The sequence below is a fragment of the Lepidochelys kempii genome, chromosome 4 (assembly GCF_965140265.1).
Source record: "Lepidochelys kempii isolate rLepKem1 chromosome 4, rLepKem1.hap2, whole genome shotgun sequence".
In the NCBI taxonomy this organism is placed as follows: domain Eukaryota; kingdom Metazoa; phylum Chordata; order Testudines; family Cheloniidae; genus Lepidochelys; species Lepidochelys kempii.
In genome coordinates this window covers 8,620,642-8,763,404 of record NC_133259.1, presented here as the reverse complement: position 1 = coordinate 8,763,404, position 142,763 = coordinate 8,620,642, and the positions used below count along the sequence as shown (strand labels likewise).

General features: G+C 45.0%; 4 protein-coding genes and 1 long non-coding RNA gene across 14 annotated transcripts in view; 4 read left to right on the top strand and 1 right to left on the bottom strand.

Annotated features, from left to right (window-relative positions):
- The window catches only part of LOC140910091 (sulfotransferase 1 family member D1-like), a 20,318-nt gene extending 8,661 nt beyond the window's left edge, over positions 1-11,657 (top strand). Inside the window, exons 2-8 of one of the 3 annotated variants that reach the window (XM_073340265.1) lie at positions 4,268-4,430; positions 6,207-6,332; positions 7,156-7,253; positions 8,967-9,093; positions 9,644-9,738; positions 10,209-10,389; positions 10,835-11,657. In XM_073340265.1, the coding sequence (XP_073196366.1) occupies positions 4,283-4,430; positions 6,207-6,332; positions 7,156-7,253; positions 8,967-9,093; positions 9,644-9,738; positions 10,209-10,389; positions 10,835-10,947 (888 nt within the window). In that variant the 5' untranslated portion in view covers positions 4,268-4,282 and the 3' untranslated portion in view covers positions 10,948-11,657. The remainder of the gene's footprint in view (positions 1-4,267; positions 4,431-6,206; positions 6,333-7,155; positions 7,254-8,966; positions 9,094-9,643; positions 9,739-10,208; positions 10,390-10,834) is intronic. The other 2 variants (XM_073340267.1, XM_073340266.1) reach the window with 2 other exon arrangements.
- Positions 11,658-13,485: 1,828 nt separating this feature from the next.
- Positions 13,486-30,010, top strand: LOC140910090 (sulfotransferase 1B1-like). Of its 3 annotated transcripts, none has more exons than XM_073340262.1 (8): positions 13,486-13,625; positions 15,617-15,762; positions 21,832-21,960; positions 22,189-22,286; positions 23,706-23,832; positions 24,626-24,720; positions 26,375-26,555; positions 29,103-30,010. In XM_073340262.1, exons 1-8 carry the CDS (start codon positions 13,525-13,527, stop codon positions 29,213-29,215), a joined length of 990 nt encoding a protein of 329 aa, XP_073196363.1. In that variant the 5' UTR covers positions 13,486-13,524; the 3' UTR covers positions 29,216-30,010. The 3 variants fall into 3 exon arrangements, with proteins under 3 accessions (XP_073196363.1, XP_073196365.1, XP_073196364.1); XM_073340263.1 differs by having other exon boundaries at positions 13,588-13,870; XM_073340264.1 differs by lacking the exon at positions 15,617-15,762 and having other exon boundaries at positions 13,587-13,870.
- A 1,406-nt stretch (positions 30,011-31,416) lies between these two features.
- LOC140909918 (uncharacterized) lies at positions 31,417-52,450 on the top strand. Its single transcript, XR_012158384.1, has 4 exons — positions 31,417-31,507; positions 33,854-33,911; positions 38,815-38,875; positions 52,363-52,450. It is a non-coding gene; the product is annotated as an uncharacterized lncRNA (long non-coding RNA).
- Positions 52,451-56,195: 3,745 nt separating this feature from the next.
- On the top strand, positions 56,196-102,722 carry LOC140910087 (UDP-glucuronosyltransferase 2A2-like). Of its 3 annotated transcripts, none has more exons than XM_073340254.1 (7): positions 56,196-56,303; positions 59,879-60,768; positions 88,550-88,698; positions 93,475-93,606; positions 94,300-94,387; positions 95,742-95,961; positions 97,002-102,722. In XM_073340254.1, exons 2-7 carry the CDS (start codon positions 60,033-60,035, stop codon positions 97,279-97,281), a joined length of 1,605 nt encoding a protein of 534 aa, XP_073196355.1. In that variant the 5' UTR covers positions 56,196-56,303; positions 59,879-60,032; the 3' UTR covers positions 97,282-102,722. The 3 variants fall into 3 exon arrangements, with proteins under 3 accessions (XP_073196355.1, XP_073196357.1, XP_073196356.1); XM_073340256.1 differs by lacking the exons at positions 56,196-56,303; positions 59,879-60,768 and adding exons at positions 75,975-76,845; positions 79,591-80,242; XM_073340255.1 differs by lacking the exons at positions 56,196-56,303; positions 59,879-60,768 and adding an exon at positions 75,975-76,852.
- YTHDC1 (YTH N6-methyladenosine RNA binding protein C1) lies at positions 102,285-135,636 on the bottom strand. 4 transcript variants are annotated; one of them, XM_073340260.1, is made up of 17 exons: positions 135,373-135,636; positions 127,727-127,828; positions 126,763-127,091; positions 126,271-126,628; positions 124,419-124,508; positions 123,902-123,955; positions 123,213-123,307; positions 113,669-113,777; positions 113,456-113,573; positions 112,252-112,336; positions 110,558-110,724; positions 107,812-107,894; positions 106,019-106,055; positions 105,887-105,950; positions 105,739-105,801; positions 103,785-103,919; positions 102,285-103,268 (listed from the first exon to the last, which is right to left on the bottom strand). In XM_073340260.1, the coding sequence occupies exons 1-17, from the start codon at positions 135,398-135,400 to the stop codon at positions 103,050-103,052; spliced, it is 2,136 nt and encodes a 711-aa protein (XP_073196361.1). In that variant the 5' UTR covers positions 135,401-135,636; the 3' UTR covers positions 102,285-103,049. The 4 variants fall into 4 exon arrangements, with proteins under 4 accessions (XP_073196361.1, XP_073196358.1, XP_073196360.1 ...); XM_073340257.1 differs by having other exon boundaries at positions 105,887-105,926; XM_073340259.1 differs by lacking the exon at positions 105,739-105,801 and having other exon boundaries at positions 105,887-105,926.
- Between the last annotated feature and the right edge of the window lie 7,127 nt (positions 135,637-142,763).

The window sequence follows — 142,763 nt, the reverse complement described above, 5'->3', positions numbered from 1 at the left end:
TGGAATGCTGATTCTGGGCTCGGGAAACAAGCACAGACTGGTGGGACCGCATAGTGTTGCAGGTCTGGGATGTTTCCCAGTGGCTGCAAAACTTTCGCATGCGTAAGGGCACTTTCATGGAACTTTGTGACTTGCTTTCCCCTGCCCTGAGGCACAAGAATACCAAGATGAGAGCAGCCCTCACAGTTGAGAAGCGAGTGGCAATAGCCCTGTGGAAGCTTGCAATGCCAGACAGCTACCCGTCAGTTGGGAATCAATTTGGAGTGGGCAAATCTACTGTGGGGGCTGCTGTGATGCAAGTAGCCAACACAATCAAAGATCTGCTGATATCAAGGGTAGTGACCCTGGGAAATGTGCAGGTCATAGTGGATGGCTTTGCTGCAATGGGATTCCCTAACTGTGGTGGGGCCATGGATGGAACCCATATCCCTATCTTGGCACCGGAGCACCAAGCCGCCGAGTACATAAACCGCAAGGGGTACTTTTCGATAGTGCTGCAAGCACTGGTGGATGACAAGAGACATTTTACCAACATCAATGTGGGATGGCCGGGAAAGGTGCATGAAGCTCGCATCTTCAGGAACTCTGGTCTGTTTCAAAAGCTGCAGGAAGGGACTTTATTCCCAAGCCAGAAAATAACCGTTGGGGATGTTGAAATGCCTATAGTTATCCTTGGGGACCCAGCCTACTCCTTAATGCCATGGCTCATGAAGCCGTACACAGGCAGCTTGGACAGTAGTCAGGAGCTGTTCAGCTACAGGCTGAGCGAGTGCAGAATGCTGGTAGAATGTGCATTTGGACATTTAAAAGCGCTCTGGCGCAGTTTACTGACTCGCTTAGACCTCAGCGAAACCAATATTCCCACTGTTATTACTGCTTGCTGTGTGCTCCACAATCTCTGTGAGAGTAAGGGGGAGATATTTATGGCGGGGGTGGGAAGTTGAGGCAAATCGTCTGGCCGCTGATTACGCGCATCCAGACACCAGGGCGGTTAGAAGAGCACAGCAGGGCGCGGTACGCATCAGAGAAGCTTTGAAAACCAGTTTCATGACTGGCCAGGCTATGGTGTGAAAGTTCTGTTTGTTTCTCCTTGATGGACCCCCCCACCCCTTGGTTCACTCTACTTCCCTGTAAGCTAAGCACTCTCCCCTCCTCCCTTCGATCACCACTTGCAGAGGTAATAAAGTCATTGTTGCTTCACATTCATGCATTCTTTATTAATTCATCACAGAAGTATGGGGATAACTACCAAGGTAGCCCAGGAGGGGTGGTGGAGGAGAGAAGCACTGGGAGGGGTGGTGGAGGAGGGAAGGACAAGGCCACACAGCACTTTAAAAGTTTAAAACTTTAAAACTTACTGAATGCCAGCCTTCTGTTGCTTGGGCAATCCTCTGCGGTGGAGTTGCTGGGTGTCCAGAGGCCCCCCACCGTGTTCTTCGGTATCTGGGTGAGGAGACTATGGAACTTGGGGAGGAGGGTGGTTGGTTACACAGGGGCTGTAGCGGCGGTCTGTGCTCCTGCTGCCTTTCCTGCAGCTCAACCATACGCTGGAGCATATTAGTTTGATCCTCCAGCAGCCTCAGCATTGAATCCTGCCTCCTCTCATCACACTGCCGCCACTTTTCAGCTTCAGCCCTCTCTTCAGCCTGCCACCTCTCCTGACGGTCATTTTGTGCTTTCCTGCACTCTGACATTGTCTGCCTCCACGCATTCGTCTGTGCTCTGTCAGTGTGGGAGGACAGCATGAGCTAAGAGAACATTTCATCGCGAGTGCATTTTTTTCACCTTCTAATCTTCACTAGCCTCTGGGAAGGAGAAGATCCTGTGATCCTTGAAACACATGCAGCTGGTAGAGAAAAAAAAAAGGGACAGTGGTATTTAAAAAGACACATTTTATAGAACAATGGGTACACTCTTTCACAGTAAACCTTGCTGTTAACATTACATACATAGCACATGTGCTTTCGTTCCAAGGACACATTTTGCCTCCCCCCACCACGTGGCTAGCCCCTCCCCCCTCCACTCTCCCCGTAGCTAACAGCAGGGAACATTTCTGTTCAGCCACAGGCAAACAGCCCAGCAGGAACGGGCACCTCTGAAAGTCTCCTTAAGAAAAGCACCCTATCTCAACCAGGTGACCATGAATGATATCACTCTCCTGAGGATAACACAGAGAGATACAGAACGGATGTATGAATGCCAGCAAACATACACTGCAATGCTTTGTTCTACAATGATTCCCGAGTACGTATTACTGGCCTGGAGTGCTAAAGTGTCCTACCATGGTGGATGGAATAAGGCTGTCCTCCCCAGAAACCTTTTGCAAAGGCTTTGGGAGTACACCCAGGAGAGCCGTGAATGCCAGGGCAAATTAATCATTAAACATGCTTGCTTTTAAACCATGTATAGTATTTTAACAGGTACACTCACCAGAGATCCCTTCTTTGCCTAGCGGGTCCGGGAGGCAGCCTTGGGTGGGTTCGGGGGGTACTGGCTCCAGGTCCAGGGTGAGAAACAGTTCCTGGCTGTTGGAAAAACCGGTTTCTCCGCTTGCTTGCTGTGAGCTATCTACAACTTCATCATCTTCCTCATCCCCAAAACCTGCCTCTGTGTTGCCTCCATCTCCATTGAAGGAGTCAAACAACATGGCTGGGGTAGTGGTGGCTGAACCCCCTAAGATGGCATGCAGCTCATCATAGAAGTGGCATGTTTGGGGCTCTGACCCGGAGCGGCCGTTTGCCTCTCTGGTTTTCTGGTAGGCTTGCCTCAGCTCCTTAAGTTTCACGCGGCACTGCTTCAGGTCCCTGTTATGGCCTGTGTCCTTCATGCCCTGGGAGATTTTGACAAATGTTTTGGCATTTCAAAAACTGGAACGGAGTTCTGATAGCACGGATTCCTCTCCCCATACAGCGATCAGATTCCGTACCTCCCGTTCGGTCCATGCTGGAGCTCTTTTGCGATTCTGGGACTCCATCATGGTCACCTCTGCTGATGAGCTCTGCATGGTCACCTGCAGCTTGCCACGCTGGCCAAACAGGAGATTGAAATTCAAAAGTTCGCGGGCCTTTTCCTGTCTACCTGGTCAGTGCATCTGAGTTGAGAATGCTGTCCAAAGTGGTCACAATGGAGCACTCTGGGTTAGCTCCCGGAGGCCAATACCATCTAATTGCGTCCACAGTACCCCAAATTCGAGCCGGCAAGGCCGATTTCAGCTCTAATCCCCTTGTCAGGGGTGGAGTAAGGAAATCGATTTTAAGAGCCCTTTAAGTCGAAAAAAAGGGCTTAGTCGTGTGGACGGGTGGAGGGATAAATCAATTTAACGTTGCTAAATTCGACCTCAACTCCTAGCGTAGACCAAGGCTCCCGCATGTTGAGTAGGTGGCAGAAAATGCTAGGTATCATTATTGTTGTTTTTCTTCTTGGAACATGGATAAATTCCCATTAATGTTCTGGCTAGAATCAAAATGCTGGTTCACATTATAGTCATTTGCCACTGTGCTCTGAGTGGTGTTCTTCCTGCCTCCTCAATAATGTTTGCAATTGGTTCAAAATGCTACTGCTTGCTTCATTTTTGCCCTTGGCCCCACTACTCTCATCTTGTTCCTTCCTTCAACTGACAGCATGGCTACTTCTGCTGCTGAGCATTAGGGTAGAACTCTTCTAATATTCAGGACTTTGTGGACCAGCTGTTCAGTAGCATACAGTAGAGCCCCATTGACTTTATGCCATTTTAAACCAGCTGGGGATCTGGCCCAAAGAATATGTAAATAGTGTTGCCATCTTCCAGCCGATAGGCCAGACCTTCTCAAGTCTATTTTGCCATGTTACCCGCTAGTGGCTACATTCAACATTGCACACGAGTCCTAAAACTGTTAACAGGCATGAATGTTGCTTGGGTTATCACTAACAATATAATACTGAAAAAAGAAAAGGAGTACTTGTGGCACCTTAGAGACTAACAAATTTATTTGAGCATAAGCTTTTGTGAGCTACAGCTCATTTCATCGGATGCATCCGATGAAGTGAGCTGTAGCTCATGAAAGCTTATGCTCAAATAAATTTGTTAGTCTCTAAGGTGCCACAAGTACTCCTTTTCTTTTTGCGAATACAGACTAACACGGCTGCTACTCTGAAACCTGTCAATATAATACTGACAAGTCTCCCAGACTCCACTGTGGAAAATAAATGCTAAGTGGAAGAGAGGGTCTCCCAGCACTTTGTAATGGAAGCAAACCACTTCCACTTCCACTCTTTTCTCTTCCTTTAGCTCAGCATTTCCAGGATGGAAAATAATCAAAGTATTTACAGGAGGAAATTAGAAATGGTCCGTGGCATTCCCCTATTCTGGAGTATTGTTGAAGAATGGGCCCAGGTGGAATCATTCCAAGCCAGGCCAGATGACCTTCTCATTTCCACCTACCCGAAATCAGGTGAGTGCCACTGATCTATCAGGAGATTCTTCTTATGCAGCTAAAAGGCACAAACCCAGGGCAGAAATGGAGGCTACTGCCCAACTCTTAGACCACATGTATGCCACACTCAGACCATAACCCCTTTATCAATTCCTCAATTAGGTATAGAAATCTCTTACTCAAAGCCTCCTCCATCTGTGCCTTCGTGATCCCTTTTTATTGAAGAACCCTATTCAAAACACGGCAGTATACATGGGTTTTACTGGACCTTGTCATGTAGGGAAGAAGCTAAGAAACCAACCAGGCCAAAACTATAATGGGATTCAAAAAAGAACAAGATAAGTTCATGGAAGATAGGTCCATCAATGGCTATTAGCCAAGATGGTCAGGCATGCAACCCCATGCTCTGGGTGTCTCTAGCCTCTGACTGCCAGAAGCTGGGAATGGACAACATGGGATGGATCACACTGTAATTGTCTGTTAGGTTCATTCTCTCTGAAGCACCTGGCATTGGCCACTGTCGGAAGACAGGACACTGAGCTAGATGGACCTTTGGTCTCACCCAGTGTGGCCATTCTTATGTTCTTAGGAATGTAATAGATTTACAGCCAGAAAATGGCTCAATAGCTGGTCCCCGTGAGTAGAACTGGGCCTAGCTCTCCTGCATCAGAGCATGTGAGCCCAAGCCAGCCAATTAAAGGGGGCTGGGCTACACCTGGGCCTATAAAGGGCTCCCAGAGAGCAGGAAATAAGAGGTGAAGGAAGTGAGTTGGATAGGCTGTGCCTGGGGAAGGGAAGACATGGTGGAGTAGAGTTAACTCCTGCAGTGGGTCCCTGGAGCAAGGGGCTAGGTGTTGGGGGAAGCAGCACTGAGCCTATTGCTCCAGGAAGGGAGCAGAGCTGATTAGAACTCAGTAGGGAACTACCAGGAGGAGGAGTGCTAGACTATGGGGAGGGGCGGCCCTGAAGCCTGAGAGAAAATGAGTTAAAAGACTGCTTTCTGTTGCTCTTCTTGTCTGTGTTATGCAAATAAACCTTCTCAAAGGAGACTGAGCAGGGCAGGGAGTGTTTGGAAGCTGGGGAGAAGCCATGCCCTGTAACAATGCTGTGCATAGAAACAGAATAAGACCACAAACTTCTTTGTCCTAGCAGGGATGTGTTCAAAAAGTGGCAAAATATTCCTTCCATGTTGCTGTCTTACTATCATTTAGCCATAGACTCTCCTGTTGCTAAATGCTATAGAGTTCGTGGACTAACACTGGAGTGCCCTCACTCGGTGTTCAGGAAGGGAAATTGCCAACTTGATTCTGACCAACATGAGCCGAAGGTGAGTGTTTTTTTTTCACAGGATGGATGAAGTGGCTTTTTGCCCTCAATATAGGCTCAGCGCTGAAGGGTAACAGGATTCTATCTATTCACACCTCCATTTGTGAGTAGTTTATCTCCCACAAGCCTAGTGGGAAATTTGCATTGGGTCTTCAGGCAGTAGCAGAAACAATTGTGATGTTATATCAAGTTTGGTGATATTGGCCTTCCACGATGATAGGCCCTTTGAGTCACTTCGTTACTGACATCACATATTCAAGTGCAGGCCAAGAAAACCCAGGAGCACTGATTATCACCACCCTCAAAGTCTGTAGCTAAAAGCCATAGGCTAGAAGGGATCGTCATCTGGTGTAAATTGGCATAACTCCATTCACTTCAATTTATACCAGCTGAGGATCTGACTCCATGTTTATGACCTGCCTGCTGCACGCTAGAAGAGTATTTAGCTAGTTTGCTTTATATTTCCAGGCACAACCTGGATCAGTGAAATTGTGGACATGATCTATAAGAACGGTGATGCAGAGAAGTGTAAACAGGATGCGATTTACGTTCGGGTCCCTTTCATGGAGCTGATCATCCCTGGAATTTCAAATGGTAAAGCTTTGCACACTGCAAGCACGCTTCCGGAGAGATTGGAGCTGCGTCTCTGACAACCCTCCCTTTAGGCATTGTGTTGCTCAAAACTGAGTATGAGGATATTTATTTACCTCCCTGGGCTTTTGGGAGGGTTGGTTAACTGGCTCCAAATTTTGTCCTCGGATACATACAAGAAAATCTCACTGACTGTGTATAAATCTGAGGATAGAATTTAGCCTTTACTGTTTCTAAACCACTCTGAGTTCTTTGGAATGAAAGGCACTCTGAGCCTGATCCATAGTACACTGAGGTCAATGGAAAGATTCCCACTGGATCTGGCCATATATAAGTGCAAACTGTCAATAGTATTAGGATCCTGTGCACAAGGAGTTTAAATATGAACTGAAATGTTTTAAAAATAACTTAATACACAAATAGATTAAGGGTGGGATTTTCAAAAGAGTTTATAGGAATTAAGTGCCAAATTCCCAGTAACAGTCAATGGAGGTTGAGCACCTAACTCTCATATTTTCTTTTGAAAATCCTACCCTACGGATGAGATTTCCACTGTCCACAAGGGGAGCTGTTAGGTGCTGAGCTCTTTTATAAATCTCGCCCTAAAAGGGGGATAGAATATTATATGTTCACACCCTGACTTCTATCTTTACCCACATCTGTCTGGATTTCATCCTGTAAAGAGATACAGAAAGGCAGCTCAGGATTATTAAAGGCTGCGGGCCCGATTCCTCTCTTCGTAACAGTGGCCCTCTGAGTGTAAATAGTTTATGATCAAAGCTGTAATAGTCCTGTTTTTTCCTTTAATCCCTTTTGTATTTTTTAGGTGTCGCAAAGCTGGCTGAAATGCCCTCTCCCCGATTAGTAAAGACCCATCTTCCTGTTCAACTCCTTCCTGACTCCTTCTGGGAAAACAACTGCAAGGTTAGTATTATTTCTTTGCATTGTGTTAGCAGAGGCTCCAACCAAGATGGACATCCCATTGTACTACACATGTGTACTGTGAATACACATAGCAAGAGAAAATTCCTGCCCCACAGAGTTTGCAATATAAATAGACAAAGGAAGCACTACTATCCCCATTTTACGGATGGCGGACTAAGGCCTGGAGAGATTAAGTGGTTTGCCCAAGATCATATAATGAATCTGTGAGCGATCCAGCAGTTGAACCTAAATCTCAGGCAGTGCTTATCCATATGAGCAGCCTTCTATCTGAGATTTTCCACTGGAAATTAATATAGTAATGGATTAAGCTGGAGTTTCCATAGGATTCTAGTGCTGCTGTGTGTTTAGTTGATTTTTTTTTGAACACACACAAAGATTCTCAGTGACTAAATCCAGCTACCATTGTAAGTACTGATGGTCAAACAATGCATCACTCAAATGAGCCTCATTTGACATGAAATATCATCCCTGAATTTCTACAATCCATGCACTTTGCAGACATATTTGATACCATCAGCAGTGCTGGAGAGGAGGATTCAGGGCCAGGTTATAGCAGGGACTAAGGGCATATCTAGACTGCAACCAAAGGTGTGATCTGAAGCACAGGTTGGCCTACCCACTCTAGCTTTAATCTAGCTAGCATGGCTAAGAATAGCAGTGAAGACATGGTGGTGCAGGCTAGCAATGCGAATATATCCCCAGGATCCCCGACATGCCTGTACAGGCCATGCTGAAGCCCACATCCCTGTGTCTTCCCTGCTATTTTTAGCTGTGTTAGATAGATTAAAGCTAGAACGGGTATATCTTCTGTGGGCTGCAATCACACCTCCAGTTGCAGTGTAGACATACCCTGAGGGTGAAATCCTGGCTTCATTGACATCAGTGGGGCTAGGATTTCCTCCCTAAGAGCAGGGTGCTCTTTTCTAGGCAACTGTGAAGGAAATTCTAATTGTTGAACTCAGTCTCTTTCTCTCTCCCCTCCAGCTTGATTCTTTGCATTGATGGGGAAGGCAGCAATTATGGTTAAAGAACAAGAGTAGCCATTAGGCCTACTGGGTACTATTCCCAATTCTGCCTCTCCTGCTCAGTGTACCTCCCTGTACCTCAGTTTCCCCATCTGCAAAACACTACATTACTTAGGACTGTAAAGTGCTATGACTTCCCTGGGTGAAAGTTTTTATATAGCTGAGGAACAGTAATGTTGCCTACTTTGCCAGTCCCCGTCAGTTGACTGTGACCTTGTGAATTTCTGCCACACCCCTTTCGCTTTGGGCAGTTCATTTTTTTTCAAAATTCAGAGGGATTTTCCTTTTAATGCCATGACTAAGCCTGGAAGGGATCGCTCTTAGAGTGATTTATTCAATGAGACTTATAGTGACTCTGGAGAGCGTCCTACAAACAGCTGAAGTGCCACTTGCTCATTCAATAGAACTGGTCACATTTTTTTGAAGTTTGGTTGCAAAATTGATGGGAAATTAGACAGTGTTAATAAATCTCCCCACCCCTCTCTTTTTTGGCCAATGGTAGAACCAACTGAAATGTTTAGAATTGAAAAGGTCAGATTTCAATGAAAATATGGGTGAGGGGAAATCTGAAAATATTTTTGCAAATTTATTTTCTTGTTTTTCAATCAGCTTTGTTACTCTAACATAGACTCGATTGACCATGTAAACATCCTTCTCTTCTCTGCAGATCATCTACGTTGCCCGAAATGCGAAGGATGTGGCAGTCTCTTATTACCATTTCTACCAAATGGCAAAGATACATCCAGAGCCTGGCACCTGGGATGAATTCTTGGAGAAGTTTGTGACTGGGGAAGGTAAAACTTGAAGCTAGATTCTCCCTACAACACTGAACTCACTGGCTGTGACACTGCTAAACAAAGAACTATGGAGCAGATTATTAGCTGCTCTAAAGATACTTTATTATACCACTTGAGAATCTCTTCCCATGAGTGTATCCAAATTTCAGTTAGACAGAAGCCCCTACAGGGCAAGATAAAAGAACATGAACACATCTCCCATTAGCCTCCACTTGTTGGTTTCTGGTCCAAAACCAAGAACCAGATCCTCCTAGAACATCTCTTAGATGCTCAGGCAGTCAGGTTGACTAGTTAATGTCTCAAGTTATCTATTCCTGGGGGGACGGGAAGGGGAATGAGTTGTGTTAAAAGGGGTGTCCCAAGACATCCAGCACCCCCTTATTTCCCTATCAACCCATTATCCTGGTATGATTGTGCCATTATGGGTTTTTTTTGAGAGCCACACAAAATATTCACTATTTAACCTGACTTCTTTGCTGATATCACAGTGAATCCATATTAAATGTGAATGTTTCCCTTCTCTTCTACTCCTTTGTCTTTGATTTAGTTGTGTTTGGACCTTGGTATGATCATGTGAAAGGCTGGTGGGAGAAGAGAAAGGACAAGCGGATTCTGTACCTGTTCTATGAAGACATGAAAGAGGTGCGGGAGGGAAAGAATATAAACTCATCTAATGTTTTGGCCCCAAGTGTGTTGTTTGTTTGCATGAGGATAACAAGTAGGCAGCAGCTATGCCTATCAACAATACTTATTCAGAGAGCAAGAGAATCAGGCAGAGGGGTGAGGCTTCACAGGTAATATACTCAACTTCTGAAAACAACGATGTCACAGTTGACAAAAGGCATGTCTTCAAGATCCAACTCCTATACATTCAGATAAACAGAACTAGCCAATATAATTTGCAATAGTTCTATCTGGTGATTCCCAATAATATTACACACACACGGATTTGGGAGATTAGGGATCTCCCTTCAAAAGGAAATGCCAAACCCCTCCATTCTCACTGTCCCCAATCCGTACCACCTGGGCTGAGAAAGTGACATTGTACAAGCACCTTGTAATAGTTTCCACATCATTCTGTGTGGCATCTGACAATCTGTCTTTCTTTCTAGGATCCTAAACGTGAAATACAAAAGGTGTTACAGTTTCTGGGAAAGGACCTGAAGGAGGATGTGGTGAATAAAATCCTCCATCACACCTCATTCCAGGAGATGCAGAAGAACCCCACTGCCAATTATAAGATGATGTCAAAAGCTCAGATGGACCACAGTGTGTCTCCCTTTATGAGAAAAGGTGAGAGCCCCTTACAGCAATTATAGGAGGGTTTACAAGAAAGGAGGAAAGGCTGGTAACATGGAAGCAGGGCCAATAATAGCTATAATCTGGGGAAAAGCCAGCCACTAGTTCTGCTTCCATAGGTGGGAAAAATCTCAGGATCCGTTTTATCCTTTACCAGCCAAATCTGGCTAATGATGGAGCTGCCTAGGAAAAACACTGCTCAAGGAGAAATGGAACTAATGGGGAATTAGAGTGAAAAATTGTCACCATTTAACCAAGCCCTAGTGAGATCTCTGAAAGAGGCAAGTGGCAGAAGGGAGAAAGACTATAGATTGAATCATTCCTTTGGTTTCACAGATTTATAGGCCAGAAGGGACCATTATGGTCATCATTTAGTCTGAACTCTCGCATAACACAGGCCACAGAATTTCACTCAATGATTCCTGGTTTTCTCCTCCAGGTATCGCGGGTGACTGGAAGAATCACTTTACCGTGGCCCAGAATGAGGCATTTGACTCAGATTATAAAGAGAAGATGAAGGGATCGACACTGCAGTTCCGAACAGAAATCTGAAGCAGCAGTAGCTTCCTTCCGCCATCTGGCTTAGGTGTTTAGTTGGCTTGGACAAGGGAGAAATTGAAATTAAATGGGGGCACCAAAGCAAACAGCAACTATTAACTACTTTAGATATAATTTTTTCCATATGTTTCTATTTTTGTGGGGTCTTCAGTTCCATAACTGCCATTTGGATAATGCAGATGGGACTTCAAGCCCCATCCCTCTGGACTGCCACTAGGATCAGTGATGGTTTCAGCTGCTGTGTGCTGAGATTCTCACATAACCACATGACTCCAGGGGCTGGGGCTTGAAGAAAACCCACCAAATATCATGTGTCTTGTGGTAAAATCACAAGAGATGGCTACACTGAGGTAAGACTCCACCAGAGGGATTATGCAGCTACTATCATTAGCAAACAATAGCAAGGTATCGTTGGGAAAATATCGTTGGCCTCAGTTTTTAAGGACTCATCTACAAGGCCCTACACAGTAAACTACATGGTACTGAGTTTGTCTACTATACCTGAAAAGCTGAGCCGAGCCTGCTGTGACTCAAACCAGCAGGTTCCAGAAAGTCTATATATGCCAAAACTGATGTGTAAACTGTTAGGTGCTTTGAGATGAAAAGCTCTGTAGATATTAAGAGGTGCCCTGCAAAAGAAGAGTTCATTCAAACTGCATATGTATGTCAAATGTGCCTGCCTATGAGCACACATACAGATTAAAGGCTGTAAATCTGAGTTTGCATTCTACTACATTTGTCATTGCCAGTGAACCCCTATAATGTCTGGAGGCTGGTAGCCTGAGTGATGTGACTTCCCCGTGGTTTTGTAACATGACCACAGGTGTGGCCCAGAACAGGGCTGGCCCTCGACCAAATGGCACTCCAGATGAGGAGTGTCTTCAGCATCCCCCATTCCATTTGTTAAACTTTTGAATACCTTATTTTTTATTGCATTTGTAGCCAATTTCATGACTTTGATGCATGATTTGCATGCATGATTTATCCCTGTCATATAGGATGACAAATTTGCATGCTAGGAGCTGTACATCAGTATTTATTCATGCCATATATAAGCAAATGTAAAAAAATTGTTTACTCTAAGCTTATACAAACCTTTTAATTTCAAGAATAACTGAAATGTACAAAGCTCAAATAACTGGACCAGTACTAAATAGTGTTACAATAGGGGACAGCCTTAGAATATGAACCCTAGTCCTTTAGTTCAAAAGGGTGCTTTTCTTGCTTTTGCCCTCATACTGGGATGATCACTACTGCCTAAAGCCTGGTCTATGTTCTGTTTCAGATATTTTCCCATCCATAGGTGTCGACTTCCCCTCTTCCCTATGGGTGCTCGACACCAGCTCCGCCCCTGTCCCACCTCTTCCCACCCTTGCACCACCCTTGCCCCTCCCCCATTCCACTCCTTCTCCCAAGTCCCCACCCCTGCTCTACCACTTCTCCGCCTCCTCCCCTGAGCGCGCTGTGTCCCAGCTCCTCCCACTCCCTCACGGAAAGTCCTAAGCGCCCTCAAACAGCTGTCAGGCGCCGTGGGGGGTGGGCGGGAAGCGCTGGGATGGACAGGGGTCTGGGGACGCGGCACGCTCGGAGGGGAGAGAAGTAGGCAGGGAGCTTGGCGGCCGGTGGCTGCGGAGCACCCGATAATTTTTCCCCGTGGGTGCTCCAGCCCCAGAGCACCCATGGAGTCGGCGCCTATTTTCCCATCACATTTGCACCTTGCTGCAATACTGAGCCCAATCCTGAACTCCTGAAGGCTTTTATTTTCTATGGGGGAAAACAGACAGCATTAGGGACAGCAAAAGTCTTAAAAAGTCATCAAACATTACATATTATACACGACAAGAGAAGTAACAGTAATCCTTTTATATAGTTGTGTAGATAGGGGTTCGATAGATATCTCTGGTGTCTCATAAAATATGCCCTTTATTAGTTGCTACTTACACTCTTCAACTCTTAAAACACAAGTACACTTTCACAATATTGCAGCTGGGCTCTCGCTTCACTTCACTTCACTTCATTCTCATATCTCACTGACTGACTGGTGACGCCACAACCCTTATCTTCCTCTGGGGGCATGGCTGATAACAGTCTAGGAGGTTCAAGGAAAATGTGGTTTTGAGAGAGTCTGGAAGATTCTATGAAATTCTACAAAGATCCAGAACATTTTAGGAGGTTAGTTAAAAATGAAGTCACATACGGAATACCTAAAACATTTCACTTCAAACATTCTATTTTCCCAGCATCCTGAGCCCAGCGCCCCTCAAGCCTGGCACTCCAGGCAGTCATGTGCATCACCTGCTCCTGAATATGACCTTGACCCAGAAGAAACACCTGCATTCCTCACTGCTCTTGGAATAGCCCAGGGGACATGGTGACCCTGGCCTCCTGCCTTTTCCAATTGGCCTCATTTTGGAGCCTCTCAGCAAGTTGAAGGTATTCCTCCCTGGCCTTCCGCCGAGCTTATCTCTGACTCCCAAACCCCTCCCTCTCACAGACACTGTTCATAGAACTGGGACGTTTTGTTTTCCTTGGCTGCAGTTCCTGAAGGCTTTTTATGTTCTTGCCAGCGCAATGAGCCCGCCCCAATCCTTTCACAATATCCTTGTGAAGATCATGCGAGTTCATACAGCCTTTCCTTCTCCCCACAAGAGCAGAACTGCCAGAGGAGAAAGGTAAACTCAGACTTCAACTCTTTGGCCTGTTACTGTTAGGAGTTTGTCTGTCTGTTCCGTTGTCTGAGCGAACAGCCAGGCAGAGCAGCCTGTCTAGGACTGGTGGTATACACATCCAGGAAGAAACCTGGGCATTTTTAGGAGGATTTGGCACTGCAAACTCTCCAGACTGGAATGTTCAATGCACAGTCTTGTGATTTCTCCATCTAAGACCTGGGAAGAGGAGTTGTGTGCACTGGGGAAAGGTAGGGCTGGATGCACAATTATAAAATGGATCTATACTTTTATTAGCGCTTCAACACATGACTCATTTTAATCTGGGACTGCAGAAATGGTCAGTGATGCAGACTCCAAGCTTAGATTTTGTAAAAGGAGAGGGGGACAGGATTATGAATTGTCTGGTGATTTACATATGACTTTAAGACTCACAATGGTAAATTATTTGCTAGTTTACAGCATCTTTATTTGCCTTTCTCTAAAATTCCTTTGCTCAGCAGCTTCTAAAATGTGACCATTTCTGAGCAGCAACTAAAATATTCTTCATTTGCTTTTTTCAGAGGAAAATAAGGTCTGAAGAGACAAAACTAAACTTTCCTCTCCTGCCTTGTGTGTTGGCAGGAATGAAGAGGGTTCATGAAGGGTAATGAGAGTTGACACTGTCCGTCATTTTCCTTACTGCTTAAAGTTTCAGAGTAGCAGCCGTGTTAGTCTGTATCCGCAAAAAGAAAAGGAGTACTTGTGGCACCTTAGAGACTAACGAATTTATTTGAGCATAAGCTTTCGTGAGCTACAGCTCACTTCATTGGATGCATGCAGGGGAAAATACAGTGGGAAATTTTATATACACAGAGTACATGAAACAATGGGTGTTACCATACAGACTGTAACAAGAATGATCAGGTAAGGTGAGCTATTACCAGCAGGAGAGCGGGGGGAATCGATTACAGACCTAAAAGTGGCAATTCTTCAATAAAAAAAACTTCAAAAACAGACTCCAATGAGAGACTGCTGAATTGGAATTAATTTGCAAACTGGATACAGTTAACTTATGCTTGAATAAAGACTGGAAGTGGATGTGTCATTACACAAAGTAAAACTATTTCCCCATGTTTATACCTTCCTCCCTGCCACTGTTCCTCACAGGTTCTTGTCAACTGCTGGAAACGGCCCACCTTGATTATTATGACAAAAGGTCCCCCCTTTTTGTATTATTTTTATTATGGTAGCTGCTAGAGACCTTGATTAAATTCAAGGCTCCATTGTGCTAGGCGCTGTACAAACACGTAGAAAGTCAGCCTCTGCCCCAAAGAGTCTATATAGAGAAAGCATGTGAGAAAGGGACTATCATCATCTCCACTTTGCAGATAGGGAACTGAGGCACAGAGAGATTATGTGGCTTGTCCAAGGACAAGGTATAGCTGAGAACAGACTCCAGGTCTCCTGAGTCCCCATCCATCACGTACAGCGGGAAAACAATGCATGGGTCTGGCCTACTACAAATATTTGTTCCTTTGCATCTCTCCAGCCTTTAAAAGCAATTTTCTTGGCATTGAGGATCAAGGTCCTTTACTCTTTTAGGTAATAAAAACTGTTTGCTTTTTCTGGGTGAGATCTGAGAGAGCCTGAACATAAGACTTCTGCATACCCTCCATCTCCACCCCCCTATACTGACAAAGGAGTCAGTAGGTTAGAAAGCGGAGCAATGAACTCTTTCGAAACATGCTGCTGTCTGTTATCTAATGTTGTGAAAGGTGGTATGGTTTGCGCTCATCAGAAATTCCTTTGCTGCCTCAGTTTTTAATGGAAACATAGCCAAGGGCATGCGCTATTAAACAGCTGGAAAGGGACAGGCCAGCTGCTGCAAAAAAAGAAATATCCCGCCATGCTCAACTGAGTGTCTGAGAGCACTGGGAACATAAATGAGATTCCTGTCCAGCTGCTCTCCCGTCTTCTGTCCTGCCAGTTATACTCTGCTGAACTCTCCCCCTCAGCATGGCTTTACCAGATTACCTTCGGCAGGACTGGAGGATAGTCTGTGACATTCCAATGGTCTGCGCGTTTTCATACAACTGGGAAAGGATTGACAACTTCCAGAGTAAGCCAGATGACATCGTGATAGCCACGTACCCCAAATCTGGTGAGTTTTCATGGCTTTCTGGATTAGGAGCCACACTGAGCCATGCCCTATGGTCCTGGAAATGTAGGGGGGTCCCTTCAAGCCCCATCATACTCCCCTTGTGAAAGCAAAGCAGCTCCACTGATTCACAGCTGTTGCTAACAATAATGAGCAAGAATGCCAAGGAGACTTTCCAGCATTTCACAGCTCCCAGACTGCATTCCGCTCATTGGAAATGATTCCATCAAATTGAATGCCAAACCATTCTGGGCTGGGGTTTGTTCCTTTCTGAAATGACCTTTCTATGGCCTCAAGCATCTGAAATGGGCATACCCAGGCACCATGCAGTCACAGGGAGACGGATGGGCATTTCCCCTCCCCCAGAATATAAAGGGACAAACTTAACTTAGTATTTTCTTGGGCTGTCCTAGTGTTTGGGGATGTGCCTTGCTAGTCTGGAGACTCAGGCCTGGTCTACACTACAAAGTTAGGTCGACATAAACTGCGTTAGGTCGATTTATTAATGTATTAATGTTTCCAGTATAACACTATCTGGGTTGTAAGGGGCTGGAGACTTTGTGGAGTCACTAAGGTCAGGTCCCAGCATACTTTGGGTATGTCTACACTACGAAATTAGGTTGAATTTATAGAAGTCGATTTTTTTAGAAATCGTTTTTAAATAGTCGATTGTGTGTGTCCCCACACAAAATGCTCTAAGTGCATTAACTCGGCAGAGTGATTCCACAGTACCGAGGCAAGCGTCGACTTCCGGAGCGTTGCACTGTGGGGAGCTATCCCACAGTTCCTGCAGTCTCCGCTGCCCACTGGAATTCTGGGTTGAGATCCCAATGCCTGATGGGGCAAAAAACATCGTCGCTGGTGGTTCTGGGTACATGTCATCAGGCCCCCGTTCCCTCCCTCCCTCCGTGAAAGCAACAGCAGACAATCGTTTTGCACCTTTTTTCCTGAGTTACCTGTGCAGACGCCATACCACGGCAAGCATGGAGCCCGCTCAGCTCATTGTCACCGTATGTCTTCTGGGTGCTGGCAGACACGGTACTGCATTGCTACACAGCAGCAGCAACCCATTGCCTTGTGGCAGCAGATGGTACAATAGGACTGGTAGCCGTCATCGTCATGTCTGAGGTGCTCCTGGCCGCGTCGGTCAGAAGCGGCTGGGCAGACATGGGTGCAGGGACTACATTAGGAGTGACTCGACCAGGTCACTCTCTTTAGTCCTGCAGGCAGTCCTATTGTACCATCTTATGGTGAGCGGGCAGGAAATATAGATGACCAGCAGTCCTATTGTACCATCTTTTGCAGGGCAGGCAGGAGATGAGGATGGCTAGTCCTTCTGCACCGTCTGCTGCCAGCCAAAGATATAAAAGATAGATGGAGTGGATCAAAACAAGAAATAGACCAGATTTGTTTTGTATTCAGTTGCTCCCCCCTCCCTCCTTCCCTCCATGAAGTCCTGCCTGAAATACAAGAGGGAGGGATAGTTTAGTGGGTTGAGCATTGGCCTGCTAAACCCAGGGTTTTGAGTTCAATTCTTGAGGGGGCCATTCTGTGTGACAGTCGTTTTTGTTTCTCCTTGATATAAAGCCACCCCCTTTGTTGATTTTAATTCCCTGTAAGCCATGTCGTCAGTCACCCCTCTCTCCGTCAGGGCAACGGCAGACAATCGTTCTGCGCCTTTTTTCTGTGCAGACGCCATACCACGGCAAGCATGGAGCCCGCTCAGATCACTTTGGCAATTAGGAGCACATTAAACATCACACGCATTATCCAGCAGTATATGCAGCACTAGAACCTGGCAAAGCGATACCGGGCGAGTAGGCGACGTCAGCACAGTGACAAGAGTGATGAGGACATGGACACAGACTTCTCTCAAAGCATGGGCCCTGGCAATGCGGGCATCATGGTGCTAATGGGGCAGGTTCATGCGGTGGAACGTCGATTCTGGGCCCGGGAAACAAGCACAGACTGGTGGGACCGCATGGTATTGCAGGTCTGGGACGATTCCCAGTGGCTGCAAAACTTTTGCATGCGTAAGGGCACTTTCATGGAACTTTGTGACTTGCTTTCCCCTGCCCTGAGGCGCATGAATACCAAGATGAGAGCAGCCCTCCCAGTTGAGAAGCGAGTGGCAATAACCCTGTGGAAGCTTGCAATGCCAGACAGCTACCGGTCAGTCGGGAATCAATTTGGAGTGGGCAAATCTACTGTGGGGGCTGCTGTGATGCAAGTAGCCAACGCAATCAAAGATCTGCTGATATGAAGGGTAGTGACCCTGGGAAATATGCAGGTCATAGTGGATGGCTTTGCTGCAATGGGATTCCCCTAACTGTGGTGGGGCCATAGATGGAACCCATATCCCTATCTTGGCACTGGAACACCAAGCCGGCATGTACATAAATCGCAAGGGGTACTTTTCAATAGTGCTGCAAGCACTGGTGGATCACAAGGGACGTTTTACTAACATCAACGTGGGATGGCCGGGAAAGGTACATGATGCTCGCATCTTCAGGAACTCTGGTCTGTTTCAAAAGCTGCAGGAAGGGACTTTATTCCCAGACCAGAAAATAACCGTTGGAGATGTTGAAATGCCTATATGTATCCTTGGGGACCCAGCCTACCCCTTAATGCCATGGCTCATGAAGCAGTACACAGGCAGCCTGGACAGTAGTCAGGAGCTGTTCAACTACAGGCTGAGCAAGTGCAGAATGGTGGTAGAATGTGCATTTGGACATTTAAAAGCGCGCTGGTGCAGTTTACTGACTCAGTTAGACCTCAGCAAAACCAATATTCCCACTGTTATTACTGCTTGCTGGGCACTCCACAATATCTGTGAGAGTAAGGAGGAGATGTTTATGGCGGGGTGGGAGGTTGAGACAAATTGTCTGGCTGCTGGTTACGTGCAGCCTGACACCAGGGCGGTTAGAAGAGCACAGGAGGGCGCAGTGCGCATCAGAGAAGCTTTGAAGACCAGTTTCATGACTGGCCAGGCTACGGAGTGAAAGTTCTCTTTGTTTCTCCTTGATGAAACCCCCCACCCCTTGGTTCACTTTACTTTCCTGTAAGCTAACCACCCTCTCCTCCTCCCTTCAATCACCGCTTGCAGAGGCAATAAAGTCATTGTTGCTTCACATTCATGCATTCTTTATTCATTCATCACACAAATAGGGGGATGACTACCAAGGTAGCCCAGGAAGGGTGGTGGAGGAGGGAAGGAAAATGCCACACAGAACTTTAAAAGTTTACAACTTTAAAATTTATTGAACGCCAGCCTTCTTTTTTTTGGGCAATCCTCTGTGGCGGAGTGGCTGGTTGGCCGGTGGCCCCCCCACCGCGTTCTTGGGCGTCTGGGTGTGGAGGCTATGGAACTTGGGGAGGCGGGCGGTTGGTTAGACAGGGGCTGTAGTGGCAGTCTGTGCTCCAGCTGCCTTTGCTGCAGCTCAACCATACACTGGAGCATACTGGTTTGGTCCTCCAGCAGCCTCAGCATTGAATCCTGCCTCCTCTCATCACACTGCCGCCACATTTGAGCTTCAGCCCTGTCTTCAGCCCGCCACTTACTCTCTTCAGCCCACCACTTACTCTCTTCAGCCCGCCACCTCTCCTCCCGGTCATTTTGTGCTTTCCTGCACTCTGACATTATTTGCCTCCACGCATTCGTCTGTGCTCTGTCAGTGTGGGAGGACAGCATGAGCTCGGAGAACATTTCATCGCGAGTGCGTTTTTTTTTCTTTCTAAGCTTCAATAGCCTCTGGGAAGGAGAAGATCCTGTGATCCTTGAAACACATGCAGCTGGTGGAGGAAAAAAAAAGGGACAGCGGTATTTAAAAAGACACATTTTATAAAACAGTGGCTACACTCTTTCAGGGTAAACCTTGCTGTTAACATTACATACATAGCACATGTGCTTTCGTTACAAGGTCGCATTTTGCCTCCCCCCACCGCATGGCTACCCCCTCAACCTTCCCCTCTCCCTGTGGCTAACAGCGGGGAACATTTCTGTTTAGCCACAGGCAAGCAGCCCAGCAGGAATGGGCTCCTCTGAGTGTCCCCTGAAGAAAAGCACCCTATTTCAACCAGGTGACCATGAATTATATCACTCTCCTGAGGATAACACAGAGAGATACAGAACGGATGTTGTTTGAACGCCAGCAAACATACACTGCAATGCTTTGTTGTACAATGATTCCCGAGTACGTGTTACTGGCCTGGAGTGGTAAAGTGTCCTACCATGAAGGATGCAATAAGGCTGCCCTCCCCAGAAACCTTTTGCAAAGGCTTTGGGAGTACATCCAGGAGGGCCGCGAATGCCAGGGCAAAGTAATCCTTTCACATGCTTGCTTTTAAACCATGTATGGTATTTTAAAAGGTACACTCACCGGAGGTCCCTTCTCTGCCTGCTGGGTCCAGGAGGCAGCCTTGGGTGGGTTCGGGGGGTACTGGCTCCAGGTCCAGGGTGAGAAACAGTTCCTGGCTGTCGGGAAAAAAGGTTTCTCCGCTTGCTTGCTGTGAGCTATCTACAACCTCATCATCATCATCTTCGTCCCCAAAACCTGCTTCCGTATTGCCTCCATCTCCATTGAAGGAGTCAAACAACACGGCTGGGGTAGTGGTGGCTGAACCCCCTAAAATGGCATGCAGCTCATCATAGAAGCGGCGTGTTTGGGGCTCTGACCCGGAGCGGCCATTCGCCTCTCTGGTTTTCTGGTAGGCTTGTCTCAGCTCCTTCAGTTTCACGCGGCACTGCTTCGGGTCCCTGTTATGGCCTCTGTCCTTCATGCCCTGGGAGATTTTGACAAAGGTTTTGGCATTTTGAAAACTGGAACGGAGTTCTGATAGCATGGATTCCTCTCCCCATACAGCGATCAGATCCCGTACCTCCCGTTCGGTCCATGCTGGAGCTCTTTTGCGATTCTGGGACTCCATCATGGTCACCTGTGCTGATGAGCTCTGCATGGTCACCTGCAGCTTGCCACACTGGCCAAACAGGAAATGAGATTCAAAAGTTCGCGGTTCTTTTTCTGTCTACCTGGCCAGTGCATCTGAGTTGAGAGTGCTGTCCAAAGCGGTCAGAATGGAGTACTCTGGGATAGCTCCCGGAAGCCAATACCGTCGAATTGTGTCCACAGTACCCCAAATTCGAGCCGGCAAGGCCGATTTAAGCGCTAATCCACTTGTCAGGGGTGGAGTAAGGAAATCGATTTTAAGAGCCCTTTAAGTTGAAATAAAGGGCTTCATTGTGTGGACGGGTGCAGGTTTACATCGATTTAATGCTGCTAAATTCGACCTAAAGTCCTAGTGTAGACCAGGGCTGTGTCTTTTCCTGTGTCTTGTAGGCAGCTGCTGAGCACAGTGATGATGTTCATCAAAAACATAACAATAGAAAATCAACTAGCAATTGTGTTGGCCTAGGAGAGGCCTCACACCATCCCTGAAAATGGGTGTGGTTGCAAGGTGTTGCAGACCTTCTACAAAAAGAGCTCTGAAGTGGGCCGCTTGCCATCAGTAACTTCTGACAATGCTGGCAAACTGTAATGTTTGGCTACAGATTAATGATATTCCATTGCTACTCAGCCTCAGGAGAGTAGAAGAGATGTAGCTAGAACAGGAGTTCTCAAACTTCATTGCACTGCAACCCCCCCCTTCTGACAAAAAAAATTGCTACATGACCCCAGGAGGGAGGACCGAAGCCTGAGTCCTCTTGAGCCCTGCCACCCTAGGTTGGGGGGCCAAATCCAAATCCTGAGCCCCACTGCCTCGGGTGGGGGAGGGACCCATAGCCTAAGCCCAAGGGCTTCAGCCCCAGGCAGGGGGGGTCAGATGATGGGGCTCAGGATTCAGCTTTGAACCTGGGTCTCAGCAAGTCTAAGCGGTGACCCCATTAAGATGGGGTTGCGACCCACAGTTGAGAACCATTGAGCTAGAATACTGAAGATCGTAAATGAATAGGCTGAATACCGTAAGTGCTGTTGTCTTGGCTGGACGAACAGTGGATGAGGTTCTTGCTTGACTGTTCCTTGGTGGATAAACCTGGTTCTTGACTGGATTTTTCTTCTCTCATCTTGTTTCCAGGCACTACATGGATAAGTGAAATTGTGGACATGATTCTGAATGATGGAGATCCTGATAAATGCAAGCGAGATGCAATTTTCAACAAAGTGCCCATGTTGGAATTTGCTATCCCTGGGAAGATGTCACCAGGTAAATGTAGCACTAGTGTTGGGTGACTACAGACAAAACAGTCAGTGATTCAGTGCGGCTGGCTTGCAGCTCAGGAGAGGAAAGAAGGGATTGTGGATAGAGCACTGGCCTAAGACTCAGGAGATCTGGGTTCGGTTCCTTTCAGTGAGACTTGGGTGCTTTTGGAAATGTTACCGTTAATGCCTTCTCTATCAGCATCAATGATCCCTTTGAACCTTTGCTTACCAGGTACAGAGCAATTAGCCAAGAAGCCATCTCCTCGTTTAGTGAAAACCCACCTTCCAGTCCAGCTCCTTCCAATGTCCTTCTGGGAAAATGGCTGCAAGGTAACCAGGAGTTGGGAACTCAGACCTTCTGGACAATAGGCTGATGGGGGAAGTATCATGTGCCTTGAGCACACAGAATACTCACGCTAGTCCCACCCTTTGCCAGGTTCCTCTCCCTCATTTTTACCCACTGACTCTTTTCTCCAGTGGGAAGAGATTTATTTGTGAGTTTCCATGCTGATAGCTACCTAGAGCAGCAGTTTTGCAGCTTTACATTTACAACATTGGGATGCAAGTTTGGATTCATATTTAGGCTGAGATTTTCAAAGATCCCTAAGAGATCAGGATGTCCAGTTCCCATTAAAATTGACCTCACGGGATTCCAATTCCTTTAGATAACATTCACTCAGTGTTGAGTAAGATGTTTTTCCAGCCGTCAGCTTTGCAGGCTCACCCTGGGATCTGACAAACAGACTGGATTCTTTCTGGCTCATACATCATCATCAGTAACAAAGATCCTGGAAAGCAAATTCTGCCAACATCACCAACATCTGTGCAGCACCCATTGTCTTAAAATACTTCTTCCTGGGCAATCTCCATTGTCTTCAATGAGGTTACCCACACATAACTGAGGGGTAAATGTGGTCTCACAATTACAACTCAACTAACAATTCCGCCTGATGGGGTGAGAGCCAGAATACAATCCAGCTCACTTCTCTGTAGCCATGTTGGCCCTGCCGGGCATGATGTATTTTGCCACTATATGAACAGCTATGTCTGAATGCACATGGGAGCAGACCCATTGACTGCTGCACCCAGGGGAGTAGGAGGATGCGACCCAAGGCAGGGCAGACTGGGATTGCATTGTTTCCTTCCTTCAGAGGTAGGCTGGTTTAACCTGTGACTGAGGCCCACAAGGAGGCCCCCGGGGGATGCAGTGAATTCACTAATCCCCCAGGCATCCTGGTCACAATCCCTCCTTGGCAAACACCACTCCCTTTGGTGGTTCTGCTGCCTGCCCGTTGTTCCCCTGGTGGAGTTCTAGTACCGCCAGAATTTCCATCTCTGCGGGGTCTGTGCACTGGGTTACACTGGCAGAAATGTGTGTTGTTGTTTTCCCCATTTTTACAGATGGGGAAACTGAGAAACAGAGAGATCGACCCAAGACCACAGAAAGTGTCAGTGGAAAACCAGAATTAGCAGAACCAGAATTAGCACTCCTGTAGCTTCTATTCCCATGCCCAGTCCACGGTGCTCTACTCTCAGACCACAGTGTCCAGGGGTGCTTTCAATCCCTCAGCTTTAATTTGGCCCTTGAGCCACAATTTGGATCCCCTGCAGTAGGGCTGGGATTTTGAAAGAAGCCTAAGGAAATTAGGCACCCAACTCCCTTAGGCACCTCTGAAAATCCAAGTCTAGAGCCACTCAGAACTCAAGGTCGCCGAGGCAACATGGATTCTTCTCTTCTTCCTGCCACAGGTGATCTATGTTGCCCGAAATGCCAAAGATGTAGCTGTTTCTTTCTACCATTTTGACCTGATGAACCAGCTGCATCCAGACCCCGGCACTTGGGAGCAATACATTGAGAAATACATGGCAGGCAGAGGTGAGACTGACATCTGTTAGCAATTCATGTTCCTGGGGTTTTAAATTGATGCTGCTTGAAGCATAAAGGAAAAGAGACTTGCAACTGCAGGTGAATTTATTCAGGCCAAGTTCTGCCTCTCGGTGGGAAACTTAGACGCTGTGCCTTTCAGTGTAGTCTCTGAGTACTAGGAAATGCAGTGAGAACTGAGGGAGGGAACTTTCCTATTAGACCGGACAGTTTGAGTAGCCTCCACTGCATCTATGCTCCCCTTCAGAGGGAGCAGTGGTTGGGGAATCTGCACAGCAGTGGGTCCACTGGCCCAGACCTTATATAACTATAATGTAGGGCCAGATCCCCAGCAGCTGTAAATCAGCATAGATGCATTGACTTCAATGGAGCTATGGCTAATTTACACTAGCTAAGGATCTGGTCCATTTACTTTAATGACGCCACACTGATTTACACCAGCTGGGGATTGACTTCATTGAAAGTATGCCAATGCCAGCTGGGATCTGGCCCTAAGCTGCATTTCTATAAGAGTCAGGTAATATCTAGTTTCTGCTCCAGTCACATATAATAATAGTTGAGGATTCCAACCTGCCAGTGGGACCAAAGGGGCAAAGAATTTGACCTAGTGTTTGCATATAGCCACACCTGGTGGTTTGTGCCCAGGTACCCGATTTTCACATGATGTCATAGTAACTGCACACACAGTGCATTTCAGCGGCATTCAGCCAAAAGATAACATGAGCCCCAGTGACCTGACACGCTCATGTCACTAAGAGTATTTGTATACCTTTGCCTCTTTTAGTTGCGTATGGTTCCTGGTATGACCATGTGAAAGGCTGGTGGGAGAAGAGAAAGGACCATCCCATATTATACTTGTTCTATGAGGACATGAAAGAGGTGAGAGGGCAACAAGTAACCACTTCAGGGGCCACTCCACATGCACCAGGATGGAGGCAACAAATCTGACACCTGTTCAATGCCTTACCCTACTGTGCAATGTCCATCTGAAGATCAGTCTGGCTGTCCTGAAGAGAATGTGTCTCTCTAGGGTAGTGCAGTCCACCATGAGTAAAAGGCCCAGACTGTGACTCTTTAAATGCTTTGGTTGGTGCTAATACTACCCCTGAGCTGTGAGCCTCCCTCCTTCCCCACTTATTCTCCCTTATTTAGAACTGTGTCTAGATTTATTATGAGCACTTCACGATATCAAATGGATTTATCCTCATAACACCCCTGTGAGGAGGTTGGGTGCTATTATCCCCATTTTTACAGCTGGAGAACTGAGGCATAGAGAGGTTAAGTGACTTGCCCAGGGTCACACAGGAAGTGTGTGGCAGAACAAGGAACTGAATCCAGGTGTCCTGAGTCCCAAGCTAGTGCCCTAACCACTGGGCCATTCTGCTTTCCCAAAGCCTCTTGCCCATGCTAGAGTACAGCCTTATGGAGTGCATCGCTTGAAGAGCAAGCACCAAAAGAGGGCTGCTTTCTTTAAAGAGACTTTTAACTCTCATTTAAAAATGTTGATGTAGCACATTTATTAAGAGGCAGGAAGAGGAGGGGAAAGTTAGGGAAGCATGTTATTAAAGATGGGGGAGCTAGTCTAGAAGTGACTTAACCCCTCGCTCAGACCCAAATGAAGTTTAGATGGGGATGTGAAAGAGAGCAGTTGCTCCTGTTCCCTTTAATTTCACTCTGGAATTCCTGGTTTTAGCTGGGAGAGGAAGTGGGTATTTCCAATCCAGCAGTACCAGAAATGCATGAGAGCCTGATCTTGGATGATTTCCATACCAGAGAGATTTGGGAAAACATCCCAACTCTAGCTTTGAACTATATGAAATGGAATTAGTCACTACCTTCCCAATTAACAGTAATATGGGCTAGTATTTGGAGCTGGGTTATCCTGAAGTTTAGCATCCACATATTGCTGAAGAGGAAGTGAAGTCTGAGAATAAGGGCCAGGTCCACAAATCAGCATAGTTCCACTGGTGTAGCCAGTAGGGCTGCAGTAATTTAGAGCAGCTGCGGATACGGCCCTAAGAATTCTGTGACTGGCTGGGGAAGATGTGGCTGGAATTAGGGTCCCTCCAGAGTGGCTGTCTGCATCACTTTCTAAATAAAGCAATGGGACTGGTGAGTTACAGACCAGTCTTGGTCTCTCTTTCTCTAAACATATTACACCCCCCCAAAAAACTATGTTAAAATAACATTATTTGGGTTGCAAAGTCAAGTACTCAAAAGTTAGGCAGTGCCAGAATTACTGTTGCCTGTGCAATGTGCTAATGCTAGGGAGGGAGACAAAGAAGGAGATTTTTTGGCTATTAATCTCCTTTTTATTTTGGGAAGGGGGGTAAGAATTGGGGGCAAGGTTGATGAAATGTATTGCTGGATTGCTGGATATTAGTTTTGATACAGTGGAACAACTAAGGTTGTTGGCACCTCATAAAAGTTCTAGACTTTCACTACGTTACATGGTGGCGGCGACTTTCACTTGACTAGTTGAGCCACTGGGTCCCACCGCACACCATCTGAAGTGCCACTTGTCTTTCTGTAGGATCCAAAGCGTGAAATTTGCAAGGTGATGCAGGTCCTGGGGAAGGATCTGAAGGAGGAGGTTCTGGACAGGATCGTCTATCACACTTCATTTGAAATGATGAAAGAGAATCTCACCACAAATTATAAGATGACCCCAAGTGATATAATGGATCAAAGCATCTCCCCTTTCATGCGTAAAGGTAAGGATTCACACAGGCACTAGCAACCATTTTTCTTCTCCTCAGTTGTAACAGGAAGATACTTTTTCATCCAGTTTTCCTTCGTAAGCTACCCAGAAAGGTGGTCATGTTTATATCTGATGGCTTTTCAGTAGCTTGTGTAAAATAGGTTGGTGGTACCATTTCTAGTGGACCGGTGTTTATATCTCACAGATGCTGTGACATAAGACACTAATTAGCAACCCCACTCTCATGAAAGAGGCCAAGGACTGAGTGGGCATGGAGACTGAACTACACTCTGACCCCTAGAAGTAGTCACCCGAAGAACAGAGCAGAGTGTCATTACACAAGCCTGCACTCTGCTGCTGCTACCTCTTTAGAACTTGATCTTTGACAAAATGGGGGCAGTAGAGCCAGATTTTCAAGAGTTCAGCTTGTTAAACATCAAAACGAAGTGACTGGATTTTTCAGAAGTGCCGAGCATCCAGCGGCTCCCACTGAGAACAACGGGAGCTGTCGCCTGTTAAAGACTTCTGAAAATCTGGCCACTTTTTTCCAGTGCCTAAATGGGAGCTACGCTCTTTCAAAATTTGGCTCTAAATCCCCACATCTCCATAAGATATCTTTGCCTTGCCTCACATTCACTAGAAAAAGAAAAGCAAAGAAGCATGTTGGCCATAGGAGACAACTGAGAAAAATAAAAATAGAATCAAAGGCTGGAGTACAGACTGTGACAGACCCAGATCGGTTCGGTGCAGGAGTCTGGTAGAAGGAAAACACACTGGACGAATAGTTTTCTGTTCCCTGAGTGACCGGGGCAGGGAGTGCCCCAGAGTGGTCAGGAAGGTGCTAGAAGCCATGAAGTCAGGCAGACTCCATAAGACACTTGGAACAAATTTGAAACAATCAAGGGAAACAGGCTAATCAGATCACCTGAAGTCCATTTAGAACCATCTGGGACTAGTTTAAAAGGAAGCTCCTTCAGAGACACTGACTGGTAATAGCTGGGAGTAAGAAGGTGTGTTGTGGAAAGACTGGGAGAAAGAAGGTGAGAGGTAAAAGACCCGGGAGAAGAAGTGTGGTCAGGTACCAAGGGGGGAGAGGTGCTAGGAGGGGCCGTTTGGGGAAGTAACCCAGGGAAGGGTTATAGCTCTGGTAGTATAGGAAAACTACCTGTTGCTGGTGCCATTAGGGTCCCTGGACTGGAACCCAGAGAAGAGGGTGGGTGTGGGTTCCCCGCAACCCTTCCCACACCTCTACAAAAATGCTCCCTGAGTAGGAAGACAGGGACTAAAGAGGGCTCTTACACCAAACCCATTGACTGGCTGATGATGGTGGATCAGTAAGCTGTAACCCTTGCCTCTAGGAGGGGAAAGAGGCTACACTGAGGGTCACAGCAAACCTCGGAGGCAAGCCCTAACCACCTAGAAGCACAGGACCCCCTGAGGCAAAGCCAGAGCACTGCCACAAGACACAATGATACTGTGTGAGCTGTTTCAGACCAGAACTGTTTATTACTCTGTGTGTACAGTGTGTGAGCTGTTTGGGACCAGAACTGTTTATTACTCTGTGTGTACAGTGTGTGAGCTGTTTGGGACCAGAACTGTTTATTACTCTGTGTGTACAGTGCCTAGCCCAGTTTTGCTCTTCCCTGGACAGTACTGTAATAAACATGTTTACTAATATAATATAGGTGAGAGGGAATAATTTCCATACTAAAACTATGATTAAAACAATCGATATGGAATGCAGGATCTGGTTAGCTGGCCTGCTTTCTCTGGCATCCACCCAGTGCTTCCACAAACAATTAGAAAATTGATCAATACAATATTTCAGTTCAGCAAGTTTTCAGTGACTAAATTCCAGTTAAAAGCTAATTGCTACCAAAACATTTTTTTTCAAAGTCTGCTATTTTTATCAATCAGCTATCCTGGATGCCAGCATTTTTCTTGATGCCTTTTGTCCCCAGTATATGGAAAAGGTGCTCAAAGTGTTAGGCAGACTAGCTCTTCTTGCATATAGCAGCTACTGGAAGGTGGGGAGTGCTCAGCACTGTGAAGGATCTGGCCCTCATTAACTTTTTGTATAACGCTCACTTTAATTAACTACACTTTTGTTAGTGGTGCATGAAAAATGTATTTACTTAATAAATCTAGGTTCAAATTCTGGCCTCCGTTACACCCCCACAAGTTTATTGGAGCTTGATGCAGAGGTTCTCAAACTTTTGTGTTGGTGACCCCTTTCACATAGCAAGCCTGTGTGTGACCCCCCCCCCTTATACATTAAAAACACATTTTAAATATTTAACACTATTATAAAATGATGGAGGTGAAGCAGGATTTGGGGGTGGAGGCTGACAGCTTCAACCCCCCACGTAATAACTTTGCAACCCCCTGAGGGGTCATGACCCCCCGTTTGAGAACCCCTGAGCTAGAGAAAAGCATGTAATTGAGTGTAGAATTTAGACTATTAATGTTTTCTTGATACTATTTCTATTTCATTTTCCAACATCGGGAGTTCTTTTGCTTCAGCAAGGGGCTTTGCTGTTTCATTCTCTTTTTGTTTCAGGGATTGCTGGAGACTGGAAGAATCACTTTACTGTGGCCCAGAATGAGAGATTCAATGAAGATTATGAGAGGAAAATGGCTGGGAGCACACTGCGGTTCCGAACAGAGATCTGAAGGATCCTGGCGTCTTAGTACTGTAGTTCTAATACACGGGTCTCTGTCATTTCTGTTGAGAATAGCTTTCCCCCACTCCTTTAATCAACTAGAAGTAATACATTGAGAAGTGTCTGCTCCAGTGATGGTCAGACACTTGAACCTGGACTCTTGGGCCATCTAGACCAAGGTGCAGTTACACTCCAGAGCAGAGGGATTGACCCAAGAGACTGGGATTCCATATCCAGGGTCTGAGTAGCAGGGAAGGCTCCTTGTTCTAGGGTTAGCCACACACACATCTCTTCGTTTATGTTAGACTGAGTACTGGTCAGGTTCAAGTGAGGCAAAGGCCTCAGGCCCAGATCTTCAAAGCTATTTAGGCACCTAGCTCCCAGTCCCTTGAAATGAAAGGGAATTAAGCACCTAACTCCCTTTGAAGATCTAGACCTGAATGATTAAGATGAATGATTGAATGGGGCAAATAGGAGGAGAGGGGTGGCTTGGTGGGGAGGAAGGTGCTGGGGAGATTCAATGAAGAGAAAAATGAAATAGTGGAATTTGGTTTGGGAAAGGAGGCTTTCTTGATCTTGAAGAGCATTAATTGTAATGTACAGATTCATCAAGTATTGTAATTTCTCTAGAGAATGGGCTCGTAATGGGGATAGTGCCAGGGAGGTGGGCCACCAGTTCTCTCATAAGAAGTGGTCCACATTCTGACTAAATATGTGAACTCCTGTATAAAATTACTACTTCATCTAGTTTATGCTGACACAAAGTCAAATGCTACAAATCTGAATTAAACTGAAAAGTACTTGCTCACCTGTGTAGCTTAATCTATTCAGGTTCTTGTAGCCTTCCTGTCACCCTGGTATCTGTGCACCTTCCATTCAGCAATGCAACAAGCCACTTGTGCCTTCTTCAACTCTCTTCCCCAGGGGAACACTTGCAAGTGTGAGCACAATGGGATCTCTTCTGCAAATAAGTGCTGCTTAACATGAGGAATGGCTGCCCCCTGGTTTTATTAATGAGCAGTGCAGTGAGCAAAAATACCAGCAGCGTTCATATGAGTGGAAAATAAAACATCTTTATGATGAAGTGTTACTTAAAAAACTGGTTATCTTCAACTGCACATTTTCACACTTAGCTACTGGCCATGTTTGACTTGTGCTGCTCTGGAAACCTGGAGGCCTACTGGCTATAATATATATTTCACTATTATGAGTACTCCTAACTTTATAATTATATTTGTATTCCTTGTACAAAGAAGTTTTGCCTAAAAATCTCAGTTAACAAATAATTTACATGATTGTTCCCTTCTGGGGTGTCCCCTGGGTGAGTTCTTTGTAGAGTTAATCACTGAGAAAGGGTTGTCTAAACACCCACCAGCAATTAACTGATGTTACTACACTTTAAATATAAGAACCTGTGGAAAAGAACGCTTCAAGAAATTAAATTACATATTGTTGGTATACTGTACATTACAAGAGTTTGTGATTGTTATACCTTAGAGACTAACCAATCTATTTGCTCAAATGCTCAAATAAATTGGTTCCTTTCTAAGGTGCCCCAAGTCCTCCTTTTCTTTTTGCGAATACAGACTAACACGGCTGCTGCTCTGAAACCTGTGATTGTTATGTTATTGGCAATTGCTGTGCTTTGCTAAAATCAAAGAAGAACAGTACCTTTTAATATATACACACACAATGAATGACTATTTCTTGCTGCGCTCTTCTTGCCTGCCTGCAAAGAGATGACCAGATCCAAAGAACCAGCCGCCGCGCTGCAGATACGTTACCGTGGTGAAGCCATATTGCACATGGACCGTGTTGACGGCTCCACGGGGTGCATGGACTACACGGCCGAATCTACACTGGAGACAGATGGCATGACTGGATCCACGCCGATTACACCGCCAAATCGACACTGGAGGCAGTGCTGCAACCCGCGTGCAGTGTAGATGGAGCAGCAGTATAATCCATGCGGAGGCAGCGGGACCGTGCCCACGGAGTAGCCCGCTCGATCCGCGTTGCCCACAGACTGGACCGCGGGCCCCGGCGTGCGGCAGCGCGCCCAGCGCAAGGCGCCCGCCGAGCGCCCGGCTGTGTGGCGTTGGCGGTGTTTGCCCACGTGACGTCAGAAAAGCCCCACGTGATGTCACGGGGGCCCTGAGTTTCCCACGGGGCGGGAGGGATGGAGGGGGTTTAGTGCGCCCGGCGGAGAAGGCAGCCAGTCAGCGCCCCCCGCCGGCTGCCCAGCCCCACTGCGTGGGGCTGAGAGGGGCAGAGGCAGCTGATGCTATGGGGGAGAAGAAAGGTGAGAGGGACCAGGACATCTGGTCACCCGAAGAGGGAGGGGGCTGTGCCCTGTGGGGCTTCCCTGTGCAGAGACCGGGCTGCCCCACTTTGCCCCAGTGGGGCGCAGCAACCCCAGCCATAGGGCACAGGGCAGGCTCCCAGCTCTCCCTGTGCACCCAGCCTCACTTTAGCACTGGTGTCCCAGGCCACACTCAGCTGGCAGCTGCTCTGGGCCCCAGGCTGGAAATGCTGCCGGCTCCCTCTGCTCCCCAAGATTTATTTTAAATGACACCTATTGCACTAGCATCCAGGGAGCATGGCGGCAATTAAAGCCCAACTCTGTCCTCAGGAGTTGCAGTCCAAGTCAGCTGGCCCAAAACACAAAGCTGCAGATTTACCAGTATGATTATTGAAAGACCTGCCAGAACAAATATGCCTTGCACTGTGTGATAAAAGCTGCCACACCGCAGAAAGGGGGAAATTTGAATCCTGACCTGGAAATTCCCTGCCTAGACAAGTTTCAGAGTGGTAGCCTTGTTACTTTGTTTCAGCAAAAACAAGGAGGAGTCTTGCGGCACCTTAAAGACTAACACATTTATTAGAGCATAAGCTTTTGTGGGCTGAAGTGGGTCATAGCCCACGAAAGCTTATGTTCTAATAAATGTGTTGGTCTTTAAGGTGCCACAAGACTCCTCGTTGTTTCTGCCCAGACAATAAAGTCCTAGGACTTGTCAGCAAGAGCAGCCCTGGTGATCTTAGAAAAACAAGCCCCTCCACCCAGGCAAGTCCATGTGGCTAAAACTCAGGAAAGCTTTAGTAAGCCATGGATCCCAAGGAGGTGTGTTTGCACTTCTGTTTCACGTCCTTCTCCTGAGGTTGTTTAAAACATATTCTGCACTGGGGTTTATACCAGTTCAGGGAGTCTATGTGTTTCTCTTGGTGTATGGTAACAGTGCTCAAAAAGTCACTAGCATCATTTGGTTTCCAATGTGTGAGCCTATTGTCATTGTGTCTCAGTCCTCTGATGTCTCCTGAGTGGCTCAACAAATCCATTAATTTTGCATCATGCTCTGAAGCCTTTACTGTGTTATATCAAGTCAGAGCTGAGATACCTAAAACTTATTTCACTAAGTACCACTTCATTATTATACTATAATGTTACATCACATATGAGAAATGTTGGGGTCCTTCTATTGTGCTTCCAAATCACCTAATTGTCGCAAGGATTCTTGCATGACATTTTTGAGGAATAACTGGTACACTATACAACTTAATTTTGTATATCTTTCATTCAAATTGTATCCCAAATTGCTTTGCTGAGTTAAAGAATACAATAACAACAGAGAGAAAGAAAAACTAAGCAGAGAGAAAAGTTATGTTTCCACCACCTGTTTGAAATGAGATGGATAATTGAAGAGGCAGAGAGATACAATCAGGCTGTTTCAGATGGCAATAACGGTAAAGGAGACACCTCCTTCACCGCCAGCACCCAGTTGCACAGAGGGAAGGAGAGAAGGGCAAATTAAAACAAGAGGTGTGAAAAATGAAAGGAGAGGTGATAGACAAAATCTGTGAGATTGGCATCCCAGGGGCGTGAGTGCAAGTGGTCAGTTTAGAACTGGATCTTGCAATGCATGGGCATGTTTGATGATGGAACTAATTTGGTCATGTCTTCCCACCCCCAAAAATGCTTACTTAACCGAAACAGGAGTCTCCAATGACTTCAAGATTTTTCTTTTCTGAATGGCCTTGTCTAGAAGAGTTTTCACTGTTGCTAATATTGCTGCATTAGCCATGTGAGGAAGTGTAAGTGTAGTCTGACTCTGCCAGCCATTTTCAGCACTGTGTCAACTGGGCTCGCTTCAATAAGCTGATGCTGAAAATTGCTGCTAGAGCCAGAAAGCTCTCTACACTAGGGCTCCTAACATTGCAATGATGGCAATCTTTTGTAAACATTCCCTAGTATAGACCTAGCCTATGCATATAATCAGCACCAGTTGCTCAGTTTGTGTTTGATTTTTCAGAGTTCAGCCAGAGTCAGGGTTCATCTTAATAAGGTGTCAATTTTTACTGGTGAGTGTAATCAATCATTGAAACAATTTACCAAGGGTCATGGTGAACTCTCCATCACTGGCCATTTTTAAATCAAGATTGGATGTTTGTCTAAAATATATGCTCTAGGAATTATTTTGGGGACATTCTATGGCCTGTATTATACAGGAGATCAAACTAGATGTCCCTTCTGACCTTGGGAATCTATAAATCAATTGCTTTCCAAGTTTAGGGTACATTGGAATCCCTGCGATGAATAAACTGGAAGGCAAAAGCCCTATTGTCCTTCTGTCTTTTGCTGTTCTGCTTACAGGGAGCTGGAAACAATGTTTTTGCTGTGCTGGCCCTCCGCAAACAAAATCTTCAATAAGGTAAGCCACATTTCTGTTTCTAAGGAATTGACTAAGGCCTGTCTACACTTAAAAGTTTTGTTGGCTTATCTATGTTGGTAGGTAGTGTGGAAAAATTGCCCACTACTTGATATAGCAGCTGCACCAGCAAAAACCCTCATGTAGATGCAGGTTTCAGAGTAACAGCCGTGTTAGTCTGTATTCGCAAAAAGAAAAGGAGTACTTGTGGCACCTTAGAGATGAACCAATTTATTTGAGCATAAGCTTTTGTGAGCTACAGCTCACTTCATTGGAAGCATACTAACCAAAACATCCTTTTGCTGGTATAGCTTATTTTGTTTGGGGAACTGGTATAAGCAGTAAGAAGTCTTTTGCCAGTATAAACTGTATCTTCCCCAAGAGTGTTTATCCAATATAGCTATATAGGCACCCCATCTAGTGTAGACAAGGCCTTAGTTGTAAGTTTGGCATGAGACATCTACAAATATGTGTGGCCCTGGGGAAGGTAGGGGAGAGATGAGGCTCTTTAATAGGGAGATGTTGGCATCTTCAGAACAGTTCTGCTTTCCACATCTTTGTTCTGCCCTTTGATGGAGGGCTGAGTGGTGTTGGACAGTTTAACAATACACTGCATATATAATCTTATAAAGCACTTTGGGAAACCTTAGAATGAAAGGTGCTAAACAAAGCTGCTGCAGGTGTTAACGTTTGTAAAAGCAAACCAGTTTGAGCTTGTCGGAAGGTACTAAATGTGTGACTGGTTATGGGCACAGTTATGCATAACAGCATGTAGGGGTCACTTCATCCTTCACTGAACTGCAGCCACCTCTGGTAGAACACGGCAGCTGTTTAATTGCTCACGAGAATACTACACAATGCTTTAAGAAAGGAAGTGAGAAAGATGCTGTGATTATGGCACGTTGTTTATTAACTTTTCCTCATAGCTCTGCTGTAGTCCCTTACCTTTTGCATTTGTTATTGCTCCCTTTTAATCCTTACATAAGAAAATGTACTATCAGCAATTTACTTTTGTCTTTAACAAAAAGTTGGTAACCGAAATACAATACAGTAATACTGGATATTCATCTTTATCAAATGCTTTTCCAGTGCTCCCATGTCATGTACAATACCATCAATTATATGCAAAAGTTCAAACTGACTCAGTTCAACCATAATGATTCTTCCCAATCCATAAAATCCAGAGCCTTTCCCTTCAGCCCCTCTCTCCCATTCACCCATCTTCTTGGAAATAGCATGGGAAATAATAGTTCCTTGCAACACACTGTGAAGGTCAGCAAATGCTGGCTGAGCTGGACCAGCGGGTCCTGAACTCTTTGCCATCTGACCCTGATCAAAGCAGATAAAGCTTGGGCCCGACCTTCCTGCATGCTAGAGACAGTGTTCACAGTCATCAGCTACTAATGCAGTACTAGGATACTAAGGTATGTATGGTTATTCCAGCCCTGGCTGTGGCATGTTTCAGAGACGAGTTGTGTTTAGAGAGCTGGTAGAATATTTTGGACCAACACTCCAATACCTTCCCTGGGAGCAGCTGCGTACACATTTGTACTCAGTGCAGCTTCGGCATGGGACACTGACACAGGAAGTATGAATAACGCTTCCTGCTTCCTTATCTCCTCGAAGGCCGACGGGAAGGTTGGAAATCATGCCGGAGCGCTGATAAGCTTGGTGCACCAATCAGCCACCCAACAACTGACTGGAATGTCTGGCAAACATATTCCCGGGATGATGCTGGGAGCTGGAGGAAATGGGGAAGGAGATAATGAAAGGTTTCTGCTTCCCGGCTTGCTTACCCCGAGTGGACCTTAGAAACATGGAAAGTTCTAAGGTTTGAGTGCACAGAGCTTATCCAGATGAGACAGAGTGACCCAAACTTATCCAGATGGGACTGACCTGCCAATCTCCCCCTTGGGACAGGGGCTTCATGGAAGGGCAGAATGGAGGTAGAAGGGCTCAAGGGGAACCCGCAGTCTGCTCCTTCTTGGAGCCGCCATCCCACCACGTTGTTCCCCCTTAAATCCTATTCCCTCCCCCCAGCCAGGCCTCCAAGCACTCTGCCCCTCATTGTGTCCTTCTTACCTGGCAGCTGGCAAGGTCCTGCGGCATCCAGCTGTGCCCTCTCCATGGCTCCACCCGGCAGGGCGCCTGCGGGGAAAAGAGGCCATCTTGCTGCCCTCGGTGCTAGCACCCTGGCTGTCGCCGGTGGCCAAGAGGGCTGGGTGCAGGGCCAGGCCTGTACGGGCTCCCCTGGGCTGGGTGCGTGGGAGCGAGGGTGCGGTCTGAGCTGAGAGGAGTCACCAGGGGTCTCTCAGGGCATCCAGCCAGCCCCAGGCATGGCCTTGTGGGGAGCGTGAGTGAGACCAGCGCGGGGCGGCCTGCCCCCAGCAGACACAGCCAGGGGCCGTCAGCTCAAGCTGAGGTAAAAACATGAGGCGAGAGCCCAGCGCCAGCCTGAGCTCTCTGCCCTACGCCCAGCACAAGGAGGGTGGAGGGGCTCGAGGCCAGCTTTGTTCTCCCTGTTCCCTGACCCCCCAGCGGTTCTCCGACCTCGCTGCACTGCGCCCCCCTTCTGACAACAACATTTCTACGTGACCCCGGGGTGGGGTGGGGGGGAGACAGAGCCGGGGCCTCTCGCCACCCCAGGTGGGGGAAGAGGGGGCCGGAGCCTGCGACTCTTGCCATCCCAGGTGGAAGTGGAGCTCGGATTTCAGCTTCAGTCCTGGGTCGCTGGCCCTGGCAACCCCCCCAAAAATGGGGTCACAACCCACTTTGGGGTCCTGACCCACAGTTTGAGAACCGCTGCCAGCCCACACGCCGTTTCCCATACCCCTCAAGGGCCCTGACAAGCAGAGAATAGCTGGAGCGCATTATGCTCTGGCTCCAGCCCCTTCGTGCCCCCTGCCCCGACATGAACCTGCACCCGGGGCTGGGGCACTGTCTTAGTACTCCTCCAGCAGCTCCCCACCAGTGGGAGATGGCATGGCTAGACAAAGAGGGGTGTGGGACCAGTGGTGAGCTGGAGCCGGTTCTCACCGGTTCGCTAGAACTGGTTGTTAAATTTAGAAGCCCTTTTAGAACCGGTTGTTCCGCGAGGGCTTCGAAATTTAACCGGCCAAAAGTGGCACCTTAAGTGCCGACTCCATGGGTGCTCCGGGGCTGGAGCACCCACAGGGAAAATTTGATGGGTGCAGAGCACCCACTGGCAGCTCCCCGCCCCACCCCACCCCCGACCCCAGCTTACCTCTGCTCCACCTCTGCCTCCTCCCCTGAACGCGCCGCCCCGCTCTGCTTCTCCGCCCCGCCCCCAGGCTTCCCGTGAATCAGCTGTTCGCGCGGGAAGCCGGGAAGGGCTGAGAAGCAGGCGGTGGCTTCGCACTCAGGCCCAGGGAGGCGGAGGTGAGCTGGGGCGGGGGGGTGCGAGGAGGGCCGCCCGCGCCGCAGCAGGTAACCCGTGGGGGGGGCGCAGGGGAACCGCTCCCCCCTCCGCCACCCTCGGCCTCAGTGTGAAGCCGCCGCCTGCTTCTCAGCCCTTCCCGGCTTCCCACACGAACAGCTGATTCACGGGAAGCCGGGGGGTGGGGGGGTGGAGAAGCAGAGCGGGGCAGTGCTTTCAGCGGCAGAGGCAGAGCGGAGGTGAGGTGAGCTGGGGCCCGGCACGGGGTGGGGAGCTGCCGGTGGGTGCTTTGCACCCAAAAAATTTTCCCCGTGGGTGCTCCAGCCCCGGAGCACCCATGGAGTCGGCGCCTAAGGTGCCACTTTTGATATGATCAGTGGGGGGGAGTGGCCGCTCCCCCGCTCCCCCCCAGCTATGCTACTACGCCCCTAGGAGCCAGAGGGACCTGCCGGATGCTTCCTGGGAGCTGCCCCAGGTAGGCACTGCTGGGACTCCCCACCTCGCCCCCCGGCAGGTCCCTCTGGCTCTTGGAGGTGGGGTGGGCATCCACTACAGTGGCCAACGAGACCCTTTTGGGGGCAGTCAGGAGGGGGATGGATGGGGCAGGGGTCCTGGGGGGGGTGTCGAGGTTGTTAAGATTTTGGCAGCTCATCACTGTGTGGGACTGAAGGCTGCCAAGTGTGAAGTAGAACAGCCTTGAGGTTGCTCTACTTTATGCTGGGGACAGACTGACAGCCAACTGGCCCCATGATTGAAGCTTTCGCTGCAAAGAGACCTTAAAACCACCTTTGCCCTCACCTCTGGCCCTCCATCCAGAAAGCATGTTCAGCACTGGATTATTAAAGATGGAAATTCAGAAAGGACAGTTTTGTGTTTTGCTGTTTGTAGGTATAGGGATGTAGCAAAATCTCCAGTCCCTAGCCTAGAGAGTGTGCAATCTAGGGGTGAAATCTTGGCCCCATTGAAGTTAATGGCAAAACTCTCATTGACATCACTGGAACCTGGATTTCACATATGACAGGATGTGCTAGGTGGACAAAACAAATGTGGATTTCAGAGCAGGTGTTGGGTTGAAGTTTGGAAGATGAAGTAACAATAAAATGAAGAGAATTTAGCAGGAAAGCTTAAGTCTCAGCTTGCTGGTTGCCTGCGAAAACGCCAGACAGGAGGGATTTATAGGTGTTATGGCAGAGGTAGGTTTTAAGGAGGGACTGAAAGAATATAGGGTGGCAACTTCATGAATTTGTATGTGGAGGTTTTTCTACACATAAGGGGCGGCAAGGGAGAAAGCACAACTTCTACAAGTATCATCCCTTCCTGTGCCAAACTGTGAGGGAAAGACATTTTGCTTTGTCACCCCAAAATTGTTAGAATCATGTCCTTACTATTTTACGGATTTTCTGTGTTGTGTATTATGATAGCTACATATTATTTTATTGTATTAATTAAATGCACCATTGCTGAGAGATTAACAGGCTCTGAATCTCTCTGTCCCATCCTGTGTTGCAGTATAAATGTAAACAACGTTGAGCCAGAGGTCTCTGCTGAGGAGGCAGAAGAAATAAAACAGGTAAATATTTGCATGAGCTGAAGAACCTGTGGTGAGTGGTAGCTTTAATTACATATGCTCTTTTAAGTAAATAATACGCCACACAGCACGTGTTATTATATAGAGTCACATGGGTTGAATGCACTTTGAGCAGCATCTCTCCTACAGCCCATCTGCTAAATTCACTATGATAAACGTAGACATAATCTGGAGTGCCTTTGGGTTATAATATCATAGAAATCATAGACATATAGGCCTGGAGGGGACCTCGAGAGGTCATTGAGTCCAGCCCTTTATGCTGAGGCAGAACCAAGTAATCCTAGCACATCCCTGACAGGTGTTTGTCCAGCCTGTTCTTAAAAACCTTCAGTGTTGGGATTCCACAACCTCCCTTGGAAGACTATTCCAGAGCGTAACTATCCTTATAGTTGTAACCCTTCTGCCCGTCAGAGTTGGCAGCAACAAGGGCCGGGTTCAATATCTAGGGGTTCCATTCCAATAACACAATGCAAACCGGCTCGAGCCCCCACCCAGTGACCTGGGACAAATATATACCACCCCCGCTGGGCGCCTCCAAGAGGCAATACTTCCCCTCTCGCAAGCACATAGTCTGAGTGTAGCAAAAGTCTTTTAATAATAGAGAGAAACAATGTGGCATTATGTTGGGGAAACACCACCAACAGGATTCATAACACAACCCATGAGCAAAAAAAACCCCACCCCGGGCAAATTGGGGCATGCCCTTTTCCCTTTGGTTCTTGAGTCCAGCAACCCCAAATCACCCAAAGTCCCAAAAGTCCAATGCCCCAAAAGTCTCTGTCCCTGGTCAGGGCAGCCCCAGAGTTCGAAAGTTTATCTGCGGAGCTTTACCTCCCAACCTCGGTGGAAATGGGACAGGGGTAAGAGGCACCTTACGTGATCTGAAGCTGACCGCCCCATAGCTCCATAGTGGCGCTCCACTCCGCCAGCCGCCCCACAAACTCCTTCGCTCAGCTGCGCTCCGCTCCGCCAGCCGCCCCACGAGCTCCTTCGCTCAGCTGCGCTCCGCTCTGCTCCGCCAGCCGCCCCACGAACTCCTTCACTCAGCTCCACGGCCCACAAGCAGCTCCTGCCATCCACACACTGCGCCGCATCGAACTTCTCCACAATATATCTTCAGGCTCCCCCACTACTTAACACAACACTCAGCGATTTCAGCTCTTAGGTGAATTCAGCTTATAATAGGGGAGCCCCAGTGCTGGTGCACTGTCAGCCCAAAGTGAGCTCAGCAGCCTATAACTAGACTTCTAATGAAATCAAAATTAGCTCTGATATTCCACAGTGGAGAGAGGAGGAAGTGCAATTAGCATATAAGGCCCGCACCAAGGGGCCCATGCCACCAAGTATTACTACTTGTCCCCAGCCTCTCTCCATTCACACAGTTTTGGAACCCATGACCCTTGCCTAGCAAGTGCTACTTAGTTGATGGTGAATCCCTCCATCATAACAAAAGGCCACGTGCAGTTCCAAGCACAGTTTCCATAATCAGGGTAATAACAATTTATTCTTCCCGCCCCAATAACAGAGACACTGGGGATCCCACAACAGCCAAAGTGACCATTTGGGCAGCTATGGTCTCATTCTAGGCGTGGTGGGTGTGCCTATGCAAATGAGATCGGCCCCTGAAGTTCTTTTCCACAACTTGCCACACTTCACCACCAGATGTCAGGGTGGAGCTCATCCTGACTCTGCTTACATAGTTAGAAAGTTTTTTCTAATATCCAACCTAAATCTCCCTTGCTTCAGATTAAGCTCATTACTTTTAGTCCTACCTTCAGTGAACATGGAGAACAATTGATCACCATCCTCTGACATAGCAGCTCTTAGCTTATTTGAAGATTATCAGGTCTCCCCTCAGTCGTCTTCTCTCAAGACTAAACATGCCCAATTTTTTTAACCTTTCCTCATAGGTCAGCTTTTCTAAAGCTCATTTTTGTTGCTCTGCTCTGGACTCTTTCCAGTTTGTCTGCATCTTTCCTAAAGTGTGGCACCCAGAACTGGAAAAGTACTCCAGCTGAGGCCTCACCAGTGCCAAGGGACAATTACTTTCTGGGTCTTTCATAGAACACTCCTGTTAGTACATCCCAGAAAGATATTAGCCTTTTCAATATGTCCTACCCTATTTGTCTTTGTGTGTGCGTGGATTTTAATGGGATTTGGGCATCTAACTGATAAAGAAAAGAACCAGAAAAAACCCTATAATCATGTACAGCTAGGCTTCTGTCTTTTTTCTATGCTTATCTGTCCTTTCCCTATGTTTATGGGTAGAAAGAATTTGAACTATGTGTAACCTGTACTCCCTGTTTGGGGAAAGAATTCCTTATACAGATGGGCCTCCATGTTCATACCTCAGGAGTCAGACCAACAGGGGTTGACCGGTTTGAACTGGAAGAGATATCGCAAAGTATGTTGAACCAAGCTATAAAAGCTCTACCTTGTTCTTTGTTCTGGGCTTCGCCATATTCCTCTGTGTAGGAATTGGTGAGCCCTTCAGCTGTCGTACTTGCTAGCATTAAAGTACCTCATTTTATCTAAGAGTCCTGACTCTGTGTTTGTCTGGCTAATACAGAAGTCCAGGGAAGGCTACCCTCCCAACCCTAGATGGGAGGGAAACCCTTTTTCCCTAACATACCTCTCTTAGGCTCTTTTGAAAATCACAATATATATCATGTAAGGCTAGAGCCTGATACCCTTACTGCACGCTGAATGCTAGTTTATTCTGTAAGTCGTCTCCTTTATTCATACAGGTGCTACTTGTGGAGAAAGGTCCTATTCATTGGGAGTAACTGTATCAGAATTTAGCACTTAATAGTTTGCAGTTTATTATTATACTACAGGGAATGAGTCCTTTTAAAATTTAAAGAAACACTGTCAAGGGGTATGTAAAAATAATTTTATTCTTCCATTGATTTCAAGAATAAAATGTCTTTCTGTTTTTGTCTTTTTCCACTGTGAACATAATGAAATCCTACAGCTCCTCCAACCCTTCTGTTTCTAATAGGATTTAGAATTTTTGTCCTTTGATTTGTTTCATGTGTTTCCCTCACCATCCAATAATCTTTGATGATAGGTTTCACCCCAAGGAGCTGTTACTATCTCTTTGTTCTGTGTTGTGCAATGCCAATCACAATAGGGTCTTGATCCATGACTGGGATTTCTCAGGATTACTGCAATACAAACATTACTCTTCATTGCTCTGGAAATACGGTTTGTTGGTCAGCTGAACAGCTGCAACACAGCCAGCAAGGGGAATACAAAATATTGTTTTTGTATAGGTAATACATATATATGGGCTATATACTTTTAAATCTCAGAGACAGAATGGTAGATTTCCCTAATAATAATAAACCCAGAGAAGATCTATTAAATGTGAAGGGTATGTTCAAAACCAGATTCTAAAAAGTTTTAAATAATTGGTCTTAAGCTATTTGTAAATAAACTTTTAAGGCTAGATTTTTCAAAAGGAACTCAGATCCCATTTAGGCACCTAAACAAAATGGTCAAATTTTCACAGGGGCTCACCCCCCAGCAGCTGCCATTGGGAAGGATTTTGAAAAGCTCTCAGCATTTGCTGTCACTGATGTCAGTGGTAAAACTGTCATGTAATGGAGATCTCCCATGTTCTTAATAGGTACTGATGAACAATTTTGGAAACTGTGTCACCTTATTTAGGTACTTAAATGGGAGCTGTTGGGTACTAAGCTTGTTTGAAAAAACTGTCCCTTAACATTTTTATTTGTTGATAAAACCAAGTTAAGTATTGCAGGTTTTCCTGAACCCCCAACTGACAGAAATTAAATGTTGCAGCCCTGACTTTTTCATCCTTTTTTTGAGGGATGCTCTTGGATAACATATCAAATTGTAAAACTGGCAAGCCATGCATTTTTTCTCCCCATTTAAAAACTGCACAGTACTCATGCAAGTACTGTAATAATCACGTGGCCATGACTTGCCATCACTCCATTTCCCAGTGCCCTTCTAGGACATCTCTTGCTGAAATGCAAGCATGCAGGCTGAGTGGTTGCAAATGGGACACATGCACAAAGCCTACTGCCTGCTTCTGTTTCCTTTACTGCCATCACAGTTCTTCATTGTCCACAAGATGAGCAGTTTGGATGCTGATGTCTATCTTTTGCACAGATAATGACCACAGCCTCCACCTTGTTGCTCAGTCAACAGACAGGGGCACTACTTTGTGCCATGCTGCTGCCCACTAAAAGCAGCAGCAGTAAGTAAGCTACTGGTCTGAGAACAATGTTCTGTAGATCTCTTTGGCTGTTCTTTATTTTGTTGGCTTGTGTGGGTTGCTATGCCAAGGGAGGACTTTCTAGCTGTGGAGCTGTGACGGGTTCGGTCACTGAGTCCCCCTTGGGACTGTCACCTGACGTGCTGGAATTACCTCTGAGCCTGCTTTCCCTGCCAGCTTGGAACTCCGGAACCCTGCCTTGTTGAGCCAGACACGCTAGCCTGCTGCAGCACAGACCCAGGTCTGGTCCACGCCCCCAGACTTTAACCAAAAACTGCTCAGCAAGTCACCTATCTCCAGCACCCAGACACCCAGTTCCCAATGGGATCCAAACCCCCAAATAAATCCATTTTACTCTGTATAAAGCTTATACAGGGTAAACTCATAAATTGTCTGCCCTCTAAAACACTGATAGAGAGCTATGCACAGCTGTTTGCTCGCTCAGGTATTAATCACTTACTCTGGGTTTACTAATAACAGTGATTTTATTAAGTATCAAAAGTAGGATTTAAGTGGTTTCAAGTAATAACAGACAGAACAAAGTAAGTCACCAAGCAAAATAAAGCAAAAACACACAAGTCTAAGCATAATACATTAAGAAACTGTTTACAGGTAAAATCTCACCCTCTGAGATGTTCCAATAAGCTTCTTTAACAGACTACACTTCTTCCTAGTCTGGGCCCAATCCTTTCCCCTGGTACAGTCCTTGTTAGTTCCAGTTCAGGTGGTCACTAGGGGATTTCTCATGACTGGCAGCCCCCTTTGTTCTGTTCCACCCCCTTTTATAGCTTTGGCCCAAGGCAGGAATCTTTTGTCTCTCTGGGTCCCCACCCCTCCTCCTAAATGGAAAAGTACCAGATGTAAGATGGATTTCAGCATGATGTGACATGGTCACATGTCCTGTGAGACCCCCAGCCTCCATTTTTCCAGGGCTGGCTAACACAAACACAGGAAGGCTTGCAAGTAAACAGAACCAATTACAACCAATTGCCCTAGTCAGTGGGAGCTATCAAGATTCTAAACCACCATCAATGGCCCACACTTTGCATAATTACAGTAGGACCCTAGAGTTGTACTTTATATTATTTTAGCTTCAGATACAAGAATGATACAGATTTCAGAGTAGCAGCCGTGTTAGTCTGTATCCGCAAAAAGAAAAGGAGTACTTGTGGCACCTTAGAGACTAACAAATTTATTTGAGCATCATATGTACATGATACATACATACAAATAGGAGGAATATATTCAGTAGGTTATAACCTTTGTTATGATACCTTACAAGAGACCTTTTGCATAAAGCATATTCCAATTACATCATATTTACACTCATAAGCATATAAAACTTTATAAAACATATGGAGGGCAACATCACAGGAGCTTCACTTTTGCTTTGAGAAGTAGATGGCCATGTTTATGGGGGGGGTTGTTTTTTGTTGTTTACAGCAAATTGCAGAAGATCTATTCTGCGCTGACGTCCAGGTGCAAACTTCCTATGTCGAAATACCACCAGGAGATAAGTGGCGTTGGTCGCGATTACAAACAGAAGCCCAGGTGCAAACCTCAAATCTTGAACTACCAGGCGAAGAGACTTTCCTCCCGTTTGAAAGTGAGGCGCAGGTACAAACCTCAAATCTTGAAATATCAGAGGAGGAGACTTCATTCCCATCACAAATGGAGGCCCAGGTGCAAACATCATATATTGAAGTACTAGATACGGAGACTTTATTCCCCATAGAAAGTGAGCCCCTGGAGCAGACCCCAGATCTTGACTTTCAAGACATGCAGGTGAAGAATTTATTCCCATTATTTGTTGAAGTTGAAGTGCAAACCTCATATGTAGACATACCAGAAGGGAATAAGTGGCGTTCGACACGACTACAAGCCGAGGCCCAAGTGCAAACCTCAAGTCATGAATTATTAAAGACACTTTCTTCCCTCTCACAAAAGGAAGCCCAGGTGCAAACCTCCAAAATTTCAATAACAGGAACAGAGGAAGTGCCTCTTTCCCCATCACAAATCGAGGCCCAGGTGCAAACCTCCAAACTTTCAATAACAGAAACAGAGGAAGTGCCTCTTTCCCCATCACAAATTGAGGCCCAGGTGCAAACCTCCAAACTTGCAGTAACAGAAGCAGAGGACGTGCCTCTTTCCCCCTCACTGACTGAGGCCCAGGTGCAAACTTCAAAACTTGCATTAACAGAAGCGGAAGAGGAGACGGCCCCATTCCTGGTAGAAGAAAAGCCTGTCCCCACAACCCAAAGTGAAGCTGCTGTGCAAACCTCATATATGGACATACTAGCAGGGAATAAGTGGCGTTCGTCACGGCTACAAACTGAGGCCCAGGTGCAAACCTCAAGCATTGAGTTACTGAAGAAGCTTTCTTCCCCCTCACTAACTGAGGCCCAGGTGCAAACGTCAAAACTTGCAGTAACAGAAGCAGAGGACGTGCCTCTTTCCCCCTCACTAACCGAGGCCCAGGTGCAAACCTCCAAACTTGCAGTAACAGAAGCAGAGGAGGAGGAGGAGGCCCCATTCCCAATAGAAGAAAAGTCTCTCACCAAACCTGTAGCTGATGCTGCTGTGCAAACCTCATATGTAGACATACCAGTAGGGAATAAATGGCGTTCGTCACGGTTACAAGCTGAGGCCCAGGTGCAAACCTCAAGCATTGAGTTACTGAAGAAGTTTTCTTCCCTCTTACTGACCGAGGCCCAGGTGCAAACGTCAAGTATTGAGTTATTGAAGAAGCTTTCTTCCCCATCATTAACCGAGGCCCAGGTGCAAACCTCCAAACTTGCAGTAACAGAAGCAGAGGACGTGCCTCTTTCCCCATCACAAATTGAGGCCCAGGTGCAAACTTCAAAACTTGCATTAACAGAAGCGGAAGAGGAGATGGCCCCATTCCTGGTAGAAGAAAAGCCTGTCCCCACAACCCAAAGTGAAGTTGCTGTGCAAACCTCATATGTAGATATACCAGTAGGGAATAAATGGCGTTCGTCACGGTTACAAGCTGAGGCCCAGGTGCAAACCTCAAGCATTGAGTTACTGAAGAAGTTTTCTTCCCTCTTACTGACCGAGGCCCAGGTGCAAACGTCAAGTATTGAGTTATTGAAGAAGCTTTCTTCCCCATCATTAACCGAGGCCCAGGTGCAAACCTCCAAACTTGCAGTAACAGAAGCAGAGGACGTGCCTCTTTCCCCCTCACTGACTGAGGCCCAGGTGCAAACTTCCAAACTTGCATTAACAGAAGCGGAAGAGGAGGAGGAGGCCCCATTCCCAATAGAAGAAAAGTCTCTCACCAAACCTGTAGCTGATGCTGCTGTGCAAACCTCATATGTAGACATACCAGTAGGGAATAAATGGCGTTCGTCACGGTTACAAGCTGAGGCCCAGGTGCAAACCTCAAGCATTGAGTTACTGAAGAAGTTTTCTTCCCTCTTACTGACCGAGGCCCAGGTGCAAACGTCAAGTATTGAGTTATTGAAGAAGCTTTCTTCCCCATCATTAACCGAGGCCCAGGTGCAAACCTCCAAACTTGCAGTAACAGAAGCAGAGGACGTGCCTCTTTCCCCCTCACTGACTGAGGCCCAGGTGCAAACTTCAAAACTTGCAGTAACAGAAGCAGAGGAGGAGGAGGAGGCCCCATTCCCAATAGAAGAAAAGTCTCTCACCCAACCTGTAGCTGATGCTGCTGTGCAAACCTCATATGTAGACATACCAGTAGGGAATAAATGGCGTTCGTCACAGTTACAAGCTGAGGCCCAGGTGCAAACCTCAAGCATTGAGTTACTGAAGAAGTTTTCTTCCCTCTTACTGACCGAGGCCCAGGTGCAAACGTCAAGTATTGAGTTATTGAAGAAGCTTTCTTCCCCATCATTAACCGAGGCCCAGGTGCAAACCTCCAAACTTGCAGTAACAGAAGCAGAGACGGCCTTTCCTTCCCCATCACAAACTGAGGTTCACATCCAGTCTTCATATTTTGAAGTACCAGAGTTGGAGGATGAGATGCCCGCTACCCCAATCAAAGAGAAGCCCCTCCCATTAACACTGACGGAGGCCCAGGTGCAAACTTCATATGTAGACATACCAGCAGGGAACAAGTGGCATTCGTCACGACTACAAGTTGAGGCCCAGGTGCAAACCTCCAGGCTTGAATTGCCAGAGGCAAAAGAGAAGGCTCCTTCCCTGTCCCAAACACAGGCTGAGATGCAAACCACGAGGGTTGAAATAACAGAAGAGAAAGCAGTGCCTCCGACTCCCCCAGATGTTAAAATATTAGCAGAGGAGACGTTGAAGGAGGAGGTAGAGCTGAAGCTTCCACACCCTGAATATGCCGAGGCCCAGGTGCAGACCTCGCGTGTTGAAATACCTGTGGGGAAGAAGTGGCGTTCGTCCCGTTTATGTACCGAGGCCCAGGTACAAACTTCATATCAAGAACTCCCAGTTGTGAAGAGCAAGACTTTGCCCCCACAAGGAACTGGGATGGCAAAGAAGGTCACTGAGCGTGCAGCATCAAAGAAGTAAGTAGAAAAAGCTAGTTCTGCCATACTTTCCCTGCTACAGGGCTGAGCATTCGACCTTTTCTTCTTGATCAGCATTGTAGAAAGCTAATACAGTGTCCGGTTTTGTGAAGATTTGAAAGGACTGGGTTGAAAGTTAGCTGTGAAGTCATTTACCGACCTATTCAGAAAAACCTGTAGCTCTTGTACCACCAGTACATTCTTTGTATCCGTTGATTCAGAGGATTTGTGGCCAGAAGGGGCCATTCGATCATCTAATCTGACCTTCTGTATAGCACAGTCCATTACATTTCACCCAGTTACTCCTGTACTGAGCCCAGTAACTTGTGTTTGGCTAAAGTATCTTTTCCAGAAAATAGGGCTGTCAAGTGATTAAAAAAATTAATGGCTATTAATTGTGTGATTAAAAAAATTAATCGCGATTAATCACATTGTTAAACAGTAATGGAATACCATTTATTTAAATATTTTTGGATGCTTTCTACATTTTCAAATATATTGATTTCAGTTACAACACAGAATACGAAGTGTACAGTGCTCACTTTATGTTTATATTTGATTACAAATATTTGCACTGTAAAAGACAAAAGAAGTCGTATTTTTCAATTCATGTCATGCAAGTACTGTAGTGCAATCTCTTTATCATGAAAGTTGAACTTACAAATATAGAATTACGTACAAAAAATAACTGCATTGTTTTATTTTTCAGTGTAAAACTTTAGAGCCTACAGGTCCACTCAGTCCTACTTCAGCCAATTGCTCAGACAAACAAACTTGGTTACAATTTGCAGGAGATCATGCTGCCCGCTTCTTGTTTACAATGTCACCTGAAAGCGAGAACAGGCATTTGCATGGCACTGTTGTAGCTGGCGTCGCAATATGTTTACATGCCAGATGCGCTAAAGATTCATATGTCCTTCATCTTCAACCACCCTTCCATAGGACATGCGTCCATGCTGATGATGGTTTCTGCTCAATAACGATCCAAAGCAAACTGGACCAATGCATGTTCATTTTCATCATCTGAGTCAGATGCCACCACCAGAAGGTTGATTTTCTTTCTTGATGGTTCGGGTTCTATAGTTTCCACATCAGAGTGTTGCTCTTTTAAGACTTCTGAAAGCATGCTCCACACCTCGTCCCTCTCAGATTTTGGAAGGCACTTCAGATTCTTAAACCTTGGGTCGAGTGCTATAGCTATTTTTAGAAGTCTCACATTGGTTTTGTCAAATCTGCAGTGAAAGTATTTTTAAAACAAATGTGCTGGGTCATCATCCAAGACTGCTATAACATGAAATGTATGGCAGGTTGTGGGTAAAACATAGCCGAAGACATACAGTTCTCCCCCAAGGAGATCAGTCACAAATTTAATTAACACATTATTTTTTAATGAGCACCATCAGTATAGAAGCATGTCCCCTGGAATAGTGGCTGAAAAATGGAGGGGCATACGAATGTTTAGCATATGTGGCACATAAATACCTTGCAACGTTGACTACAAAAGTGCCATGTGAACGCCTGTTCTCACTTTCAGGTGACGTTGTAAATAAGAAGCAGGCAGCAGCATCTCCTGTAAATGTAAACAAACTTGTTTCTCTTAGCGATTGGCTGAACAAGAAGTAGGACAGAGTGGACTTGTAGACTCTAAAGTTTTACATTGTTTTGTTTTTGAGAGCAGTTATGTAACAAAAAAAATCCACATTAAGTTGCACTTTCATGATAAAGAAATTGCACTACAGCAGTGGTTCTCAAACATTTTTTTCCCGCAGACCACTTGAAAATTGCTGAGGGTCTTGGCGGACCACTTAATGATCTTTCCAAATGTTGTTTGTACCATTAGCTAACTATTGTGAAGCACGTTGGATAAAAGCGCTATATTAAAAAAAAGTAATAATAATTAATGTTTTTTTGTTCTACAAATAAAAGCACACAACTCATATTTTAATATCAGTAGTGTTACCTTTCTAATGGATGTGCCCTCTCTCCCCCACCGCAGCAGCCCCCAAGCTGGGGCTGGGAAAGAGGGGGTCTCTCCCCTGCCACAACAGCCACAGAGCTGAGGCTGGGAAGGAGGGGGGTCTCTCCCCAGCAGCCACAGCCTTGGAGTTGGGGAAAGTCACCTCCTTCTCTGGCCGCCGCAGCCCTGCATGTCCCAAATCATAGAATCATAGAATCATAGAATATCAGGGTTGGAAGGGACCCCAGAAGGTCATCTAGTCCAACCCCCTGCTCGAAGCAGGACCAATTCCCAGTTAAATCATCCCAGCCAGGGCTTTGTCAAGCCTGACCTTAAAAACCTCTAAGGAAGGAGATTCCACCACCTCCCTAGGTAACGCATTCCAGTGTTTCACCACCCTCTTAGTGAAAAAGTTTTTCCTAATATCCAATCTAAACCTCCCCCACTGCAACTTGAGACCATTACTCCTCGTTCTGTCATCTGCTACCATTGAGAACAGTCTAGAGCCATCCTCTTTGGAACCCCCTTTCAGGTAGTTGAAAGCAGCTATCAAATCCCCCCTCATTCTTCTCTTCTGCAGGCTAAACAATCCCAGCTCCCTCAGCCTCTCCTCATAACTCATGTGTTCCAGTCCCCTATCATGTGTTCCAGTCCCCTGCACCCCCTCTTCTCAACCCATTGCCCCCTCCCACCTACCCCCTCTTCCTCCCAAGGCCACCAACTCACCTTACATGTGCATCTTCTCCAGGGTCCAGGCACCTAATTAGTGGAGCCACGCCTGTTTGGCTCCACTAATTAGGTGAGTGGCTCTTCATTCTCTCCTGTGCAGCCACCCAGGTGCGCACCTTAGAGGAAACTGTCCACGGACCACCTGAATGGAGCTCGCGGACCACGGGTGGTCCATGGACCACAGTTGGAGGACCTCTGCACTACAGTCTTTTGTCATTTTTACAGAGCAAATATTTGTAATAAAATAATATAAAGTGAGCACTGTACACTTTGTACTCTGTGTTGTAATAAAAATCAATATATTTGAAAATGTAGAAAAAATCCGAAAATATTTAATACATTTCAATTGGTATTCTATTGTTTAACAGTGCGATTAATTGCAATAATATTTTTAATCATGATTCATTTTTTTGAGTTAATCGCTTGAGTTAACTGCAATTAATTGACAACCCTACCAGATCATCCCGTGTTGATCTGAAGACATCAAGAGATGGCGAATCCACCACTTCCCTTGATAGTTTGTTCTAATGATTAATCACCTTCCTTATTAAAAAATGTCCCAAATGTGCCTTTTTTCTAATTTGAATTTGTTTGGCTTCAGCTTCCAGCCATTGGTTCTTGTACTGTCTTTCTCTGCTGATTAAAAAGACCTTTAGTACCTGTTATTTTCTCCTTGTGAAGGTACTTAGATGCATCTGAAGAAGTGGGGGTTTTTTATCCACGAAAGCTTATGCCCAAATAAATCTGTTCGTCTTTAAGGTGCCACCGGACTCCTGGTTGTTTTTACTTAGATACTGTAATCAAGTCCCCTCTCTATCTTCCTTTTGATAAGCTAAGCAGCTCTTTTAAGTCTCTTACTGCAAGGCATTTTCACCAGCCCTCAAATCATTTTTCTGGCTCTTTTCTGCACCCTCTTCAATTTTTTGACATCCTTTTTAAAATATGGACATCAGTGTGGATGCAGTATTCTGGTATCGGTCTCACCAATGCTGTATTCAGAGGTAAAATCACTTCCCCAATTCCTATTTACTACTCCCCTGTTTACATACTCAAGGGTCTGGATGTCTGGAGACTGGTAATGAGGTGGCTTTTTGGGATTTCTCAGTTGTCTGAAAGAGTTCTTTATAACGTTCAGTGCATAGCTCTTTTGTATGTTCAGAAAGACTGAATTTTTAACTGAAGAGTAGGTTGAGTTCCCTTAAATGCAGCCAAAATGTTGATTAATTGTATCTGGATTATTATTCATGTGCTCATCCTCTTTAGGCAATGGGTATATTTTAATTTTTTACGATAAAAATAAAATAAATACATATATCTGATTGGTTCACATTACGTGCTTTCAAGATGAAAAGCACTATATATATCTACTAAAGCATTCTTATTCTTATTATGATTTATTTATATTTGGAGAGTAATTTCTTTTATCCTTTGGAATGACTCCAGTTGCTCCAAATAACCAGCATTTCCTGCCAGAGAATGGACCTACCAATGCCTTATCTCGCCCTCATCCCTAAACAAATTATTCGGTTTGAACCCTGATTGACAGTTTGAGATGTTTGTCGGCTAGAGAGGGGTCAGAGCCAGAAGCATTTATATATTATGCCCCGAAACTGTGGGGATGTGGATGTAAGGGTCCCATATCCAAATCACCCCAGATTTGGATTTTGTTTTCCTAGAGCAAAATCCTGAGGAGCAAGGTTTTGCAGAAGCAAAAATAATAATAGAAAAAACATTAGATTTTGCCCAATGCTATTGTCAACATTTGCAGATGTGTTGATCTGTACCAAGTGAGGTTTTCAAAGCAACCTAGGGGATTTGGATGCTCAAAACCCATTAATTTTGGCAAGAACTGGTTGTCCTGATGTTTTAAGCAGCTCTGAAAAATCTCAGTTACCATATTTTATAGTAATCCCGGCCAAAAAACGAGGTGGCACTACTTAAGGATTGAAAATGTGTATATATCACGAGGCACAGATAGTTAAACCCCTTTCCTTTATTGTTTGTCTTTTTGTTGCAGACTAACAAAAACCTCGACACGAGCAACACCGATATCTGTGCACTTACATGTAAAGATGACTCCACGACGCCGGAATGGGAATAAAAAGAACTAGTAAAAACTTGAATTTAAACAAATAAAACCTTGTAAAATAACAAACTTAACCTGTGAGATTTTTCTGGAGATGGTATCTCACAGTTTGAAGGCACAGGGCCATCTCCCCATCTAGTGTATATTGGCATAGCTTCACTGAAGTAATTGGAGTTATGGAGATATACACCAGCTGCAGATCGGACCTGTAATTTCTTACTTCCTCATTTCATAATCTTTGTTATAGTTAGTTGTTTGGCATGGTAAACTCCAGTTTTGGTCCTGTCCCCATCCTTGCTAATTTGCATTTTGGTAGATTGCACACTGTGTAATTCACACACAAAACTGTGTTGCTACACAACATTCTAGTAAAATTTGGGATTTAGTGCTCAAGTGAGGTCTCATGCTGTAAACCAGGCAAAACTCCGTCAGTACAAATCACAGCTTTCCTTGTCTACACTACGAGTTTGGACCAGTTCAGCTACATCATTGGCTGGGCATCAATTGTTGCAGTTGGGACAAATTTCCAATGGATACTACTTCTGCCATAATGAAAGCGTAAGCATGTGCTTTACTGAACAGTTACACATGTGCCACTAGAGATATTTCAATTTGATGTCAAGTCTGTATGATTGCACTGTAACTAGCATCTCTAGTTAGGAATCAAGTGGAATTTAAATTATAGACCTCTACTTTTAGCAGTCTGATAATTTTCCCAAATAAAATGAGCTTTTGGGCTTAGATTCCTAATGGTAGCCTTCAGTTCAGAAGTTGCTTTTTTCAGAATAATTAACGGAAAACTGCAGAGTTGTTTGGAGTGATCCCAGCATGAAGAAACATTGTTTTCCTGTTCAGAATCTTCTTGGCTTTGGTTGGCTCCAAAATGTTTTGGAAATAACATAGAAATGTCATATACACTGTGATAGACCCAGGCCAGTTGGGTACAGCAGAGTAGCAGAAGGCAGATATAGTGGTCACTGGATGAACAGTTTTCTGTTCCCTGACTGACCAGAGCAGGGGCTGCTCCAGGCTAATGAGAACACCTGACTCCAATTAAGCTGCAAAGAGTCAGGTGAGGCCATTAAGCTAATGTGACCACCTGACTCCTATTAAGGCCCTCTGATACTATAAAAGGGCTCGCTCCAGTCAGGCAGAGGAGAGCCAGGGGGGCAGAAGAGAGGAAGTATGGCTGAAGGGCTGGTTAATGAAGACACCCTCAAGCCATTGGTAAGGGTGAAGAAGAGAGAAGTGGGGAAGTGGCCCAGGAAAATGTAGCAACTCTGGCAGTGAAAGGTCGGCTGCTACTATTAGGGTCCCTGGGCTGGAACCCGGGGTAGAGGGCGGGTCTGGGTTCCCCCCAACCTGCCACTAAAGAAACACCTCCTGGGAGGGGAAGACAGGCCCCTGTCGGGACAGGAGGCTAAACTGTTTGGTAAAAAGCCTGTAGGGACAACAGAGATTGTGGGAGTTCTCTCACCAACCTCCTTGCTTGGTTATGATGAAAAGGGCTCAGTAGACTGTATCCCTGGCCCCAGAGAGAGAAGGGCTACGTGGAGGGTCACAGTGAGCATCTGAGGCTAGCATAAACTGCCTAGAAGCATGGGGCCCCATGGGGACAATGATGGAGCTCTGCCACACCTAGAGCACGATTCATCAGAGTACTTAATTTGTACATGTACTTAAATGTTAGCATGTGCTTAAGTCCCATAGGTCACCCGTGGGAACCATAACTCTGAATTTCATAACTGTTATGTGACTAAATCTCAACCTGGAAGAACCAGTGGCCACCAAAGCAGGTTAGAGATGTGTTAATTACTATGGTATTTGGGATTTGTAATACTAGAACTATGAAACAGGTCTGAAACATGATACCTGCAATTTTCAAACCTACTTTTCTCATTTGTTTGCCACATAAACCTTTAAAATTTTTTTTTGTCAGTTAATCCTCTCAAAAAGCTTTTCTTCTACTTTTTGCATTATGGATAATTTGATTATCAGCTTTGAAAAGTAAAACTGGAACTTGAAACCTTTTTGCCTCCATTAGAAGTGGCTCTAATTTCCCATGGAGCTGTTTATTAAGAGGGAGATTTTCAAAAGCACCTAAAAGATTTAGAAGTACTGCTTTCATTGACTTTCACAAGGACTTTTGCTTCTAAGGGTTTGTCTACACCACAAATAAAAGTATAATTGCAACACGAGCCAGCCACTAGCTTTAATCTACCTCCCTTCAGGTAAAAACAACAGTGAAGATATGGCAGCAAGGACCCCGGCGCAGGTCAGCAACTCAAGTATATACCCAGAGTCCCTGGAGGGCTTGTACCACCACATTTTCACTGCTACTGTTACCTGCACTAAAGAGATTAAAGCTAGCACTGGTATGCCTACCTGTGTTACAATCACACCTTAATTTGTGGTGTATACGTACCCTTAATCTCTTGTCTACATAGGAAAGTTTTACCAGTTCTGTCAATAGAGTTATACAGATATAATCCCCTGTGTAGACACTTCTTATGGTATAGGAATGCCTTATCTTGATTTAACATAAATCCCTTCCAATGCAACATAAATTAAACCAAAAAAAGACATTGTTATATCAGAATAAGTGTCTACCTGGGGTTATAGTGGTATGACAATGTTGATTTAAATTCACACCATAGGTTATACTTTCCCATATAGACAAGGCCATAGCTACTGTTGAAAATCTTGCCCCACGTTCACCTTTCTGGCCTGATTTTAGTGGTAGAATGTGCCCAACATTCTGAAGGTTTTTTATAAAAGGTTGAACTTGAAATGTGATACATTAAGGTCAAAATTTTCTAAAATGGGGGGCTCCTAAGTCTGTATGAAGTGCATAAGTAAGTGTCCTGATTTTCAAAAGTGCTGCAGACCTAGCAGCTCCCACTGAAGTCAATGGGACCTGCGAGCCACTGAGCATTTCTAAAAATCATAAATACGAACAATAAGCCATAGTTTCTCTCTGGACTTCAGTGGGGAACTACTGAGTGCTCAGCACCTTTGAAAATTAGGCTTTTATTTAAGGGCCAAATTTTCAGAAAAACACAGCTCCTGTTTAGGCACTTAAATGAAATGGCCAGATTTTTAAAAAGATTCAGCCCTCAGAAGTTCCCATGGTTTTCAGTGGAGCTACTGGGTGCTGAGCATTTTTGAGAATCTGGCCCTGATTTAGGTGCCTAAACTGAATTGAGCTCTTCTGAAAATCTGGCCCCAGAAGTAGATACTTAGCACTTGAAAATCTGGCCCTATTTGGCTAGTGGAGATTGCCAGTTACGATGTTCCCACCCATACTAGAGCTGTGGAGATAATCTTTATTATTTAGTAACTGGAGCATAACAAAGTCCTAAATGATTCCACAAAATATTTCCTGGTGCAGACTGGCTCCTTATCATATTACTTTCTTCCTGTTTAAGAGCTCTATTTGGGGTAAACGTATTTAAGCTCCTTTTACTTTTGCCTGATGCACAGGTGCTGCCAGAGCTTCTAAGGGAAAGATCAGGTGAGTAGCAATGGGACAGTGTGTGCAGTTGGTAATACAGTAGGTTGACATAAACTGTACTTAATTATGAAGAAAAAGAAGTAATTAGTTAAAAAATATATCAGGATGTTCCATTAGGTAAGAGATTTTTGCATGATTTTTTTCTGCAATTTTCTGTGCGGAAGTTCCATATTTTGTTTGATTGGTGGTATAATTTTATATCGACTTCTTACAGGATCATCTCGTTGATATATTGATAGGCAAACCAAAGCGCGGACCTTGCAACTGCATCTGTGCTTGCAGGCTCCAAAGCAGGAATCTGCTTAAGAGGAACCAGTTGCCGGATTAGGACCGAAGAAATCTGCCTTCTGGTATATGTGTATGTATCATCTCTTAGGGCTTGTTTACATGGGGAAATTGACCAGAATAGCTCCCAGTTTGGGCAGTCTATTCCAAACTAAAAGTCACTTTATTCTGGAATTATTAGTGGACTTTGTGAGTGCACTGATTATTCTAGAATATAGTGATTTTTATTCTGGAATAGAGTGTCCACAGTGGAGGCTATTCCAGAATAGCCACTGCATAATGGTAAAATTAGTTAGTGGAAAACCAGGCGCTGGCAGAATAGTTAATGTTACAAGGTTTGTGGTGAACTGCGTTGGGTATACAAGTGAACCCCACTTGTCTACTTAATTAGTAGCAATTGAAAAACTACCTGTCATTTATAAGAACTAGGTATGAATTCTGATGATGATGGTAAATGATTTTGATTTGGGATACACTGTACTGTTCCAGGACACTACCTTAATTTGCTTTAGACTCATGGATTTGGGAAACTTTGTTAATTTAAAAAGTCTGAATATGAAAAAGGCCAACATTTTCCAAATTGGGGATGTAAAGTTAGACTCCTACATCCACATATAGGCATCTAAATAACTGGCCTGATTTTCAGATGGTTCAAGCACCCACCACTTCTATTAGAGTCTGAGAAAGCTTCATAAGATAATTATTTAGGTACATAAGTAGGAACTATGGGGTTGAACTTGCGGTGCCTGTGTTTTAAATGCTATGTGTGAATTACTAGTTATGCTGCATGGTATTGGGAGTAACCAATATTCATGGGTGTTTACTGGGGCTCAGAAGGGTATGGCAGTCAGAAAACATTGTTAAATCAGCCTCTGTACTAGATGATTGGAGGAGAGCTAATGTAATGCTTATTTTTTAAAAAGACTGCAGAGGTGATGTTGGCAATTCCAGGCCAGTAAGTCTAACTTCAGTACTGGGCAATCCGGTCAAAATAGTAGTAAGGAACAGAATTATTAGACACACAGATGAACACAATATGTTGGGGAAGAGTCAAGATGGCTTTTGTAAAGGGAAATCATGCCTCACCAATCTATGTCTTTGGGGGTGTCAACACACATATGGACAAGGGTGATCCAGTTGATGTAGTATACTTGGACTTTCAGAAAGCCTTTGACAAGATCCCACACAAAAGGCTTTTAAACAAAATAAGGAGTCGTGATAAGAGGGAAGGTCCTCTCATGGATCAGTAACTCGTTAATAGATAGGAAACAAAGGGTAGGAATAAATGTTCAGATTTCCGAATGGAGAAGGATAAATAGCAGGTCCCCTAAGGATCTGTACTGGGTCATGTGCTGTTCAACATATTCATAAATGATCTGAAAACAGGAGCAAACAATGAAGTGGCAAAATTTACAGACGTTACAAAATTCAGTGTTGATAAGTGCAAAGTAATGCACATTGGAAAACATAATCTCAACTATACATACAAAATGATGAGGTCTAAATTAGCTGTTGTCACTCAAAAAAGATCTTGGAGTCATCTTGAATAGTTCTCTAAAAACATCTGCTTAGTGTGCAGTGGCCATCAAATGTGCAGCGGCAGTCAAAAAGGCTATTGTTGTTATATAAGGAACCATTAGGAAAGGGATAGATAATAAGACAGAAAATATCATAGTGCCACTATATAAACCCACGGTACGCCACTATCTTGAACACTGGAACTGGAAAAGGTATAGAGAAGCAGAGCTGATTCACAGGAAGCCTGGGGGGCTGGAGAAGCAGAACAGGGCGGTGCTTTCAGCGGCAGAGGCAGAGCGGATGTGAGGTGAGCTGGGGCTGGGCACAGGGTGTGGAGCTGCTGGTGGGTGCTCTGCCAAATTTTCCCCGTGGGTGCTCCAGCCCTGGAGCACCCAGGGAGCTGGCACCTAAGGTGCCACTTTTGATGTGATCAGTGGGGGGAGCGGCTGCTTCCCCCGCTCCTCCCCTAGCTACACTCCCCTGCCCCTAGGAGCCAGAGGGACCTGCCGGATGCTTCCTGGGAGCTGCCCTAGGTAAGCACTGCCGGGACTCCCCACCTTGCCCCCCGGCAGGTGCCTCTGGCTCTTAGGGGTGGGGTGGGCACTCACTACGGTGGCCCATGAGACCCTCCTGCCTGGTTCTGGGGGCAGTCAGGGGAGGGGGGTGGATGGGGCAGGGGTCCTGGGGGGTGTCAAGGAACGCAGGGGAGTTGGATGGGGCAGGAGTCCCGGGGGGTGGGGGTGGGCAACAACCCCCTCGTGGGGTGAGGAGGGAACCCGTTGTTAAGATTTTGGCAGCTCATCACTGGCTATACCTGAGTGCCAGAAGGTGGGACTGGATAACCAGAGGTGGATCACTTGATAATTGCTCCGTTCTGTTCATTCCCTCCAAAGCACCTGGCATTGGCCACTGTCAGAGACAGGATACTGGGCTAGATGGACCATAGGTTTGACCAGTGTGGCCATTCTTATGTCCTTACGTACACAGTGATGTGTGTTGGTAGATAGCCAAGCTATCAGTGAGTAAGGTTAAGATGGATCTTAGTGTGTTTCTGCTCTTCAGGCAGCTAATAGGGATGAAGGGTGGGGGCCCAGGTTACTGTGGGAGCTGCTGCTGGCTCTCCTTAGGGAGGAGGAAGCCCTCCAGCTGCCACCACTGGTCCTTCAGTGAGCAGGCAAGGCTCACTCCTCCCTAACCCACCATAGCTGGTGCTGCCACTCATGAGACTTTGAGGGGAGGGGGCTACCCTGGCCCAGTATTCCTCTTCTATGGGTCACTCATCCTCAGGGCAGAGGGCCAGGAAAGTGGTGCTCTCCCCACCAGCCTTGGAGCACATGGCAATGGGAGGCACCAGCCCCTCCTCATTGCAGAGAGCCCTTTGGGGGATTCACCAACTCTGACCCCTGCTACAGAGGCCTCTCCCCACACAAGGCTCTGTGCTGTGGTGGCAGGTTGCCTCACCATTGCCAATAAGCATTTCTTGAACAGACCTTATCACACCGCTTGTAACAGCGCCACCTTCTGGCTACCACTAGTGTCACCACATCTTTTTTTTAAAAGCAGGGGGGCGGGGAGGGAGAAAAGAAAATATTTAGACCAAAAGAAAAACCTGTGTTAAGCTAAAGGTAAAGTTGCTATGGTAAGTAACACAAACGTTAGAACAAATAAATACCAATCATGTTACAGGTAAAAAAGCAAACCTTCACAGTCCTGACATCATGATATGCTTTCCAGTGGCCCTGCCTGGGAAAATTAACAGGAGGCCAATCATCATACTTCCCTAACAAATTGACAAGTGCAGAGCGTCATGAGACATTCCGTACTTACCCTCATTTCCATGATTAATATTTTTGTCTGGAAACGCCTCAGTACTGCCACCGATAAAGCCAAAGTGTTAAATTCACCCTTATGCAGAGGGATCAACACAAGGCTCATGCACTCCTTAAGTTTCATTTGAAGCCCTATTTTTGAAGACTTAACTAATAGTTAGGATTTCTACTGGCCCTCTTTCTCCTCAGCCGAAACTAACGATTAAAAAACAAGTGGAAAGAGAAGAGTTAAACAAGAAAGAAATACCATAACCCTTTCTGTCTTTTTAATCCAGACACCTAAACTGTTCTTGTGTTTCAGGTGTATCCGTCACCATACAGGTTTGGAAAACCCACTCTTCTGGAGCATGTCTGTTCGTCGTTAGTACTGGTCAAGTGGCTATTCCATATCACTGAGAGACTGAGAAAGTGATTGAGAGTGAAAATTTTATTCCTATCCAGTCACCAAACCCACCATGGCTTTCGCCACCAGTGTGTCAAAGAAGCACATCCAATTTATAGCCTTTCAGGTCACTCTGATAGGAACGGTCTTCTGTGGGAATGTGCTTATTTGGCCTGCGGAAGCCAGTCACTGGCTAAATGTTAAGATCATTATACAGGAACTGATACGCCGAGAGCACAATGTCACCATCCTAGTATCAAATGCTTCCCTCTTTATCACACCGCATGCTGAGACGTCTGAGAGGTTTGAGGTGTACCCTGTGCCCTCCAGAAAGAACTACGTTGACTCCTTGATCAAGGAGATTGTGAGCTTGTGGCTGAATAACAGACCAACCGCACTGACCTTCTGGCAGTTCTACAAGGAGCTCGGAAAGCTGATCAGCAAAGCGAATAAGATGAATAGACAGCTGTGTGATAGTGTGCTAGCCAGCCAGGACTTAATGGCACGGCTGCAGAGGGACAAGTACGATGTGCTTCTGTCAGATCCGGTGACTATCGGTGGTGACCTAGTTGCTCTCAAACTCGGAATTCCATTTGTGTACTCTCTGCGGTTCACACCAGCCTCAACAGTGGAGAGGCATTGTGGGAAGATGCCCTCTCCACCTTCGTATGCACCCGCAGCCTTGTCTGAGCTCACAGACCAGTTGTCATTCAGTGAAAGAATAAAAAACATAGTGTCTTACCACCTACAAGACTATGTGTTTCAGAGCTACTGGGGAGAATGGGATTCGTATTACAGTGAAATTCTAGGTAAGCATTTCACTTTCATTCGTATTCTCACTGTTATTTAAAGTCTTAAATGATATTACATCCAAAAATCTATGTCAGAAGAATGTTCATGTGGCAAAGACAAGCACTTAAAAGTTAGGAGGTGCCAGAATTAAAGTTGCCCCATACAACATCCGTCCAGCCCCACTGTGCATCTGCATGGTCATAACTGAGCCTTGCCCCCCACCACAGTGGCAGAGCTAGGAATAAAATTCAGCTCTCTTAGGTTCCAGTCCAGTGCCTTAACCATGGGAGAACAGCCTTTATTATTATTTATTATTTTATTTTATTAATTGTTATTTGTATTACTGTAGTGCCTGGGAGGGAGCCCAACTCATGGACCAGGGCCCCATAGGGTGACCAGATGTCCTGATTTTATAGGGACAGTCCTGATATTTGGGGCTTTGTCTTATATAGGCTTCTATTACTCCCTACCCACTGTCCCGGTTTTTCACACTTGCTCTCTGGTCACCCTGGGACCCGATTGTGCTAGGCACTTTAAGGACCTTACAATCTAACCTTTCCAACTGTCTGTCTCATTTACTGTCCCGCTGATGCACTCAATGAGGTAGAGGTCCTGTAGAACAAATTGCATGTGATTATGTAATTAAAGTGTGTTATAATGTATACTTACAAGAGGATAGATGAGAGACCAGGGTTCTATTCCCAGCAGTGCCAGAAGTGAACTTGTGTCTCCTGTGGACTACAGTTATCCCATCTCTAAAAGAGGGCTAATGATGCTTGTTTCTCTTCCAGCACATGGACACAATGACTAGCTCAGTAATAAGGGGAGTGAGGTAACTTAGGGTGGAAGAGGTGCCAGGTGTTGGAAGAGGTGACACCAGAAGAACTAGTCCCTAGTTCAGTGCTGCTCCGAGACCAAAGGATGTTTGATGGGAGTATATAAGTGTAACCCACTGGTTCAGTGCTGTTATGTGTCCCCTTCAAGTGGCTGGTCCCCATAAGATAATAAAACCTACAAGTGCTGCTAGCTAATTGAGGTAGTTACTGTTTTAGCTCATGTGGTAAAGGTCTGTACTGTGGAATTGGAGGTCCTGGGTTCAAATCCAGCTGAGAAGCAAGCAAGCACATCATTTTCTCCATTCCCTCTGTGCTTTTTGTTAGGTTCAGAGGAGACTTAGTGATGAACTCAGTCAGGAACCTTCACACAATGCTCGTGAGCCATATATCCATAGATTTTTAAGGCCAGACAGATCCCGTAGTCTGACGTTTGTCTATGGATCACCAGCAGTCCCTATGGCCTTTCCATAGCTCAAAAAAAAAAAAAAAGCCTAATTTATGTACCAAATTTTCTTTGTGGCCCCAGGCACAAGATGTCAGCTACAAAAGCACAGGGGTAGACATTTCACCCCTCACGAAGGGTGAGCAGAAAATGTTACAATCTTTTTTTATTTTGAAAAGAGTCAATTTTTTAGTGTGCTGTTTCTTTGGAATCCCTAGTTCAACTGACTTGAGATTCTCCCTATGAAGCCAACCCTGGCCCATGGCACAACCTGCCAACATTCAGAATGAACTGTCATTGCTGGGGCATTTTTAGAATCTTAGTTACAGCCTAAATTATAGAGAGACTACTGCCACGATGTTCTAAACAACCACCATGGATACTCTCCTTCACGAACCGCTTCCGTATTGGGTAGCACTAACATGACCCAGAACCCAAGCCATATTTTCCCCTAATGGCAAGATATGTTAACTTTGGAGGCTCTTCTGTGATATAAGGTTCAATACAGGGGTAACTGGGTGAAATTCTCTGGCTTGTGTTACATAGGAGATCAGATTAGATGCTCTAATGATCCCTTCTGGCCTTAAAATCTATGAATATAGTGAAGATGACTTTCAAGTTTTCTCTGTGTCAGTGCTACAGATCAGTTGTGGATAAACGGCTGAAGATAAAATATACTCTGCCATTCCTTTCCAGCATGGGCAAGTTGGCTGGGTGAGTAAGAGGAAAATTCAGAGGTTCTCAGTGGGTATACTGAAATCAGGCATGGCTTTGTAACCAAAGCCCATACGTACATCACAGGTTAGTTAAAACCAAGCCTCTCTTTTCAAAACAAATTATGTTTACATACACTGCATCCGGTAATAAGCAATGAGGGCACTGCAATTTCTGTCATTTCACATAGAACCCTTGTTCTGAATTGTTGTCAGTGGAGCTAATCTGTGTTGTAACACTGATAGTTTACTTAAATACTAATTACATATGATCAGTCAAACCTTTTAATAGGTTTGAACTGCACCTTCAACTCCCACTGACTCCAGTACCTGACTGAGCCTCAGTGCACCTTGCAAGATCGAGCCCTTAATGCTTCAAGAAAATGAACCTCTATTGTCATATTGCAATCTTGGCAGATCACTTGACTCACCGTGGTTTCCCATAGCTATTCCATTACAATATCTGTCTGCTTGTGTAGGGGAAGAACGGACAGAGAATGAAAAAGGAAAGAATGATCCAAACAGTACACATAAGCTGCAATGAAAGACATTAGGACAACAACAATGCGACTTGGCAAGCAATGAGAAATATTGCCATGCAGAAGCTTAGAAGCTATTTTTCTCTCACAGTGAAAGGGACTTAAGTGATTTCTTAAGTGCAGAGAAAATAGGTTACCAGGAAAAAAGCTACAGGCTTTACCAAAGACTTTAAAATCCAGTCTACGGTACGTTACTGTCACCTAGGGGCATAAAGAAGAGCATACAGCTCTTATACCAAACATCTCATTGCATAGTCTAGTTCCATTTCAGGTACTTATTTGTATTGTGTTACTGTAGTATCTGAGCATCTCACCATCTTTAATGTATTTATCCTCCCGACACCCCTGTGAGGTAAGGAAGTGCTATTATCTGCACTGTACAGTGTCTGGGTCACCTCAGATCCCTGGGGGTCAGGGAAAGGAGCTCAACTCCCCTTCCCCCAAAGGAGCAGGGGCCCTCAGATCCTGGCTCATGTATGGGGGGCAGGGAGAGGAACTCAGACCCAGTGTCAGAGGGGCAGAGTCCCCCAGGTCCCAGCTTGCACGGCGGCTGAAGGAGAGGGGCCCCCAGAAAAGTTAGAGCAGCGTCTAAATTAGCTGTACTACTCAGGGGAATGTTTCCTAAAAAGAGGGAACCCATTTATCAGAGGCAGATAGTAGCAACAGGCCTGTCGCTCATTCTCCAATTTCTGCCAAGGACACTGAACTTGGAGTGCAGTTCAGGTTCAATGGCCACAGCATGCCTCCTTCAGCCACCCAATTGCTGAGAGAACAGGCTACCTGCAAACCCTTTCTTTTCAACAGAGCCCTGGTCTTGCAGCACATATGTATTTCATTCTCTTCAGCAGGTGGAAGTGGGTAGGCATTGTTTGCTGCCAGGGTTATTTGGCCAGCCAATAACACGGAGTCCAGAAGGACCCCAAGCTGCAGACCAATTTAACCATCTGAAAGACATCCTTGATCACTGGGGATGCTGTAGAGGAGGCAAGTTCTTCAAACCATTTCCCTATTTGGGTGTGTAGTCAAACAGTGTTGCTTTAGAGCTGTTTCATTCTAAGCAGGTTAGGTGCCTAACACCCTTTGAAGCTAAGGGGAGTTAGGCATTTGTGTAAATACCACTAGGCGCCTAAGCAGTTTACGCACCTATCTGCCTCATTAGGCACCTAAATACCTTTGTAAATCTGGCCCTTATCTCTGATTAAAAGTCAGTGGGTGCCTAACTCCCTGTTGTGCCGTTAGTTTTAAAATCACATGGAACAGCAAGTTCAGTGTTCACTGCTTGTACCGTCTGATAGGGGGATCTGCGAAGTTATTCCATGCTGAATAGAATTTCCATCCAGGTTTTCCAGAAAGAGATGGGTGTTTCATAAATCATGGGATGTTTCTTACTGACAACATGAATTTTGTATGACTCACCCTTTTAAGGCGGATCCCTGTCTGAACATAGCCTTTGTCTGCTGATTCACAACTGCTGCAGGGATGCTACATTTGCAGTGCATCTGCAAGATATTTCTTTGCCTCTCCCTGCTGACAGAGAATGTGCTTTCTGGGAAGGTGCTGGTGTGGCCTGCAGATTACAGCCACTGGATGAATCTGAAACTGGTGACTGAAGAATTGGCAAGCATGGGCCATAACATTACAGTGCTGGTCCATTCAGCATCCCTTTCTGTCAACACTACTTCAGCTTCCGCTCTTCATTTCGAACTCATTGAGGTTGGATTTACATCTGACAGGCTGCGATCACTGTGGGAAAAATTCCTGCATTTCTGGGTCTATGAGAAAGCTCAGGTTTCCTTCTGGGAAATGCATAGCACAATGAGGAGCCTCTCGCGTAGCGTTTCTCACATCCAGAGGCAGATATGTGATGGGGCAGTAAAAAGCAGGAAGCTGCTGGAAAAGCTGCGGTTGTCCCAGTATGATGTCCTTCTCTCAGACCCAGTGCTTCCCTGTGGGGAGCTGCTGGCGGAACTGCTGAGGGTGCCATTTATCTTCACCCTGAGGTTTTCCCCAGGCTTTTCATTTGAGAGACTATGTGGTCAAATATTGACTCCTCCTTCTTACGTGCCAGCTGCCACTTCTGAACTACAAGAAAAGATGTCCTTCTTGGAAAGGACTGAAAACCTATTGCTCTACTTCATTCATGACCTTCTGCAGCTCCTGGTTTGGAAGGAATGGGACTCCTATTATAGCAGTGTATTGGGTGAGTTTCCATAAGTACTCACCCCTATTTTTGAAAGGGATGGGTAACATAAGGTGACAAAAAATGATTGAATGCAGGGCCAGATCCTCAGCTGGTGTAAATGGACTTCAGTGGAGTGACACTGGTTTATATGAGCTGAGTATGTGGCCTTGTCAATGTAGAGGTTTCACTGGAGGGTAAACATCTGTATATCAGAAGTAGGGAAACATAATCAACGGTCTCTTTTCTCTGAGACAGAGGAAGATATTTGATGAGTCAGTGGGGCTGCCTCTCCTCTGACACTGTTGTAACTCAGGAGTGACTCTGCTGAAGTCAACAGAGAGACATTGGCCTAAAACAGGGATAAATGAGTTCCAGGACCCTCTGATTACAGCAGCTTCATTGAATCCATTCCGACCTCTCTCCTCCTTCCCCTTCTCAGCCAGTGACGCTGTCCATTCTGATGACGGAAGTGTGTGGCTGGAATCTCCTCTGAAGCACTTGTTGTGAAGACCTTGCAGGAATGAAGACTCCTTTTGTTATATATGTACAGTGGTGGCACACATGGCTGCTACCAGTATGTTTCACCAAACCACAACTGGCCTGGAATGCCACTGAAAGAGAATAACAAGAGGATCCATGAGTAGTTCACTTCTAATTATTTTCTTTGTCATGGTGCAGCATTTCTTTAGAGCAGGAGGAAGCCATCATGCACATGGGTTGAACATTTGCTTCCTCAGACACTTCTTGTTTCTCATGTCAAATGCAGCACGGTCCGCCTCAATTATCCAAACTAGGGTCATGTCCATCTTTGGTTAAACCAAGTTTGCACGTAGACAAGCCCTTACACCAGAAACTCTTCAGCTATCTGAAATCTCACTTATCTCAGTTTATTCTTGCCTTCATTACATTCAGATAATGGAGGTTGTACCTAATTTTGAGACTGCGAGATACATCTGAGAGTATATAATGCCTATGAAGGAGCTGGAGCTGATGACTGCTATTGTTCTGTTGCTCTTCTGCATGGCTTCTTCGAATTGCCTCATGAAACTGCATTTATTTTCTTTTGGTGACTACTTACAATTTTAGGTCTGATTGACAGCCTGTTGGAAAGACTCCCATTGACTTAAGGCATAAGAGGGAAACCCTTGCATGAAGAGGATTAAAGGCTGTATACTCCCTGCATAAGGGGAATTCCCAGGTGGCCAGGTCAGCTGGCTTTGAGGCCCTTTTATGCCATAGAATGATGGAAGGAGGGCATCACAGAGTGAGAAGAGGCCCAGGATATTTAACCCAGCCTAATAGCCTAGAGAGAAGCAGCCAACACAGGAAACAAGACAAAGCAGATGGAAGAAAAAAACCTGGTGAAAACAGAGGCCAAAAGAACACAGGTGAACTATCCCAAATAGAAAGGGCCTATCCTTGTCTTCACTAGACTTTTGTAGCTGGAGATAATTGATTGACAATTAACTTGAGGTAGTTGATTGCCAGTTAACTTGTTAACAGGTAATTAACGTTTCTAAAGGCTTAGTGTGGACGCTTCCCACTGCAGACAGGCTATGCTGATCCCTAGAGAAAAGAACAAGGCCTGTGTAACATGATGAAATGTGTGCCCTGTGTCCACATCAGCCTTTACAAATCTGTTAATTACCTCACGTTAACTCCAGGTATAAAATTTGGCCTGGTCTACACTAGCGGGGGGGGGCTCAATCTAAGATACGCAATTTCAGCTATGAGAATAGCGTAGCTGAAGTCGACGTATCTTAGATCGAATTAGAATCACTTTCTTCGTGTCCTCGCGGGGCGGGATCGACGGCCGCCGCTCCCCCGTCGACTCCGCTTCCGCCTCTCGCCCTGGTGGCGTTCCGGAGTCGACAGCAGAGCGAGCGGAGATCAATTTATCGTGTCTACACTAGTTGCGATAAATCGATCCCCGATAGATGGATCACTACCCACCTATCCGGCAGGTAGTGTAGACATGGCCATGTGAAAGCAAGCCCCTAACTGTACAGGCTGGCTGTAGAAGACATGCTGTCACTTTCCTGGCTTCCCTATCACAGCTCCTATAGGATCTAGCACTGGAAAACAGTTACAGAAACCCACATGCTGCAATCCAGTTGGCAATGCATTTCTTTCTTTCTCCTTAATGCTCTTTTTCCTACAGTAAGTCAATATTATTTTTCTCAAGTCCCTACTCTATCTGGTGGCTAGTTCTTTCTCTGCAGTAGGGGCAGTAGCAGTTTGTAAGAAGAGCAGTAATTCATCCAGAGCAAGAATTAATGTTAGTGATTGCTCAGCAGAGGGAGTGATTTGACTCGAATCTTGTTTCCTGCTGTGGAGTGAAGCAGGCGATTCATACTGTCTTATCCAGGACAGGATTTTGTGCTAGCACAGGTTGATTTTTATTGCCAAGGTATTCCCTGTACTCTGAGATAACCAAGGTTAATCGATGTTGGAAGTTTTAGAACATAACCTCCTCCGTGGGCTGTCCTCTTTCGTACTGGCACCTGAATCAAAAGAAGCAGGCAAGCAAGCAGGCAGAGTGGAACAGCTTACAAGGAAACGCAGCCACGTGATGTGTAGGAAGTGTATTACAGCACTCTTTTTGGTTCTGGGCTCTGGCTTGGTCTCAGGGTCCTGTGGGAAGGTGCTGGCCTAGCCAGCTGATCACAGTCACCGGCTCAATGTAAAGTCCATTTTAGAAGAGCTCACAGACAGAGGCCATGAGGTGACTGTGCTGTTGCCTTCATTCTTTCTGGGCACAGATCGCACCAGACCTTCCCCTTTCAATTTTGAGGTGATCCCTGTGCCATTCACAAAGGAGAATATGGTCTTCCTGAAGGAAGACTTTCTCCACATGTGGCTTTATGAACTGCCCAATTTTTCATACTGGGAGACCGCTTCCAGGATGTGTAACTTAATATCACGGGTGGTGTCTATAAACAAAGCAACTTGTGATTTGGTGGTGTGGAATGAGGAGCTGAAGATGCTGAGGGAGGCTGCCTTGAACGTTCTCCTCGCAGATCCATTAGTGCTGGGTGGGGAGCTAGTAGCAGAGAAGCTTAGAGTCCCATTTGTCTATACTTTCCAGTTCTCTATGGGGAACACAGTGGAACAGCTATGTGGGGGGGCTTCCAGCCCCTCCTTTGTATGTGCCTGCCAGCATGGGCAGCCTGACGGACAGGATGCCTTAATGGAGAGGATGAAAAACATGCTCTTTTACGCTCTTCAGGATGTTCTGTTTCACCAGGTTTTCTGGAGAGAACGGAGTCCGTACTACAGCGATGTTTTAGATAAGGCTGCTTTTGTTTGCCATGATTGTGTCTTTACTGTGGGCCGCATTGTGTGAAAGGAAGCCCAGTCCAGTGGGTGAGGATTCCAGGCACCTGGCTTCAATTTCCTGGGCCAAGTGTACCCGGCAAACTTTTGTTGGCGATAGTGATGTCCACCAGGGCTGCGAAGAGGTGCGATCTCTGCCGACAACTAGCCCCTAGCATAAACAAAGTTGTATCGGCGAAACTGCCCTTTTACTTGTATAGCTTGTTTTGCTTAGAGGGGCTGGAATAAGCTAGCCCGGAAAAGCCCAGTTTTGCTGGTATAAGCTGCGGTTGTCTAAGGAGCACTTGCCAAGCTAGCATACTGGCAAGACACTCCTAGTGTAGGCTTGGCCTAAGGCACCTTTTATATCAGTCTAACTGTGTCCGCACCAGGGGTTGTACCAGTATAGGTATTTTGGTAAAAAATCACATCCCTAACTGAAAGTACATCAATACAAAAACTGCATGGAGCCCACACCTTAATCTCTCTGTGCTTAGTTCCACAGCTGAACATTCTTGTGACATTTCCAGCCTTGCCATGTCCCTTCACAGCTAGAAAGGGGAGTGAGAAGAAAAAGCCTTGGTCTCGGTGCCCAGCTGTGCCAACTTCCTGCTCTACATGGTGCAGCTGAGCAGGTAGGAGGCAGAGGAGAAAGGGAAAGATCCTAGGAAACTCTGCTGGTTGAAAAACACAGCTGTTTCTCTCCCCTCCATAGATTATTCCCCAGGAGAGGAAATTGGGGCCTAAAATCATTCCATCTGTTTCTTTTGGCATGATCCTATAAGGCAGCCCAACAAGTAACCACTAGGCCTTATGGTGAAAGCAGTGGACTGGGGAGGCAAGAGATCTGGAGTCTAGTCCCAGCTCTGCCACAGACTACCTATGTGACCTTGGGCAAGTCACTTCACTTCTTCATGGCTCCATTTACTATGGGTAAAATAATCCTGCCTCTCTCCCATCCATTCATCATCTCACCTGTTTAGAGGGGAAGCTTTCCTGCTGTATGTTTATACAGCTCCTAGCACAATGGGGCCTGATTCTCAGTTGGGACCTCTAGGTTCTTTTGTGACACTGGTAATAATAAGGTGGCTCACAATAGAATCATAGAATATCAGAGTTGGAAGGGACCTCAGGAGGTCATCTAGTCCAACCCCCTGCTCAAAGCAGGACCAATCCCCAACTAAATCATCCCAGCCAGTGCTTTGTCAAGCCTGACCTTAAAAATATCTCAGGAAGGGGATTCCACCACCTCCCTAGGTAACGCATTCCAGTGTTTCACCACCCTCCTAGTGAAAAGCTTTTTCCTAATATCCAACCTAAATCTCCCCCACTGCAACTTGAGACCATTACCCCTTGTTCTGTCATCAGCTACCACTGAGAACAATCTAGATCCATCCTCTTTGGAACCCCCTTTCAGGTAGTTGAAAGCAGCTATCAAATCCCCCCTCATTCTTCCCTTCCGCAGACTAAACAATCCCAGTTCCCTCAGCGTCTCCTCATAAGTCATGAGTTCCAGTCCCCTAATCATTTTTGTTGCCCTCTGCTGGACTCTTTCCAATTTTTCCACATCCTTCTGGTAGTGTGGGGCCCAAAACTGGACACAGTACTCCAGATGAGGCCTCACCAATGTCGAATAGAGGGGAACGATCACGTCCCTCGATCTGCTGGCAATGCCCCTACATATACATTCCAAAATGCCATTGGCCTTGGCAACAAGGGCGCACTGTTGACTCATATCCAGCTTCTCGTCCACTGTAACCCCTAGGTCCTTTTGTGCAGAACTGCTGCTGAGCCATTCGGTCCCTAGTCTGTATCGGTGCATGGGATTCTTCCATCCTAACTGCAGGACTCTGCACTTGTCCTTGTTGAACCTCATCAGATTTCTTTTGGCTCAATCCTCCAATTTGTCTAGGGCCCTCTGTATCCTATCCCTTCCCTCCAGCGTACCTACCTCTCCTCCCAGTTTAGTGTCATCTGCAAACTTGCTGAGGGTGCAATCCATGCCATCCTCCAGATCATTTATGAAGATACTGAACAAAACCGGCCCCAGGACCGACCCTTGGGGCACTCCACTTGATACCGGCTACCAACTAGACATGGAGCCATCGATCACTACCCATTGAGCCCGACAATCTAGCCAGCTTTCTATCCACCTTATAGTCCATTCATCCAGCCCATACTTTTTTAACTTGCTGGCAAGAATACAATGGGAGACCATGTCAAAAGCTTTGCTAAAGTCAAGGAACAACACGTCCACCGCTTTCCCCTCATCCACAGAGCCAGTTATCTCGTCATAGAAGGTAATTAGATTAGTCAGGCATGACTTGCCCTTGGTGAATCCATGCTGACTGTTTCTGATCACTTTCCTCTCCTCTAAGTGCTTCAGAATTGATTCCTTGAGGACCTGCTCCATGCATTTTGCAGGGACTGAGGTGAGGCTGACTGGCCTGTAGTTCCCAGGATCCTCCTCCTTCCCTTTTTAAAAGATGGGCAATACATTAGCCTTTTTCCAGTCATCTGGGACTTCCCCCGATCGCCATGAGTTTTCAAAGATAATGGCCAATGGCTCTGCAATCACATCCGTCAACTCCTTTAGCACTCTCGGATGCAGCGCATCCGGCCCCATGGACTTGTGCTCGTCCAGCTTTTCTAAATAGTCCCAAACCACTTCTTTCTCTACAGAGGGCTGGTCACCTGCTCCCCATGCTGTGCTGCCCAATGAAGCAGTCTGGGAGCTGATCTTGTTTGTGAAGACAGAGGCAAAAAAAGCATTGAGTACATTAGCTTTTTCCACATCCTCTGTCACTAGGTTGCCTCCCTCATTCAGTAAGGGGCCCACACTTTCCTTGACTTTCTTCTTGTTGCTAACATACCTGAAGAAACCCTTCTTGTTACTCTTAACATCTCCTGCTAGCTGCAACTCCAAGTGTGATTTGGCCTTCCTGATTTCACTCCTGCATGCCCGAGCAATATGTTTATACTCCTCCCTGGTCATTTGTCAATCTTCCACTTCTTGTAAGCTTCTTTTTTGTGTTTAAGATCAGCAAGGATTTCACTGTTAAGCCAAGCTGGTCGCCTGCCATGTTTACTATTCTTTCTACACATCAGGATGGTTTGTCCCTGTAACCTCAATAAGGATTCTTTAAAATACAGCCAGCTCTCCTGGACTCCTTTCCCCCTCATGTTATTCTCCCAGGGGATCCTGCCCATCAGTTCCCTGAGGGAGTCAGTCTGCTTTTCTGAAGTCCAGGGTCCATATTCAGCTGCTCTCCTTTCTTCCTTGTGTCAGGATCCTTAACTCGACCATCTCATGGTCACTGCCTCCCACGTTCCCGTCCACTTTAGCTTTCCCTACTAATTCTTCTCGGTTTGTGAGCAGCAGGTCAAGAAGAGCTCTGCCCCTAGTTGGTTCCTTCAGCACTTGCACCAGGAAATTGTCCCCTACACTTTCCAAAAACTTCCTGGATTGTCTGTGCATCGCTGTATTGCTCTCCCAGCAGATATCAGGGTGATTGAAGTCTCCCATCAGAAGCAGGGCCTGCGATCTAGTAACTTCCATGAGTTGCCGGAAAAAAGCCTCGTCCACCTCATCCCCCTGGTGCGGTGGTCTATAGCAGACTCCCACCACGAAATCACCCTTGTTGCTCACACTTCTAAACTTAATCCAGAGACACTCAGGTTTTTCTGCAGTTTCATACCGCAGCTCTGACCAGTCATACCACTCTCTTACATACAATGCAACTCCCCCACTTTTTCTGCCCTGCCTGTCCTTCCTGAACAGTTTATATCCATCCATGACAGTACTCCAGTCATGTGAGTTATCCCACCAAGTCTGTTGTTCCACTCACATCATAATTCCTTGACTGTGCCAGGACTTCCAGTTCTCCCTGCTTGTTTCCCAGGCTTCTTGCATTTGTGTATAGGCACTTGAGATAACTCGTGGATTGTCTCTCTCTTTCTCAGTATGAGGCAGGAGTCCTGCCCTCTCGCGCTCTCTTGCTCGTGCTTCCTCCCGGTCTCCCACGTCCCCACTTACCTCAGGGCTTTGGTCTCCTTCCCCTGGTGAACCTAGTTTAAAGCCCTCCTCTCTAGGTTAGCCAGCCTGCTTGCGAAGATGCTTTTCCCTCTCTTCGTTAGGAGGAGCCCATCTCTGCCTAGCACTCCTCCTTCTTGGAACACCATCCCATGGTCAAAGAATCCGAAGCCTTCTCTCCGACACCGGGAACCATTTTGAAAGCTGATGGCTGTTTGCAGTGAATTGATCAAATGTAAAACTCTGGGCTCTAGTTTCTATTTTGAACCTTTTTATAAGAATGACAAAATGAGACCTGATTTCGAAAGGGGCTAAGCATACGCAGGTCCACTTGACGTAAACGAAGCTGCCAGGGCTTATCAATCAGGTCCTGACTACTCTACGTTTTTGAAGAATGTGTTTCAAAAGGCCCAGATTAAGGTGTGATCAGGGCAAATACTGCAATGAACAATAAGTAGCTAGTTATAAGTGACTAGTGCTGTTGAAATGGAGACTTTTGGGACATCACCCAGTGAAGGTGCAACATACTGAGTTTCCCAGATGAGAAGGGGTAGCAGTGGAGTTGTTGAAATATTCATCTGGTTTTGTCTTTTGAGACTGTAATCTCTTTGGGGCTCAGCCTGCTGTCCTATGTGTCTGTACAGAACCTAGCATACATCAGGAGCTGCTGCACTGCAAATAATGCTGATATGCAAAGGGGGAGAAGATAAATCATTTCCCATGTGAACTCAGATATAAAATGGATTCATGCTGGTTTGCTTTCCCTGGTTCGATAGGCTGACATTGCTCACCAAGAAAAAAAAAAAATTTAAACCTACTGTTATAAAGTCACTAGTTGTTTGGCTCTTTGTCTTTATGTACAAAGAGTTTAAACTGTCTTTACAAAATAAAAAATCTAGACCAAAAGAGGTTTTCAAGAGTGTGTAAGGGATGTAGGAGCACAAGCACCATTGAGGGACTTGAGCTTCTAAATCCTTCGGGTGTTTTTGAACTGCTTCCTTCCTCCCGCCCCCCCCCGTTCTTTATTCAAATCACCTAATTACTTTTCTAGATACCAATCTAATTTATTATGCTTATGGTAATTGGTTGTTTATTCTATAGTAGCTCCTGTGAACCACAGTCAAGGCCCCTGTGGTAGGCCTTGTACAGATAAGTAACAGAAAAGATAAGCCCTGACTCAGAGATCTTGCAATCTGGGTGTCAGACCTGATGTGAGAGGTGGACAAAACGGATGCATGCTATTGGAAGGATGAGGTAACAATACATTGACGTGAGTTCAGCAGAGAAGCGAAAGTGTCAGCTTGCCATATGCCTAAGAAGTGCCAGAGAGGAGTGATTTGTTGGCATCATGGCAGAAGTAATTAAAACTTGTTGGAGTTTGATTTTTATCAGAGTTTTGTGAAATAAACAACAGGCAATATTATGAGGAAGCCGTGCATTGACAAGGTACCTGTGTAACCCACACACCTCCTGGGTGTGGTGTTCTGTCCCATGTGGTGGCACCGAGACCACTTGGCGAGATTGAGTCTGCTCTCCAGCCTTAGCTAACAGCCACGTGGCTTTTACCTCATGCGGTAGAGGCTCATGCACTCAGCTCCAGAGGTCCCAGGTTTGATCCTGCCTGACAACGATGGGGGGGGGGGGTGTCTGTCGGTGTTACACTGCTCTGAGAATGGACACTTCCATGAAACTCTCTCCTCCCAAAGGCTTAACTGGTTGATCCAGGGCATTCCTCGAACGGCAGAAGAGAACATTAAGCTGAGAGACCTGGCTCCTCACCAATTTCCCTCTTAATGATAAAAGCAGGCTCTCATGTGCAAGGTGGAGTATGTCATGGCTGCTTTATTATCTAGAAGCACTAGCAGTATCACACTTCGCAGTGTATGCAAAAAACTTTGGCCCTGAGGGTGCCCTGGTGGTGGAGTGGGGTGGGGCAGGGGTAGAAGTGACGCAGTATCCCATGGAAAGATAATACAGTGATCCATGCCCTATCCTTCAGTTGCCTTCACAGCCACCTCTTCCCAGATCCGGCAAAGGGCTCTCTGTGGGTCCAGGGATCTGCACACACACACACACACAGCTGGGGTAGGGTGATTAGGATTGTCCCACCATCAGCCCTGCAGTTTCCCAGAGAAAGATAATACAGTCCCCAGCTCTATTTGCCTGCCGCCCCTCCCCCACTGCGTGAGACTCCCCTTACAGGAAGGATCCTGGGGACAGCTGTGTTTGGTGGGGTCCCTGTAATCCTGGCTCCACTGCACCATGACCCTGAGTCCCTCTGTGGAAGTGCGGAGGCACAGGGCTTCCGTGCAGATTGCCCAGGCCTCTTGCTGATTTGGTGAGATCCATGTGGCTCCTGGGGGATCGTGGGGTTAGTGGGCTGCCCCATTCTGTGTGGGGCCACCCTCCACAGAGCATCTCAGGAGAACCCGTTCCCCCTTTGCTTTGCCCTGGGGGTTTTCCCATAGGGGGAGGGGCAATCTGGCCCTATGCTTTGTGTGTAATAGGTGCTGGCCCGTGTGACATGGAGGCTCTGCAGCCCTGCCTGCACCACCATGGAGAAATGGAAAGCCAGCAAGAGCACTTCACTTGGAAAGCAGGAGAAGCCACAGCAGCAGCCAAGTGGGCAAGAATTGCGACACTGTGATGTCCTAAAGCTTCCTCTGCCTGCCCGTCTCCGGGAGTGCCTCCCACCTTTGCTGACTCTCCCCAGGGACCTCCTCAGGAACTACTCCTATCACCCAGCGCGGAGGCAGAAACCAGGTGACCAGTCACACACTCACATTCAGGACAAGTGTTCCCAAATGCCGCAGACCCAAGTGGGTCTGTAAAACTATTCATCAGCCAATCACAAATCATGAATAAGTTGGTGACAGTGAGTCATGATTGGTGAAAGAAAAACCAGTGATTACAGGGTCAAGTCCTGGTAACAAGGGTCTGATCCAAAGCCCACTGAAATCAGTGAAAAGACTCATTGATTTAGTGAGCTTTGGACAGGGGTTGTACTTTGCAATTCAAAGACTGTAATTTTCCTGCAGATCTGGAAATGCACATTGTGTCACAATAGCTGTCCAGCAGAGGGAGCAGGTTGTTTTCAATTCTGCAGGAGAATCCATCAGTTTCATTCCGGAAGGAAAATCCTAGGTGATTCAGACCAGGATTTGGTACTAGCTGAGTCTTTCACCACATATGGTAATTTTGCATTGAAATGACCTTATTCTTCTATCAAGATTGGAGTGTTCAGGATCCAGTCTTTGTGGGCTGTGCTTAGAAGTGTCTCACTGAGTTCCAGTGAGAGTTGCAGACGTGCAGCCATGATTTTGAAGAAGTGGCTTTTGCTGGTGCTGTGGGTTCACATGAGCTGCTGGGGCTCAGGATCATGTGGGAAGGCGCTGGTCTGGCCCGCTGATGGCAGTCACTGGCTCAACATAAAACTGGTGCTGGAGGAACTCTCCCTTCGGGGCCACGATGTGACTGTGCTGATGCCTTCAGCAAGTTTGCTTGTCGATTACAATGAGTCCTCTTCCCCATTTGACTTTGAGGTCCTGTCGGTGCCCTTTACTAAGCAGACTGTGGAAGCCCTGTTGGAGGACTTCCTGCATCTGTGGATGTACCAGCTTCCCCATCTGTCCTACTGGGAGGGCCTGGTGAAATTGACGGAAAGCATGGCAGTCTTTATCAAGATGTCAAAGCAGATCTGTGACAGTGTCGTGCTGAATCCCGGGCTGCTAGTAAAGCTCCGGCAAGCGGGGTTTGATGTCCTAATCTCAGACCCTTTTTCTCCGGGCGGTGAGCTGATAGCAGAGTTGCTTGAAATCCCTTTTGTCTATACTTTCCGGTTCTCTGAAGGGAACACAGTGGAGCGGCTGTGTGGGGGGCTTCCAGCCCCACCTTCATACGTACCTGCCAGCACGGGGAGACTGACGGACAGGATGTCCTTCATGGAGAGATTGGAAAATATGCTCTTTTATGCTCTTCAGGATGTTCTGTTTCACCAGGTTTTGTGGAGAGAATGGAGTCAGTACTACAGCGATGTTTTAGGTAAGACTGCTCTTGTTTGCCATGATTGTGTCTATACCATAACATCAAAAATGTAGGGCTGCATTTTCTAAAAGGAAGGCTAATCCAGTGGGTAGGGTGCTACCCTGGGGCTCCAGACACCTTGCTTCAACTTCATGGTCTGTCACACATTTCCTGGGTGACCTTGGGCAAGTTACATAGGGCTTGTCTGTAGATAAGTTGTACTGCGTGAGCGATACCATTGTAGCTAAAATGGTACCACCCCTGCAGTGAGGAGGGATGTGTTAAGGTGTTTATAGCAGCATCGCCTTTTCCCATGTGGAAAGGGGAATAAGTTATATGAGTACAAGGCACATTTCAGTCAACATCACTGAGTCCACATTAGAGATTATACTGGTATAGCTATTTTGTTTTGTTTTTTTAAAAAAAAAAAAGCACCCAAAACATACCTTCATGGAAATCGATGTACTGGTTAAAAACAAACACAAAATACCTGTTTAGACAAGGCCTCGGTCTCTTTCTGCCTCAGTTCCCTATCTGTATATGGGGATACTAGCACTGTATTACCTCACAGGGTGTTGTCAGGACAAATACATTTAACATTGTGAGGTGCTGGTCAGATAAATACTCACAGGTTGGGTTAAAGCTTGTTGAAACTGGTGGGTGTATCAGTGCCCGTCATTCTGGATAAATGTAAAAGTAAAAATATATAATAATTCAACTTCTTCATGGAGCCAGACAGCTGAAACAGTTAGGGGCCTCTGCCCAAAACAAAGTCACATGCAAGGCTGGAGTAGGAGTTGTCATGAGACCCACAGTGTTCCTCTGTGATCTGATAAGTCTTGGGGGCAGGGGATTCATTGGATTGGATTGTGTCAGAGAAGCAGATGAACATACCAGAGAAGCTAGGAGAAAAGGAACAGAAAGCCAAGGAGACAGCTGAACAAGCCCTGGGACTGGGAGAATGGCCCTTAGGGGGGAAAAAGCTTCTATAGCGAGCTTTTTGAGCAGAGTGCTGGCTGGAAGACACGGCCTCCTGCTGTCTGATTCCTCCTGTGTTGAAGGAAACAGGGCTTTGTGTACTCTTTACAAGTAAACAGGATTGCTTCACAGATACCTGTCTCCGTTCTCAATTTCTCTTGCTAACGGAAACAACCCACAGGACCCTGAACTTTGGTTAACCGTTCAGGACAAAACATGGGATCCAGTTTTCAGGGAGAAAGCTTGTGAGCTGGTCTTTCCGTTGAACCAAGATGGAACAAATAATGGAAGTGCTCAGAGAAATCGAAGTTGGACAAAAGAAAGTATAACAAGGCCTAAAACAATAGGAGACTTTGCAAAAGGAATTAAAGCAGCATCTAGAGTCTTTCTAGAATAGCCTGAGGGATGAGTTGCAGGCAGAAGTGAAATCTCAACTGGAGTGGCAGCTACAAAGAGTCTGGACAGTCTGGAGTTGCAACACTATAATAGTTTGCAATAGTAATACAATAGTAAGACAGATCAGTGAGGTGATCAGCAACCTGACTGCCATAGACCAGAAGGTTTTCCATGAATTAGTGGAGACCAAACGAACTCTGGCCAATTTGGAACTTGCTAACAGTGATGAGCTGCAGTAAGGATTTCAGGATCTGAGAAATCACCTTGAAAAGAAAATCAAAGGGTTACAGACTACAGTGAAAGGTGGCCGCCTGGATGAGCTTGAGGAGTTGGGTAAGACCAGACATTAATGATATATGCCAAGAAAAGGTGTCTTACAAATTCATTAGGTGGAAATTTCCTTTAACGATGTGGCTCAGGTAAAGCAAATATTCACTGCAAACAAGTAGCTGAAGTAAAAGGTGCCTATGCAGAGAAGTAGCTGTTTCAGTTTGTCATATGCCTAAACCGTGCCAGAGACGAGTTATTTGTTGGCATCATGATAGAGGCAGTTTAAACTGTTCGAGTTTGTGAGATGGGTGGAGTTCTGAGAACACCCACAGAGACAGCTTTTGCCCTCAGGCAAGATAACGAGGAAGCTGGGTGTTTGCCAGCTACCTGCTCTGAGAATGGAAACTTCAACTCCCAAAGGTTAATTGGTTGATCCAAAAATGGCATTCCCTGAGTTGCTGAAGAGAACACTAAGCAGAGAGGCCTGGTTCCTCACCACCTTCCCTCTTAAAGATAAAAACAGGCGCTCATGTTCAAGGCTGTGAGTGTGTGATGGCTGCTCTGTGACCTAGATGCACTAGCAGTATCACGCTGGGCATTGAATGCAAAAAGCTCTGGCTGATTGTGCCCCAGTGATCGGTGAGTAGGGCAGGCGAGGTGGTAAGGGTTATGCAGAGTTTCCTGTGAAAAGATAATATAGTGATCCATGCCCTATCATCCAAGGATGGATCGTTCTCTTTTCCTTGGAAAGGGGCCTCAGCTACATCCACAGCCACCTTCTCCACACAGTGCATTACAACCCTTGTCCTGCAGAGGAAACAGTGCCTTCTCCTATAGGAGAATCCTAGGCGATCCACAACAGAGTTTGGCACTTGCTGAGCCTGTCCCCACCCACATATGGTAGTTTTGCATTGAAATGACCTTATATCAAGATTGGAGTGCTCAGGATCCACTCTTTGTGGGCCGTGCTTAGAAGTGTTTACACCGTGGACTTTGGAACTGAACTGAGTTCCAGTGAGAGTTGCAGACGTGCAGCCATGATTTTGAAGAAGTGGCTTTTGCTGGTGCTGTGGGTTCACATGAGCTGCTGGGGCTCAGGATCATGTGGGAAGGCGCTGGTCTGGCCCGCTGATGGCAGTCACTGGCTCAACATAAAACTGGTGCTGGAGGAACTCTCCCTTCGGGGCCACGATGTGACTGTGCTGATGCCTTCAGCAAGTTTGCTTGTCGATTACAATGAGTCCTCTTCCCCATTTGACTTTGAGGTCCTGTCGGTGCCCTTTACTAAGCAGACCGTGGAAGCCCTGTTGGAGGACTTCCTGCATCTGTGGATGTACCAGCTTCCCCATCTGTCCTACTGGGAGATCATGTTGAAAATGAAAGAATCCATTGAAGTCTTTATCAAGATGTCAAAGCAGACCTGTGACAGTGTCGTGCTGAACCCCGGGCTGATAGCAAAGCTCCAGCAAGCGGGGTTTGATGTCCTAATCTCAGACCCTCTTTCTCCAGGCGGTGAGCTGATAGCAGAGTTGCTTGAAATCCCTTTTGTCTATACTTTCCGGTTCTCTGAAGGGAACACAGTGGAGCGGCTGTGTGGGGGGCTTCCAGCCCCACCTTCATACGTACCTGCCAGCACGGGGAGACTGACGGACAGGATGTCCTTCATGGAGAGATTGGAAAATATGCTCTTTTATGCTCTTCAGGATGTTCTGTTTCACCAGGTTTTGTGGAGAGAATGGAGTCAGTACTACAGCGATGCTTTAGGTAAGACTGCTCTTGTTTGCCATGATTGTGTCTATACCATAACATCAAAAATGTAGGGCTGCATTTTCTAAAAGGAAGGCTAATCCAGTGGGTAGGGTGCTACCCTGGGGCTCCAGACACCTTGCTTCAACTTCATGGTCTGTCACACATTTCCTGGGTGACCTTGGGCAAGTTACATAGGGCTTGTCTGTAGATAAGTTGTACTGCGTGAGCGATACCATTGTAGCTAAAATGGTACCACCCCTGCAGTGAGGAGGGATGTGTTAAGGTGTTTATAGCAGCATCGCCTTTTCCCATGTGGAAAGGGGAATAAGTTATGAGTACAAGGCACATTTCAGTCAACATCACTGAGTCCACATTAGAGATTATACTGGTATAGCTATTTTGTTTTGTTTTTTTAAAAAAAAAAAAGCACCCAAAACATACCTTCATGGAAATCGATGTACTGGTTAAAAACAAACAAACACAAAATACCTGTTTAGACAAGGCCTCGGTCTCTTTCTGCCTCAGTTCCCTATCTGTATATGGGGATACTAGCACTGTATTACCTCACAGGGTGTTGTCAGGACAAATACATTTAACATTGTGAGGTGCTGGTCAGATAAATACTCTCACAGGTTGGGTTAAAGCTTGTTGAAACTGGTGGGTGTATCAGTGCCCGTCATTCTGGATAAATGTAAAAGTAAAAATATATAATAATTCAACTTCTTCATGGAGCCAGACAGCTGAAACAGTTAGGGGCCTCTGCCCAAAACAAAGTCACATGCAAGGCTGGAGTAGGAGTTGTCATGAGACCCACAGTGTTCCTCTGTGATCTGATAACAGTCTTGGGGGCAGGGGATTCATTGGATTGGATTGTGTCAGAGAAGCAGATGAACATACCAGAGAAGCTAGGAGAAAAGGAACAGAAAGCCAAGGAGACAGCTGAACAAGCCCTGGGACTGGGAGAATGGCCCTTAGGGGGGAAAAGCTTCTATAGCGAGCTTTTTGAGCAGAGTGCTGGCTGGAAGACACGGCCTCCTGCTGTCTGATTCCTCCTGTGTTGAAGGAAACAGGGCTTTGTGTACTCTTTACAAGTAAACAGGATTGCTTCACAGATACCTGTCTCCGTTCTCAATTTCTCTTGCTAACGGAAACAACCCACAGGACCCTGAACTTTGGTTAACCGTTCAGGACAAAACATGGGATCCAGTTTTCAGGGAGAAAGCTTGTGAGCTGGTCTTTCCGTTGAACCAAGATGGAACAAATAATGGAAGTGCTCAGAGAAATCGAAGTTGGACAAAAGAAAGTATAACAAGGCCTAAAACAATAGGAGACTTTGCAAAAGGAATTAAAGCAACGTCTAGAGTCTTTCCAGAATAGCCTGAGGGATGAATTGCAGGTAGAGGTGAAATCTCGACTGGAGTGGCAACTACAAAGATTCTGGACAGTCTGGAGTTGCAACACTCCCAGTTTGCAAAGCGGGGTTTGATGTCCTAATCTCAGGCCCTCTTTTGCCAGGCGGTGAGCTGATAGCAGAGTTGCTTGAAATCCCTTTTGTCTATACTTTCTGGTTCTCTGAAGGGAACACAGTGGAGCGCTGTGTGGGGGGCTTCCAGCCCCACCTTCGTATGTACCTGCCAGCATGGGGGGACTGACGGACAGGATGTCCTTCATAGAGAAGATGACAAACTTGCTGCTTTATGTTTACCATGATGTGTTTTTCTTGCATTTCTGGGTGGATGAGTGGAATCCGTATTACAGTGATGTCTGAGGTGAGACAGTGACTGGACAGACATAGCTTTTTTGCCCAGGCCAAGACTTTAAAAATTGGAGCCCTCAAGTTAGGAACTGAATTTAGGTGCCTAAGTGGCCTGCTTTTTCAAGAGAACTGAGCACCTTCACCTCCAAAGCCAGATGCAAATATTGAAAGAAATTTTAGATGTAAATTTCTTTTCACTGTTTGATCAATTTTTGCATTTCTCTGAGCTGAGACAATTAGTTTTATAAAAGTTTCTAATACATTTCACTTCCTGGTTTTCCCATGTGAGCACAGTCCTGCAGGGACTACAGAGGATTCCTTAAGGATAAGTTGTTTACATTTTAAATGAAGTTTAACATCATAGAAACATTTTTACTGATCCTAGGTTTTGTAGAAACTTGTGTTCACAAAGCCTAAAGTGTCAGCCAAACATGTCCTGGAACGTGGGCACAGTCCTGCTCCCTTTTTAATAAACAGGAGCTAAGCTTTACCACTGATCTCCAATTAACCGACTGTGCATTCTTAGTCCCATTTCCCTGGGAAGTATCTAAATGAGGCCCGGGTCAAAGTTAAGCCTCCAATTCAGTGAAGTATCCCTACTCAAGAAAGATGCTTAAGCATGTAATTTAACTTGACAGTGGGACCTAAGCATATGCTTACATGCTTTCCTGAATTGGGGCCAGATTGTGATGATATCTTAATTACCTTGTATATTATAAGAATGTTTGTTTATTATATGGGTGATGTAAGAGGTGTGATCTTAAATACTCATTTCCTTGCTCGTAAGTGCTTGAGTTTTGTAATTGAGATGAGAGGTAAGACCACTGCTTTCAGATACCAACCTGAAGACTTGATCCTGCAAAGATGAGGACCATGTGCTAGTTCCAGGGCAGTCAAGTAAAATTTTCAAGCACACTGAAGTCCCATTTTTGAAAGTGACTAAGGAACCGATTGGCAAAGGGAATTTAGGCGCCTAGCAGGATTTACAAACGTGCCTCCATGAGTTTGTCCCTTTTGAGTTTCAATGGGAATTAAACACCTAACCTGCCTAGGCACATCTATAAATTCCACACTGCCACCTAGCCGCATCTTTAGGCACTTAAATACCTTTGAAAATCTAACCCTAAGACACTTAGGATATGTCTACACTGCAGTTAAAAACCCATGGCTGTTCCATGCTAGCTGATTTGGGCTCACAGGGGCTGTGAGGCTGTTTAAATGCAGTGTAGGTGTTTGGGCTCGGGCTGGAGCCTGGGCTGTAGAGTCCTGTGAGGTGGGAGCTTTTGAAATTTTTGCAAATTGAGACAACTTCCTTGGGTAAATTTGTATGTGCAGGCTTGAGGCCTACACTGGCGAGGCATGCATGAGCAGCACATCCTGCATTTCCTCTCAACATCTGTAAAAAGTGATCAATGATCAGAGCAAATTAAGGATCAGACAGAAGGCAGCCAATCATAGAATATCAGGGTTGGAAGGGACCTCAGGTCATTTACTCCAAGCACCTGCTCAAAGCAGGAGCAATCCCCAACTAAATCATCCCAGCCAGGGCTTTGTCAAGCCTGACCTTAAAAACTTCAAAGGAAGTAGATTCCACCACCTTCCTAGGTAACACATTCCAGTGTTTCACCACCCTCCTAGTGGAAAAACTTTTTCCTAATAGCCAACCTAAACCTCCCCTACTGCAACTTGAGATCATTACTCCTCGTTCTGTCATCTGCTACCACTGAGAACAGGCTAGACCCATCCTCTTTGGAACCCCCTTTCAGGTAGTTGAAAGCAGCTATCAAATCCCCCCCTCATTCTTCTCTTCTGCAGACTAAACAATCCCAGTTCCCTCAGCCTCTCCTCATAAGTCATGTGTTCCAGTCCCCTAATCATTTTTGTTGCCCTCAGTTGGATGTTTTCCAATTTTTTTCACATCCTTCTTGTAGTGTGGGGCCCAAAACTGGACACAGTACTCCAGATGAGGCCTCACCAATGTCGAATAGAGGGGAATGATCACGTCCCTCGATCTGCTGGCAGTGCCCCTACTTATACATCCCAAAATGCCACTGGCCTTCTTGGCAACAAGGGCACACTGTTGACTCATATCCAGCTTCTCGTCAACTGTCACCCCTAGGTCCTTTTGTGCAGAACTGCTGCTTAGCCATTCGGTCCCTAGTCTGTAGCTGTGCATGGGATTCTTCCATCCTAAGTGCAGGACTCTGCACTTGTCCTTGTTGAACTTCATCAGATTTCTTTTGGCCTAATCCTCCAATTTGTCTAGGTCACTCTGGACCCTATCCCTACCCTCCAGCGTATCTACCTCTCCTCCCAGTTTAGTGTCATCTGCAAACTTGCTGAGGGTGCAATCCATGCCATCCTCCAGATCATTTATGAAGATACTGAACAAAACCGGCCCCAGGACCGACCCTTGGGGCACTCCACTTGATACAAGCTGCCAACTAGACATGGAGCCATTGATCACTACCCCTTGAGCCTGACAATCTAGCCAGCTTTCTATCCACCTTATAGTCCATTCATCCAGCCCATACTTCTTTAACTTGCTGGCCTCATCCACAGAGCCAGTTATCTTGTCATAGAAGGCAATTAGATTAGTCAGGCATGACTTGCCCTTTGTGAATCCATGCTGACTGTTTCTGATCACTTTCCTCTCCTCTAAGTGCTTCAGAATTGATTCCTTGAGGACCTGCTCCATGGTTTTTCCAGGGACTGAGATGAGGCTGACTGGCCTGTAGTTCCCAGGATCCTCCTCCTTCCCTTTTTTAAAGATGGGCACTACATTAGCCTTTTTCCAGTCATCCAGGACCTCCCCCAATTGCCACCAGTTTTCAAAGATAATGGCCAATGGCTCTGCAATCACATCCGCCAATTCTTTTAGCACTCTTGGATTCAGCGCATCCGGCCTCATGGACTTGTGCTCGTCCAGCTTTTCTAAATAGTCCCAAACCACTTCTTTCTCCACAGACGGCTGGTCACCTCCTTCCCATGCTGTGCTGCCCAGTGCAGTAGTCTGGGAGCTGACCTTGTTTGTGAAGACAGAGGCAAAAAAAGCATAGAGTACATTAGCTTTTTCCACATCCTCTGTCACTAGGTTGCCTCCCTCATTCAGTAAGGGGCCCACACTTTCCTTGGCTTTCTTCTTGTTGCTAACATACCGAAGAAACCCTTCTTGTTACTCTTAACATCTCTTGCTAGCTGCAACTCCAGGTGCGATTTGGCCCTCCTGATTTCACTCCTGTGTGCCTGAGCAATATTTTTATACTCTTCCCTTGTCATTTGTCCAGTCTTCCACTTCTTGTAAGCTTCTTTTTTGTGTTTAAGATCAGCAAGAATTTCACTGTTAAGCCAAGCTGGTCGCCTGCCATATTTACTATTCTTTCTACACATCGGGATGGTTTGTCCCTGTAACCTCAATAAGGATTCTTTAAAATACAGCCAGCTCTCCTTGGCTCCTTTCCCCCTCATGTTTGACTCCCTCAGGGAACTGATAGGCAGGATCCCCTGGGAGAATGAGTCTGCTTTTCTGAAGTCCAGGGTCTGTATTCAGCTGCTCTCCTTTCTTCCTTGTGTCAGGATCCTGAACTCGACCATCTCATGGCCACTGCCTTCCAGGTTCCCATCCACTTTTGCTTCCCCTACTAATTCTTCTTGGTTTGTGAGCAGCAGGTCAAGAAGAGCTCTGCCCCTAGTTGGTTCCTTCAGCACTTGCACCAGGAAATTGTCCCCTACACTTTCCAAAAACTTCCTGGATTGTCTGTGCATCGCTGTATTGCTCTCCCAGCAGATATCAGGGTGATTGAAGTCTCCCATCAGAAGCAGGGCCTGCGATCTAGTAACTTCCATGAGTTGCCGGAAGAAAGCCTCGTCCACCTCATCCCCCAGGTCCGGTGATCTATAGCAGACTCCCACCATGACATCACCCTTGTTGCTCACACTTCTAAACTTAATCCAGAGACACTCAGGTTTTTCTGTAGTTTTCATACCGTAGCTCTGACCAGTCATACCACTTTCTTACATACAATGCAACTCCCCCACCTTTTCTGTCCTGCCTGTCCTTCCTGAACAGTTTATATCCATCTATGATAGTACTCCAGTCATGTGAGTTAACCCGCCAAGTCTCTGTTATTCCACTCACATCATAATTCCTTGACTGTGCCAGGACTTCCAGTTCTCCCTGCTTGTTTCCCAGGTTTCTTGCATTTGTGTATAGGCACTTGAGATAACTTGCTGATTGTCTCTCTCTTTCTCAGTATGAGGCAGGAGCCCTGCCCTCTCGCGCTCTCCTGCTCGTGCTTCCTCCCGGTCTCCCACGTCCCCACTTACCTCAGGGCTTTGGTCTCCTTTCCCTGGTGAACCTAGTTTAAAGCCCTCCTCTCTAGGTTAGCCAGCCTGCTTGCAAAGATGCTCTTCCCTCTCCATTAGGAGGAGCCCGTCTCTGCCTAGCACTCCTCCTTCTTGGAACACCATCCCATGGTCAAAGAATCCAAAGCCTTCTCTCCGACACCACCTGCGTAGCCATTCGTTGACTTCCACGATTTGACGGTCTCTACCCAGGCCTTTTCCTTTCACGAGAAGGAAGGAACACCACTTGAGAACACCACTTGCGCCTCAAACTCCTTTATCCTTCTTCCCAGAGCCACGTAATCTGCAGTGATCCACTCAAGGTCATTCTTGGCAGTATCATTGGTGTCCACGTGGAGAAGCAGGAAGGGGTAGCGATCCGAGGGCTTGATGAGTCTCAGCAGTCTCTCCGTCACATCGTGAATCCTAGCTCCTGGCAAGCAGCAGACTTCTCGGTTTTCCCGGTCGGGGTGGCACATAGATTACTCAGTCCCCCTGAGGAGAGAGTCCCCGACCACCACCACCCGCCTCCTTTTCTTGGGAGAGGTGGTCTTGGAACCCCTATCCCTAGGACAGTGCATCTCATGCCTTCCAATCGGCGGAGTCTCCTTCTGTTCCCTTCCCTCAGATGTATCATCTAGTCCACTCTCCGCATTAGCACCTGTGGAGAGAACATGAAAACGGTTGCTTGCTTGTATCTGCGTTGCTGGTACCCTAACCCCTAGGCCAGTGGCCCTCCCAACCAAGTCCCTGACCCTTGCCGGGCCTTAGTTAACCCATCTGAAAAAGATAAGGTTACTCACAATGTTGTATATATCTGTAGTGCTTTATCTGTAGATCTCAACACACTTTAAAGATGTGGGTAAGCCCAATAGAATGCTTGGCCCAGCAAAGTACAGATGTACAGATGATTTGAGAGGTCTTTATAGTGTTGTCAGCTGTGGGCTGTTTTCCAGACTGTGTCTATGCAGAAATGAGAGCAAACGCCTCTATGATGATCAGCTGCCCAGCAGGTGAGCAGTTTGCTGGGACTGCTGTTGAATTTATTGGCTCCTTTAGCAGAACAATCAGTCACCCGGGACAGGATTTGGTTCTTGCAGAGTCTTCCCTGCCTTCCCACCACTCCCCATCTCCAGTTAGGTGAGTTTTGTGTTCTGCAGTGAGATCAGTTGTTCAGGGCGGGATGCCCCACGGGCTGTCTGTGGGGATGGTATTACTAACTCGGCGTAGAGAGGCATTTAGATCAGCTGAGCCAAATTTAAATGAAGACACTTCCACACTTAGGTTGATGCAAGGCAGCTTAAATTGACCTAACCGTGTCGTGTAGACCAGGCCTGAGTACCTTTCCCAGACCTGAAGGAAAGATCTGTGTAGCTTAAAAGCTTGTCTCTCTCCCCCATAGAAGTTGGTCCAATAAAAGATATGACCTCACCCACCTTGTCTCTCTAATATCCTGGGACCAACATGGTTACAACAACACTGCATACTAACTAACCTGTGTCATGATCAAAGTTGACTGTATCAAGGTGTCATGTGGGTGTGAAAATCCTATTAGTCAGCACTGCAGCTCTGAACAGGGCAGGACATGGGGCTGCATCATTGACAATCTTCATTCCTAGCTGTGATCAACGTGATTGAGACTCATTCCTATTATTTATCAGAGAGTAGCAGCTAGAGTGTCCCCTGTGCTAAGCCCTGGACAAACGCATAATCCCTGCCCTGAAGAGTTTGCAATCTAAGGCCTGGTCTAAACACACAGCTGTCGTGATTCAGCTAAAGCTGTAACTTTATACCAATTTAGTTAAACCTCTGTAACTTTGTGGAGCCACTTAGATATGTAAAGTGAATCAATTGAAGTGTACAGGCACCAGTTCAACTGAGAGATCTGACTAAAACAAGTTATAAGAAAGTTCCAGACACACAGTTGCACCATTTGAACAAACCCAGTTTAAGGTAAATCAGTGAAGCTGCAGTGTGTCAGACTGAAGGATGGGAGGGGAAAGAGAGTTGAGGTCACCTGCCCAAGGTCCTGCAATAGGTCAGTGGCAGAGGTGTGATAAAACCCAGGTTTTCTGAGTCCCAGTTCTGTTCACTAGGCCATGCTGCACTGAACAGTGTCCAGGAGTGCCAGGTCTCAGATGTAGGGCTGGTATGTTTCAACAGACAATGAGCAAGACTGCTCCCTCCTGGACTAATTTTAACTCCCGATCTTTTGCTTGCAGGAAGGCCCACGACGCTGTGTGAAACGATGGGCAAAGCAGAGATGTGGCTGATCCGAACGTACTGGGATTTTGAATTCCCTCGCCCTTTCCTGCCTAACTTTGAGTTTGTTGGGGGACTCCACTGCAAGCCTGCAAAGCCTTTACCTGAGGTACCTTAATACGCTCCCTTGGTCTAGTCATCTGCCCATCAGATCAACAGCTGTTTGTTTCTCTGATTTCCACATGCAGAGTATGCCATATCCTGAGACGCTTGCTGAGAACAATGTCAGCTTTGGGCAAGAGAAATCTTATGCATCACTGCAGTGTTGGATGATGCTCCATTGCGGATTGACTGTGGATCCTTACGGGGGGGGGAGGTAGTTAAGGCATAGCAGTAGTGAATCTAGTGCTCAGCTTAAAAAATAAAAACCTCAGGACCATGTCAGATCATATTATTAGTTGACCATAAGTTTTAATTAATTCTAAGGAGCAAGTATCAGTTTAAAGGCTGAAATATGCTATGGAAAACAGCAATTGGATAGGCCAAAATAATCAGAAAAGCAACAGCACTGTAAAAGTCTCGGCCATGACTCGCCAAAATGACTAACGATCTTGGGTGTCGAGATTTTTATTTTTATTTTGGTTCTCAATTGAGACACTTCGAAGGAGCCTGATCTTTCTGAATGTGCTGAGCATCTGCCTTTTAAGATGTCTCGAGCTAGGCTCCCAAACGCTGAGGCAGCCAAAATCACGAGTTGCTTTTGAAAATCTTGGCTGTAGTTCTTGGACGTGTGCCTATCTTTTCAATGACTTGGCCACTTCTTGGGGTTCAGACCTGATGTCCGTTCCAGGAGCACTTCCAATTCAAGAGGACAAATGTCTCCGTTGGTGGTGGAGACTGGGAAAAATGGAGCTATGGGTATTTATATTGCTCTCCTGTGACTTCAAGGCTTTTGTGCATATCTGTCAAAGCTTCCTTAACTGGCATTCTTCCATCAGCTGTCTCTGAGTAACTAGTGAAATGACAGCTGTTGTTCTGAGTCTCAGAACAATGATACTGTGGTGGTATCATGACGTCTCTTCTCCTTCATGCGTGTGCTTTACCATGAAGTCAAGGGAAATGTATCATTTAGATCTGAAGACAATCTTCCTCTGGGGCAATGGGATCTGATGGACAGGGTGCAATTATCTGGCCTTGGAAACTCATGGACCCTCCAGTATTTCAGGGGTGTCCTTCGGTGGGATACTGCTGCTGTGCTCCTGGGCCAGGACCCTGATGGCCTGTGGGGATCCTATAGTTTACTGAACATGTTTCTGATCTGTGGTCCATACCTGCTGCTGGCTACTGAGCTAGCTAGTTGTGTTGGGTTGAAATTCCAAAGTTCAGATGACTAGGCCCTGGTTGTTCTAAAAACCCTCTCTCTCCATGATCCACCTTGGCCTGCACATGAGAGGAGCTCACGGGAGCTGCAGGCAAGGCATTCTCAATGTAGGCCACCATCCCTAGAACCAGCTGCAGCCATGAATCTGTCTGACTCTGGCTAATTACAAACGGCAGGTATTAAACTATCCATGGGGAACTAGTCTTCTGGACAGATGTAGTAGCCACCAGAGTCATGGCATGTGCTCCCTAGTTTGAGGGCAACAGATCCGTTGGTCTGCACTCTGAGAAGTGCACCCAGAACCCAAGGAGGGGTGCCTCATTGCAGGTAATACAGAAATAAGTGAATCATTAATAACAATAATAACGCAGCAGCTCCCAGGAAATCTGCTGAGTCAGGCCGGAGACCACAAGTTTCACTTTCCGCTGTGATGGTGTCATTTGCCCCCGAACTGCGTAGTGCAGGGAATGGGTTTGTCCTGTTGAAGTCAATGGAATCACACTAATATGTTACAGCTGAGGAGCCATCCCTCTGTCTCTAATCTTTGGAGTCTTGCTCCTGCCTCACCATGTTTTGACATGTTAGTTGTCTTTACCCGACTGGGGGGAAACAGTTTTCCTGTCCTGGGAATCTTTGAGATTTCAAAGCTTTTCTTGTTGTGCATGAGGAGGAGACAGAGCTTTGCAACAGTGTCTTGTGAAAAACTAGAAAGACTCACTAGCCCACTCCTGGTACGCGAGAGGCCCAGGGTCAAGTCCCTGCTCTGCCTGATTTCAGACTTGAACCTGACTCTCCCGTATCAGCCCTATATCCACCAGGCCATTCTAGGGTTGATGTGTTGTGTCGTCCCCCTCCCCCTCCCCCCGCAGTCATTGGAAAATTCCCTCGCAGCTCGCGTCTGGAACAGAGGTCTCTCCCTGAAACCTGCTTGGGCTGCGTTTTAAAGAGAGACAGTTTCTAGGATCCAATAAAATAAAAACCAGCAGGATCTTATTAAAGGGGAGAAGGCAAAATGCCACATTTATTGTGAATACAGAAAGAATCATAGTAAGCAGTTAGTTATAGCTATAACATTCCATTCAATTTTATATTTATTCCCACACACACACACAGAGGTTCTGCAAGGTTGTTATCATAGTTACCAGTCTTAGAGTTGCTCATGCCAAGCCACTGGCCAGGTGGCCTGGACATGAGGAGGCAGCAGGGCCTTGTCAGATGCTCATCTGATGCTCCTGGAAGTTGGTTTGCAGAATCAGACCCCAAAGCTCTCACTTTCTAGAGTCCATTTTTATAGGCATTTATTCCTATGCCAGTCTATGAGAATTGCTTCATCATGCTGTTGCTGAATCAATCAGCAGATGGCACATTTCTGAGGGCTCCATGCTGCCAGATGTTATCTTGTTCTTTGGTTCTCCCATCCTTGAGGCTATTGGGTGGATTCCAGTCTGCCCTCCGGGGGTCCTCTGGTTATTTCCACTTGATGCCTTCTTCAGCCGATGGACACTGGATTCTTAGGAAGGCACCTCCCTGACCATTCAGTTATTTTCCACACCAGGCATCCATCCACATACATCCTCTATCTCTATTTTAATCACAATTAACAAAGAGGGATGAATACAACAAAAGGGCGGGGAGTCTCTGGGTGCTGTTTCTGTTACAGAGTATTGCTTTGAGTCTCTCTCTGTGTGCGAGTAGTTGTTGTTGTTACAAAGAATTGCTTTGAGAACAGACTCTGTCTTAGAATGTACTAACACAATTAGCAGCTTGCAAGTTTCACACAGAGAGGGAGAGAAACAGTACCAAAAACCAAGAGACCTCTTAATTAGTAATACCCTGGAATTTAAACTATGGGAAATCAAACTCATTTGTGATTTTAATACAGAACTTCTTTAATATGATCCAACATAATCCCCCTTTTGACACTAAGATTTATAATCGTCAGTGTCACTGTCTATGTAGCCTATTCAAGAGAAGGTACTGTGAGGCAATTTTGAGTTTGTGATTCCAATTCATCCCACATACATGATCCTAGTGATGTGTCTTTACTACAAGGTTCTGGGGCAACAGGCAAGGTGAGGCACACCCACTTTTGAGGAGTCCATTCGGTACAACCTCTAGTGTCCAATAGCTTCCCTCCCTCCCCAGCCCACTGGCTCGAGGTCCAGGGTTGCCAGAAGGATCCCATGTGTAATATGGGGAGTGGGCTAACCTTTGTGATTTTAATACAGAACTTCTTTAATATGATCCAACACTGGTATGCGAGAGGCCCAGGGTCAGGTCCCTGCTCTTCCTGATTTCAGACTTGAATCTGACTCTCCCGTATCAGCCCTATATCCACCAGGCCATTCTAGGGCTGATGTGTTGTGTCGTCTCCCACATCTGTATTGCTGTTTTTAGCAGCATAACATCTGGCCGCTGGAGCCTTTGGCGGGGGGAAGCAACAGGGAAAGGTGCCAGCTGCTCCCTTCTGCACAGCCCTCCCCTCCACAGGGAAAGGCTCTGCCCATTCCCCGCGGCAGGGAAAGCCTCTGGCAGGGGCAAAGCAGCAGGGACAGACTGAGCCTTTCCTTGCCGCTTCCCCTCTGCCAGAGCCCTTTCCCTGACACCGGCAGCTGTGCACTGCAGCATGGATGTGGTGCACTTTTCCCTGCAGCGTGTAGCTGCATGTACGCTACGCGCTGACGAAAGTGGTGTGTAGTGTAGACGTCGCCTGGGTCGGATAGAAATGTTGGCCAGATGGAACTGCTCGGCACCAACAGCTAGCAAACGCTGACGAGAAGTTTTGTTAAACCAAGAAAAGGAGGCCTTGTGGCACCTTAGAGACTGACCAATTTATTTGAGCAGAAGCTTTCGTGAGCTACATGAATCCGACGAAGTGAGCTGTAGCTCACGAAAGCTTCTGCTCAAATAAATTGGACAGTCTCTAAGGTGCCACAAGTCCTCCTGTTCTTTTGCAAATACAGACTAACGCGGCTGCTACTCTGAAACTTGTTAAACCAGTTACCCACGCAATCCCTTTTTTTAAAGCTAGCCAGTGGATCATTATACCTGTGTCAGGTAGATTAAAGAACCCTCTGCTATAAGAAATTTCCCCATGTAGGTGCTTAGAGACCATGATCAAATAACATTTTAGCCTTCTCTTTGATAAGCTTTGTATTTACATAAACATATGTCTCTTGCCATGTGTATTTCTATTGACTACCTTTCACCTATTTCAATCTGAAGTGCATTGAAAAGTGGGTTAGAATTTAAAGTGATAACTTGTCATTTTAAGGGGGTTTCTGCTCCTGCTTGCAGACTACTCTGTAGGGAAGCTGCGGTCAGTCTGCAAAAGAGCCAGCCTAGGGCATGGTGGATTGAGTTGTGCCTCTCTCCCTGAGGTGCCTCTGTATTTGGTTGTTGTGTGTGAGATTTCTGGAGTCTAAGGAAAAAAACAGTGTTACGCTTAGACCTTTCAGGTTAGAGTATTTTGGTTTTATTTCGTAGGTGGGCCATGAACAGAACATAACCGCACTGGATGGTGTGGCTGCTTTCCAAAATTAAAAGGCTCTTGTCTCTCTTCAGGAAATGGAAGAGTTTGTCCAGAGTTCAGGGGAACATGGTATCGTGGTATTTTCTTTTGGCTCAATGATTTACAACTTAACCGAGGAGAAAAGTAAAATGGTTGCCTTGGCCCTCAGCCAGGTTCCACAAAAGGTCAGTTTCTGTAAATGATCTACATTCCTGCCAACAAGATCAGCAGCACTGCTGTAAAATCCCTGCTTCCCTCAGGCCACAGCTTTCAAACTGCATTGCCTAAAGGTAGGCTCTTTACTTCCACTCAGTGTAAGTGCTCTGATTTTTTTTCTCCCCCCCCCCCCCCCCAGCAGCTCCAGTTGAAGTCACTGGGTTTGGGGCTTGCAAAGAAGCAGGGTTGAGTCCTGAGTGGTCACAGAAATTGAATTTATAGTATTTTTCTTGTATATGACTCACTTGAACGAAACCACGTGGGGTGAGTTCCCATACCAAAATGAGGCAGTGTGGACTAGTGGATAGAGAGCAGGACTGGGTTCCATTCCTGGTTTGGCCACTGGCCTGCTGGGTGACCTTGGGCAAGTCACTTCACCACCTGTGCCTCGGTTTCCCCATCTGTACAATGGGGATAATACTGCTCTCAAAGCGCTTTGAGAGATCTAATAAATAGTATAATACCCTATTACAAAAGTGTGTAAATAACTCAAGTGCTCAAAAGAAGCCTTGCTAAACCAGGGCCTGATCTAAAGCTCATTGAAAGCAATGGAAAGACTCCAGTAGACATCAGTGGTCTTTGGATCAGGCTCCAGATTGCATTGCAGTGCAATAGTGCAGCTTGAACCACAGCTCATGTATCTTCAAACATTTTCATTCAAGGTTCTTTGGAGGTACAAAGGGAAGAAACCAGAAACTTTAGGACCCAACACTAGGATTTATGACTGGATACCCCAGAATGACCTGCTTGGTAAGACTCTGTGCTGGAAATGTTCCTAGCTGAGCTTTTCTCAGTATTGACAAGCGTGTTCCCTCCCCACTTTACTCACTTCATTTATGACAAAAAGAGACTAGATTGCCCATTATACACACAAGCTAATCCTGTAATCAAATACAGTACCTCAGAGGTCACTTGGAGGCCAGGGTATTTAGTGTGTGTTATCTAGAGAGAGGTGCTTACTCAACCTTAATTATACCCATGATGGTAGCAGAGCAAGGATAGGCTTCTCAAAGGTACTTGGCGGTTCTTAGCTGTAGGGACCAAAATAGCATTGCCCATAAAACCAGAGAGATAACATTGCTTTGTCCTGGGGCAACTACCCTTGGAATCAGTGTGTGTGGCTCCCCTGACAAAAACTAGAGTAAATACAAAGAAGGGCAGCAGAAGTGATGCAAAAACTGGAGTTACACTGGGATAAACTGGAGTACTGGGAGTGAATCAGGCCCGGTAACTGGTGTGTAGCATTTAAACATAAGTACCTAGAAGGCAGCCACTGCCTTTGCCTTCTTATTTGTATTCTATTGAATCTTTTTTTACAAAAATAAGGGGATAATGGGGGCATAAAAAGAGCAAAGAGTGAAGGGAGGGGAAGGAAAGAAAGAGGGGAACGGAGGGGAAAGAGTGACATCTCAGTTTCCATCTGCTAGGGATTAGTCAAAGGTTTCAAAAAGTTTAACCAATTTGAAAATACTTGGTCTGAGGTCCCTCTTCTCTGAAACGGGACCCACCCTTTAACTGCCAGGTCAGCAGAGCCACTGAGCCAGGAATCTAGCCGAGCAATCGGAATCGTCTGGCTGGAAGCACGGCTCTAGAAAGCTGAGCTTTCTGTGAGTTGGAGAGTTGCCCAGCTGATGGGATAGATCCCAAAGCACACATCGGGGAAGTAGCTTTTAGGGAGGTTCTGTATCTATCATCATCGTAACCCTCCTGCCTACTTCTAGCCAAAAGGATTGTGTCCCAGGGCAGCCCCAGAACATGTGAGCCAGCGCGGCTCTAGGAGACCCACTTCTCCAGCTGCATCCAGGCACTGTAACCTGTGCGGGGATCGGTGTGAATAAAATACAACTTTCTGCTGGGTCAGCCTTAATTGTAGATCAATAGCAGAGTCTGTAATGTTTTGCAAGGTATTTCCCCCCCATTGGCTAGGGTTGAAGCATGTACATACCATTATCCGTCCCTAATGCTAGTCTGGAGTAATCAGGACTAGCCCCTTGTCAAACTAATCATTATTTACCTAGTTTGTACAAAATTGTTGCCTTCTTCCCTGGAATCTGAGCATTTATGTACCTCATCGTTCCTAAACGCTTCTCTCCTCCTATTCCAGGCCACCCCAAGGCCAAAGCCTTTATTACTCATGGTGGAACCAATGGGATCTATGAAGCTATCTACCATGGGATTCCCATGGTTGGGATTCCCTTGTTCGCTGACCAGCCGGATAACATTGCTCACATGAAGGCAAAAGGAATGGCAGTCGAGCTGGATTTTAACACAATGCAAGCCCAGGATTTAATTGATGCATTGAATGTGGTCATTAACAACTCCAGGTGAGTTCAGTCTCTGCCTAATGGGACAGGGTTGTAGTAGCTGTGTTGGTCCAAGGATACTATCTGAGCCTGCAGCAGCTCCTGGAAGGTGTGGTCCGGAAATCAATTTCCCTCATATTGTATTTTGTGATCTCTTTGGGAAAGATCGCTCTGAAAAGGCCTTGGAGCAGCCTCTGAGATTGTGTAATCTTCTGCTCCCTTCTTGGAGCAAGTTTGAATGAAGTCACCCAGCCAATTTCCAATTCACACATACGACGGGCAAACTTCTTCTTGGCTAGTTTGTGACACTGAGTCTTGGCTTCCCAACTTGCTACCACTGTCCGTAGGGACCAAAACCTTTAGCACTGGGGGAATTCCACCCGTCTCAGGCTGTGAAACATGAGATCTGCAGGGAAAACCCTGCAAATTATCTTCCCAGAAGTATTTTTTGCAAGGGAAAATGACAACAGAAAAAGCTGGACGCTAGGAATGTCTTGTGGCGAACCCTCTGAAGAAGTCTCATTATGTAATAGCAAACTGGGGCTAGCTTATCTTTTTGGCCCACTTTAAATCTTGACTCAGGCCATGAGACTTAACTTATGTCAGCCCTCACTGCAGTTATTAAATCGCTTGTGTGTGCGCACACTTGGCTCCTTGAGTCGGCAGTGCGCGTCCTCACCAGGAGCACTAGTATTGATTGCATTGTCAGTGCGGGGCATTGTGGGACGGCTCCTGAAAGCCAGCAACCGTCACCGTAAGCAATGCATCATCTGCACTGACACTGCGTCGCCCTGATGACATCGACCATGACTCTACACCGCTCGGGGAGAGGCTGTCACTAAATCAGCATAGAGAGGCACTTACATCAGCGGAGCCAAATTTAAGTGAAGACGCTTCCACAGCTAGGTCAACACAAGGCAGCTTATGTTGACTTGACCCTGTAGTGTGGAGCAGAGAGCCTGGTCAGCGATCCCTTTGCTTGCTAGTTGCCCCATACAGTAGGGAAAGCGCTGTTTCAGAATAACCACCATGTCATTTTTGTTCCCCCCTGATTCCTTCAGCTATAAAGAAAATGCAGTGAGATTATCCCAGATTCACCACGACCAGCCCATAAAGCCTCTGGACCGAGCTGTCTTCTGGATCGAATTTGTCATGCGCCATAAAGGGGCAAAGCACTTGAGACCAGCAGCTCACGAGCTCACCTGGTACCAGTATCACTGCCTGGACGTCCTGGCGTTCTTGCTCACCTGTGCAGCAGCTGCTGTTTTCATTGCTGTCAAATGCTGCTTGTTTTGCTGTAAGAAATGCGGTAGGATTATAAAGAAGAAGAAAACGGAGTAGGTTTGCTGTTCCCCTGGGCCTGGTTCAGCTTATTCGTGGTCCTGTTGATCTAGGCACATGCTTGAAGTGAGGTGCATGCTGAAATACCATGCGTAGCCAGGGCCGTGTTCTGGTGAAGTAGTATCAGGAAAGTTGCGCATTTAGCGAATGTGATGTTTACAGTAACTTTCTTTTGGCTTGAATAAGAATGAATACTTAGCTGGATCCACCAGTCTGACTTCTTCAGTGATTACACAGGGACTTGTCAGATGCTAACTGTGGCAATGATTTTCAAAATGTAACTTTCTGGAGACTTTATTTAAAAGGACAAAGCCCAACTGTTTTAGGTTCTTTGCTGTGTCTTCCACCTGCAGGTATTAAAGTTGATTTGCCCACCCTGCGATCTGTGAGAGAGTGTCCTCACTAGATCATCCAGAACCAAAGTGTCCATGTGTCTGTTGGTATGGCTCCTGGAGGAGCAGACACTGACTAGTTCGGAGCTCAGATAAGCAATCTGATGCTCCTAGAAGATGCCCACCAGAAAGGCCAAGACTTCTGAAAATAGCCATCTGTCTGTAGGCTCCTATGTCTATATTTAAGTGTCTTAATAGATACCCTGATGTTCGAATGTTCTGGGCATGCAGCAGCTGCTTCCAACTTCAGTGGGACATGCTGGGTGCTCAACGTGTTTGAAAAATCAGGCTTTTTAGCAACCATGGTGAGGATTGAGGAAGTGGATTTGCAAAGTTAGGTGCGCTACTCCCATTGAATTTCACCAGACGCCCTTGGCCTCCTTCCAAAATCTCAGCCAAAGAGAAGAACTTCACGTCCCATGTCTGAAAGCCTTGTCCAGAGTATAAAATCGGAATGGTTGGTGTCGTGATATGGAGGCTCCAATCATATCCCTTCTGCATTGTGTCTCATGTGAAAAATCTTTCCAAAGTTTAATGAAACTTTGCCCTGAGTTTAATTTCTGTGGGTGAAGACACAATTTGATGGTTGAGAATTATAGTGCTGGGAATTCAGTAGCCATGTGCTAGAGTGTGGGCCCAAGAAAGGGGGTGGCTGTTAGAACGGCAGGGAACTCTCTACGCAGGGAATATCACAGTCTCAACAGTGTAGAAATCCCAGGGGTCAAACCAGTACACAAGGGGATCCAGGAAATGGCAGAATTCCTCTAGAGGGGTTTTATGGGAATCTAGGTCTGCCCCCTTTGCTCCATAGTATCCAGTGCTCAGCCTCCAACCCCTGGCCCAGAGCAACCCAGCAAGCTGAAGAAAGAGCTGCTCTGTCCAACCATGGTGGGGAAACTGACTGGGTGTGGTGGAAGGTATTCCACTGTGTTCCATCCCCTCCATATACCATGCATGCATTCTTCTGGCCTGCTGTATTGAGCTGCCCTATGCTGCAGGACTCCCTCTTCCCAGTGGTCCCTCTTCTGTGGGGTGTGGAAAGTTAGCTTTAGGGCACACGGGCTCAGTTCATCCTGCTAGCTGGCCTCCACAGCAGAAATGGCAACTTGCACATCCTGACAGCTGCCAGAGCTCCCTGAAGACTCGCATTAACTTCAGTGGGCTTTGGCTCAGGCCTTAGCTCATCATGCCACTAGTAATTCCCAAGCATCTGCTGCCATACCCAGGAGTGGGTCACCTGTGCTACAGCATTCCAGAGCTGGTGGAGAGGACACCTGCCTAATACCGGGCCTTGTGGCTTCATTGGTCTGTAAGAGGTTGACTTAAAATGCTCCACTCCTGGAAACGCCAAGTGGAACTGCTAATTTCCCTCAGTAATTGGCAAACTTATTATCTATATAGTGGGCCAACTCCCCAGCAGCTATAAATCCGTATAAATTGTTCTGCTGAGCGCCATGAAGCTGTGCCAATTTTATAATGGTCGAGGATCTGTCCCATTTATGATCCTGTGATTTGCAGTATTGTGTGGTTGCTACAATAAGCTAGCCACCAGATCATGTTTAAGAATGCTTTTAAAATTGCCTTTGTCAGACTTGGGTTGCATTTGTAAATGATCCAGTGCCTAATGAAAGGCAACTTACATTTGCCTGCAGACAAAGCTGCTAGAGAAAACAGTAAGGTTCTTCCTTTACTGCATATATTTTGTTGCCCCACACAAGCTTATTTTATTAGCACCAATTTTTGGAGCTGGTTGTGACAAATCTTAAGCCTTCGGTTAGTTCAAAGCTATGTAAACCCTTAAATATAGACGATGGAAAAATGGCTCTGTTCCTAAAAGCTAAAGCTTCAATGCTAAACTGAAAATGGGACACTTCAATATTGGTGGCAATTTAGGAGACTCTAGAATCCAGGGCCTACCCTAGCAGATATGCTGAGTATAAGACACACTAATTTGAATGGTCACGTTTCTGAGCATACTTACACTGAGTATACAGAAAAATACCTAAAACTGGTCATCAGCTATTGACACTAGAGTTATGTGATCTATCGAGATTCCCCTTGTAGCTGCAGTGCACAGCTGGTGTAAACTGCCCTATTGTAATCACTTGGGTGGAGCTAGGCCAGTTCACACCAGAGGATTAGGTCAGTTAGCTGTTACAAAATGTCTACAGAGAGCTACAGATTGCATAGGTCTGTGCTGGAACTCTGCAAAAATCTGTGCCCCTGATCCTACAGTGAGATGCATGCAGGCTGAATGAAGTCAGTGGGAGCTGCATGTGCCCTAGGGTGTGCCCATAGAGGCAGCTGGCATGAGCACAGCCTTGATTGCTGACATATAAAAAACATTCAGAGATTTGATACTGGGAAACGTGAAGCCAAAGTAAGTTAGCTAGACCTGCTTGGAAGAGGGGGAAGGTGGGGGGGGGGGGAGAGTTTGTGTTTCACTGAGTTTTGACCAGCTGTAGTCTTAAGGCAAAACTGTGAGCCTACTCCATGAAACCCCATTATCATGACCCTATCCCTCCAGGAAGATCTCTGCATGAGTGAGGGCATGCAGTTTATTTGAATGTAAAAGGTCATACAGATTCAGGCTCTTGTGTAATTCAATGCTTGTTGCACTGGTTGAATGAGCTAGCTCCTTTCTGTGTGCTGCTTTAATACCTCTCCATCCCCACTGTTGCTAACCAAAATATTTGCTGCCTAGTGGATAGAGCTTTCAACAACGTGGGTTGATTTGTTAATAAAAGCAATTGAGTGTCAAACTGATTCAGTCTATGTAAGATTTCTTCTACTAAAATATGCAAAGCTTAGGTTAATGCACATCAGTTCAAGTCAAGGAATTCAGCTGTAGAAGAGCCCACAGTAACCTGCCTTGCAATTTGTGCAGATGGACTGCTACCCACAGAAATTACCATGCACAGTTGCAAGCCTTACTTGACCAGGTTATTTAAAAGTTTGCTGAAGCAGGAGACAAACAAACAGAGAGGAAGTAGGACAGACTGAAGATGGACGAGAATAAGTATGTGGAGACAAAAGGGCTGCCTTCTTCAGAAAAACGTAGCAAGTTGAGTGCTAGACTCTTGCACAAGCCTGGCCCCAAGTGAAGGAGCTGAACATGTGAAATCTGGCGATAAACCTGCTTGGCTTTTATACTCCAGCAAGTCGCTGCCTCATTGCTACTGCCATAATTTATTCTTCTTAGGATGATACACACACACACTAACTATAATTTGCCAGTTACTGAAGTAGCTCTGCAAGCCATGGTTCAGGTGATAAATGAAGGCAAATTACAGATAGCTTATGCATGGTTCAGCACTGTATGACAGCTGTAAGAGTCTAAACTTGCTAGGATGCAGAAGGTTCCTGCCACCTGTTATGTAACTGGAGCCAATGTAGCTTAGGTTGACTTACCGCGGTGTCTACACGGCACTGCGTCAACGAGCGATGCTCTCCCGTCGACTTCCTTATTCTTCTCGGGGAGGTGGAGTATCAGGGTCGACCAAAGAGCATTGATTTTGTAGGTCTTCACTAGACCCACTAAACTGACACCTGCTGCATCGATTGCAGCAGTGCTGATCTACCTGTAACTGTAGACATGGCCTAAGAATAATACATTTCAACCCAAAAGTTAACTCAGTAAAGTGAGAACAGGGAAATGCCTCTAACTGCATGCAGACAAGAGTGTTTTTTTCCAGTTTCTCAAGTTGTAGGTTAGCTCTCTGGTTTTTACTATTCCAAGTTTAAATTCAAATCTGTCCTGTTCAAGAGCATTTACAATACAGAAGTCAATGAAATATCCCATGGCATTTGCTATGGCATGTTAAGTATGTTGGCTCTGCACAGTGGGTGTGCGCCCTGTAATTTTGTTTGGATTGGGCAATTGATTGACATGGGGATGGTTTGGATCTCTCTTTCACTGGAGTGGTGTTGAGACTGGCACAGGGCTAGGACATTAAAACCAGATTGCTTCAACTCCGTGAGAGTAATTCTCCATAAGTAAGTTATTGAGGGCATAGTAGTTACACAGCTGCCCCACAAAAAAGAAAAGTTAACATTTTAACCAATTGAGTATTTTGTTCTGGTTTAATCCCAAAATCCATGAAACTCCTGCAGTGATTCAGAAAGATAGGACTATGAACCTACCTATTCCAATAAATGTTAGGTCATGTCTACCCTACTGGCTAAACTGACACTGCAGTGATCGATGCAGCGGTGTTCATTTAGCGGGTCTGGTGAAGACACACTAAATCGATCTGTACTCCGCCACCCCAAGAGGTGGAAGCTATGTCAACAAGAGAGCATCTCCCGTTGACCCAGCGCAGCGTAGACACCGCTGGAAGTCAACTTAAGTCACGTCGACTTCAGTTACATCATTTACGTAACTGAAACAGCGCAACTTAAGAGTTCCAGTGTTCGTGTAGGCCAGCCGTTAGTTTCGGTGATACTGAGCCCCAGCTTGTATCTGTTAAGGACAGCTGTCTGGGTTGAATTTCACCCACTGGAAATATCTTTACTGAGGAGGGAAAATAGGTAACTTCTGAATATACAGGCCAGCCTTCCTAGAACTGTTAGCAAACCTGGAAGCCTTTAAAATAACAAGCCAAACTAAAATTTCAATTGTTACCAATTTATTATTATTATTTTTTTTTTTATAAAAAACAGTAGCAATGTAGAATACAGCCACATTTTCTGCTTCCACACACGCAAACTGTGACCATTCCAAGCAATGTGTACGTTTTAGAGAGAGGCTAGACAACAGCATGGACCAGAAGGTTACTGAACACAGGAAGATTTTTAAAAAGATTAAAAATTAGCTATCAATAGTGTCTTCTTAATATTGCTTTCATTATCGAAGACTGACAAAACACTCTACAGCGAAGGGGTTAGAAACCAGGAAAGCAAAAGGCTGCTACAGCACTGCCCCACGGGCAAAGCATCACACTTCCATCGGTGCGTTACCTGATAGCAGCTTTTTTTCCACTGAACCATGTGAAACGACATGTAAGAAAATAAAGCAAAAAAAAAAAAAAAAAAAATTATGGCAGTTATCCATCAATATTTAAAAAACCCTAGGATGAAGTCACTAGAAGTAGATGAACACTTATTGAAAAGGAACCAATATCTACATTCTTAACTGTTTCCCATTCTCCAATAAAAAGGTCAACTCAAATATCAACTTTGTGCATTTTTTCTTTTGGCTGATTGAGTTTTTCCAGTTCATAGTTTACTGCATGCTTGGAACAAAGAGGGTCATTGTAAAACCTTCTACACAACAAACTTTAAGTAGACAGCTGAAAATAAAGTGTACTACTTGTAAACACACAAAAAATACAAGCTTTGTTGTTCTGTTTCAAATGACCACTGGTTCCAGATGGATTATCTTCTATATCTGCCTCTTTCACCCCTGTCTCTGTCCCGCTCACAAATTCTCTCTCTCTCCCTTTCCCGATCTCGTCCCCGTTCTCGGTCTCTCCTGTTGTCTCTGGGACGATCGCGCTCCCTCTCCCGCTCTCTCTCCCGAGGTCTGCTTCTCCGACCACTGACCACTGCTTGTGTGCGACGCAGAAAGTCATCTACCCTCATATCATAGTCGTGCTGTGAAAGAGAAGGACAATGCTATTTATTTAATTGCCCAGTCTGAAAGTCCCAGCACTTCACCCATCCACTACTAGGGCCTTTTGAAAACCCAGGCTCAAAAGCAGCCGATAAGAAGAAACTTTAGCATAAACTTTTTCACAGCAGTGGCACAAGTTTCCTCCCCTCTCCAGACAAACAGATTCCAAAAAATCCTTACTGATTTGGACTTAATTTCAACCAGGGAAGTGTACGCATTGACAGTTGGAAGCCTTCCACACACCTGGGCCAAGAAATGGTGGGACTTGTGCTCCTAAGTCCCTCGGGGGGTCTCAAAAGCACCCAAAGCCTTGATTTAGGCACCTCAGTGACCTGATTTCAAAAGTACATTTAGGAGCCCAGCTGTAAGGCCAAGATTTTCAGAAATAAGAAACCTCCTATATGTTTAGGTTCCTAACCACCCCCAAATTCCTCCCATTCCGAATTCTGCCGGTCTGTATGATTCGCCCCCCCTCTTCTGCGGCCATGTACACTTACTACTCGTTTGTCTCGGTATCTTGCATCGTGCGGCACAGGGTGGTGTCCCGAGTATGGAGGGTGAGCTTGAGGTGGAGGAGCATGGTGCTGATAATAAGGGTGATGGGGAGGCTGTTCCATAGCTGGATAGGGCGGCTACAATGAAATTAAAGGCTGTTTGTTGAACACTCCGAGATACAGTGCGTATCACCCGTAAAGTTAGGGTGACAAGGGAAACAAATACAACATTTAAATATATTCTCCTCTGCAGGTGGACTGCGGTTTAAAACATTATCTTGCATACAGAGTGTATGGCAGGACACTGCAGAGATTCCAACCAGATCTTCTCACTGAACTTCAGCTACCAGCATTTATTTAAAACTATATCCCAAAAGCACTTAAAGATACTCATCCGCATGCCTGACCAAGAGAAATACTATGAACACTTCAGCTTTCGTGAGTTCACTAGGTGTTGTACTGGCTACCTCATACAGGATGGAGTCATGCAGACAAGCATATCCTGGGCTGAGTGAGTTTTCAAGGCCAAAGCACCTGTTATTCCACTGAGTTTTATTAGGATATTCACATTTTGAAAGCAAGGCCTATTCCACAAGATAAAAATACGCAGCCAAAAAGCCAGAAGCTAAACTGATTATATATATAAAAAGAGCAGCATTTTGGCCATTCTCTTCCATGTCCCCCCATCCTCAAACAAGTTGCTTCCCCTCAACTTGTCGTACTTCCACTCCCTGCATTAGCCAGGCCATTCTCCCATCAATAGTCACCACAGTGTTTTGCTTGCATAGTGATTCCAAATTGAACTGCTTGGGAGGACTGGATTAGAGTGTAAATGCGTATTTAGCCAGCCTGTAGAGACGGGATCGGTAGACGGACATGGGTCACAGAACTGAGTTTTCTCTGAAGAGCTATTCCCTTCCTGCAGTCTGATAGTACCATTTGTTTAAATATTTTTGTACACATTGGCTTTTTTTTGTTCAGCTAGGAGTGAGAAGCCATGGGGGCATCTTTGCTGCTGGCAAACCATTTGACAATTCCCAAGTACAAGAGTCACAGCAGAGATCATGCTATAAATACACAAGTGTTATTGAGAAATAACCGCACAGTGACTATCCAACTCCAGGCACAGCCAGAACGCAGGGAATTGGATAACTGAGAATAACTAGTTATTCCTCAGTAACTGCAGATCATTCCTGCCCTCCAATTGGCAGAGAACCCCATCTCAGTATAACAAAGATAGCAACTGGTACATTATCGTGCACTCAGCGTATGTATATTTGTTTGCTGGTATGTATATTCAACTGAATACACAAAGGAACAAAAAAGCCAGTGCCACAGAGCAGCATGCCTAACCAGGACCATGCTAAATACACTCCAGTGCTTCCTAGATGCTTTACTGCCCATGCCAGACAACTCTTGCACTGTACCAGAGTGTATCTTCTACCATGCAGGTTCCCAGTGCCACAGACCCATCAGTGGCCAGTTTCCCTCCTGCTGTATTCTGTATTCCTATCCAACCTTCTTCAAATATTGATGGATTACTGGTCTGATCACATCCATTATAGTGCATTGGAAGGAGAGTTCTGTTGTGGTTTTTTTTTTTTTTTTTTTTTAAATGAGAACAAATTTCCTCACTTTTTAATTATGCATTCAAACTAAGCTGGATTCCTATGTCCTAGTACGTATTAGATTGTCAAGACCGCTTCAAGATACAAATATGTTGTTTGATCACTGTTAGTGAGAGTGACTACAATATCTTGACATTACCTACTGTAATTCACCCCATTCAATTTTGTTTCCCTGCAACACTTCATAATTTACTGTCCACAGCAGAAGTACCCAGCACTTTACTAAACAGAGTGCGAAGGCTGAGAGCAGCTCAGGGAGAGCAGGCACATCCACATGGTAATGTGGGGGTTATTTTCAATTAGAAAATGAAGCTGAACAAGACACAAACCATTCCTTGCCATGGTGGCGGTGGTCCCATGCTGTGGAATTCCCTCACGTAATCATTGTAGGACTACAATGAAAGAGAACAACATGAACATTTGATAACAACTTTGGAAGTGCAAGAAGTTATGTTAAAAACAAATGCATCAACCTACCCCATTTAAAAACACATCTCGGCGAACTCCTGAAAATCGTCTGTTGGGAATAAGATTTGTAAAACTCAATCCAGGTGATTGATATCAACAAGTTACCAGGACATAAAAATGAATAATATGAACACATCTTACCTGTCTACTTCTTGATACCTGGGATCCTTTATATACCCTGTTCAAACATCAAGCAGCGTTATCAATCCAATTTACCATTCACCATAACAATCCTAAATTACAGTCGTTAACATCCACCCTTCCATGGCAACAACCTCCTCTTACAGGTATGTTCTTGTATGCACTGCTGTTCTTATCTCACTTCAGAAGCGCTTGCAAAACAGTTTCTACAGACTTACAGCGGGTCTTTGATGGTAAATGAATGGCATACACAAAAGGGCATTCCAACGTTAAAGAATGGATAAATACACTCTTATGAGCTTGCATGCAGTACTAAAAAAGAATTGGGAAGGGGATATTTCTGCAAACAAGGACTAGACTGAATTGCTTGGCAATGCTCATGCACTTGATTATTGGCATGTATTGATTAACTGGTCAAGATTTCTACCTATTAACTGCGTGTCCAACAGACAGGGTTAATCTGGACAGCTCGATGCAACTATTGATGGAAGTTTCTTGAGAGATTAAAAATTAGGTCAAAATTTACAATGGATTATGATGGCACTAGGATAGCCTTAAAAAATGAGCAATTGGCACCTCTCGCTTTAAGCAGTTCCACAAAAAGCATTTGTAAAAGGTGGAAGGAATCAGGACATAGTAAAGCATTTTTGTAGTGCTACAGAAGTGATTTTTTAACTTGAATTCTCAGCTGTAAATAATGCTCTTGGAAGTTTGACTAATGATGACTGCACTCTATTGAAGTAACTCTTCTTTGAAGAAATCAGCCTCTGAAGTCTATTCAAACTTGACACTGAAATATAAGCAGGCTTTTTAAGGTTTAGAAATCTACTACGGAAATAATGCATTATACGCAGAAGTGCACATTCCATTCAGACTTCCTGGACTGAAGTCTGTCCTGTCCCAACACTGCCTCTTTCAGCAGCAAAGGTACCCTGGTAATACTGCAATCTGTGGCTGTTGCATTAATACTGCTGAAAAAGCTATTTTATTTTTGAAGACCCTAACTTTTCCAGCTGAACCTCCTCTCCGCCCTGCCAGTGGACCACTCTTGGGGGGGGAAAAAAAAAAAAAAAAAAAAAAGCATGAAGACTCTCTGACCCGCTTTATACCAAGTTTTTAAAAGTTTCTCTGAAAACAAAATGGGAACTTCTAGTACCATCCCACACATGACTTAAGGGTCATGGGGCCCCAGTTGTGAATCCCAGTTAAAAGTCTACAAAAAATGGTACAAAAAGTTCTCAATTCATTGCAAATAAATGCTTGTCAATCACCAATTTAAATTTGAAACCAATATAAAGATTATGGAAAAAAGTTAACATATGTCTATCACGGCCTATTTTTTCAGCTTTTCACTGAAAGTGGTACTTTGATAGTTCACCTTCACGATTAAGTTTCAGTTACCGTTTACGGGCAAGAAAGGCGCTCATCATAGAAATGAAACTCTCCCACCATTTAGGAAGCAATGGAGTTTGAAATGGTTATTTTAACTGTCTGGGTTACCACCTAATATAAGCAGGGTGGCCCAATTACTTTATGACTACTGAAGAATTTACACTAAACTTAAGGTGGGATTTTCAAGAGGGCTCAACACTGGCCTAACTCAGCTCCCAGTGAAATAAGTGGGAGATTTACCATCAACTTCAATGAGAGGAGAGGTAAGCAAAGCTGAGCGCTTTTGAAAAATCCCACTCTAAATCCTAGTCACATATTAAAAGCTCATTAGACCTGTATGAATTCAAAATTCCATAATAAAAATACAAATACTTTTACATTTGTGCACATGAGATATTAACCTGGTCTTTGGTGAAACTCAGGGGGATAGTCAATCCTTGGTTTCTTTCTGCTGTTATGAATATCATAATCCTCTGGTCGACGCCTATACAAATTAGACATTAGAGATTAAACAAGGTTGTTTGGCGCATTCCTCACAGCAGCATCCCCTCACAGAAAAAAAAAGCACCTTGAGCTGGCCAGGATCTCTGTTTAGAGTCATTCAGAACTCAGTCAGCTTTACATATGCTTCACAGTGTCAAGAGTTTACAAATTTAAGCATTAGATTTAACTTCAAATCACCAAAAGCCATACTCTATGCTAGATAAATACACTTGACTATCGCTTTTTAGGTATAAACAGACTGACAATAAGAGAGGAACTTGATCCAACCATAGCTTAATATCCAAAGAGAATATTTAACAAGCTGGTCTAAAACAATCTCTTAATTTACGCTTTAACACTATACTTTCCACTTTACCTCTTAATTTAACCTAAAAGGATTAGACAAAAAAAGAGACTCAGTAAATCTGATTAATCAGTCAAACTGACAAATCTAAATATAGTTACCTCATTTGCAAAGTGTTTTATCCATTTTACATGGACACCTTTTTGCTAAAATTTGTTAGCCACAGGGCAGACAAAACTTTTGTAAAATGAAAGCCTCTTTCCAGGTACATTTAAAAATAAATTTGTGCATCATTCGCACACATGCCTCTTTCACCATTAGCTGGCTAACTTGATTGGACTAGAAGTCTTTTTGGATTGTCACTGACTAATCACTAAATTACTAGTTTAACCTCAGTTCCTTCTAAGGAAGGATTAATTCTAAAAACTCAAGCATCCTAACTGAAATAATTAGAGCTCTTGTCTAAAGACTGTTCTGTTGCTGATGTGAAGCATTAAAAAATCTGCAAGAACTTCACTCATGCTGGGGGAACCCATTTTAAAAGCAGCTCCATTCCAGTTATTGGCTTGAGTTAGTTCTTCAATAGACTTATGCTGGTCATTAGTGCCCCTCCACCAAGAAAATATAGAGCATTACAGTGGCCAATCACTTTTTAGTATTAGATTGTTTAAAACATTCTGAATTTTCCAGCAACAGGTATAGTTCCTTGATAAAGGATTCAAATTAAAGTTCCTTCAAATCAGTTAACCATTTTGCAAACTATACCAGCTGTTAATAGCTCTACTAATTGACCTGTTTCCATAACAATCATTTCTCCTCCCCCTTCCCACTTTCTAGTTTTTAAAAGCCCACTTTACCCAGTATCAAGTTTTTTGTTTTTTTAATGAAAGCAGATTCTTCACCCTCTGAGCAAAAAACCCAAAAACCAAAGCAGTTGCATCTACAGCAAAATCAGTTTAAGAAAAATAAAAGCTGGTGTAAAGAATGAACATACCGCTTTCTTGTAGTTTTGAGAGTGCATTTACGACCGGTATAAAACATGATAGTAACAGTTCATATAGTAGTCCAACTACTGACTTTAAGCTGTAAGCCACATACATAAATGGAGGCCCTGGCAGGCTTGAGAAGGTGTGGTGGTGTTATATGTATAGTTTGCAGTCCATTGCAAAACCTTCACTTGTAAATACTTTATTGCACTGGAAACCTCTTAGCTTAACTTCAAAAGCCATCTTGGTGCTCAGTCCTTTAAAGCCAAAAATATGGGGGCGCTGCCAGGTTTCCTCCTACCTACTCGTTACAGTGTCCTTTTTAAGCTCAAGGAAATGGGGACTCTTGTTGGGTATCTGTACCTACCACAGGATGTTTCCGCAAAGAGGAAACTTAACCAAAGGTTTCAGCCCAAACCATACAGTCTTTAGCAGGAAAAAAAACTTTAGATTTATCTGTAAGCAAAGTGGCTACACACAGGGAAAAGGTGTTTGGTAGAAGGGCTTATATCAGTTCTTTGCAAAGACTTCTCCAATTCTGTAACAAGTTATACCCCCTTTTCCTGGTAAATGCTGTTAAGTTCATAAAGCAGTGATCAATAACCATGTCGATCCTCTAAAAACACTTTAAAGTCCACAGGTACTGCCAACATCTGGAAAGGTTGTATATACAGACACAGCAACAGCCATTCTTTTTGGTTTGTTGCCGGGTCTCCAAGGGCCACTCGATCCCCTTTGGAAAGAACCTACTGTTTTCAGAAGCTCAGCAAGATGTGTGAATTCAGTGGTTACATGTTAGAGAATATTTGGCAATGGGGTTAACACATCACGGTGATACAATTTGAAATAGTCCCAATAATGCTCCTCTTGAATATCAAAATTATTTAAATATTTTATCCTCAAAATGAGGCGGCATCTTCTGCAAAATTATAAGTGATCCTTATAAAAGTCCCATATTTGATAAGGCTTATCCAGAGACACACCTGAAAGAAAAGGCTTTTACAAGATATTAACATATTTTGGCATATAAAGACTTCCTCTTCCTCCATCTAGCCTGCTCATAATAAATCCAAGCTTACCTATGGCTGACATTACATGTTGTGTTATCTGTATAAAAGATTTAGTCTAAACTAGACAGCTTTATTTATATAAGAACTATTTTTCTGCAAAAGCAAAGATCCCCATTTTCCTCTTGAAATATGACAGATCGGGGGACAATGTGAAATCCTCAATGAAGCCACAAACTCGTCCATGCAGCTTGATTTGAGGATTTTCTCTCTTCTTTATCGCAGGGAAAGCTTTTGATGAATCACATTCCTCCATCACGTTATTCTGATACATGTGCCTATTATCAGTCCAAAGAACGTTTCTAACCTTCCCACATCCCGGACTGGTTCTCGACGGGATGGACGTCCTCTTGATCGGGGCTGTGAATGCATTCGTCGCTTGTGCCGCATTTTATGAATGACTTGATACAAGTCAATGCTTTCATCAGGAGGGAATAGGAGACAAAGCTGGGTTCCACATTCAAGCTCAATTTCCTAGAATTAGTTAGAAGTTAAACAGTGATTTACAAGCTGAAAACAAAGAACCTCTCTCATTAATTACTTTCTCCAGGTACAGAAACACTTTGAAAAGAAGACCTCAATCCCACAAAATAATGAGCACAGTACAGTTTTATTAGCTTCAATGCTTTGGGGATATTTAGCATCATCATAAAATAGCCCTCTGCTGAGGACACAATACCTTCCTAATAGACATCCAGGTCAGCTTCATTTCATTATTGTTTAAAATTGAAAGAGTTTTTTGTAATCACATAAAATTAAGGAAAATAATCACCACGTACCTTAATCAGTTTACACTGTAGTCTGGAATATATGGATGATAATCCCACAAGCATGGTGAAGCAGATTTATTTTCAAGAATTAAATGTTATCCAAACTCAGTGAAAGAACCATAAGCAGTTTGTGAAACTGAGGTTTAATTTGTGTAATTACTGTATATTATGTTTCTAGCATATAAGGCAATTTGTTACAGCTAACTGAAAGCATACATTTTACCATTCATACGTTACCTGAATATACTGAATATGCTCTCCAATGGTTCATTAATTTCATATAATCATTTTAAAAAAGGGATTGACTGCAATTCTTCCGACAGTTAGGGGGACAGAAAGTATTTTCGTTTTAAAACATTTGTTTAGCCATTTAAAGGGCAACTGTCAAAGAATCAGATAAAATTCCTTTAAACAATATTAATAAAAATTTTAAAAAGCATACTCTGATTTGCACTGTCCATTTGCTTTTTGTAAATTATTAATTTTGAACAGTAAAATCGGATAGATAGTTCTACTGCCTCTAGAGTCACTTTTACTTTGTTCCTATGTACAAGATGAATCGCGTTTGGATCTACCACACTGCAGGGGAATATTTAACCCGCAACACCCCCGCTCAAAAAAAAAAATTGTTTTTTTTTAAATAAAAACCATTCATGTTGATTTTGAAGAGCGTTTTTAAATAAAACGTAAGTTACTGGAGTTGACAGTGTCCATTTCAGTGTATTCTCGAATATTTGGTAGAACTAAGAGGTACCAGCTTGCATTTTAAAGGTGTGCCTATTACAATGGTAGAATGTGTCAGAAGAAACTTAATACATAAGGCAAACCCAGTGCAAAAAACAGAATTGAAAGCACCAGAACTTGTTCTAAAAAGCACAATACTCTACTACAAAGTGAAAGTTATAGCACCACAAACTTAACATAAAATTTGTTACACTGCAACTTTGAAAGTTTGTTAGCACCAACTGCTGCTCATCACATTATATCCAGACCAAAATTGCTGATAATTTGCTTAACCTAACTGATAAACTTACTTTTGCAATTCTGCTCTCTCTCCAGTACTATGAGCAATCAACCTTGCCCCACATATGCCCTTGTCAACGAAAGCTGTACTGCAAGAGCTGAATAGTTATAAGAGTTTAAAAGTTATCACACCTTGAGTAAGTTTATCTAAATCAAGTCTTTTGTTTCACTTTATTACTAAAGGCATTGATTAAAAAAATTGACAAACCTGTCCGTCACGTCCAATCTTTACTGGTTTATGTTCATTCCAAGGATTGGTCAGGTGAGCAGATTTAGTGAAGGGTAATTCACGCCTAAATATGCAAGTGGTATCATTTATAGTTATTTTGTCTATTTAGTTTAAAAAATGCATACAACAGGACATTATGTACTGTATAACCTCATTAATTTGCCCTGTGACATGATCCTTTGAGAATTACTGACTTAAAAATCCATGCATTTAGATATCTGTATTTCAATATTATGGAGTTCAGAATATACTAGTCTATTTTACAAAAAAAACCACCCAAACAATGTTAGCACGGAGACCTCTCACTACAGCACTCTATTTAACTTCTGAGGTGATAAGAGCATGTACTAATTTATAAATGCTGGTTAGCAAGGTTCTCTTGTATAGATAAGACTATTATCGTTCAGTGTGCTACTAAATAACAGAAGTTCCAACTCTGACATACTGCCGCCTAAAATGCTAACACATATAAATCTGGTAACGTTCGAGTTCTGGTGGGTACAATTCTCTAGATTTTGTCTGAGCCAAGTGGAAGTAGCATTACATCTTTGAGGATGCATTAGATTATTGGATAATCACTGGAGGAAATTTCCTACAAGTGCTCCCAGAACTTGATTGTCTTGCTTATGTTTGTTTTATGACCTTTTAGTAGGCATGTCCCATCACTTTACCTACTGTTTTACATCAGATATGCATAATTTATTCCATCCAAAAAGGAGCATCTATTCCCCCCGACCTGGCCTTCATTTTAACAAGTTTTGAGGCAGTAGCATCTTTCATGCTTAGCCAGACCCCGTGGTACAAAACACTTCCCCTCTGAGTTTTTATTCTGCTCTCCAGGGCTGCGAGTCCAGAACATTTCAAAGGAACACTGTTTTATAAAAGGAAGATTTTAAGGTAACTGCAAACAAATGCTTGTAATTTATTAGGCTACTAAAAAAAAGGAAGCGCTCAGTTAAAACAAAATCCCTGTGTAAAATGTTTAGGACTATGCAAACAAAAAGCAATTGCTATAGCAATCTCACTTATAGGAAGAAGTCCCAAACCCAGCTATAGTAATAATGGGGCAGATTTTTCCCCCACTGAAGTGAATTTCAGTGAGATGGAAATTTTCAAAAGGGGTACAGCCAAACAACAGATAGAATGTATAAATGCTACTATTTAAATGAACAGAAATATTTACCTGCAAATCCAGTCAATTTTAAAGACACCTCCCAACATTTTAGCATTCATTCCTGCAGGCAGAACCCAGTGTATTGGGGATCCTCCATGATGGGATTCAGACGAGAGCCTTGCAAATCCTAGAGGAGTTGAGATAGCAGAGGGTAACAGAACAGCTTCTTTAAAAAACAAAACCAACACCACGCCACACATATCAAATGTTACTTTCATTTACCTTGGAATTTTCCACTTTCTCTCACAGAAAATATTAAAATAACACTTCTTGCTGCTCTAAATGCAGCATTAAGCTTCTTCTCGTTCACTGGAAGAGTTGACCAAACACCCTACAAAAAAACCCAAGGGAAATGTACACAAGTCAGTCACTGCAAGAAACTATTCATTAACTCAATATTTTAAAAGAGATTTAAATGGGGGGGGGGGGGAGGGGAGGCGGCTAATGGTCTGGAAGAAAATACTGCGGGGCAGCTGTATTGGAGACCTACTGGTATTGCCAACCCCAATGTTAAAAAGTCATGAGATTTAATAATAATAATTAAAAAAGAAAAAAGGCTCATGTTTAAGCCAATGTGTTGGTTATTTGCCTTGTGGTTTCTGAGTTTTTAGGGTGTACCCAGGTCATCTTTTCAAGTTTTTCCTCTGCAAAAATGACAGTGAGAAACTTAGTTTATATTTTAAAGAAGATTCTCACATAAAGCCCCACCTCTTGGAGTCAGGTTAAGTTTAACACAAAATATCATGGAGTCTTATGATAATTAAAAAAAAAAATCAAATCACAAGATTGGGCAACACTGGGATGGCAGAGCTGAAGAATACTGTAGAAAAGCCATAGTTAATGTCAAGGGGAGAGCTCTGCCTGCAGAGTGTTTCAGGCTCTATGCTTCAATTACTGGCACTGAATGAGTTACAGACTAGCCCATGCCAAAGGCACAGAAGAAGAGTTACTTTACATATAAAGACTGCAAGTAAAGTAATAGTGCTCAAGAATTTGAGCAGTGAATGTGCTGTTGCCAGCTCAGACAGGAAGTCAACATGCTATTGTGGCTTTATTCTCCCAGCAGAAAAGCAAAGGTGCCAAGCACCCACAGCTATGACTTTCCACAGTCCAAGCCCAAAGTTAAAACCCTACTGCAAAGGATTTAATTTTAAGCTTCATTTGATGGTTTTACTTTTTCAATATTAGCACAGTTTAATAAAAAAAAAAAAGGGGGGGGGAGAGATAGGCCTCCTGCCCCACCCAAACTGGGTAACATATTGTACTGACTTTTCCCTGTATTTCCTTTCCACATTATTGCCAGCGTGTAACATGCAAATACAAACTGCCCTATCATCCTCTCTGTACGTGGAAAGACAGCTGAGCTGCCCCTGTGGCAGCACCTCCTTCAGCCTAGAAGGGTGATCTGGAGGGCAGGCAATAGAGTGGCCAGAGAGATGCACCATACCCACCTCTTCCCAGACATCACTCAGAGTAGACACATAATAATACAGCCAGAGACTACAGTTCTGTGCCCCCCCCGCCCCCCCCGGCCTATCATATGGGTGTAGTTGAACTCCCATTTTAAAAAGGGAGGTGGAAGTCTCAAGGGAGCTGATGGCTTCAGAAGCCATAGCAGTAAAAGACCCTATTACCAAGAATTAGTGATCCAGCCCAGTGCCCTATTCTACAATGGGGCACGCTCTGCCCCTCAATGAAATGGTGAAAACCCTTCACATGGAACTCCACACAAACTTCTCTCTGACAGGAAGCAGTGAGGAGGCCCAAACTTATTTCCTTTCTGAACTGTCTTGCTCCCCGCTCCACCCTCATTGAGTGAGGTTACAATCCAGGATGTATTTTAACCATTTACTCAGTGAGGGGTAAGTTGCCCTGCAAGAAAAGCAGACTAAACAAACTGGAAAGATCAAACTTGGAAGCCTAAAACTAGGCACCTAAATAACATGTGGTCTGATTTCACAGATTCCGAGCACCCCAGCTTGCATTAATTTAACTTCAGGTACTAAAGTTTTTAAACTGATGAAGTGTCCACATATACACAAGTCAGCACCCCTTGACAGCTGTTGAAACTAACTGCATTAAAATGAAATATCCTCCAAAACAAAAGTCATGATACACTACACATATCTAGCAATGCAGGAACTATGCCCTGAATAAATTTAGTAACCGAAGAGAGACCGTGTGCCACATTTTTCAAGAAGTTCTGATAGATTAAGCTCTTTCAGGAAAGTACTTCGTTCTGTGTTTATTTAGCACCTAGTACAATGCCTGATCCATGACTGGGGCTCCCAGGAGCCACAATAATAATGATAATATTAATATTAAATACCCCATTTTCCCCCTAGATTCAGAAATGTTTTTAAAAAAGTTATATTTGAAATAAATTTCTTGTAGCAAGTCAAATGTTGCTCCAAAATGAAGTTACTTACCTGTAACTAGAGGTTCTTTGAGATGCGTGGTCCCTATCTGTATTCCACTGGGGGTTATACACATACACCCCACGTGCCCGGAGCTTTTGAAAGTACTAGCGTCTGCCCATGTGCCCTTGCTTCGCCTCATGGTTTCAACTGAGGCAATAAGGGGTGGGGTAGACTGACTGTGCCTTCAGTTCTTTCTTCAAAGCAAAACAAACAGATCTGTGGCAGAGGGGAAGAACGGTGGGACTGGAATACAGATAGGGACCACACATCTCGGAAGAACCTCCAGTTACAGGTAAGTAACTTCCTCTTCTTCTTTGAATGATAGTCCCTACTGTATTTCCCCGAGGGTGACTGACAAGCAGTACCTAGTCAGGAGGAGGGTGCAAGGAAGATGACAGAACCGTGGAACGGAGAACAGCCACACCAAATGAGGCATCTGCAGCAGAGTCTTGCACCAGGGCAAAATGGGGAAAAAAAGGTAAAGGTATGCACTCAACTCCATGTGGCCGCGCTACGTATGTCCATGAGTGGCATGTCGTGAAGTGCAGCCATTGTTGATGCCTGTGCTCTCACAGAGTGGACTCATACCTCAACGGGTGAAGACAGCCCCGATAATTGATAGAGCATGAAATCCAATTAGAAATCCTCCGAGTGGAGATGGCCTGCCCCTTAATCCTTTCCGCTATAGCGTCCAAGAGTCCCCAGGGGGCTTCCCGAACAGCTTAGTCCTCTGCAGGTAAAAGACCAGGGCCCTACAGACATCAAGGGAGTGAAGGCATGTGGCTTCGGAAGAAAGGCCATACATGTATGGGTTGGTTGAGGTGAAAGCAGGAAACCACTTTAGGCAGAAACTTGGAATGCAAGCGCCGGGAAACTTTGTTCTTATGGAACGTGGTGAAGAGAGCGGGGAGTTCGGCCATCATGGCCCCTGGTTCGCCTAACCTTCTTGCAGAGGTAACAGCTGCCAGGAAGACAACCTTCACGGAGAGAAGAAAAAGGAAACAGGAGGCCAGAGGTTCGAAGGGTGAGTTCATCAGTGCTGTGAGGACAAGGTTGAGGTTCAGGGTAGGGCTGTCGATTAATCGCAGTTAACTAAAAAAAATTAATCGCAATTAATCTCACTGTTAAACAACAGAATACCAATAGAAATTTAAATATTTTTGATGTTTTTCTACATTTTCAAATATATCGATTTCAATTGCAACACAGACTACAAAGTGTCCAGTGCTCACTTTATTTTTGATTATAAATATTTGCACTGTAAAAATAGGAATTTTTTCAATTTACCTCATAACAAGTACAGTAGTGCAATCTCTTTATCATGAAAGCGCAACTTAAAAATGTAGTTTGTTACAGAACTGCATTCAAAAATAAAAAAAATGTAAAACTTGAGAGCCTAAGTCTATTCAGTCCTACTTCTTGTTCAGCCAATCGCTAAGAGAAACAAGTTTGTTTGCATTTACAGGAGATAATGCTGCCCACTTCTTAATTACAATGTCACCTGAAAGTGACAACAGGCGTTTGCATGGCCCTGTTGTAGCTGGCATCACAAGATATTTACATCCCAGATGCGCTAAACATTCATATGTCCCTTGATGCTTCAACCACCATTCCAGAGGACATGCATCTATGCTGATGACCAGTTCTGCTCGATAATAATCCAAAAGTAGAGTGGACCGACTCATGCTCATTTTCATCATCAGAGTCAGATGTAGGCCAGCAGAAGGTTGATTTTCTTTTTTGGTGGCTTGGGTTCTGTAGTTTCTGCATCAGAATGTTGCACTTTTAAAGACTTCTGAGAGCATGCTCCACACCTCATCACTCTCAGATTTTGGAAAGCACTTCAGATTCTTAAACCTTGGGTTGAGTGCTGTAGCTATCTTTAGAAATTCCACATTGGTATCTTCTTTGTATTTTGTCAAATTTGTAGTGAAAGTGTTCTTAAAACGAACAACATGTGCTGAGTCATCATCTGAGACTGCTATAACATGAAATATATGGCAGAATGCGAATAAAACAGAGCAGGAGACATAATTCTCCCCCAAGGAGTTAAGTCACAAATTTAATTAATGCTCTTTTTTTTAAAATTAAACGAGCATCACCACCATGGAAGCATACCCTCTGGAACGATGGCCTAATCACGAAGAGGCACATGAATCTTTAGCGATCCGGGATGTAAATATCTTACGACGCCAGCTACAACAAGGCCATGCAAATGCCTGTTCTCACTTTCAGGTGACATTGTAGTTAAGAAGTGGGCAGCATTATCTCCCGTAAATGCAAACAAACTTGTTTCTCTTAGCGATTGGCTGAACAAGAAGTAGGACTGAACAGACTTTTAGGCTCTCAAGTTTTACATTGTTTTATTTTTGAATGCAGTTCTGTAACAAACTACATTTTTAAGTTGCACTTTCATGATAAAGAGATTGCACTACTGTACTTGTTTGAGAGAAATATTTTTCAATTTACATCATTTTTACAGTGCAAATACTTGTAATAAAAAATAAAGTGAGCACTGGACACTTTGTATTGTGTTGTAATTGAAACCAACATATTTGAAAATGTAGAAAACATCCACAAATATTTTAATAAATGGTATTCTATTATTGTTTAATCGCACGATTAATCAAGATTAATTTTTTTAAAAATCACTGACAGCCTTAGTTCCGTGGAATGAATGGGAGGATACAAGGCCCTTCCAGAACCTTGCAGTTAATATGTGAGTGAAAACCAAGTGCCCTTCCACAGGACTGTGGAAAGCACTAATGACTGCTATGTGTATCTTGATAAGAGCTGAGAGTGAGTTCAGATACTTTCAGGGACAGGCGATAGTCCAAGAGAAGAGGAATGCCTATGGCCTCAGGGGCAAGCCCTTTCTGCATGGCCCAGGAGGCAATATGTTTCCACTTGGCTTGGTAGGATCGCCAAGTGGATTCTTTCCTGCTACTTGTGAGGATGCCTCGTACTACCGATGAGCACTCCCGTTCGAGTCAAGATGCCCATCCAAAAACCAGGGTCTCAAGTGAAGCATCTGTAGATCAGGATGTCTGATCCTGCTGTTGTGTGATAAGAGCAGCTCTGGGAATGTTGGTATCAGAAATGAAGTATGGTTTGACAGGCGGAGAATAAGCGGAAACCAGAAATAGAGAGGCCAGGACAGGGCGATCAGGATGACAGTCGCGCTCTCCCCCCGTGGAATCTTTGGGAGGACCGAGGGCAGGAGAGGTAGGGGAGGGAAGGCATAATTGAACTGGTCTGACCAGCAGATGACGGTGTTCTTGGAACAGGCTCCGAGCCTGCCCTGGAAGGAGTGCCGTCCGCATTTGGTGCTGGCATGGGAGGCAAAGAGATCCTTGGTCAGAGTCACCAAACAGCCGAAAACGTCTATGACCACGGAATTGTTTAGCTCCCATTTGTGGTCAGCCATGAAATTGCTGCTGAGAGCATCCAATCATGTTCTGAGTCCCTGGGAGATAAGCCACTGAAAACAGGATACCTTGTGTGATGCTTCCACACACAGCGCTGGTGATCTTGTACCCCCTTGCTTGTTTATGTAGTAAACAGTGGCAATGTTGTCTGACATGATGAGAACATGACAGGAAGACCTGAGGAGCAGTGGTGAGCCTGAACGGTAGAACTCTGTATTGTAAGTGCCAAGGGCCCATTGTAAAGCTCAAGAACCATCTGTGGTTTGCGTGGATATCTATATTGAAGTAAGCATCTTGTTGTATACCACATGCCTCTTTCTAGCAAGATACGATGGCTGTGAGAATGACCACATAAAACTTCGGCTTGCATTTGAAGTGGTTGAGACCACAGAGATTTAGGGTTTGTCTCGTTCCCCGCTTTTTCTTGGGTACCAGGAAATAGGTGGGGTAGAACCCTGCGCCCTGAAAGGTCATGCAAACAGGCTCTATCACCTCTCTCTGCAGGAGTCAGTCCACCTCTAAGGTGAGGATACTATTGTGAGAGTGGTCTAAGAAGTGGGACTGGGACGGGGGGATGTGGATGAGGTAGCACTGTGAACTTGATCATACAGCTATGTTGAACATCATACAGGACCCACTTGTCCATTGTTATCGCGCTCCAGGCTGGCAGAAAGTGTGCTAGACATCCCTGAAAGGAGTGGGTTGTATGAACTGTGGGGTGCAAGGTGGTTCATGACTCTCTAACTGCACTCAGAATTACTGCTTACATGAAGTTTGAGTGTGTGATGTCAAAGACTGTGCTGACGGACCACGCAGACAGGGCCGTTGGGTCTTTTGACACTTATGGGGAGGCTCACAGGGTTGCTGATGGAAGAATTGAGGAGCTCTATGCCATTGTGCAGGAGTTGGATGACAGAATTTGCACAGGGGCGTATAAATACCCAGTGATCACAGGGTGGCTCTACAGTCTTTGAGGGAGTACAGGGAATCATCAATCTTCTAGCTGAAGAGGTGATATTCATCAAAAGGGAGATCCTCAATTGTGTTCTGCACCTCCCTTGGGAAACCACATGAATGCAGCCAGGATTCCCTCCCCAAGACGATCCCTGTGACCATAGTGTGTGAAGATGGGTCCACCGAATCCACCATGGCCTGAAGCGTTGTCTGGGTGACCAGTTTGCCTTCTTTTAAAATACCCTGGGAAGTGGGCATGATCCTGCTGGGGAAGCTTGACTGCAAAGTCCAAAATTGGTCATAATTCAAAAAGTCATATTTTGTCAGTAATGCCAAGCAATTAGAGATGCGAAACTGAAGGCTGGCTGAAGAAAAGATGAGCTAGGAGGTCCAATCTCTTTCTTACCCTCCTTGTCGGAGCGGAAAGTGGGTGTTGCTGCCTGGCCCGTTTAGTAGCAGCCTGAATAACCAGGGAATTGGATGAAAGGGGGATGCAGGAGGGGTGAGAAAGCAGAAACTCAGACCCTTCGTTGGTACATAGTATGTTTTTTGTCTCTCTTTTGGGGTAGGTGCTCAAATGGCCTAGTTGATCAGGAATGCCACTCTGGATGGTACCAATACATGCAGAACATCAAGTAACTGATGTTGGCTGTCCTGCACCTCCTCCAGTGGAATGTGGAGGGCAGCAGTCACCCTATGTAACAGTTCCTGGAATTGGTGCTAGTCGTTCGGAGGCGGAGGAAATAGTCCACAACACTGCCACATCTGGAGATGAGGGAAACTACTCTGGATCCAGCGGAGTCGGGCTAACCAGTGCATCTTCCAACCCCAGGTCCAAACATCTACTTGATGAAGGACAGAGTTGAGAGATGAGGGACTCCTCTTGGGCAGATCAGAAAGATTCAACAGGTAGATATTTGGGTCAAGACCCCCAGTATGGGCAACCAGGAGGATCTTGTGGTTGCTGCAGGAGTCCCCACGGAGTGGGGTACCAGTAGCTCCTGTGCTGAGGAAAGGGAGGATATTGCCACCTAGCTCATGGAGCTTTTGGGCACTCATGCCGACAGAATGGGAGAAGCAGATCATGTGCTCCATCCGAGTCCTCAGACACTGAGAAGTCAGATCCTTGTTCGAATGGTGGTGCCGTCAGAACGAGCGGATCCGAGTGAGTCACTGGGTCATGTTCCTGAGAACATCCCTAAGGCAGCAAGTGCAATGCAGAAGAACTGGGTCTCTTATGAGGCAAATGAACCGGGAGACATGGCGACGTCACCTCATGCAGGACCAACAGTTCATGAGATCCAGGAGCTGACTTGAGCCTCCTCAGTGTCAGTGGCATGCATTCCACAGATGGAACTGGGGATGGAATGGAGGACTGCCTTGGAACCAACGATTCCTGTGACTTCGGCAGTACCGATCCAGAAAAGATACGTGGCTCTGTAACCGGGATTGGTGGATCCTGTGTTCTATGCAACTTCTTGTTGTGCTTGTGAGCCTTGGAATGTGCCACTTCTCCATGCCTGGAACTCATGGAGAATGCAACGATATTCTTGGGCTTTGAGGAAGAATTACTGCCATGCTTATGCACACGCTTCCTTGCCTCACGGCTAGGTCCCCTGAACGGGAACTGTAATGCTAGTACCAGCAGAACTGGACTGGAGCTCCACTTTAGGAGACATGCTCCTCAACCGCTCAGGCTGATGTACCGGGGTGGTGGTGCTGTGTTCCCCAGCCTGGATCTGAGTGCGGCCTCATGGCTACCTCCATGAGGTGCTTCTTGAGGTGGAGAATCTGGCCTTCCCAGGTATGGGCTGGAAGCAGAGGCAGATACTGCACCTCAATGCGACGTGCAGATCTTTGGTGTAATGCAATACCCAGGCATGGGGAGGGAAGAGGAGAGGAAAGGTGGGTAGCTGGTAAAACAGCATCCCAAAGTCCTTAAAATCCTAAAAACTACTTCTAACACTAAAACTGCTACAACAGTAACAAAATACTAACTATAGACAAGAATAAAACAGTCTTTTTTCTGTATTTAGGAAAATGCATCACAAGAGATGAGAGGACAGAAAAGGCTCCAACTCAGACAATGCGGCGGTGAGAAGGAACTGAGGGTGCAACTGGTATGCCCCGCCCTTTTATCACCTTGGTTGAAACCATGAGGCGGAGGCAAGGGTGCACATGGACCAGCAGACACTACTACTTTCAAAAGCTCCAGCTCAGAGCACTTGGTGAATGCATATAACCCTTAGTGCAATACAGATAGGGACCATCATTTGAAAAAGAACTTTTCCTGACTGACTTCCTACATGACCATACTCCAAAACACAGAATTATAGGACCGGAAGGGACGTCAACAGGTGATCTAGTCCAGTATCCTGCACTCAAGACAGGACTAAGTATTATCTAGACATCTGAATACACTGATTCTTTAATACAACAGCCTAAATTTTTCTTTTGCCAAAATTTAATATTCAGAGAATCTTGACCCAGAAATAACAGACATCAATTCAGGCAGTTTTTCATTTGTTTTACTTGGAATTACATAGAGATCAAACTCTCACCATGTACTGAAAGAGGTACATTTAGGGGCCAGAATCGGAGATGCCCCTGGCAAGGGAAGAGAATAACTCAGGTGGCATAAAGTTGGCTGAGCCTGCTGCCATGTCATCCATCACCAACTGCGCTCTCAATATCGGAGGCGTCTCAGTGGTGGATAAAAAACTACCACTCCAATTCTCATCTGGTATACAGTCCTTAGTAATTACAGCCAGCCGGCATAAGTTAAGAGCAGTCAAGGAGCTGCTCTAAGTTGTGCTGGAGCCAGAGCAACTACAATTTGAGAATTAGGAAGCTAAAAATGGGTTTGCAATTTTGGCACAGGAGATAACATGGGCTTGAGTGTCAGTCCCTTTCTGTACAAAGTTTCGTGATAAAAAAATCAGTTTCAAGAAAAGTTTGACGTACCTTAGCTTTGGCAAGTGAAACATTTTCATGGTTGTTACTCTTGATGAGAAAAAATCTTGCATCTTGGAGAATATATTTAAGTTTACTGGTTTGGTCTGAAAAACAAAATTTTAAATAAGCTCAAGTTTAAACTTTTAAAAATTATTTCCACAAGGTAGCGGGTGTTTATTTTTAGCCCTCCCAACCCCTACCTAAATCAAGAGTTAAAACCTTCCACCCCCAGCTTCAACCTCGAAGACTATGCCAAAGAGCACGCAATGCCAAGCTTTTATTTAAAACAAATAAAATAAAATAAAAATTAAAACAAAGTAACTTCAGATAAAAATCAAACAAAGCCTAGTGATGTTCCGATATACTTGTATCCCAGCTTACAGCGCCAGAATAGGTGATGTGAACCATTTATGTCAGGCACTGTTGAATAGAGTATTGTTAAATACATTCTCCTTTTCAAGTAAAAGCATCTCATTGCTACTTTGCTGCTCCTGCAAGAAGCAAATAATTGACACTTTTTTGCACCTCTGATGACATGCAAAAATAAATCAGGATGGAGATGCATCACTGTTTACACTCACAAATCAAGTATTCAGATTGTTATATCGGAACATTACCACTTCGACATAACATAATGAATGGACAGAGACAATGGCTCGTGATGGGGCATGCATTAAAAATTCAAATTTAAATGATACCTTTTTGGACAGCACGAACGGAAGATGATAATTTCTCATGCTTCTTTTCTGAACCTGTGTTTAGCCAAAGTACATTTGTTCAGATTGAGCCTTGATAGAGATAAGATACAATTTCTACAGCCTTGTCACATACAATTTTCATTCATGACAAATTATTCTTCCTGGCGCGCACCCACACACACAAAAATACTGCTCAATGTGCACGAGTGTTTTGTTTTAGTTTTTTGGGTTGTTTTGGTTGTTGTTTTTTGTTTGAACAGTTTCCTACTCAGAAAACTAGTCACTGAATCATCATCTTCCAAGTTTTTTAAAAAAGTGAAAATTCCACTTAAGCAACAGAATAGCATTAAAGTAACAAGAAAGCCTACTTCCCCAAAATTATCCACACAGAACATGCCAAAAGTCAATACAAAATTAACAATTAAAAATTAAGCTGCATACCCCACAAATTTCTACAGCGTTCACATTTCAAGATTTGATATAAGTCAGCATGACAGGCAGTAAAAAGAAAAAATACCTGCATATGATTCTGATGCAGAACTTCCACTTCTATCAAAAACAATTGGAGAGATACCTCTAGCTCTCTTCCTTTCCTTCTTTTTCTCATCTAAAAATCCCAAAACAAAGATAAGGAGTACTGTAAATATCACACATGGAAGACAAGAATGGGATGAAAGTACTGGCAACAGATAAATGTGATTTGTGATAACTACAAGATCTAGGTTTCTGTCCTAAGGCCCCATCTCAAACATCATGTACCACGAGTATTTACCCCAATTTTCAGACTTGTAGTTCATGAGGGAAAGGTAAACAGCAAGAAATTTGCAAGTTCCATACAAAGTTTAAGATACAGAAGTGATTCACTAGGTTTGGGGCTGCTTTAGGTCTTCTCTCCAATGCTTTATAAATTTACGGTGACACCAAGTAGAAAAATTGTGTTGTGACCAGTGACACTGCTCCTTCATGCTACTCTGTATCCGAAAGCTCAGAAAAGTGATAACAGTAATAATAATAATAAAAAACCACTGGGGCACATTGTCAACAGGTCTCTTTTCCACTAAAAGTTAAATTATACCTCAACTTTTTTCCTGGGAATAAATTACAGCTTCTTTTATTTTTTAGGCTGTTCTCATTCTAACTCCAAATACCAAGGCTGGCCCACTTAACCTGTGTCTAAATTAATCAGGAGGACCAGCTATGAAGCTCTCAAAACAAGGAAGCTACATGACAGGAACCCTTTTTAGCAAGATAGTAAGCATGCTTCTCATCAAAACCAAACAATAAAGAAATGCCATGAAGTGATCTCTCTACTGAGCCAAATTATATTATATGATCTTTTTCAAGACTTCATCCAACCTTCCAAGTTAATCTATACCAAAAGAACCAAGTAATCAATAAATTTAGCAACACCCCATAAAAAGGGCTTCACTGAGTCTTAAATTCCAAGAGGAATTTAATATTAATGAAAATGAAACACTAGCAGAAAAAGCGAGAACCAGACATGGTGTGCAGGCAGTTGCCATGCTATTTTCTTGAGTCCCTATTTCCCGTTAGGCCTGGTCTACACTGGGGCGGGGTGGATCCACCTAAGATACGCAACTTCAGCTACGAGAATAGCGTAGCTGAAGTCGATGTATCTTAGATTGACTTAGAATCACTTACTTTGCGTCCTTGTGGCGCGGGATCGATGGCCGCCGCTACCCCGTCGACTCCGCTTCCGCCTCTTGCCCTAGTGGAGTTCCGGAGTCGACAGCAGAGCAATTGGGGATCGATTTATCACGTCTACACTAGACAATAGATCGATCACTACCCACCGATCCGGCAGGTAGTGTAGACGTGGCCTTATTCTGGTCCTGGACTCCTCATCATTCCAAGTTGTGTGGTGTTCTCTCAAATAAATGAGAGCACTACATGCATTTTTACTAAGACCAGCCATCTTATGTAGCTCTCACCTTTGGAGAAATTGCTAAGGCTATAGCCTCACTATTCCACACATCTAGATTTATATTGAACTTCTTGCCATTAACTTTAAATGATAAATCATAAGCGAATCTATAAAAGAAGTAGTGTCAAGTAGTACTGACTGCAGTAGCTTTAAGCCAAAGCCAAAGCCAGTTCATCTACAGCAATCTGATCCTAGTCTAGTGGAAAGTCATTATTTCCAGGCAAGCCTCAGTGCTAATGTTCCATTACATTGTTTTACTTACATTCACTAAAGAAAAAAAAAAAACCACACCACCTGATGACCAAAGTCAAAGCTAATCCTCACTAGTGCAAGCCAAAAATAAGAAGTCAAGTTTTAAATCTACTGATATTTCAAGTAAGTGAGAAAAACCAGATATCAAGTAGTATAATAAGAAGCAATCTACCTGAAGCATCCGAGCCGGAACCAGATCTGACTGACCCATCTGTGAAGGATGCGGATTCAGAATCAGAATCACTGGCTTCACTTCGTGTGTCATAGTCATTTCCTTCCTTCTGATCTCTCTCATCTTGTTCATATTCTTCTTCCTCCTCCTCCCCTTCTTCTTCTTCTACCTCTTCATCCTCCTCCCCTTCATCATCTTCCTCTTCTTCCATTCCTTCCTCCTCATTTTCTGTGTTCCCTTGCTCAGAGGAACCGCTGCTGCCAGTCTCATGTTCTGAGCCATATTCCTCAGAGTTCACCTCTTCTTTAGAAGAATGGCTGGATCTGCTCAGTCTTCGATCTACGTCGTGCCTAATTCTCTGATGTTCAAAGAGAAAATCAATCAGCAGTCATAGAACACATTGTCTGGATGCACAAAGTGCTTTAAGAGAATGCGCCTTATAAAAGCCTCAAACAATTGTTTTATTTCTAAGGCTGCAATAACTTTTACTACCTCAGAACCATCTGGTGTGGAAGACTTTGCCCTTCTGTCAACATCTCTTTTCCTCATGCAAGTCTTTTCAAGTTGTCCTTTATATGGTTCCCTTGAACTGCCGCTTGACATACGGGTCTTTCGATCATCTGGGCGCTTGTTTCTATCAGACCTCTGATATTCCTCATTCTTGTACTCCGACAGTGGCTTTCCTTTTGTACTCACCATTCTTTTATTATTGCTAACTGATGAACTAGGCGGCTTTGGCATCATTTGCCTTGATGAATGCATAGAAGGCTTCTGTCTTTTGCTTTCAGCACTTTCCATCCGGTCACTTTTTCTTTTTGATCCTTAAATGAAGACCAATAGAGACCAAGTTCAAAGTTATTTTACACATCAGATTAGAAGACTTCTTTTTACGTTTGATAATATTTCTCCTTAAAATCAGCTTTGTCTTAAAGTTGAGCACTCTTAAAAATAATTAACTCTTAAAATTAACTAACCTTTCAAAGCACTCTTAAAAATAATTAACCTTTCAATATTATAGCATTTTACAAATATTAAGTCCTTAACCTCCCAGTCACATTCATGTTTTCCATATTGAGAGACAGAGAAACTGATGCCGAAAGGCTAAGTGACAAGCGCAAGGCCAAACAAGTTACTAGCGAAGTTGGGACTCGAAAAAGAGGACTTCCTTCTTCCTACTCTTGTATTCAGTTTACTAGACCAAAAAATAATTGGTAAGATATCTGCTATATCTGCAGAAAACCCAGATTCACGGTGATCTTCAGATAAAGAGAAGCCCTACTTTATTATGTTTGTCCATAAAGTCAGAGATTACATTATAATGCAGTTGCACAAAAGCCGTTTGGGATTCCATTACCTGGGTTATGAATATTGTCACCTTGCTGATTTTAATCATCCTGCACTGTAAAATTTTGCTGTCTACTTTTTAGCAAGATATCTGAGTAGTAAAGCCACATACCCTTTTTCTCATTTTTATCTTGCTCACTATCAGGATTATACAGCTCATCATCTTGGTCTGGAGCATCAGTCAAAATGTCATCCAGAACATTCAGTTCACCATCTGAAAATAATATACATAAATTACAAATACTATTGACAATAATCCATTTTGAAGAAATTCTCTGAAACACTGTTTGTAACCAGCATTAGTTTTTATAATGTCATTAAATTTATGAATGCATTAACACAGCAATGAAACTTAACAGCTTTTCAATTTCCTCCTTGACTTTAGCTTCAAGTGTCAACAAAATTCAACATGAGAGTACTGTAAGGTGAGAGCATCAACCTTTATGAGGGTAAAAGTTCAGATCACTTCTGTGATATGGCTTCTGCCAAAAAGAGAAGGATTATGGGACTTGCAGTCCAAATGTCATGGGAACTGCATGCTAAACAACAAAAATTCCAGACCAAGGAAAGCAGCAAAGGGAGAACACAGAGATGATAGAACTTAATGACTCCGTCAAGGAGACTGGGGAAAGGCAGGAGGATTTATCCTGTCAAAGGGAAAGTGCTTAAGGAAAACACATGCAAAAGAAGCCTGGAGAGGAGCCAAAGACCTGTTTGAGAGCCCTACATGAAGAGGAGTAAAACCCTGCAAAAGAGGAAGTGTCTACTGAGACCCTGATGACGCTCTGGTCACAATTTGAACTCCATTAGCCAGGGGTCACAGACACTGGAGGCTTCCCTACCAGGGATACAGCCTTTTGCATCTGAAAGTTCTATAGGAACTAAGCAAGAAGGGAGGCTGTCTGAACAGAGTGAAACTAACAAAGTATCAAGGGGTCACTGGAAGCTGGGGTCAAGTTCCCAGCATGCAGCTTTCTCTATCCCATAACATCCATACCCCATAATTCACACTTTTATTTTAAAGAGAGATCCCACAAACCCACATGGCACTGTCCACCCTCTGACTGAAGGATGAAGTCTGCACAACTCTGTATAGACTCATAAACACTGCAAATACAGGATGCATGATTCTCCAGTATCAGAGATGCAGGAAGAACGACAACCATGGAGGACATGATGATTTTTTCGAGGACAGACTGCTGATGGACATAGTGAAAAACAATTCAAGGCTGTTGGTGGCATTCATGAAGCAGCTGCAGATGGCAGAGCACCAATTCTGGGCCCAAGAAATTAGCACTGACTGGTGGGATCACATCACAATGAAGGTTTGGGATGACTAGCAGTAGCTGCAGAACTCTAGGATGCAAAAGGCCACATTCCTGGATCTGTATGCAGAGCTCACCTCTCCAGTGGATGGAGAGCAAATGAGGCAGTTCGAAAGCGAACGATGATTGCGCTATGAAAGCTTGCAATGCCTGATTTTTACCGGTCAGTGGGAAATTACAGAGTTGGAAAATCCTCAGTGGGGGCGGTTTTCATGCAAGTGTGTAGGGCCATTAATCACGTCCTGCTAAGCAGGTCTGTGAGTCTCCACAACATGCAGGTCGTCACGGTTGAATTTGCAGCAATGGGGCTGCTGCACTGTGGTGGGACAAACAAACAGCACGCCTAGCCCTATTTTGGCACCACCACGTTGCCACAGCGTACATCAACAGAAAGGGCTTCTTTTCTGTAGTTTTGCAAGTCTTGGTGGATCACCTGGGATGTTTCACTGATATCAGTGTGGACTGGTCAGGGAAGGTGCATTATGCTCGCAACTTTAAGAATACAAGACTGTTCAGAGAGCAGCAAGCAGGGACATTCTTTCCTGACTGATGGATTACCACAGGCGATGCTGATATACCAGCAGTAATCCTGGAGGACCCAGTATACCACATGCTCCTCTGGCTCCTGAAGCCATATACCAGCCACCTTGACAACACCAAGGAAAGATTCAACTACCAGCTCAGCAGGTGCTGAATGACAGTTGTGCTTTTGAAAGCATATTGGCATTATTTATTCACTGAGATCCAATCTTGTGAGAGAAATACCCCAATAGTGATAGCTGCCTATTGTGTCCTGCATAATATTTGTGAGGCAAACGGGGAAAAGCTGCTGTCGGGGTAGAGAGAGGAGATGCAGCAACTGTCTGGGGAGTCTGAACTGCCAGACACAATGGCTATTAGAGGACCTCAATGTGGAGCTATGAAGTTGAGGGAGGCTTTGAAAGAGCACTTTAACAGTGTGATGTGACAGACTGTGCTCTAAGTGGCCCTGAAATTCTGGGGCCTGTTTAGAATTGTGTAGTGCTTGGTGTACATTTACACCCCCGTCATACAATGAACCAATAAATTATTCTGGTCTCCTCTACCTTTATACACTATTTCAGTTTCAGTGAAAGTGTATTATGCAGTGCTGGCTGTAGATTTATACATGACTAGGGTGTTTTCATGAACCTAAGAGATCTGTGGTGCTGTACATTTAAAAGTATTGAGTGCTCTGAGTTCTGCTATACATTCTGCAGAGCATGTGGTGAACGAATAAAGATGAGTATCTTCAAAAATAGAAATTTATTGACTAACAAAAGGAGTGAAAAAGTGCTAAAAAGGACAATACAATACAAATTTCCTACATAAATTAACCAAATGCAACTTTATATTTAGAATGACAAACAGTTTTGTCCATTTCAGTGCAGAAATGCAGTCAATTTTAGCAACACATATACCAGCCAGTCCCTTGAATGCAACAGTAAGTGACTGAGACATCCCTGATGCCTGCACTGCATCCGAAAGTATCTGGAAATATCTTGCCTCTTTCCCTTTGCAATATAAAGCTTGATAGACATCTCTGCCAGAAAGGACTAGATTTGCTGTACTCACTCATCCTCAGGAAGATATGAGTGCATTCTTGAAGGAAATGGTCTGGGGAAGGTTTTGGGGAAAGACTGTACAGTCCTACCAAATAATGTTGAGGACTTCAGTGTTTGAGGCAATCAGGAACCAAGCAGAATCAGAAGGGTCCTATTCTCCAAAACTAGCCTGTGTGTCTATTTCAGAAGATTCTGAACTGCACAAGAAACAGAGGTTTTGCTCCTTGGGGTTAAGAGGCTTGCAACTCTTCCATTTCTGAGGAAAAAGAAGCAACACATTCTGATTCTGTCCTTACCGGACACGTTTGAATCCAAACACATTAGTATAAGCCCTTGCCCTCTAGGGTAGGAGGGGTGGAAAATGAAAATATAGCCTAGCTTTGCTCTAGTATTTGAGACACCCTTTTGCCAAAGAAACTCCCTATGTCTTCAAGCTCTAGTTACTATGTATTAAAAGTCTGACAGAAGCACACACTTGTATCTATAGGCACCTATGCCCAAGACTGATGTTCTTGCTGCTGTTACCAACAAATGACATGAGAACCACATACCTAGTTGTGTAAACGCTAATAAAATCTGCCAGAATTCTTTGTGCTTTTCCACAAAGCTATAAGCCCTCTTCCATAGCTTGAGCTGCACTTTGTCCAGAAAGGACAGGTAGCTTACATCAAAATCTGTTGCCACTGTAGCCCAAGAAAACATTTTTCCAGGGACATCTTAGTACCTTAATTTTCAGTCCAGGGAAGTCAAGCAGCAAGTCTCAAATCTTAGCCCCGGCCATAGCTCACTGCCGTCAGGCTTGTGGTGAAGCAGCAGCATCCCCAAACAAGTATTTTTGCTTAAGTCACTTTAGCTATATCCACAGTCGAGTAAACGTGCTATCACAACTCCTTTACCAACTGGCTCAGAGCCGGGTGCAGGGGTATTGCAAACTTAAAGGATGATTGTTGCAAGGTTAGATCTTTCAGGAAACCCACAGGGCTGGACAGGAACCAAATGATAATTGGTGACTTTAGTCATCTATTCTAAAATGTGTGGAAAAGTTGATCTTCCAGTGGAGTTCCTTGTCTTTTTCCTCTGTGGATGTACATTTGGTCCTGAATCTCCAGTTTCCCGAGTAGCCAAAGAGCACTTCTTCTGTTCAACAGAGCTACCTCAATATGTATGTGAATGAGGGACAGCCAGCGCTGCCAAAGCAAGTGGTGACACCAGCTGTCCCAGTAAATTACAAGTAGTACCACGGATAAGAATCACCGCTAGCTCAGGTTGCATCAAGCCGTATTTCAGATACTCCTATGGCACCAAGCTTTCAACCGGCCCTAGTATAGGACGCTGCTTCGAAGCCCTGAGAACAGTTAAAAAGCCCATAATGTAATCAAAGCAATCTACATAAATCACATAATCAGCCTGTCTCCTAGGATATGCAAGCTCCCCCACCCCATGCAACCCTGCTATTCAGACAGTGATTGCTGCAGGCCTTGTGTGTAGTAACTGGTAGGCAGAGAATGAGCAATAATGGTTGTAAGTTGGGGTATATCCCTAGTCAAGCACCAAAAGGGTCATGTCTACACTAAAAAATTATGTTGACTTAAGTTACACTGACATACAGCCACCAGAGTTATGAAATCGCTTTTGCAGGTCCACACTACGCTCTGTCTGTCGGTGTTGCACGTCCTAACCAGGAGCATTTGCACCAATTTAACTGTCCGTGTGGGCCATCGTGGGATGGCTTCTGAAAGCCAGCAACACTCAATGTAAGCAACGCAGTGACTACATTGACACTGAGTCTACTTAAGCCAGGGGTAGGCAGACTTTTTGGCCCGAGGGCTACATCTGGTTATGGAAATTGTATGGCAGGCCATGAATGCTCATGGTTCCCAGCCAATGGGAGCTGCAGGGGCGGTGCCCAGGGCAGGGGCAGCGTGTGGAGCCCCTGGCTGCCCCTACACATAAGAGCCAGTGGGGGACATGCTGCTGCTTCCAGGATCCGTGCAGAGCCACAGCATCTGCGGAACAAGTCAAGGCCCAGACCCCGCTCCCCGACGGGAGTTCAAGGGCTGGATGCGGCCCTGGGGCCATAGTTTGCCCAGCCTTGACCTAAGTGCTATGAAATATTTTCTGTTATGAAAATAAACAGAAAATTTATTTTTTTTGTGGAGATATATTTTCAGAGCATCAAACTTACAACCACAGCGTTATTACAGTATACCCATGCATGACCGGCAGCTTAAAGGCCTGACTAAACTAATACTTTTTTAAAAAAAAATAATTCTTACATATGTTACCAATTGTGTATCAGAGCATTAAACCTAGAAAAAAAAATCAACACATTTGCTTTTTGCTCAGCACTGAACAGTAAAAAAATGAAATTAATCAATTTTTCTTTGCACTCATCATATAGTTGCTGTAACATTTGGTTTGCAAATGCTATGGGGAATATATAAAAGCTTGCATTTACAATTCCTAAACTGAGGGAATATATTAAACTGGCAATGTACCTTTTTACATACCATATCAGCAAGTACACATGCACACGGCAGTAAGCATCATCAGAGCACTAGGTACTATCATATTGCAGTATTGGTTCCAAAAGGCAGAAAGCAGATAGACAGACACCAGAGGAGATAGCACAACTGGAGACAAAGCTCACAATTCCCTTCTGATGTTTGAATGTGATGTATTAAGTAATACTAATATGCACACATAGCTATGCTCTCATTGTCATTACCATCACTATGTATACCCATGCTCATCCTTTGAACGACACTAAAGAAGTCAGAAAGAGAAAAGGCCTGTTACAGCATGCAGCTAGTTCTGCCAACCACGGGACTGTTCCCTGTGGTATACTGCTTATAAGAAAACCCCAAGAATTACAAACATCAGAATTCTGAACTGATCAGTCAACCACACACGTCATTTAGAACCAGAAGTAGGCAATCAGGCAGCAGCAGAGACAAAACAAACAAAAAACAAATATAGTACAGTACTGTGTTAAGCACTCAGGGAAAATAAAGGGAAAATTTAAAAGTAAAGATTTGATGAAGTAAGGAAACTGTTTCTGTGCTTGCTTCATTTAAATTAAGATGGTTCAAAGCAGCATTTTTCTTCCGCATAGTAAAGTTTCAAAGCTGTATTAAGTCACTGTTTAGTTGTAAATTTTTGACATAACCAAATTGTTTTGTTCAGCGTTATGTGTATTTCAGGGTTATGAACAACCTCCATTCCCAAACTGTTCATAACTCTGAGGTTCTACTGTACTACTTTGGCTGAGTACAGTTTGAGATGTCCAACCTAAGTAATGTAATACTTTGGCCTACCTTTGGTGGTTGGGTTTAAGTATGAGGGTACTGTTGGTGGCCTGTGATATATAGGACATGAGACTAGACAAGGAATTCTCAAACGGAGGTCACCGGTTATTACCTGGCGGTGTCACAAAACGGCAGCCCACATTAAATTAAAAAACCCTGTTTTAATTTATAAGGGGGGGGGGTGTCACACTCAGAGTCTTGCTGTTTGAAAAGGGCTGTTGCCTCTACAAAAAGTTTGAGAACCACTGGAGTAGATGATCTGGTGGTCTCAAACTCTAAAGACTCTACTGAGGTTTCTACCATTTCCCTGATATTTAGTACATTTCCCCCTCTTTCAGTAATTTCAGTATATTTCTCTGTGGTGCTGCAAGCCACCTTAAGGAGAGCTACAAAACCTATAAATATAAGAAGTCATCTCTAAGTTGTTACATGAAGGGGCCTCACAGCAGCTGTAGCTCCTATGTTGGAATCTCTGCACACAAGAAACCACACCAGAGAAAAAGAGAGCCCTGAACAAGGGCATGCAGACCAGCTGCCGCTCCCCACCTCTAAAGCATCACAGCACGATGGGGTAATCTGACAGGCATACAAAGCCAATAAGTGGTACGAAGCTTAAAAGTAGTGGCTATTCCCCCCTCACAGCAGTAACATGTTATATAAGTCTAACAGAACAAATTATGTATACAGCCCGCCCAAAGGTTTAACAGATGGATCTACATCCAGTTCCTTCATCCCGATCATACAGTTGACGCTTCAGAAGAAAATTAGGAAAGATTTTTGTAATTAGTTTCATTTATTCTGGTAAAACCAAAAAGAGATTTTCCACATCCCTCCCCTCCACCCCCGTAGGGCAGCTGACCCCTCTCCCAGCCATTCCCCCCCACATCCCTTCTGCCCCTGCAGGGCAGCTGAGTGCCCTCCGCCCCTGGCCCCCCACATCTCCCCCATCCCCCACAGGGCAGCTGAGCCCCCTCCAGCCATTCACCCCCACATCCCCTCCACCCGCGCAGGGCAGCTAACCCCCTCCAACCCCCACATCCGCTCCCCCCCAGCCCCCCCACATCCCCCCCGTCCCGCAGGGCAGCTGATCCAGCCCCCCAGATCCCCCCCGTCCCGCACGGCAGCTGATCCAGCCCCCCAGATCCCCCCCGTCCCGCAGGGCAGCTGATCCAGCCCCCCCAGATCCCCCCCGTCCCGCAGGGCAGCTGATCCAACCCTCCCAGCCCCCCAGATCCCCCCCGTCCCGCACGGCAGCTGATCCAACCCTCCCAGCCCCCCAGATCCCCCCGTCCCGCAAGGCAGCTGATCCAGCCCCCCAGATCCCCCCCGTCCCGCAAGGCAGCTGATCCAGCCCCCCCAGATCCCCCCCGTCCCGCACGGCAGCTGATCCAGCCCCCCCACATCCGCTCCACCCCCGCAAGGCAGCTGACCCAGTCCCCCCAGCCAGTCCCCCAAACCGCCCACCCCCTTGCCGTGAGGGCCCCCCTCCCCGACACAGGGCAGTGCGGAGCACGGCTGTCCCGCCCCAGCGAGGCCCGCTACCTTTCTCCTCCCGGCTGTCCGCCGCCATCCCGCCGCCGCCGCCTCCCCTCAGGGGCCGGCCGCCTCGCGCTCTGCTCACAGCGCCGGCGAGGCGGGACGCTGGGGGGCGGGGCGGGGCGCGCGGCCGCGCGGAAGAGGCGGGCGCGGAAAGGAGCAGGGCTGCGGGGTCTCGTTGCGGGCCGGGCCGCCGAGCGTCTGGCTGGAGAGCCCCTAAGATGGAGGCTGCTTCCTGCGTGCAACAATCCCCCTCCCACAATGCACCGCTTTGTTTACGCTTCTGGCGTCATAATGCAGACTGCGTCTGACCTCATCGCGCAGAGTCCGCCCGGAAGGGCTCCGAGTAGATCAGGTGGGGGCAGGCCGTGTCACGTGACTCCGCAGGGCGCCCTCGGCCGCCGCCATCTTGCGCCTGGGCGGGGTCAGCGGCCCGCCTTGCCCGGCGCTCCCCGCCATAGAGGACCCGGAGCGGCTCCTCGGGGAGCTGCTGGGCCGGGGGCAGGAGCAGTGGGGCGAGCGCGGCGGCGGCGCTGGTTGGCTGGGCCGGACGTGCCGCGGGGGGCAGCGCAGAGGGCGTTAGCGCGCCGGAGCCGGCCCGCCCCAGTCCCCGGGGGTGGCCGCCCCTGGCTGCGCAGCCCCCACATCCCCCAGAAATGGGCTTTAGCCCCCTCCCGTCCAAGGCCCAGCGGGCTCCCCGGCCTTGGTAGAGCTGCTCCGGGTGGGTGGGTGCGTGGGGGGGGGGGACCAGGCGGCGAGGGTGAGAAGCCAGGACGGGGGTGGGGGGTATTAGGTGCCTATATAAGAAAAAGTCCCCCCCCCCCCAAGTCGGGACTGTCCCTATAAAAGGGGGACATCTCGTCACCCTACTGGCCGCGCCACGGTGCCAGGCGGGATTTTGCAGACGTTAAGGGTGCGCGCAGAATTCCCGCCCCCCAGTAATGGGCTGCAGAGAGGTTGGCCGCCATGGGGCTGCTGGGCCCGGCAGAGGCCAGCTCACAGATAGAGGGTAAGGCCAGGGGGAGGGAATTGGAGGGTTCCCTGAAGCTGCCGTTCCCAGCACATCCTGGAGGAAGGAGGTGGCGGCGCGCAGGAAACTGTGCAAGCTTGGGACCCAGCATCAGGCTGTTTTTCCTTCTGGATCCCTGGGCTCTAGCAGGGTAGAGGCTGGGGCTGGGGGTTCCCACAGCTGGCGTCTGGCAGGAGAGGCGATCTGGGCTGGGGGTGTGTGGCTGGGCTTTGGGGAAAAGGGGGGGGGGTGTAAGTGTCTGATGAGCACACACACCCCCCCCCAGCTGGGATCTGGGGGGTTGAGGAGGCAGAGAAGCAGGAACTAAGTTGCCTTAGGGGTTTCTTTAATTCTCTATTCCTGGGGGAATTTTTGTTCGTGTCTGTTGTTACAGACATACTTGCTGACAGGTATTTTGAAATAAATTACCAAAATAATTGAAACTGGTGTGATTATATAGTGTTATTTTGACAAAATTTGCAGAATTTTAAAATATTGTGTGCAGAATTTTTAATTTTTTGGTGCAGAATTCCCCCTGGAGTATAGAGCACAGGGTACTGCTCCATCATAAGGTGGGGCTGGGTAGGTTGCATGGACAGGCCTAGGCAGGCTGCTCCCCTCTCTGCGTCCTCGAGGGAAAGGTGAGAGAAGGAAACTGTAAGCTAAATAGCATAACAGCTGGTTAGAAATAAAACTCTTAAGTCAGTGGTTTTCAACTTGTGGGCCCTGGACACTTAGGGAATCCACAGACTAAGATTTCTAAAGGCGTCTGTACTGCCATTCAAAATTATTTAGGGTTCTGCAAATAAAAAAAAACGTGTTAAACCCCTGCTGTAAGTATTATTCAGAATGTTATAAAAAAGATTATACAACCTGCCCCTATACACACACTCCTTCCCTTAGTGAGCACCACTACCTTCAGGTGATTGTCTTCACCAACAGCTCTGTAATTTGATATGTCTAAACTGCAGTTAGACACCTGCGGCTGGCCCGTGCCAGCTGACTTGGGCTAAAGGGCTCTTTAATTACGGTGTAGATATTTGGGCTGGGGCTGGAGCCTGGCTCTAGGGTCTCTTTTTTGAGGTGGGAGGGTCCCAGAGCTCGGGCTGCCTCCTGAGCCTGAACATCTATGCTAAAATTAAGCAGCCCCACAGCCTGAGTCAGCTGGTATGAGCCAGCCACAGGTGTGTAATTGCAGTGTCGACATACCCTGAGTCACACCGTCATAGCCATACTGGCAGAGTCCCCTGGTGTAGATGCAATGTGTGCAGACAGGAGGATGTCGTCTTTTGGCATGGCTACATCACCTCCCTGAACGGTATTATCTAAGGTGACAGAAGGCAGCTTCTGTTGGCATATTTGTGTCTACACTGGAGGTTTTGTTGGCATAGCTATGTTGTCTAGTGGGTTTGATTTCCCTCCCCCCACCCCACACCTCTGACAGACATAGTTATGCCAGCAAAATGAGTCGGCTAATGTACGCTACTTCTGGAAAGTTTAGTAAGACCCATTAGTCCTCTACAAAGTTTCAGTGACATTTAAATAGCTTATCTCATTTAATCTTCTGCCAGGGATAGTAATGTCACAAATGCTGGGTTAATATGAATGAGGTTTATTACAGTAGTAATCCACCAAATCTAACTGCATTTCCAGAATCAGCAGCATTAGGCACTCACAGTCCCTAATGACAGCCTTATCTTTCAGTGGGAATTTAATTAATTAATGCGTTATTTTCCTCTCTCTTCCGTACTAAGGGAAGTAATAATATGTTAATTCAGTCTAAATGCCAGTTGTGTTGCTTATAATTATTTTCTATACCTGATGATGAGATGTATCAGCACTTACACATTTAGGGAAGAAGTTGCTGAAAGATTTAGTCTCATTGACTTCAGTGGAGCTATGCTAATTTACATCATCTGAGAATCTGGCTCATCAGCTTACATGGTGCTAAGCCTATTTACTCCAGCTAAGGATTTGGCCCATCATGTTTCTACTTATGTTAATAGCAATAATGACAGTAGAAAAGGAAGACTAAATAACCAAAATTATTCTTCTTACACCCTTACACCATAGGGTTTTTTTTATTATTTATTTATTACAGTAGTGCCTATGAGCCCCATTCACGGACCAGAACCCTATTGTGGTAGGCACTGCACAAACATGTCACAGAAAGATGGTCCCTGCCCCAAGGAGTTGATGTAAGTACTATCTGCTTCCTCCTTGCACAGAAAATCAAAAATGTACAGTACATTTGTTGCTATTAAACGCTTGACAACACAGTGGTCCAAATTTTCTGCTGAGAATGGGCAAAACTCCATTTAAGTCAATGGAGCGCTGTCCATTTACAGCAGCAGAGAATTTATCCGTATTTTGCAATATTCCAAATTCTGGATCCTTGATGTAAATTGGTGTAGCTCCATTGTAGTCATTGGGGTCAGATTCTCAGTTGGTGTAAATCAGCATAGCTCTACTGAAGTCAGTTTACACCAGCTGAGACTCTGGCCCTGTAAGTGCATTGTAGGAGAGGAAATGTCACAAACAGCAGTGTTATGAAGTGGCTGAAACTGTTAGGGTTGATTTAAAACCTCACTGAGATTGGTAGGTGTGAATACTCCCTTCAGTTAACGTAACTGTGAGGATAAGTTGATCAAAATCCTCCATCTAAGACAAAATGGTTATGTGAGCCTGCCCAGGACTTTTGGACTCTGTGGGCGGAGGGTTTTTTGCTGAGTTATTGTTTCAGGTAAGGATGTCTGTATGTGGGGAAAGGAGAACACAGAACCACAGAGAGGTCAGCATGAAGAAATCCAAGCAGAACTCTGTGAGCATGGCATGACCCTGATATAAACCTTGAGAGAAGTTCTGGGTCAGGGATGCTGGCTGAAAAGAAGTGTGAGCCTGTAAGTTTAAAAAAAATATTCCTTTTGTTTCTTGTTCCTTCCACCTTTGGAGAAGCAGGATTTTGTACATTCCTGGTAAATGAATAAGAATGAATAAAAGAAAATACCTAACTCCATAAACAATTTCGACTCCTATCTGAAATATCTCTAGGGCTCCAAACTTTGACAAGCTACTTGGATAAAAAAGGACAAAAAAAGCAACAATAATTTTGTCTGAACACAGTAATTTTCATGGTTCCAATTCCCCAGCTAATGTAACTGGTGTAACCCCATTCAACGTAGCTACACTGATTTATGACAGTAAGCATCTGGCTTCATATTTTCAGTGGTGATCACTGCAATTTTCATCATCGTTTTCTTTTGTCACATTTACAGTTGAATACTTAAATTTAAAAAGAAAGGCTGCTATGAATGCTGGCCCTTTGCTATCTCTTTTGGGGGTCTCTGTGGGTATGTCTACACTGCAATAAAAGACCCATGGAGAAAGCACAGCTGTGGCTGGCTGGAATTAGCTGATTCGGACTCATGCTGCGGGGCTAGAAATTGCAGTGTCAGCGTTCGGGCTCAGGCTGGAAGGGATGGGTCTCAGAGATGGCGTCCAGCCTGAGTCCAAACATCTACGCTGCAATTTTTAGCCCTGTAGCATGAGCCACTCAAGCCTGAGTCAATTGACCCAGACTCTGAGACTTGCCATGTTTTTAATTGAAGTGGAGATGAACCCTGATATGCATTTGGGGCCCTCTGCAGTTATGCCACGGGGTTGGGGAGATAGTGTCTCCTCCCTGGCACCTCTGTCAGGTATTTGCCTTATACTCCTCTGTGCACAAAGACCCGTGCTTGCAACAGTGCTAACTTTTCCACAGGTATTTACTAGGAAACCCACTTTGTCCCAAAATTTTGTGTCTGGCGCACTGTGTAAAATACGTCTTTGAAGCTCATAACACTTCCCAGAGATTACACTGATCATGTCTCCCACCTAGAGAAGTTACAAACAATCCCACAATGGCACATACATTTTGCATTTTTAATATAATGGACTCCAAAGCTACTTAAACTTAATTTAGTAAGGTTTTGCAAACACAGTGCAGGAAATTGCCATATCTGTCACAAATGCATTATATCCAGTTAATGGATATAATGGGTTGTCAAGCAATTAAATTAATTGTGATTAATTGCGCAATTAATCGCACTGTTAAACAATAATAGAATACCATTTATTTAAATATTTTTGGATGTTTTCTATATTTTCAAATATATTGATTTCAATTACAACACAGAATACAAAGTGTACAGTGCTCATTTTACATTTATTTTTGATAACAAATATTTGCACTGTAAAAAACAAAAGAAATAGTATTTTTCAATTCACCTAATAAAAGTACTGTAGTGCAATCTCTTTAGCATGAAAGTTTGAACTTACAAATATAGAATTATGTACAAAAGATAACTGCATTCAAAAATAAAACAATGTAAAACTTTAGAACCTACAAGTCCACTCAGTCCTACTTCAGCCAGTCGCTCAGACAAACAAGTTTGGCTACAGTTTGCATGAGATAATGCTGCCCACGTCTTGTTTACAATGTCACCTGAAAGTGAGAACAGGTGTTCACACGGCACTGTTGTCGGCGGCATCGCAAGATATTTACAAGCCAGATGTGCTAAAGATTCATATGTCCCCTTCATACTTCAGCCACCATTCCAGAGGACATGTGTCCATGCTGATGACGGGTTCTGCTCGATAACAATCCAAAGCAGAGCGGAGCGATGCATGTTCATTTTCATCATCTGAGTCAGATGCCACCACCAGAAGGTTGATTTTTTTTTTTGGTGGTTCGGGTTCTGTAGTTCCCGCATCGGAGTGTTGCTCTTTTAAGACATCTGAAAGCATGCTCCACACCTCATCCCTCTCAGATTTTTGACGGCACTTAAACCTTGTGTGGAGTGCTGTAGCTATCCTTAGAAATTTCACATTGGTACCTTCTTTGAGTTTTGTGAAATATGCAGTGAAAGTGTTCTTAAAATGAACATGTGCCGGGTCATCATCCGAGACTGCTATAGCATGAAATATATGGCAGAAGGTGGGTAAAACAGAGCCGAAGACATACAATTCTCCCCCCAAGGAGTTCAGTCACAAATTTAATTAACGCATTTTTTTTTAATGAGCATCATCAACATGGAAGCATGTCCTCTGGAATGGTGGCCGAAGCATGAAGGGGCATATGAATGTTTAGCGTATCTGGCATGTAAATACCTTGCAATGCTAGCTACAAAAGTGCCATGCGAATGCCAGTTATCACTTTCAGGTGACATTGTAAATAAGAAGCAGTCAGCAGTATCTCCCGTAAATGTCAACAAACTTGTTTGTCTTAGCAATTGGCTGAACAAGAAGTAGGACTGATTGGACTTGTAGGCTCTAAAGTTTTACATTGTTTTGTTTTTGAGTGCAGTTATGTAACAAAAAATCTACATTTGTAAGTTACACTTTCACGATACAGAGATTGCACTTCAGTACTTGTATGAGGTGAATTGAAAAATACTATTTCTTTTGTTTATCATCTTTACAGTGCAAATATTTGTAATAAAAATAATATTTTTGTACACTTTGTATTCTGTGTTGTAATAGAAATCAATATATTTGAAAATGTAGAAAAACATCCAAAAATATTCAATACATTTCAGTTGGTATTCTACTGTTTAACAGTGCGATTAATTGCGATTAACTTTTTAATCACAGTTATTTTTTTTGAGTTAATTGCGTGAGTTAACTGTGATTAATCGACAGCCCTAATTTTTACATATGTCCAATACAGATGATGTAATTTATTGAAGGCAGTATCAGTTTAGATTTGTTGCTTCTGAGGCAGATCTCCAGACTCTGGATGAGTTAAGTTCTATGTAGGTTGTCTCTAAGGGCTTGTCTGTGCATAAAAGCTTGGACGACTTTCTCCATATATTTCTCTCCGGAATAGTTAAAGTGGCACAACTCCCTAGTGTGGCTGCAGTTATATCAAGATAAAAGTGTGGTTTATTTCTATACAGGAAATGGAACAACTATACCAATATAAAGCACCTTGATTCTGGTATAACTGCCTCCACACTAGGGCTTTTACTGGTATAATTATTTTGTTTAAAAAAACCCCACACACACCCCAAGCAAAATAGTTATACTGGTAGCAGGCCTATGTCTATCTTCCAAATAAACTAAAAGTGTGTTGGGATTTTCTATATTTTACTAATAAGGTGACTTGGATTTTAGAAGTTCAAGGAAAGCTTAGAGAAATACAAACTCTCTAAAGACAAGACCTATAATTTATGAGGAGATGTACGGAACAATCTAAAGGATTTGTACTCTCCATTTCTCTTTACAATTTTTCTCTGACATAGGTTGAATACCTCAGTCTTGAAAAGTAGAATAGGATCCCATCATTATATAAAAGTTTGTATTTGTTATGGTTTCAGAGTAGCAGCCATGTTAGTCTGTATCAGGC

Excerpts from the sequence above, each read along its gene's own strand:
- LOC140910090 (XM_073340262.1), top strand. The coding sequence starts at position 13,525 with ATGAGCCCGCCCCAATCCTTTCACAATATCCTTGTGAAGATCATGCGA. Across the intron at positions 22,287-23,705 it reads TCTGGGAAAATGGCTGCAAG|GTGATCTATGTTGCCCGAAA; the intron begins GTAACCAGGAGT and ends TTCCTGCCACAG. Across the intron at positions 24,721-26,374 it reads TCTATGAGGACATGAAAGAG|GATCCAAAGCGTGAAATTTG; the intron begins GTGAGAGGGCAA and ends GTCTTTCTGTAG.
- LOC140910087 (XM_073340256.1), top strand. The coding sequence starts at position 76,126 with ATGATTTTGAAGAAGTGGCTTTTGCTGGTGCTGTGGGTTCACATGAGC. Across the intron at positions 88,699-93,474 it reads CTGCAAAGCCTTTACCTGAG|GAAATGGAAGAGTTTGTCCA; the intron begins GTACCTTAATAC and ends GTCTCTCTTCAG. Across the intron at positions 95,962-97,001 it reads GTGGTCATTAACAACTCCAG|CTATAAAGAAAATGCAGTGA; the intron begins GTGAGTTCAGTC and ends TGATTCCTTCAG.
- YTHDC1 (XM_073340260.1), bottom strand. The coding sequence starts at position 135,400 with ATGGCGGCGGACAGCCGGGAGGAGAAAG. Across the intron at positions 123,308-123,901 it reads CGTTCGTGCTGTCCAAAAAG|ACCAAACCAGTAAACTTAAA; the intron begins GTATCATTTAAA and ends TTTGTTTTTCAG. Across the intron at positions 113,778-123,212 it reads TTTCACTTGCCAAAGCTAAG|GGTGTTTGGTCAACTCTTCC; the intron begins GTACGTCAAACT and ends GTTTTTTTGTAG.